The 144,179-nt window shown below is 38.5% G+C and overlaps 2 protein-coding genes across 2 annotated transcripts; both read left to right on the top strand.

Annotated features, from left to right (window-relative positions):
- The first annotated feature begins 41,011 nt into the window (after positions 1-41,011).
- On the top strand, positions 41,012-114,694 carry LOC139732163 (endosome/lysosome-associated apoptosis and autophagy regulator family member 2-like). The gene is made up of 24 exons (XM_071643033.1): positions 41,012-41,308; positions 51,396-51,519; positions 53,400-53,577; positions 56,104-56,251; positions 61,090-61,182; positions 62,680-62,858; positions 65,259-65,341; positions 81,146-81,231; positions 82,873-83,053; positions 83,708-83,812; positions 86,790-87,075; positions 87,688-87,792; positions 89,992-90,081; positions 91,269-91,336; positions 92,908-93,055; positions 95,009-95,144; positions 98,037-98,134; positions 98,553-98,672; positions 103,010-103,116; positions 103,884-103,928; positions 108,846-108,987; positions 110,180-110,347; positions 110,928-111,099; positions 114,531-114,694. Exons 1-24 carry the CDS (start codon positions 41,012-41,014, stop codon positions 114,615-114,617), a joined length of 3,246 nt encoding a protein of 1,081 aa, XP_071499134.1. The 3' UTR covers positions 114,618-114,694.
- A 25,327-nt stretch (positions 114,695-140,021) lies between these two features.
- On the top strand, positions 140,022-141,074 carry LOC139732162 (uncharacterized). Its single transcript, XM_071643032.1, has one exon. The coding sequence runs from the start codon at positions 140,022-140,024 to the stop codon at positions 141,072-141,074; it is 1,053 nt and encodes a 350-aa protein (XP_071499133.1).
- Positions 141,075-144,179: the final 3,105 nt, after the last annotated feature.

Below are 144,179 nucleotides of genomic sequence, written 5' to 3'. Positions count from 1 at the left end.
TACGCCTAGGCGCCTACTGTTTGGATAAACGGTAAACATAGTCTACGTTCGATACGAAGAAATCATTACGTCTTTCACTTGAGGAAAAACATACAAAACAAACAAACAAACAAAAAACACGTACGAACGAATGTTGATAGCCAAAACCAGGGAGGTGGAAGAAAGACCTCCCTGGCCAAAACTTTGATAAGTAATAAGCAGTTATGATGAGCGTGAACTGAAATTAATTGTCACGATTTTGCTGTCTAACCAGGTGATGACTGCATCTCATTGAACCTACTCGTAGTGAATTTCTCTGGGCATACGAGACCTTTTTATTTCTGTGATTGCATTTTTAATTGACTGATTAATCGATCTTTTTTTTTTTTAGTGTTCAGGGAACATAAGATATTCGATCAAGTACACTATATTCGACTGTTTGATGTTTCCTACTATGCGCCAAAAGAAAGGCTATAGAATCACGATATTTTTGCAATGATTCCTTTAATTCAACTAATGAGCTGGTTCTTCGATCGATATTTCCAGGATATTTACACGCTGTTTATTCCAGCGCGCGCATTCTTTCGTCTGGCACGCACCTGGGTGTGGCACCTGCTTTTGTGGAAATTTCCACAAGGGGAGAGAGGTGGGGTGTCAAGTTTCTTATCGAGCCGAAGAGACTGCATGTAACACAATCTCTTCGCTCTGATTTATTGTCATTCGTGCTTTCCCCTTATTCTTTGCTGATGTTGGTAAAATCAGACAACTTGTCTAAAATTTGTCACAAATTTTCTTTAGGTATGGAAGAAGAGAAAGGGGAAAGGAAAAGAGAAAAAAAGAGGAAAGAAGAAGAAGGCCAAGGGGAAGGAAGAACCTGGGGTGTTAAGTTGGATTGACATTTTCGGGGGAATTGGCGACTGTGACCTCTAAAGTCTCTAACAACATGTTAGAGGTCATTTTTAGTGTTTGGGTTAACTGGGGGGGGGGGGGGGGAACATTTCTGATGGGGGAAATGCCTCATAACCCCCCCCCCCCCCCCCCCACCCTCTCACTCTCTCTCTCTCTTTAACTTATGTGAATTTTAACACTTCAATCTATCTTTTAGGCCCGTGAAGATTAAACCTAGCAGAATTAGATTATTATCCATAATCATATAGATCTAGGCCTTACAAAGAAATACAGTGTCACTCACGTCGTTACAAGTCGCGACGACGTGGAATCGGGGAAATCTCCACCGACTCCCGTCCTCAGATTTAGAAGACGACCCGAGGGTAAGAATTTGAGACGTCACCTCGTACTAAGCTTGACGTTCGGTCTGGCGTTAGAAAGCTGCCTCAATGCAATGAAAAACCCCCACCCCATTCCTAAATAATCCAAACTGCCTTTAGAGCCACGTTCTATTACAACCACAACACACAAAAAAATGTAAATAAAAACAAACACAAAACAATAAATAAATATATATTTTTTTAAATTGTTCCAAATTCGAATAGACTAATAGTAATATAAATCTTAGGGCTTACCTTTATATCAGATGCCATGTACATGGCTTCCTGTGTTATCTTGTTCCGGTAACATGTGGGTTATGAAATTATAATCATCATGATTTAAAAAAAAAAAATTGATCAAATGGAATTATAAACACTTTAAAATTAAAGAAATCGCGTAAATCAGAAATAATTTGTTTTATGTGTTTATCATTAATAATGATCAAGTCACTTGGTCTAATATCTAAATGAGACTCCATGAGTTTCTTCAGCAGTGGGCTCGCTTTTGACGACATATTTTTGTATCTTGACTCGACTCGACTATACAGTATTCGACTTGAGAAAAAGAATGAAGATGGCGTATCGATATCTCTTGTGAATATCGATACAGACCTCATTTTAACTTTCAACCAATGAAACAGCCGCAAATTTGCAAAGAATCGTTTTTCAAGTAGTTCAAGTTTTGACACGTCCGGCGCACCATGAATCGAAATGACGTCATCTCTTAGTTTGTTTGGGTTTTATCCTTCGATCTCTAACCACTGGATATAGCATAGTACCAAAGACGCTTAATTGAAAAGACTGGGAACTGCGCGATTTTCATGTACAAAACAAATGGACAGCGCGCGGTCATCAAGCGTGCTAATTAATTCATACGCGGGTATACTCAGTCGCACTTGGTGGGTAGTTTCTCAGTTATAGTGGTACGCAATTATACTAATGATGCACAGGATAGAGTGTGTTAGTGAAGGTGTGGCGCGCTCGAGAGTATTGACAATGGTGCGACATGCACGAGGCGCAGCCGAGTGCATGTTTGCAACCGTTGTCAATACTCGAGAGTGAGCCGCACCTTCACTAACGCCACGAAATAATCCTGTGCATCATTAGATTTATAAAATGGGTCGAAAACTAACAGCATTATTCACGTACCTTTGTGGGTCAATACCAGTCAGCTACATGTAGCACTCGCTCAAAAGTCAAGGTGTCCGAAGATGTTCGTCCCAAACATTTACGCACGTCGCACTCGGAAATCCCGCACACTATAAGTACTGTACGTACGTATAAGAGTATACGTACGCCACGTACTGTTATGCACAAGAAAGGCCGCCGGCTGTTGTGGCAGCCCGCGGCCCGAACTAGAAGTTGTTTACAGGATTGACAGCGCGTATAGTAGCGCGTGACGCACTTGTAACAACTGATTGAGTGCGCACTGCTAGTGTAAAACATTGTGACGTACATCAGGCCAGGGAGGTGGAAGAGAGACTCTTCTTAGTGCTTACCTGAAGAAAATAATGCACGCACACGTGACTCATTTCAGCGCTTCCACTTGGCTACATTCTTGAACCCATTTTATAATATACTAATGATGCACAGGATAGAGTGTGTTAGTGAAGGTGCGGCGCGCTCGAGAGTGTTGACAATGGTGCGACATGCACGAGGCGCAGCCGAGTGCATGTTTGCAACCGTTGTCAATACTCGAGAGTGAGCCGCACCTTCACTAACGCCACGAAATAATCCTGTGCATCATTAGTTTTATAAAATGGGTCGAAAACTAACAGCATTATTCACGTACCTTTGTGGGTCAATACCAGTCAGCTACATGTAGCACTCGCTCAAACGGTGTCCGAAGATGTTCGTCCCAAACATTTACGCACGTCGCACTCGGAAATCCCGCACACTATAAGTACTGTACGTTCGTATAAGAGTATACGTACGCCACGTACTGTTATGCACAAGAAAGGCCGCCGGCTGTTGTGGCAGCCCGCGGCCGGCCCGAACTAGAAGTTGTTTACAGGATTGACAGCGCGTATAGTAGCGCGTGACGCACTTGTAACAACTGATTGAGTGCGCACTGCTAGTGTAAAACATTGTGACGTACGTCAGGCCAGGGAGGTGGAAGAGAGACTCTTCTTAGTGCTTACCTGAAGAAAATAATGCACGCACACGTGACTCATTTCAGCGCTTCCACTTGGCTACATTCTTGAACCCATTTTATAATATACTAATGATGCACAGGATAGAGTGTGTTAGTGAAGGTGCGGCGCGCTCGAGAGTATTGACAATGGTGCGACATGCACGAGGCGCAGCCGAGTGCATGTTTGCAACCGTTGTCAATACTCGAGAGTGAGCCGCACCTTCACTAACGCCACGAAATAATCCTGTGCATCATTAGTTTTATAAAATGGGTCGAAAACTAACAGCATTATTCACGTACCTTTGTGGGTCAATACCAGTCAGCTACATGTAGCACTCGCTCAAAAGTCAAGATGTCCGAAGATGTTCGTCCCAAACATTTACGCACGTCGCACTCGGAAATCCCGCACACTGTAAGTACTGTACGTACGTATAAGAGTATACGTACGCCACGTACTGTTATGCACAAGAAAGGCCGCCGGTGTAGCGGCAGATAGCGTTCCGCGGCGTTTTTTGTTCTAGAACAGTATCCGCCGGCAGTTATCGTTTCAATCGGCAGTTATCGTTCCGACATGGGCTGAAATCTGCCGCGATTAGTGACGGCAGATACTGTACAGCGGCGGATTTTGTACGTACAGGCTACTACGTTGTAATAGCGTTGCTTAACCTGCCGCGTGCACGTGATCTTCGTCAGGGACTGTGTCGAAAGAGTTCCGCGCTGCGCGGATTAGGTTCCAAGTGGCTACTGCAGCCATTTTAGTAAGCAAAATGCTGCATGAATCGTCACGAGATGGAGTGAATTCTGCCTCCCTATGAATACACAACAGGGCGGACTTATTCCTCTCTTTGAATACGTTACAGGGACTCACGGTTGACATTTTTATAATCTGTTGATATTTTTATAATCTGCGGACATTTTAGTAGGCAAAGTGCTGCATTCACCTAGGCATGATACCTGCACCATGTGCACTGGAGTGAATTCTGCCTCCCTTTCATTTTCTCGTTTGAGGGGGAGCCGAGGGGAGGGGGTGGGGGAGGGAGGGGGAGGGATCATAATGCTATTCAAAAGCATATATCTATAAGATAATTTCTCGCATGGCTACGAAAAAAAAAGATACGTGCGGACCAGAGCTAGCTGTTGTAACCTCGGAATACCGGTCTGGAGTGTAAGTGGAGGCAGCGAAACAGCAGCAGCGAGGGGCGGAAGCAGCAAATATAGAGTTATTGTACGTGAAACTCGAAATGGAAGCAGCGAACAAGCAGGGGCGCATTGGCAGAATCAGCGAAAAGAAGAAACCACAGTGAGAAGCAACGATAGTAACGATACCTGCGCTTCAGAACAGTATCCGCCAGTGTTAGGACACGATCTGCCGGCGGATACTGTTTTAGAACAAAAAAAAAAAACGCCGCGGAACGCTATCTGCCGCTACACCGGCTGTTGTGGCAGTCCGCGGCCCGAACTAGAAGTTGTTTACAGGATTGACAGCGCGTATAGTAGCGCGTGACGCACTTGTAACAACTGAGTGCGCACTGCTAGTGTAAAACAATAGCCGGGTTCACACGTACAAATTAGCGGGATGACGATCGCGATGCTCATCCCGAGTTTTTTTGGCGAGCGTCCACACGTACCAAATTAGCGGGATGGCGATCGCGATCGGTAGGCCTATCCCGCTAATTTGGCGAGCGTCCACACGTACCGAATTATCCCGCTAATTGCCGATAGAGACAACAACAAAGCCTGCAAACTGGGTCACACAGCGCCCTTCTCTAGCCGGGTTCACACGTACAAATTAGCGGGATGACGATCGCGATGCTCATCCCGAGTTTTTTGGCGAGCGTCCACACGTACCAAATTAGCGGGATGGCGATCGCGATCGGTATCCCGCTAATTTGGCGAGCGTCCACACGTACCGAATTATCCCGCTAAGTGCCGATAGAGACAACAACAAAGCCTGCAAACTGGGTCACGCAGCGCCCTTCTCTATCACTGCTTGCGCGCACTTACCTTTGTCCATTGTCTTTTACGCGTCAGTGGTGTGGTTCGCGCGCTGTTGTTATTGTTCTCCAAAGAGGTGAAGGACCTCTTCGCAGAGGCCTCGCTGTTGTGATGTGCGCATTGCATGATGGGATGTAAAAACTCGAGATTGTAATCCCGACCGTTCACACGTACCAGCGCGCGGCCAATTATCCCGCTAATTGACGAACCAGCGCAAGATTTCTTGGGATTAGCATCGCGATGCTTATCCCGCTAATTTTCGGGTTTTTTCTGTCCACACGTGCAAAAAACTAGGGATGACGATCGCGATGCAAATCTCGAGATTTGTATCCCGCTAATTGGTGTACGTGTGAACCCGGCTTCTGTCACTGCTTGCGCGCACTTACCTTTGTCCATTGTCTTTTACGCGTCAGTGGTGTGGTTCGCGCGCTGTTGTTGTTGTGCTCCAAAGAGGTGAAGGACCTCTTCGCAGAGGCCTCGCTGTTGTGATGTGCGCATTGCATGATGGGATATAAAAACTCGAGATTGTAATCCCGACCGTTCACACGTACCAGCGCGCGGCCAATTATCCCGCTAATTGACGAACCAGCGCAAGATTTCTTGGGATTAGCATCGCGATGCTTATCCCGCTAATTTTCGGGTTTTTTCTGTCCACACGTGCAAAAAACTCGGGATGACGATCGCGATGCAAATCTCGAGATTTGTATCCCGCTAATTGGTGTACGTGTGAACCCGGCTATTGTGACGTACGTCAGGCCAGGGAGGTGGAAGAGAGACTCTTCTTAGTGCTTACCTGAAGAAAATAATGCACGCACACGTGACTCATTTCAGCGCTTCCAATTGGCTACATTCTTGAACCCATTTTATAAATCCAATTAATGTACAATACAAATGGACGCGTGCGCAATCACCCATATATTGCGCAGTGAAACTTAATCATGGCAAGGCGCGTGATCAATAAATTCGACGCAACTGATTGGTGATTGATGCGCTTATTTCTTTTGTCACTGATTGTGTTTTTGGCGTATTGTGGCATTGCCTATTTTTCATGTACACGAATTAATCCTTATTTTTCTAAAATATTTTGTTACGATTCAAGCACTTTATATCACAAAAATCGTGTATAATTTTAAAATCTTTTAAAGATAATATTAACACCATTTATCTTATAAATAATCAATGCTTGCGGGCGGACTGAGTTGTGTTCTTAGCTCTGTGATTATAGTTCTGCCCGATCAGTCAGGCGCAAGATCGATTTACCGATCTTATGGAAAAGAATGGTTTTTGGCTGTTTTCAATCACCCGCCGCGTGATGGCGTAGAGATCGTGCTACATAGACTCTACGCAGTCGTTTATTCAAAACAACCAAAAACATCAAAATTATTAATCGATCTGCACGCAAGAATGATAGGAGTTGCGTATACGTGAACGGGTGACATGGTAACTTCATTCTCACACACACACACACACACACACAAACACACACACATGCACAGAATATTTCTCAGTACTTATAGTTTCTTTTTGAAGGTATTGCAGTTTTGTTACGTTATTAGTAGTATACACACACGCACACACACATACATACATACATACATACACACAAACACATATTTTTAGTGTCTCAATATGTAACGCTTTTATTCTAAGACAATGCAGTTCCATTTCGCGATTACTATGGTCCAAAAACTACCTGGCCTGATGTGCATGCTTGGTGGGGGGGGGGGGGGGGGGGGGGGGGTCAAGCAGGAGAAGCAAACCCCATAATTTGAAAACCAAACAGGGTGTTGACCCATACGCAGAGCGGGAGATGTTTTTAGTACCGTTTTAGAATGTTTTCCCCTGCTCGTTTGTCATAATTCAATTGCATATCTTGGTATATAAGAAATCAAAACAAGAACAATTACATAATCTTACCCCCCGGTTCAATAGAGGGGTTTCGTAATGTCAAATTTTATGCACACACCTTTGTTAAATTTCGATAAGCAAACATTTGTTCACCTGATAACAAACAATAACATTGTAATGGATGGAATGATCGTCACCCGCTGTGAATGTTGCTATAGGTTTGACAAGCTACAATGTTTGTCCGACTTGGCAATACTAATGTATGCAGTTCGCCTTCTGACTATTGTGATGTGGTTGTATTTGACAGGTGAATACATAGTTTGTCTACATTACCAAATCATCTATTCTGCTCCACCCCCCCCCCTTCTACTCTATGTCTCTGAGCTTCACGATAAGATGTTACATTGATAAACATTAGCGAGTTGCAACCCAACTGATAACAAACAATACCCTTACCAGATTGCGTTATTTGACAAAGCGCCTGTTCGAACACGTCTATAAGGAACGCTGCAAAAAATGCGGTGTTAAAAGTGTAACACCAACCGGGTGTCAAACTGTGGGTGTTAAATTTGGTGTTAAATTGACACAATTTAACACCCTTCGGTGTTAATTTAACACCAACATTCTCTCATTCATTGGGTGTTAGATTCTCGGTGTTAAAATGACACCCAAGTGGTGTTATAGTTTTGTCATGAAAAGGGGGTTTTCACTAATAACACCGTATCGGTGTTAGTTGTCCACCAGAGAAAGTCACGTGTTCGCAGTCCGATGATCTCATTGGTTACACGTGCCAATGCCTGAAATTTGTTGCTGTGGCGCGGAGTCGTCAACGTCTGTCATCGCGATAGTCAGGATTTCGATGTCGTCTGGGGCTAAAAATGACGTTGAATCTATGATGGTGACTTTGCTAAGTCTGTCAGCGGGGATAAGTATCTTTTAAGGTAATTATTTCCTTTACCAGTTATTTTCTATCATAAACGATGTGCATGATTTTCACGGATTTCATCGCACATTATTGACAACTTTGTCTTTGCACGCACGTAATACTATAGTATACTATGTAGCGCAGCATACTAAGTACATGTAGCCTATAGTGTTTGTAATAGGCCATAACACCAACGCGCTGCAGTGGTGCATTGAGTCCGAATTTCGCTGAGGGTTCCTTTGTCCAATAATTGCATTTTAAAAATATCATCAAATTTTAAATATAAAAGGTTCCGTGGCATTTTGTATTGTTATTGATGTAGTTTTCTTACCTCTGAGGCTCTGGTGCGGATCTTTGTTAGCGCGCAAATCATTACCCGCTACTGACGTGCACGAAGACGAAGTTCGAACAATGTTTGTGTGTACATGTTCGTAGGTTTGTACATGTTCGTAGGTATACTGGTAGGACCCTAGGCCTACTATATTTTTTTGTAGGGCCTACTGTAACTGTTCTAGATCCAAACTGTTAGGTTTAAATTAGTACTAGGTACTAGTAGCAAATATCGCTCTAAAAAGAGCGTGAATACCCAATTAAAGGGGCTGGGTGGGGGGCTCTCCCGACCCGATTTTTGTTTATCACAACAGGTTTACGTGATGTTTTCAGTAGCTACAGTGTACACGTACAATAGGAACGTAGGGGCCTATATAGGACGCTAGTGTTTTGCGCGTGGATCTTGCGTTAGAATCTACTAACTAGTTTCTAATATGAGTACTACTATTTATGAGTTTGCTAACCGCTTACATTATACAAATTTACATTATATAAGAATATGCTCTTATAAAGTTGATGACGTCACATGCATGTAAAACCGGTATTTCCACCGAGTCCATGTTAAGACTCTAGACTCTAGATCTAATTGTAAGGTGCGACTCACTGTGAGTTCAAGGGTTGCGAGAAACAGAATCACAGCCCATATTAATAACTGGCAGTTGTTCTCTGTCTGAGAACTGATCCTAAATTTCACAAATGAGTCAAAATGGAATACATGTATCATCGCTTTTTTCATGATTCAGGTGAGGGAATATACGTCTACTTTGATGGTAGTATTTGTTGAAATAATCTCTTGAAAAAAAAAATCCCTTCTGGAATATGCCTCTTCCCCATACTTATGTTATTGCCACACTTAATGATATTGGCAATAGTGCCCTTGAGAATCTTGAAAATGACAGAATTGCAAAAAGACCTTTTATTATCTATCTAAAAAACCTTGAAAATGAGAGTAGATCAATTGCAAAATGGCATTTGATTTTTCCATTTCTCCTCAAATAATATTTGCATAAATGTACACTGCATAAAGATGATGAATACTTGGAAGCAGGATATTATTGCCCCCCCCCCCCCCCCCCCCCCCGGTGGCTAATTAAAACGAACTTGAAATTATGAGCATATCTCAAGTAGGTATATATAATAGAATCACCGACTGAATTAATCTGAAGCCACCTGAACAAAACCCTTTGTTTTCTGCAGTTCTGATCAAATCTTTCATGCACACAAGATAAATCTGTTTCATGCACTTGTATCATCCACAGTAAATACACTAGTGCAGTTATGTGGATGTTCAGTACTTTGAATCCTAAGCCAGTGCATCACACCTTGCGCACCAGTTTGACAGTTTGTGGACTTGTAGCCACTTGATGATTATGTATGTTCATGGTCCTTACACTTGCAGGTTGAACAGTACTTCTCACTCCTTCTCCCAGGCAACGATGCCAAGCTTTTTTGAGCAGTGGCCAGTTTTTGGTGGAAGGTCTTGTCAAGCTAGCAAGAGGAAAGCCTTCACAGTCAAGCTGTTGAGATTGCTGGGAGAACACATGCGGAAAACTGATGTGGATTCATGAGACTTGGAGCAATCATCAAATAGTGTACCACCAGACCTGGTAGCAGTCAGGGTATGCACAATACTATAGGTTTTGAAAGCCCCTTTTTTATGTTCTAGATGTCTATCCATCCAATATCGTTTCTTGTGTATCATACCGCAAGTTGAAAACAATCATCTGTGAATGAAACTTGGTAAGGCTATGTAAATCCAGGGGGCGTTCCACAAAACTTGTCATTGGTGACAACTGTTATAAGTAGCTGAAATCTTTGCATCTGACAATACATTTTATCAAACGTTTCCCTGGAGTCGATAAGGGTCATGAGGTCAATAATCAAGGGTCAGGAGCCCTTCATTATGAAAAAAAATGCAGGAAATATCTTGTGACTTTGATTTTTCAAAGGCAGATGAATGGATTTCACCAAACTCAATTGTAATACATGTATAAAAGTTCACAGTCACAAATCAATATGTAATGTAATTTTGTTATTTTGGAGATGCTGATGAAATAAAGAAGAGTTTTTTTTTCTTGTTTTTTTTTAAGAAGTCACACAACAACCCATGGGTTCATCCTACATGAAGGATCATATGTTTTACTTAATGCTCCCTGATTATGCAGTGCAATTCACTGATAATTTCTGTTGATACCTGGATACTTTGTTAATGAGTCGTAGAATATATTGTATATAACATGCATTTCTTACAACACAGCATAGAATGTAAGTAACCTGCAAATCCTTCTTGTACTCTATCTGCTTCCACCTGTGAACCAGGGCGCAAGGATTGTGCAAGATTGCTGTGGCTTTGGCTATAGACTACCTTATCCGATTTCAAAAGGTAAGTCTACATGACTATAAGGTTTGTTCAAATATGATGCGACAAACCCCCTGACATTTTTAGTGTTCAGATATGGTGCGCCGAACCACGCCACTTTCATTATGTTAATGAATGCACATGACTAAAAAAAAAAAAATAAGATAAAGATAAACTCATGACATTGTATCTTCACTTACTTTTGAGCTTGATTGCACCATAACTTCATGCCACTGTGTGGCAAAATATTTTCCTCTTGCCTCAGTGTTTTTGTTTTGTTTTGTTGCATTTTGATCTGTTTATTTGTTTGTTTTTTACCATCTCATATCGCATTGATTTGTGCACTAAAATGTTGCCGGAGTTTGACTCATATCTGAACAAGCTTTTATGAGTCATTTTGGACAGGCAATTAGAACTCACAGTACTTTGGTATTCTGAAAATGAAATTGATTTTTACGAGTTTAATTGATTTTGCATTTTCTACTTTCTATGATCTGTTTTTGTATTAGAAAAGAAATTAGAGGTCAAGGGAAATTTTCTGGGTTTTTTTTGTGTTGTTGGACTATGTAATTTATTAAGATCACTTGCTTTTCAATGTTTCACAGGTTAACTTTTTTTTTTGGATGTTGTGAATATTTTTGCGCACTTGCCTTTGTCAGGGTTATGTCCTGATGTCGACGAGAACTTTACTCGTGAATGCTTCAAAGTCGATCCTTGAACTTTAAAGATTGTCTTCCCCATATGTAGGCTGAAATTTTAAAGTTGCTTTTTGATCAGTCACGAATAAGAGAAAAGTGATAAATTTCAAAGCTTCTTTAAGAAAAAATAGGTATAAGTGAGTTTTAATTGTGAAATTATAGTGATCTTTAAGTAAAATGGAATAAGATCCATTTATTATCCTCTGCCAAGAAGTGGTGCCTGAATTGTTATGGTTTTGAGTAGTCCATCCCTCCGTGTGTGTGATAGCTTGAAATCTGTTAAAATAATCATAAATGTGAACAAAATGTGTTAAGCCTATGTATGACTGAGTCTATCAAATTGCATTATGGAATCGAAATAAAGGTCACAGTCAAATTTGTCTAGTTTTTTTTTTGTAATAGATTCATACAATGTCTGTTTGTTTTTCATTGTTTCCTTACATTTTCAGCCTGATGCTAGTTTTGATCACCACTTGAAGAGGGAAAGCAGAAGAAGATGCAGCTCTTGATGCAGCTTGCTTGCTTGAAGATCAGAAGATGCAGCTTGCTTGACAGAGGACGTCAGAAGGATAACATACATGTGTACCAATTACTTCATTGTTGACCACTTGGTACTACCCTGCCCTGGTGATATCATTCAGAGTGCCTTCGACACATTGTTCAAAGCACATTAAATATGTGTTTTGTCTACGGTATGCAAAACCTCTCATCAACCTTTGGACATTTGGAATTACCCCGAGTTCGTGAACCGAGATCTAAACTTTCAAATAGATAATGAAGTGATGCATTCTTTAGGAGTTCCCACTGAAACTGCTTTTTTTTCACTGTTTGCCATACGAACATGGACTGAGTGATGGACAAACAATAAATTGCGCCCAGGGGGCCTGTGTACGGACATAATTTGATTCGTTCAATGGTTTTAGAAGACACTTGAAGAATCATCATTGTGACAATGAAACTGTGAAGATACTCCAAGTCCAGTTCTATGGAGGAACCGAGATAGAGACTGATGATACAAGTTGTATACAGTTGATGAAGCAGTACTCTCCATTAGTCGATGAGAGTTTTTGATGAGGAGGTGATTACCTTTAGTCCAGGGGACATTGAACAACGACCTTGTAATTTTTACATGTCCTAGTTTACATGTGTCAGTATGGAGTAATGCATTACCATGGTAACATCAAATTTTCATAAAGATTACAAATACAGAATGTGGATGAAGCTACTCAGTTTTAAATCAATTCTGTTGAAATTCGATTGTCCAGAAATCTGTTGCCATGGCAATTGCAGTTTTTAAACAAATCATACAAAACTGTGTGGATCACGCTGCTCTCTTAGTTTCTTTTTTTTAGCATTTAAATTTGAATTTGATACATATGGTCACTATGATAATATGTTATCGTGCAAGACACTGTTTGCGGGGGTCATAAATCCGTTTCCATGGCAACAGCATCTTCATACAAATCATCCACAAGTACGATGTGGATTCAGCTAACTTCCTCAGATTTTGAGCATTTGACTTTAAATTTGGCACATGTGACCACTGTATTATGTACCTGTGCAAATTTTATTTTTCGTCATTGTCAAATATTGTAGTATGTTGTCAAGTTAATGGTATTTTGTAATGAGAATCATATAAACTACAAGTGGATTGAGCTTACTCTCTCAATTTTTAGCAATAACCTTGAGATATGACACCTATATATTGTGACAAGATAAATTCTAGATGTGCAAAACACTTTTCTCGTCAATGTTAAACAATGCGTTGCCATGCTAACTTATTTTTTTTAATACAAAGCAATCAAAGATATTGTGATAGACTCATAACTCCCTCATGTTTTAGGCATTTGACTTGAAATTTGGCACGTGACCACTGTAGTGCGCTAATGTGCAAATGTCATCTTTTGTATCGGTCAAAGAAAGTGTTATCATGGCAGTGACATTTTCAAATTAAAAACTTACACAACAGTTGATTATGCAATCTCCCTCAGTTTCTGAGCATCTGGCCTGAAATATTGAACAGAGTGCTAATGTAATGGCAACCATCTTTTAAAATGAAAATCAAACAAAAAAATACTGTGAATTGGGTGAGCTCCCTCAGTTTTCTAGCATTTGACTTGAGGTTTCGCGCATGTAACCAGTGTAATCTTAAAATGAGTCGCACACTGATCTCACTGTTGAGTAATCTTGCTATGGTAACAACTTTTGTTACATTGTACTTTTTTTTTCAACAAAAGGCATACAAGAATATCATGAATTGAGCTAACTCTGTAAGTTTTAGGTGGGGGTATCAATTACATCCAGTTCGAGTTGAAAATATTGGCCCAAGAAGGCCTTATGTGTGTCATTTGAATATTTAAATGATCCGAATTTCACATGCTTGTATCATCACTTGCAATAGCATTGATCAAAAGAAAGAGTATAATTTTTTTTTTTATGTTAACATTTTACAACCAGACTGGATGATCTATGTTGAATATTTGAATTATACAGCTGAGTAGGCAATTCAATTTGAACATTTGAATGATAGAGCCAAGAAGATATAATACTAGTATCAATTTCATTTGAAAATTCAACTTGATAGTGCCAAGAAGGCCAAAGGTATTCAGAGTGAGTATTTAAATTTGATATTTTAGCCTACAATAGCCATAATGTATCTCATTTGCATAGATAATCAAAGAACCAACTGACAGGGTCAAAGGTATTCCATTTTGATACTTATATTGTAGAGATGAGGCTTTCATTACATGTAATAGAATTATTGTGTTTTGTTGTGACAGACAGAATTTATTAAATATTTTGATCAACCTAGTAGCACGTGACTGTCTTTCACCTACCTACATTACTGTGTTATTTTGTGCGATTGAATGTGGAGAGTGTGAAATGATGTCGAGGTATCGACACTTCAAATTGTTAATAAGTTGGCATCACTTGGAATTTATTTCTCACTCTGAAGCGTTGAATCAACACTTCTGTGGTGTCAAATAAACACCAAATAATGCAAACTTATAACACTTTGAAGTGTTAGAATAACACCATGACAGGTGTTGGGGTATAGATTCTAACAACAAATAGTGTTGAAGTTACACCGTCATTGGTGTTAAAGGGTGTCAAAAGAACACCAAAGTGGTGTCAACTTATCAATAATCTAAGCAACACCAAAGCTGGTGTTGGTATATTTTAACACCACGGGTGTTGAACTTACACCATAACTGGTGTTGGGATGTCAAATGAACACCAGTATGGTGTCAACTTCTTAACACTCTCTTAAGTGTTGAAAAAACACCGAGGCTGGTGTTGGTATATTTTTACACCCTTTAACACCCATGGGTGTTGGATATTTTAACACCAGAGACGGTGTTACTTCAACACCAGATGGTGTGGTCCTTTATTGAAGTTCGGCCGGTGTTAGATTCAACACCAGTGGTGTTAAATCTAACACCACTGTTTTTGCAGTGACGGTTCGTTCAAATCTTCAAAAATATCGAGCCTAATTACGTATTCCAGTGGAAATTCTCAAAAATGTCATGGCTCATTTTCTTTTATATTAACAGAGAAGTATCATTATGTATTCTTCATGATTCATGCGCTTTGTAAAAAATATTGAGCCATGACATTTTCCGTAAATATTTCTTGAAAAACGGTACTGCAAACCAAACATTTGTTGGCCATAGGTATAACACGCAACGCATCGCAAAGCATGACGGGATTAGGTTTATGTATTATTCATCAGGCCCCAAAACAACCATAAACCGTTCTTTTGGGGAAGAACGGTATTTCGATCTTGTGCCTGACTGCCGATTGCGGTCCAAATGTGCTTGCTCCATGCATACTGCACGCTTTCCTATCTTGTTAACTCTTTGATAGTACCAAAGATATTAGAGTTAACAAGATAGGAAAACGCACAGAATGTACGGAGCAAGCACATTTGGACCTCATTTGGGGAAGGGAGAAGAATTAAAGTGGAATTTTGTGAGAAGTTAACCCGTTGAAGACGAGTCCCGGGTATAATCGGGCTGGGGTCATAAGAATTGCGTGTAATAGCAAAATCAGCTCGTCTTCAACGGGTTAATGGAACTTAGTAGGGTGGAACATCCTATTACCGGACGCTTTTCTTTGTGGCTTTGAATTCCGTACTCATAGAGTGAAATTTCGGCTAAAAACAACACCACTTATTCACAGACTCATGGAAATTACGAATTCAGCCAACTTACGTCATTTCTTCGTTCCAGTTTTTAGAAAATATGCTTCAAACATACCCCTCTAAAAATAGTGGTTTTTTGCGCGGTGCAAAATCGCATTGTATTACCGGACGCTATTTTCGTAATCGAATAATCGAGGTCTTTCGCACCTAATCCTTGCACCAGAATCACAATTCATCCCACAAATCACCATACACATTCTCACCGAGCGGATGACACACAAAAAAATCTGCAAATGAAGCTCAAATTTCGTATTTTACAGTAAAATGTCTGTCTTGACCATTTCGAACAGTTCACGCAATAAAACCTTGTGAGAAATCGACAACTGGTTAGAGTATACGTGCTTTGTCTATGGGAGCTGCACGCGCGGGTGATGAGTTGCGTGCCCCTTAGCGCACAACTATTCCGCATCGTTCGCGTTTGAGGACGACAGCTACAATTTTTCCGATATTGATCAGTGAACTTTTGGTTCTAATAGAATCTTCAGCATTTTTCCTGTATGTGAGTGGGATTTCATAGAATTTCAGTCGCGAAATGTGATTCAAACATGCATAAATATTAACTATAAACAAGGTACGGGTCACTCAACTATAAATTTGAGGTAAAATGTGAATTTTTTCGTTTTTTTTTACATTTTTATGTGGCGTTTTTTGCGATTTCGGTCCACACAAAGTTCTGTGAGGCTAATCTACGAAGTCTCGCGCGTACAGAATGTCATTAGTACGCAAAAATGTGCGTGTCCGGTAATACCATGGTGTCCGGTGACACCATGCTTGCCCCTACAATTTTATGTGACTTTGTGAACCTTTGCGCAATTTTGCATAACTTTGTGAAAAGTTAATGTAACTTTGTACAACTTTGCGCAATTTTTTGCAACTTTGTGAGAAGGTCATGCAACTTTGTACAACTTTGCACATTTTTGTGCAACTTCGTGAGAAGTTTATGCAATTTAGTGCAACTTTGTACAATTTTGCGCAATTTAGTGCAACTTTGTACAATTTTGCGCAATTTTTAGTGCAACTTTGTACAATTTTGCGCAATTTAGTGCAACTTTGTACAATTTTGCGCAATTTAGTGCAACTTTGTACAATTTTGCGCAATTTAGTGCAACTTTGTACAATTTTGCGCAATTTAGTGCAACTTTGAGAAAAGTTTGTGCAACTTTGTACAATTTTGCGCAATTTAGTGCAACTTTGAGAAAAGTTTGTGCAACTTAGTACAATTTTGCGCAATTTAGTGCAACTTTGAGAAAAGTTTGTGCAACTTTGTACAATTTTGCGCAATTTTGTGCAACTTTGTGAAAAGTTTATGCAACTTTGTACAACTTTGCGCAATTTTGAGCAACTTTGTGAAAAGTTTATGCAATTTTGTACAATTTTGTGCAACTTTGGTCAATTTTGTCAATTTTTGGCAACTTTTGTCAATTTCCACTGTGACATGGGGCCTTGCATGTACAGTGTTCCAAGTCTGTATGGCTACCGAAGAGCGTACAACCCGCTCTGTAGAGGCTATCTCGATTTGTCGCAACAAGTGAGGAGTTTCAGTCGAGTTTGAAGAATAAAAGAGACTCCAAATTCCGAACAGAATATGAAAGATATGAATTTGCGAAAACAATATTGATTATTCAATTCAAAATATCTTTTTAAAAGAAGACAATAAATTGGAGGCTTTGAACTGTTGAAACTGGTTTTTGATCTAAAAACACTAATTTCGAAGATGTACGAGGGCGTTTCATGTCAGATACTTTCTCGATGGCGGTAAAATATTACACTGAGTCTGAACGCCAGGCTTGTTGGCTTTCTTGTAAGGCTCAACTCCCACTTTCTATACCTTCTGACGCTGAAGTTGAATTCAATAACAGCAATTATAGGGACTACACAATTGAAAGGGGTCTATCATCTACAGTGTGTGTGTTTGGCGGGTCAAGTTTACGAGTAGCCTATACAAAGTGGCCAACAGCTACATAATGGCCTGAAAGACAAAGCAATCAGGGCTCTATAGGAGCAGTACCCGGATACCGTCGAAAAGCAAATTGCAAGTATACACAAGTCTATGTATACCTTCATGATGTACTACTATGTCAGTATACATCCTCATGTCCAAAATCGTCATCAACGAGTTATGATCACGTACATTTTACATGATAGGCTTATACAGTGTATATCAAAATTTTTCTGAGCATTTAGCAGTCAAAAAAAAAAATCTGCAGTGCAATACTGCAAGTATTAAAAACTTATCAATATCTTCACTGCATTCATACTGCTGCAATGACAGAAGTTAAAGGGATGGTGCAGTATATATTGGTGGAGATACCAAGAAAACACTTGTACAGAGAATACCATTTTAAGAGGAATTCAAAATTTGTTGGATGAAAATCCGGTTTGGAATGTGGGTCCCACACTTATCAGAATTGCTCTCTTTTGGATATCTCAGCCATTTCAAAACCAATTTTCATCAAATAAACGTTGTTTTCCTCATGGAATTAGATGCTCTTTCATATTTTATAAGAGGTTTCTCATTATCTTACAAAAAAAGTTAGAAACCTGAAATTAGGTCTCAATCAAAACAATACAATACCTTTAATGACATTTAGATTTGATAACGTTCCCTCGTATTGTTTCCCCGCTATACCCCTTTCGGGGTTTACACGATAAGACCGACTCTGGTTTTGGCAGATGTGAAGAAGCAGGCAGAATAATTCGAAGTATAAAGGTTATAGCGAGAAAGGGGTGGGTGGAGGGCAAAATATGACACTCGTATTGCTGATGAGATGAATATAATGAACGCGGCAAACACTAAGTGTCTGAACTAACAACAGCAGCAGAAGTCACATAGAAAGAGGAAGAGGAGAAGAAAAATTCCCCATTCGGCATAGATGGTGACTAACCAGAACAATGAGGATTATTCAGAAAGCAACCTGTTTTACAGTTTATGATTGAAAATGATGTCAGTTCAAAGGCGGAACGTGATGCATACACAAAACCAAGTAAAATAAAACGGAGAGAATCATTACTGCGTCGACCAATTTTTTTTTTTTGTATTCGAAGAAAAAAAATATCTTCAGAACACTTTGTTTCTTTTTTGTATCTTTATATTTTTTCTCAGTTTTTAGCCGATTGTAATAATGGCTGAAGATTGAACACTGTAGGAATCAGCTGATAGCAAAGCCTGCATGCTCCTGTGTCGTGAGACAGATTGAGAAGACATGATATGTATTGATCGAATACAATAGTGTACAATGACAAGCGGAAACCCCCAAGGTGACTCCAAGGCTTCAACACAAAGGCACTGGAGGGTCGAAAAGTCGTCAGAAGGATGAGGTGCATGCATTTTGACTTTTCTATACAAGACAGCTCTCCCGGCAAAATTAAGTTGTAGACTATACTCGTCTTGCATGCCCCTTTTTATGACTGGCAAATTTCACACGAGAATGCCCAAGATATCAGTAAGGCCAAGTAAAAAAAGAAAGTAGTTTCTCGTCCGGGTTTTTTGAGCAAGGCGATGAGGGAGGTCCTTACTATTTGATATCTTACTATTTTTTCAAGGATCGTCAAAATGAAAGTAATATGTGTTTCTCGTCCGGTAATTCTGAGAAAGGTAACGAGAGGGGGCTTTACAATTTTCTATATTCAATTTATGAAATGAAATATCACTCTGGTAGCTGTGTTATGAGACCAGGGGGGCGTTTCATAAAGCTGTTCGTAAAGTTACGAACGTCTTACGAGCGACTGGTGATCAGTTGTGATGTGCTATACATATCAGAATTGCCATAATTCAGCACAAGAACTGATCACCAGTCGCTCGTAAGATGTTCGTAACTTTACGAACAGCTTTATGCAGGTCCCAAGTGTACGTCTTGCCTGCACTCTGTGCATTTTCAAACAAATAGATATATGTGCCATGCTTGAAATGAAACTTCATGCATGCAAAAATACATTTGCTTTTTCTTTCCATAACAGATGTCAAGGGAAAATGACCATCTTAATACTGGTATTTAGTGTTGTAATGGCTTTTCTGATACCAGTGTACTTGCAATTCTGATGTATTGTGCTATTAATTGAAACAGGTATAAAACATGTCTTTCAACAAATGTACGACTGAAATAAATTCCATGATATTCAAAACACTGCTTTATTTATTGGTGTTTGTGACTTTTTGTGTCCACACAGCTGGTATGTATGCTGCAGTTCTTCACAGTACAATTGTAGCACATTCAACTGGAAACTGGCTTGTACAATTGCAGATGGATGTCAAAATGATACTGATATGGCATTCTAGCATTAAACGTTTAAAGATGTTTCTTCATGTTCTAAAAAGACATTTGATAATCACTCATTATTTGGATGATGAATGATTGTATAACAGTACACACTACAGATGATACCACTCACGGCTGTGTCCGTGAATTTACATCGTGAAGAAAAGTATCCCGCTGAAATACGAGACAAACCAGAATCCGTGGAAAAGTTATTTATTTTGTAGATACACCCATTTAATAATTCTACATTTGCTGGAAAAGCTCATTCATTTTCTCTTCAAAATAGAATGAATCGCCGTGACAGACCAGGGGATGGGGACCCTGGACAGCTACAAAACACGCACACTTCTTTGCCGATATACGGTGCGGCACGGCCACTGCACTGGCACCAGGGAGGTGTGGACCTCCCTGCTGGCACCGTACCTTCCGACACTGCACACACATGTACATAGTCACAATGACATGAAAATGTATACAAACTCGATACCGTACAATCCTCACAAGCATTTGTACAGTACAATTCATCCGCTTAAAATATCAGAAACGGGGAAAAATACGAACAACGCGCGAAATATGCGTGGAATATCAGCGATTGTTCGCAAAAATGTTGTGCCGCTATAGCGTTCACGACGTACCGAGTGCGCTGTACATCACAGCCCAGTAGGCCGGCCCGCCGCGCCGCCCATCCAACTACAGTGCAGTTCGACTGCTTTGTGGGTCATTCCTTCTTGCCGATCGGCCGAGCTCGCAGTGTGAAATGCATGCGTTATTACATACGCACTACACACAGAAGCTACAGCTGTACTACAGTCTACAGCTAAGTAGAGGACGCAAGGCGTAAAAAATTAGAAATGAGACGTCACGATTGGTAGGTGAATTGTCGATCTCTTTTTTTTTCGGCGGCCGAAAAAATAGTAAATATCAAAAAAAGTCGATGCGGCAACTGAAAATCGATGCGGGCGGGGAGCGGGCTGGGACGAAAATTATGAATTTCTTGGTATTTTCAGCGCCATTTTGAAAATAGTAAATAGTAAAAAAATCGATGCGGCGGCCAAAATCGATGCGCGCGAGGACGAGAAACTGGTTTCTTTTTTTACTTGGCCTAATATTCAAACATGGCTGGGACTGAAGTCGCTACAAACGGAACCCAAGATTTATTCAAGTATCCTTTGCCTTTCCATAAGGGAAAGTCAAAAGATTGTATAATGGAAAATAAAAAAATAATTAACGTTGCTACATTCATAAATTCATTGTCCCTACTGCTCATTAACCCCCCTTTTTTACCACACAGGGACTTTGGACACTGAATACACAGTATATACGCTTTGAGATTTTCTGAGCCGTAATAAACACTCAAAGCACACAGAACGTTAAGCTGTTTCAGTTGTGCTCTTTCATATTTTTATAATACGCATGATGGACATTGGTTTCTATTGCAAAGAATGAAATGAAAAGTATATAGACATGTCTGAGATAAAGAACAAATAGGAAGTAATTCACTAAAGGACAAATGACTAACTTCAGTTATCATCATCAATCCCCAAAGGCTTCTCTCTCTGTCTCTTCTGTACCTTTGGAATCTCATTTTTTTTTCCCATCAAATTCCTTGGCCCATAGAAGATGCAATATAATCTTACATTGCAGATCAAAGGTAAAAGGAATACACTAAAGTAATGATCATTGTTTCATTAATATATTTAAATAGCGGAAAGCATGGATTTCAGTAAGATTTCAGTCAGCGATTTGAAGTACATTTTGATCAGTTAAACAACGTCCTGCAGTAGTCCTATTATTATAATAGCTCTCCGATGTTACAAGGAAAAGACGTACTGGAATGCGAGGAATTTTGCTTCCGTCTTTTTTTTTTTTCTAAGGTATGCTCAGAATGCGGTACGTACCGCCTACGTCATAAATGGGGTCTAGACGGCCACTCAATCCTGTGTAAGCGAGAAAGCAGCGGGAGACACAGGAACGGTGCGAGTCACCAACATTTTTTTTTTCTTTCATCGTTTATTTAGCAAGACCAAACAGAACGATTACAGGAATCGCAACATATCTATTTTACATTGATGACGATCAGAACATTCACAGACATTGTATAGGCCTGTAGTTACACGATTACACGTGCGGATTCTATCAGGGCAGCCAAATCTTCTCACAAGCTAATGTTTCTTCTATTGCACACGTGTCATAGAGAGAAAAAATATGATACAAAAGCTGTATTCTTTACAGTTATTTTCATTTCATAGCCTATACTTTGCATCAAAATGTTCACTTTATGAAATACGGAACATTTTCAGGCTGTTTCTTGTAGGCCTATAGGCCTACATAATGATTGTTCATGAAAAACTATAATGCCCCCTGTAAACACACATTTCACGATGACGTGTGTTCAATTGCCATTTAACTCACGAAATAGGACCTAGCCACTTTAATCTTCTGATTTAGTGAAAGATCCGATAATTCCTACTCTCAGTAGGTGAGGTAGCATATTCGGCCCCTCCCAGCCTTTAATGCATTACATTCATTATAATTCATTTTACTTGGTATCATCCTCGCCATTACTCCTTTTTAAAATCTTTTATTTCCCTTGCAGTGTTGCAACAATAATTTACTGCAAAGGTGATCTGTGTCAAGCTTTGCCTTTTCTACAGAATACCTCGTTTCCGCATTATTTCGCATCGTCTCTTAAATCTTTGATGTTGGTGTTCATCCTTATATCTGTATTTGCTCTTGTGGAAAATAAGGCAAACTTGGAACATTGAACTTTTTTTTTCATAATTTACTCGTGTCTTTTATATGCATTTATTTTGTTGATAGTAATATGAATGAAATATGAATAAAGTTTATGACGTAATATAAATGTAATATGAATAAAGTTTATGATGAAATAGAAAAGTCATTATTACAAAAGTACATCTCATTGCCTTTCTTCCACTCTCCACTCCGTAAACCAACTGATTGAGTTAACTCTACGCCTAGCCTTTATCACTTTGCTGTCGAAAAGCAGATGGCTAAACAACCCGAAACACTTACCTAATGATAACTGCATCGGTGTTCGGATTCGGCAGTGTCCATTTCTAAAGACAGGTATAGTCGCTCTTCTCAGAAAGATAGAGGGATATTATAACCCGTTAAAAAAAGACAAAAACATTCCTCGTTAATAGAGTAAAAAGAGGAATTACCAGAAATGACGAAAGTTAATCATCTAACAATAATAGGCTCATTCCTAAAAAGCCATATGCTCTCAGTTTGTCAGATTTATGTTTTATTCAAAATAAATATGATTTCATACAGAGCAAATTGCACACCAATATTGTGCCTAAACTTGCCATACGAAGAGAGAACAAAAATCAAATGAATAATCGTTACCACGACGACAGTACACCTGCCTCTTTTCTCCAGGTCGTAGACCTATCGGACGTGACAGCTCCTGCCCAAAAGATCCGCCCCTGACACGCAGCGGGTCACCAGGGGTCATATAAAGCGGCTGCCGTTGCTATAGCGTCCTGCCATAATTTTCCTGCAATAGCAAGAGCCAACCACACACCATATTCGAGTTCATACCTGCTGCACAGGGGCCGTTTTGTGAACAGCGGGCTACGAAAAGGGTCAGTACAGGCAAAACTGTATAATATGAATAGACCAAGGAGGGAAAAACATTGTCTGGGAGAGCAAGGGACAAGGGACAAAGAACAAAAAACAACAACAACAACAATAACAACAACAACAAACTAAACAAGAACAAAACAAAAGCAAAGAAAGACAAAACAACTACAACAGGAATAGGTAGGCCTATAGGCATGCAGGGAGCAGGTAAAGTGGGGAGGGGTGATTAAAGTAAAAGGGAAAGGTAAGACCAGTAACGATTCCGAGGATTATTGAAGGTAACCTGCAAAGGATATCAAAGATGAATAGGATTAGGAAACAACATCAAACAAATTCAGGAACAACAAAAAGGAGGATGGGAAAGGGGTGAAATGGCAATATTAATGAGTAAAGTGTGTGTGTGTGCGTGTGTGTGTGTGGGGGGGGGGTGGTTTCAGAAAGTCTTAAAACTGGTGAACAAAAGTGCCGCATCCTCGCCCCCCCCCCCCCACCGCTAGGAAAGAAAAAGGAATAAAGAGCTTCTAAAAGATGCAAAGTGCAAAATATTATTATTATTACATTATCATTATGATGATGATGATGATGATGATGATGATTATTATTATTATTAGCATTATTATTATTATCGATATCATTTACTCGGCATTTGCAAACAATACAAGTGATAACAGAGAAACAAATAAAACAAGCATATCAATAAAACAAATAAATATATCAACGTATAGGCCTAATATACAGTGCATATAAATGATTTACTTCGGGAAAGATAATACGCCGATTGTTTCGCGATTTTTCAAAGGCAGTGACAGTGAATATGTATTTAACAAGATGTTCCGTATTTATGATAAAAACAAAATCATTCCTAGGACATTCAGCTTGGCCATCTTGAAGATGAGTAGAAACAGAAAAACACCTTCATCTCGCGCTATTTCCACCCACGCACAGAATGTGGGCTAGAGTCCAAGGAGATATCACCATACAAATACAACAAGGGGAATTCTGCGAAGTGGAAGTGACCTGAAATTTGAAAGGGACGTCTATTCAGGGAGGTGAGACATCTCACCTCCCTAGTCTATTCGAGGAGCATGATGACTGACTATGCGGGTGAGTCATGTTACTCCATTCAGGTATTGCCCACGGTACTTGCCCTCAAGTTGGCGGCGAGCCGCTCACAGCCGTCTCTTACAATCACAGACTACAATGTTTGATGTGATATGCCAAGTCAACAACAACGATCACGGACACACGCAATAGTATAGGGCCTACACATCTTATCTTGACAACTCGGAAGGTTCAGGGAGGTGACCTCCCTGGAAGGTTACACACTTGTCAACTAGTGATGGTACCAATACAATGCCCTTGAAATTACATGGCTGGTAATTCACCTCCTTTTTTTATAGAATTGTAAGTTTGATTTGCATTTCATTTGATTTTGTGCCTTGTTAACCGGCGTCAAAATCATTCTGTACAGATACCCTTCCTCCACGAACATTACTCATCCGAGTTTATAGAAAAAGAACAGATGGAAAACATAAATACAGTGTATCCACAAGTAAAGAGGCATGTAACTCATACCCCAATAATATTGCGCGAAGCATGGCTTGAAGAGATGGAACTTTCGAGATCTCACTTCCTTGCCTTCATTTTGAGTCTTCAACATAACTTCCCAATGTTTATGCAGCGATGTGTGTGTGTGTGTGTGTGTGTGTGTGTGTGTGCGTGTGTGTGTGTGTGTGTAAAAGTATGTATTTTGAAATAAAATGCTGTCTTGTGTGTTGTTGGTTTTTGATGTTGCTCTATCTTTGCTTTTTATTCCAGCTGTGAAATCACTTGAGATGAGAAAAGAATGATATAAGTAAATCTTTTTTTTTTTTTCACGACGCTCTATTTCCTGACGATCCGTGCTATCCGCTCTTGATACCACCAGTCATGAATTAATGTGTGGAAATCGGACTTGAAAATTCCATCTAGGAGCATGGGTCCGTAAAACCAGGGAGGTGAGGGGAGACCTCCCTGGACACCTCCCTGGTAAAACCAGCCCAATATGTGGTAGGAGTCATCCAGTGAACTCCGAATATGAATATTCATCACCATGATTCGCTATACAACAGTTAAATAGGCCCCTATTATACGTAGAAGTTGCAGAGTGTTATGATCATTGAACCACCTGACAATGTGATATGAAGGAAGAATAATTCACTTCCACTTTTTGTCACATTCTCCGTGAGCTGTTTGGCTTTAATATTCACGTCTTAAAAAAATCAAATCCACATCAGTAGCAAGTACGATAGTTCTCCGCTGTCTTCAATCTATACACGTTCATAACATTTCTAAATCATTTTGAAAGTTATCGATTTATCAAAAGAACAAACAGGAAATATAGGCCTTACATCAAGTGATTTAAAAGTGTACGTATATGTCAACCTATACCTTATACTATGGAAAATATAAATTACATTGTGTATGTATTGAATTCCGACTTTATTAGAGTAACGAAAGACATAGAAAAAGAAGGTCGCCTTGTGTAACTTTGAGATGCCCCACGTTTCGTTCTTCTGTTCACAACATTGTTGTTGTGACCTATAAAGGAGCATTGAATACGTACGAGTCATAATCTGTCTTGGTTCAGCCAAAGGTCATTGGGAAAATCGTACGCGTCAGAAATACTAAAAGGATTTTCGCTTTAGTGATTCTGAAAGAAAAGAAATGAGCTGGTAATTGACCTGGCTCCATGAATAGTAAGAGTACAATCGACAGCAGGGTCAACGAAATGCCGTCAAATTCATAAACAAGATCTAACAATGGTTCTGCAACCAACCAATAAAAAAGGAATGGATCTTGTTTTGTCTCTGTGACTTTGAATGGGTAAATTGTGCACCAAATTGCATTAATGGTGTCTTACATTCCACTCGAGACGAACAAGCTTTGTCGATGGCTCTGGTAGTAAAGTGCGTCCGCTGAAAATTATTGAATGCTTGTGCGTAATGATTGATATCATAAGTGACATGTTTTCTGGAGGCCGAAGAGGGGGAGAGGGAGAGAGAACAATAACATTCATGCCCCATACAGGGACACGTGAATCAATAGTTACGTGCTGAGAGAACATTTATGCCAAATAGTATACAAATATAATACACATTCAAATATATATACATATATATATATATATATATATATATATATATATATATAATGAAGTATATAATGTACGTACATGTATATAGTATATGTATGTATTTCGCTTAAATGTTCTTTTCCTTATACATGTACATTCACATTTCTACTCCTTGCATTCATTCCACGGGTACACTGTATACACTCGTTCACATCCACGGAGCGAGCCCAGGTTGACTGTTGTATACTTCGTCATGATCTGCGGGAATGATTATGCCCCCATCTGGTAAAGCTACTCATCATCTTGAGGCAGATGTCACCAGTGTAATTTGGCGCCACGCTCCCAGACCTGGATGACGAATGGCCTTCGCATCGAAATGACGAGAGTTCAATTAGCGATGGGCGTGTCACACATAAGCAAGAGACCAAAGAGGTATCAAAATTATCTCCTCCTTGCCAGAGAAACGAAACCAGGCGATAGACAGTGTACTATGAGATTTTCAGACAAACCATGACACACCCAGTCATGATGGTTGTATAATGCGTCCCGAAGCTCACGACATAAAATCAACCCCTGTTGGTTATGGTGCAATATAGGCCCTTCTATACCAGTGATTTCTGAAAGCGATACTAATCATTTCATTATTTACCGAGAAAAAAATTGTGAATTCAAGATACATTTAGGCAATTGACTGATGAATCTCATATTTACTGAATCAAAACTGTGGATGTAAAATATAAAATACTCCTTGCATTTTCATTTCTTTCCTCAAACGAGTGTGGAATAATACAATAATTCTTCGCTAAATGTAAATCAGAGCAAGTGAGAGACAGTATTCCCGAATGATAATGTGCAGATAGGTGTTTGGTTGATATTTAACACTTTATACGTTGTATAGCAGCGCTCTGCCATTGGACAGGGACGGATCCAGGAATTCCAAAAGAAGAGGGGAGGGGTGAGGGCGCCTTTACAGAATTAAAGGGGGCACACACCCCTCCATTTTTTCTTTATTTCTTTTGTTCTAACCAAAACCATAAAGGGGCGCCCTTCTGGATCTGCCACTGATTTAGAACACATCATGTTACATTAAGTTTTGAAATGAAGAATGAAAACAAATTCTGTAATTGGTGAAAAAAAAAAAGTTCTACACATGAAGGCAATTATCTTGAACACATTGCTTTATCTTAAGTAATCAATTGGCTTATTCTGTAGTCCCACACGCACAATTTTAGTGTTTTTGTATAATTTGTTTTAAGCCAACTGATATAACTGGCTCTTGCACAAAAAGAAAAGAAAATAGATACAGGCTGTATATAAAAAACACATGCAGCAAAACCCATGACTTGAACTTGACACGACCCACATGAGGTAAATAAGTGGGAAAAAAGAAGAAAAGAACGAAGGGAAAAAAAAGACAAACTATACAAATGTGTATGTACAATGGTGTACAAGTATGTATGTAATTCTGTTGTCTGTTTTTATTTGGTTGTCAAATGGGCATCCCACAAACAATAGCACATCCAGGAATAGCATTTGTATGTGTATTGCTTTCTAAGTTTTTTATGAGCCTTAATGCAAACTGTTAATAAGCAACAAAGGCTAAAGCTTCAACACGTGCAAACATTCAGATTCAACCATAAGATAAGGTTTACTGTTCATGGTATGGTTGTACATACAGTGTACCTTGTACCTAATAATGTATCTATTTCAATTTTGTTTTAGATTTATAAAATGGCTGCACCACAATTAGCATTATACCAGTGATCACAAAAGTCACCACACATAATGTCCATACACAAGCAGACAAAGAAGGTGTAAAATAAGTTTCGAAATGAAGAAGAGATTGTTGTTGTTGTTGTTTATTCTTAAACTCGGTGATATGACTTTAATTCAAAAATACCATTACTATTAATACTGCCCAACACTGTATAGTTACATACTTGTATACATCATGATGGTCTTGACAAGTAGTTAAAAACGTAATCATGAGCATTATGTTATCTTACTTTACAGGAAACTTCTCTGCCTATGTAAATCATGTTTTAAATGATGCTAAAACACCGTTATGTTCAACCTGCAAAAAAAAAAGGGGGGGGGGTCTGCCCTCCTTCCCACTTTTTTTGTTTTTTGCATATTACATGTAGGAATACATACAGTAGGGTGTCATCACTTGGCACCAGAAAATTGCGGTGAAGGCCTTACTTTTTTTTTTTCTTTTTTTGCTTGTCAGCTGATTAAACCTGGAAGTGGCACCAGAAATATAACCTGCCCCCACTTTTAAAAAGCAGGCCTTGCAATAACAATATTTTAAAGAGCAGGCCCAGCAATAACAATAATAATAATCATCATCATAATCAACATAGCTTAATTGTATGCGCATAACAGTGTAGTATGTCCCTACATTGTGTATGTGCTACAAAATGGAAATATAGTATTTTAGCATACAATTTTGATTTCAATGATGGTATCAACCTGATGTTTGTTTACACTGTTAAAAAATGGGTTTTCAAAGCAGACTTGAATCTATCCATATCAGTAATTTGTCTTAAAATCTGGGGTAAATCATTCCACAGGGTATAGGAGTCACTATAGGCAAATGTTCATGAGACCTAAGTCACAAGTTATTTTACCCACATTCATCCATTCATTTGAATACATAAAATCAATCATTTTGATGTCACAAACACTCTACTGTACGCCTTGAATACACTCATTTCATACAGTTGTTTCTACTGCCTAGCAATATTTACACAAAAACAATCATTAAAAAAGATGAAAAAATATATTTACAAAACACTCTTGAGAACTACAATGTATGTACATCTTTCCCAATAAAAACAAGAAGAAATGCTCAAAGAATGGAAATAATGAGATCAAGGTAAGTTATAAGCTCCAGAGAAGAGAAGTTAATATGATTATTGTACCACTGTTAAAATGAGCTGTAAAAAAAAACAATGTACATTTGTATTTCAATTTCCAGTAATTGCTCTGTATTGAAGACACTGGGGAAAAAAATGCTTACACATCACAATCATGCAGATGAAAATGATTGTTGATCAAGAACTACAATATAGTGAATCACAGTATGCATATTTCACTGACTATTCCTTCATGAATTATGTATTCACACCGTGACAGAGACAACAAAGACATGAATAGTTCTGAACATTGTTGTAACACTCTACATTGTAATTTTGGTAGCAGATACAAGTTGGCATTATAGGCATTATTTACCATTTGCTGATGAAAAAAACAAACCCAGCTTTAGTGCTTCAAAATACAAATGTACTTTTGAAATGTGAGTTAGGGATAGGTTCAACCTATGTAAAAATGCTAATCAGTACATTGAATAATCAATGTTAACTACAATTGTAAATTGTAAAATATACAAAATGTGAACAATAGTTTTAATAAATTGTTTCTATGATGAACTGTCAACAGTTACAATTTATTGAGAAAATAGTAATATCTCCTTATATTTTGTAGGCCTTGTTGAAAAAATTTCATATAGTGGCATGATTTGTGATACTCTCAATGACCTCCCAATGGTAAATAATACCTTTTGTATAATGCTACAGTACATACTATGTACATTGTACATGCAGCTTAAACTGTTATGATCAGGCATATGGGCAAGGTTAAGAACTTACAAAATTAATGTTGACATTGTTGAGAGAGTACAGAAAAATGACAATGATGGTCACATACACTTGGCATATTATACCAGGTGGTGGTTAAATCAACCTAATCATTTGGAAGTTTAGATGAATTACAGTGTAGCAGTGTAGTACATGTATCATTGTTTTAATCACCTTTCTTGTTTGCTCCTATATACATTGTGTGTGTGTGTGTGTGTGTGTGTGTGTGTGTGTGTGTGGCTATGAAGCAAGTGCTCTCATATTCATTTTTTAACTGTTAGGCCCTACTTGTCCTACACTTTACATGTACATTGTACATGTATGGCATGCACAGCATGATAAACTGTAAAAGTTTACAAATACATACATACATGTACAGGTAGCACCCTAGCAAAACCTTGTATTCTAAAATACCAGCAATGCACTCTCTTTGTTTTAGCTTTTGCCCATCACAAGAATAATGATTAGCTTTCTGTAGTAAATGACAAATCAACAAAAACCATATAAATCAAGTACAGTAACAATAGGCCTGCACAGATTGAATAAAATACTGTGGATAGCATTACTCTTTACTCCATTTGTAACCAGAACCTTCCGACACTTCGGATGTACAGTACATGTACTATGTACATCGACCACAATGTACAAGGAATATAAAATGTATTTGTAACACCATCCCAGCCATAATGAAACAATGCCAAAAGTACTCTTGCATCTAGATAGTAGATAGACAAATACATTGTACTGTAGGACCAAGGAGCTTCGGTAGGACCCAATGTTGCCAGCAGAGTTTACTACATAAACCCTTATGTACACGTCTAACTCTTAACCCATTGAAGACAAGTCCAAAGAATGCACAGGCAGGTGTCTATGCCCTAGGGAAATGCGTGTTCATAGTAAAATCAGCCCGTCCTCAATGGGTTAATGGAATGACCAGCAAATCTGATAAGACACAATGCGAACAATACATAGCTCCAGACAGTCTCCCATCTATTCACCTTCCTCTGTACATTATGTATTTACCACTATGTTTGTACCAAGGATGCATAAATTTGCTCTTAAAAATCTCTGGGGTTTGTTGATCAATATCAAGAGTACCAATTGTCCTTAAACATCATGTATTCATTGTGACAATCTTGACTTAGGCTACATTTAAACATCCTATCTCTTACAGTACATGTAAGTACTCTGTAAAAAAAACGAAAAAGAATAAGTAACAGCTAAAGTGCATTTCCATGACAAACCAATAATGACAATAAATGTACACACTGTATAGGCTGCCTACACAGTAATATGCTGCTGCTTTAATCATTCAAGACTCCTGTACATTAGGATGTATTCTTTGTCCTCTCTGTAACTAATAAAGAAAGAGAAAAAAAAGAACTAAAAAGAAATATTCACTTTGCCCTTTTACTACCTTCCATTTGAGAAAATAAATGGGTGCAAAGTGCAGCTCATCTATCAGAAAGGTAAATATGCCACGCTTTACAAGTTACATTCAGAACTGTTCTTGTGTAGAGGCAATCTGAAGAAAGCTGTCATTGTGTGCATTGCCTATTCATTGAAGCTTAGTGTACGAGCTGTACCTGTGCACGAACAAGGGCTGAGACTTGCCAAAAACATACGAGCCCCAGTGAGCAACACAGACACACACAGACACACACACTTCCTCATTTTGCATGCATCATGCCCAGCGACAGACACTCCTACGCTTGGTCACCCTCTATGCATGCTGTTGAGTGGTGTTGGAACTACCCACATTTTCCTCTATAGCACTATCAACACAAAGTTGGATGATTCAGAACACTTAATTGCAGAAATCACAATTATATTGATGGAAATCAAGGACAAGAATTTCTGGAATGAAAAGATTCAAATTAAAGATGCTTTCCAGATAGATTACAACACCCCAAGTTGCAGCATGAGTCATCTGCTTCTACTGTTTTTTCCCCCTGTTGCAAGATGTAATGAATCATCCCTAGAATCATTATGAGCCATGGATGGCATGGAATGAGGCGAAATTGACAGATATACATGTATTTGGTCCTTCTCTCACAAGACACAAGACACATCTCCTAAAGCTACGTGCAGTGATTGCTAACACTCACAGTTGTACATGTACTACGCGATGCTGACCCGTTGAGGATGGGCTGAGTTTGCTACAACACGCATTTCCCATAGATACCTGCACGAGTATATACAATGTAAATGCACTTGGGATTTGTTTTCAACGGGTTAAATCTTCGACATTCCCCCACCCCCCTCCAAAAAAAAAAAAGAATTTTACAGGGACACAACGTGTAGACAGAAGTACACACATATGTTACTACGATTGCAGTTATGCACAAAACTAAACGAGATGGATCCAATTCATACGTGTATACATGTACCCCCAAAAAAGCACAGATCTGCAAATTGAGAAAAATACTTGCACTTGCGACGAATTATTGTGTGCGTCTCTATAATTCTTCCAGTAATACCAGAACTATTCTACCACACATACTGTAGCTGTTATGTGCTGCCAAGAGTTAGTTCATGTGATGCCTACATGTACAATGTACACTATTTCTTTACAGCAAATCAATGGACCATACATAGTACAAACACATGAAAATGTATTTACAATTGTAAATGTTAACTGAATTCATTACTCATGTTGTCTTCCTGTCAACATCTTTGTGAAAAATGTCTAAATACATGTATTTCCTAACCTTTACAAAGAGAGGGAGAAGTAACAAAGTGATGAAACTGTATTTATAACAACTGAAGGTTTTAGCACCTTTACACCTCGTAACAATGTTCAAAGCACTGTTACAAAAAAAAGAAAAAGAAAAAGGAGTGATGACTACAGTGGACTCCCCTTCTAAGCAAAGTCTCCAGGCTTCGCAGTTTTCTTCAGTTATATCAAAATTTTGTTATAATGAACAAATAAACAATAAAAAACAAAGAGCCAATAATTTTGCGACCTGGATTTTTACTTCATTATTTTATATATATATTAAAAAAAAACGGAATTTGGTACAACAATGTTCATTACAATGGGAGTGCACTGTAGCAGTTTAGTAAACAATTTTTAAGACAAAACAACTGCTAAGAATGTAGGCAGACAGCTTATACTGTAAGTGAATGATCAAGGCTGATAATGCAACTCATCAGTGGAATGAATCACCTGCCTGTGAATGAAAGATCAGAGTAGTCACTAAACACATTGATCATACTCAATCTGGCAGTTTAACTGGGGAACAATTGGTCCAATTATGTAAAACACATTGTGGGATGGCACCCATTATACAGGGCTGCACACTAACCCACAGTATTTTTCTACTGGTCTGACCTTTCTTATGGACCATTAGGTTATCCAGTTTTACTGGTCCATTCCTGAAAAGAGTTACTGATCCGACAGTGATTTTTACTGGTCAGGGACCGTCGGATCAGTGCCAGTGTGCAGCGTTGCATTACACAAGACACACATTGTACATTGTACATTTAGTGATTGCTTCATTATGCACATACTGTAGATGTGTCCATTGAATTACAACTTAGAGTAATTCATAGAGCCCTTTCATCTCTTGTGATGAGCATAGTACTTCCGAACTTCATGTTTGTATCGGTACATCAATTCATTTTGTTTGGTCCTGTGGATGCATGTAACTCAGTGGTATAATAGGAACAGGACGCACATTGAATTTGGGTAAATCTGCAGAAACATGTTCTGGTAAAACATTTCATAAAGCCAAACAAAATAAAAACTTTCATAAATGCAAACTCAGAATGGCACTTAACAATTCTTATGACATGAATGAGGGTGGAAATTACGAGTGCTTGTTTACAAAAACAAAGGTATTCCCATTTTATGCTAATCTTTTGTAATTGTAAATTGGAGCATAAACTGAAGTTGGTGAGATTTGTGGCATGCGCTTTTAAAATAATCAAAGTTAAACAAAAGTAATTAAAGAATTAAAACTGCACTAATTTCGAATAAAGAACAGCTATTTGCACAAATCATTCTTCATTCAATGCCACTATCCAAACACACACTGGTATGCTGCTTGACAAGGTGATGACATATTATTGTGGCAGTAAGTCAAAGACTGCAATGGCTCCGGTGGAATACAATCAATCTGGTATATCACTTACAAGTTAGAAAAAAAAGAGTGAACATCTGCTATCAACATTTGGCCACTCAATCAGAGGTGAGATGGACATTTAGGAAATGAGGTAAATAGGAAGAAATTGAGAGAAAAAAAAAAAACAGAGGGGGGGGGGGGGAAGAATGGTAGGGAAAAGGAAAACTGGTATCAAGATGAATACAGGAAAGGTTTTTGTTTTCCCCATTACCGGTACAATACTGTATCTTAATTTTTATACAGCATGGTAAACCTACAAATGGGTAAACCTACAAATGGCTGAACCTACACCATCTGAAATGTGTCGAACATGTGATTGATGAATACAGTCTTTTATACTACTTTCAAGATTCACAGAAGTGCAGTTGAAACTTTCTACACATTCTAAGAATACCATTCACAAGCAATGTAATATGCTTCTAAAAATATTAGCTTAATACCTACAGTACAAAAATGATAGCTAATTAGAACACTTTTCACATACATTCCATGCAGGTAAATACAACAATAAAAAATCAACAAATTCAAGAGACATTTCAAGTTGAGGTAAAATAATTACCTAATTCAAATATCATTTTATCATTTTGAAAGTATGAATATCATTTTGGGAAAGTTTGTTGGCGGATATAATGTACTGTAGTTTTAACACCTTGACAGTGTTTGCAGGATTTTATTATCAGACATGTATCGGTACACAAAGTTAGTAAAATTGTATGATTTGATGTTCAACTTCGATCCAAAGTGTTTTTTGTACAATTTTCCCCATTTCGATTTAAAAAAAAATTGTCTCCCTACAGATGCTGCCGTTAATTCCATAAAATCCACAATCTTTACAACATTAGGGCTTACACTTGTAAACTGGCATGAACAGGATAAAAATGTGATCAGCAATTTACATCAGTTTAAATCAACAGCTAAACATAACTTGGGTTACCACTTGTAGCCATTTCACTATCAGGATCAAAGTAGGGTTCCCCTTGGGAATCATGTATGGACAGCAAACGAGGATCTTCATAAGGAGCATTGGAGTCTTGGGCAGGATAGGTTTGGGCATAGTCAGCATCACCATAATTTGAATTGTAATTACCATACCCATCATTGTAAGGTTCACCTTCGGGAGGATAGCTGTAGTTGTAGTCATCCTGCTCAGATGCACCACCGTCGGGCACTCTGTTGGCATAATATGGGTCACTAACGGGCTGGTTATACTGGTCATCGTAGGGAGCATCTGGGTAGTACTGGTTGTCACTGCCATAACTCTCTGGTACTGATGGGTAGTTGGTCGGCTGGTAGTCATAGTCTAGGGGCCTTTCTTCATACTCTGCTGGTTGTCCATCAAACACATAGCCATCTGTCTGCTCATCATAGTTCATGGGAGCATCGTAATCCACTGGCCTACCATAGTCTGCAGACCCACCATAGACATCACGTGATGGGGCAGGGTATTCATCAGGAGCTGGGTTGTAGCCTTCTGATCCATCTGGCATACGGTCAGGATAGTCGTCATATTGACCACCATACTGGCCAAGCGGTTGTCGAAAATCATCATCATACACAGTCCCATAATTTCCAGCATCGCCAAAATCTTGTTGGTACGGGTCAGGATGGCCATCCCCATACTCACGATCTCCGTAGTTGTGGTCATCATATCCTCCATCACTACCAAATTGCTTGCCGTATTTTTCATCTGGGTAATACCCATTATCACCATCACGATATCCAATTCCTGAATCACTGTAATCTTTGTCAAATGGCTCTTTGAAATCTAGATCTGCTGGGTCAACCTTATCATCATATTCTGGATTGTAAGAGTACTGATTGTGAAGATTTGATTTGTTACTAAAGGGCATGTTCACTGTCTTTATGATAGGGCTTGCAGCTGGGGGTGCTGCAGACTCCCGCCAATACTGCTGTGTACTTCCATCCACGGACCTTTCATTCAAGCCTTTGGGAATTACATCTGGATTATGTGAGTCATTATTGGGATAAGCAAAGGTCTTCTCAGAAGTAAGGGGAGAAGTTGACACAGGACTCAAGTTGTTCTTTTCAACAGTTGGTGGGTACATTTCCAACTTCTTTCCTGCCATCTTATTTCTATTGCAACAGAACCAAACAGTCCCCAATATGATACACAGCAGAATAATCATAATTACAACAATAACAACAATGACAACAACTGGTAGGCCCCCTGCTGGGGTAGGTTCTGTGGTCATATCTGTTGGTTCTGTGGAGATAGCTGGGGGTAACGTTGGGAATGTTGGTAGGTCAGAAGGCACCACTTCCCCCATCACTAAAATTGGATACGCACCACTTCCAACCATGTCTGCTGCATCAATCACTTCACATTTGACACTCTTCTGGTGATCAGCATCTGTAATATCTGATATAATGATGGACTGCCCATTTGCTGCTACTTCAATGCGCGATGCGTCTACATCAACATCCCAGGTGTAAGACTGGATGAGTGTGTTTGTGGGACTCTCTGCAGTACACGTGAATGTTGCACTAGCACCTGATGCAGTAGATGTTGGTCCTCTAACAGTCACTCTAGGGGTGGACACAAGGGTAAGAGGAGATGCAGTGCACTGAAGTTGACTACCTGTGTCTGTTGTCATGAGACAGATGGGTCCAAGTCCAGAATCAGACAGAGTTGGTGTGAAGGTGAAATTATTGTACAAGATGCCACCACTTTGAATAGGTTGAAGTTGACCAGGAATGACCTGCATATTGCTGGAATACAGCCATTCCAGCTGCACCTCTGGGACACCTGGATCAGATGAACATGACAGTGGAATTGATTCCCCAAGGATCACTCGAGAAGATGTGGATGACGGTGGAAGACAAGTAGGTTCTTCTGATGGTTGATATTGTGCTCTCACCTCAGCTACGGTGGATTCCTCTAAGATGGTACCACATCCATCATTGGTACAAAGTTGACATTTATAGTCACCAACAATATCTGTATCTGCACCGTAGAAATCCAACCCAAGGTAAACATTCGAGCCAACTAATTCATAAGGAGCAGACAACTTTGGAAGAGCAGACGCTCCAAGAGCAGCAGTAACAGCATCACTGTCAATGTTTCCTCTGTTTGATATTCTTGTTGTTCCAACAACCCATCCAATTACATCATTGTTTTGCACATTAGCACGGCAAAAGAGTCGATTCACAATATTCGTGGACGGTTCAAAATTAATGAACGGTACGGGTTGTTCTGTAAATAATTGTCCATAACTATCTGATAAGGTCAGCAGAGCCAACAAAACAGTCAGTAGAATCGCCATGTTTTATGTGATCCGAGATCGTAAGTTTACCTGAATTCATAGACCGGTGTTTAAATAGGTTTGGATTCAATACATCCCTCGAAGTTCACTTCCTCCTGTCATGGGTGGTTGCCATGTGCACTGATAAAGGAAGGAAAATTGCGTGTTAGAGGATATGTCCTCTTCTATACCTCTAGAATTTGAGGAGGAGGGGTGGTAAGACAGCGTCCTTCTCGCTCGTAAACAGGTTCCGTATGCGTATAAAATACCATCAGGCACAGGTGGACGACAGCTCCAGATGCCAGTGCGGTTTATAGGGCCTGCGCAGTGGGCCGTTCCAGTGCGTGGGTTTCAATGAAGAGCTGATGGTGGCAACAATCATACGGCGACGTTTAAATATCTCGACTACTAAGAGTATGTAAATGAGAGCAAACAATAAGTCTTTTTTTCTCGGCTATTCATGCAGTTATCACTAGAGACTGCATTCATCACTGTTCAGTGTTTACGATCGCCTCGCGGCGGCGGCAGGAACGAGATGTAGCAACTTCGCCGCAAGAGGACGCGCATCCAAAAACTTAATTAGAAAGATTGTTCATTACCCGATAATGATTACACACTACCAGTTGGCTTCGATTGGTCCTATGTAGGACCCTATAGGCCCTACTCGTATCCCCCCAATACTGGCAAGCCCTTCAGGTTTAGTTTTTATTATTTAGTTAATGTTCATTTTCACTAATTTGGGAGAGAGCTTAGGGATCACTTGAAAATCTTCGAGTGATCCTTGCTGAGGTCACTCCATAATTTGTGAATTAATGAACATTTTCACTCAAACTTCACTCCAGTTTCACTCGAAACTCACTTTCTTCTGTTATTCACTCCTGCAAGAGTGGTCATTTTCATTATTCTTTTGTTTAGAGAGTAGAACAGTAACACACCAGTGAAAGTTTCAGGAAAATCGGACAATTGATGCTCGTAGATCAGATCATATTTTTATATTTTTTAATCCCCCTCTTTTAAGGGACTTTCCCGCTACAATATTATAAAAATAATTATGTATATTATTTATTTAAGTGCATATCTAAGTGCATATATAGAATTAAAATAATGTATGTACTGAATAATTTCCTCATAGATACACCTATGTATAATCTCACATGATTGTTGCATAATGAAAAAAAAAAAACTATTTCATGGATTAGATATAACGAGTCAAACATTATAGTAGAATTTAAAGGGAATTATCACAAAACTTCATTTTTCATGAAAATTACACATTCGGTCTACTTGAAATTGATATGCGGGTAGCAATGAATTTTATTATTCCCCCTGTTTTCTGAAGTTTCTTTGCATTTCCTTAACATATCTGTCTACACATAAGTCATTAACTCTAGTAATCTCCTCATCCAAAAAAAGTTCCAACATCAACATTTTAAAAATTCATGATAACTTTTGTATCTATTGTCCGATTTCCCTCAAACATTCACTGATGTTTTCTACTAAGATCCTAATGTTGCTGCTTTCAGTCAATCCACATTGCTCTTGGGGTTTGGGTTCTCTTTAAAACCCAATTGTAAACGCCCTTCACTTTCAGCTCTACATAGTAATTTTGATATTAGGAAGATGCTACTGTTTGAAAATTGGCACTATAGTCATGGATATAGAATGTGTTTATTGTTGTTGCTATAATATTATGAACCGATGGGGGTGCTGTTCGTTATTCCGAAGGTTCGCTATTCCGAAGGTTCGTTATTCCGAAGGTTCGTTAATCCGAAACACGCAAATACCTTATATACCTACAGGTTCCTTATAGTCCGAAAATGAAAAAGGGTTCGTTAATCCGAAAATTTATGGCGTTATTTCGAAGGTTCGTTATTCCGAAGATTGTATGGTCAATCCGAAAATGAAATTCATAACAATGAACCTTCGGAATAACGAATGTTAGGAATAAAGAGCCTTCGAAATAACGAACCTTCGGAACATAACGAGCTGTAACCAACTGATGGAGTTATAGTCCTGTCTTTTGTCCATTTCTTTGCACAGATGAAGAGCACGCTTGGTAAGAACTTCTTATTATGGTAGACTCTTTACTTCAGAGCCTCTTTTCTCATTCATCATCATTTCAAAGCTCAGAGTCTGCTCTTTCAGAACCTTCAATTAACTAAAAAATATGTCTGATGGCGACTTTGCAGGGTCTTATGCCGTCAATAAGTCGTCCCGGTTGTCCATAGCAAAGGCACTTTTGTTTTCAAGAATGCAATGTAATTGATAGAGTATAACACTCTGTTGTCAAAACGGTTAACGGCAACCCCTTGGGAAGTGTCCAAAGTTACACTGGTCTACATTATGCTCACGTGCGCCCTATACAAAATACGGCCGTTACCATCAACGCAAAATATACAGTTGTATAGCATATCTATAGCATGCATATGTTTGGTTTTAATTATCATTCTGACAGCACAGCAAATACACTTTTATATCAATGAAATGTCATGGAAACGATGGAATAAGCATTACCTTACAATGAAGAGGTACCCTGTGGGATGTGCTCTCAAATACCCCATCATCACCCTCATTATGGACAACATTTTGTTATCATATAACACGAATATGTTCCAAGCGTATATATATCAAATGTTTTCAAAATTGATTGTGTCGCACATAATTATCAAGAAAAACAATGTAAATGATAGAGGAGACATTACTTTATAAAGAGTGGACATTCAAAGGCAACTCCTTGGGAAATTAGGGCATGAGAGAGTCCAAAGTTTACCCGACGCTGAAGGCCCCCTATATCAAAAAACACTATAATTATCAATGGAAATAGGGGCCTACAGTAAGTTGTTCCTGCGCTCATGATTTTAAACAGTTCAGGCAATATAGGCCTACTCTGGTGCTTCAATAACACTTTTTATAATAATCATTGAATGCCGTGGAAATGATAGCTTTGCTTTTAGTATCATGCTAAGTGTTATAGGGGCTTTATCATTACCGACCGCTCTAGTACGTAGTACTAGTAACTGATTGAAATCGGATCGCGTAGATCGCACCGAATTGTACCCGGGTCAACTAAATATCGGCACCGATCGGCTCGATGTTACGGAGCGGACGATTCTTCGTTGCATGTGCAGTCATTACCAGACAGTCTTTTACCTCGACTGTGTACGACTGCTCCCGATGCTGACTGTACTGGAGATGACGTGTAAAACGCAGGTTCCTCCGCTCCATCTAGCTACCTCAGTATATGCGGGCGGAACAGCATACGGATGGGATGTACGGTACGGCTGGATCTGGAGGCACAACAAAGCCGTACACATTCGCCAGTTAGTCCACGATTGCTGACTCTGTATCATTTGTATTTCTCGTTATTTCCCATTAATGATGGAGACAAAAAATCTCGTTTGCACTGTTTTACGTGGCGATGCGCGTTGATTGTCTGTTACAGCTTCGTTCTCTTTCTGAACACGGCTGGTAGAAAAGAACAGTCATCGCCAGCTGCTGCCAGCCCGGAGCCATCCCCGGCACCGTCCCCCACGCAACCCCTTCTTCCTACATGCCAACCGGTAAGCGGGGTTATATCCGTACCTGTATTAACGCTTAACGTTAGTATTAATAGTAACTGCGTACCTGCCTGGCAGGGACTGCACGACTGTAACACTCCTATATTTGAGATAATGATGTCACAGCACAATTTCATGAGTACATAATTAATTTGAATATGAGATGGACATGACATTTCTTTTATTTTGTTGTGGACAAGGCCAAGGTTATCCTGATTTAATAACTGCGACCGGCAGCCCCATCGATTCGCACAGAGCTCTATGCGTATATGGGGCTGCTGGTCGTAGTTGCCTGATTTGCAGACTGAACTGAAAACGGGGAGGTTCACGTCACCTCTCTGCTGAAAAATACATGTAGGTGAAGGTGGATTGATCAATGATACTATACATTACAGCATGGATGATTGTGAACGCAGGCTGAGGCTGAGCCTCTATACTATAAAACGAGGAATGCTCGCGTGTATTTTAATTTCGCGAATTTCGCGAGTGCCAACAAGATTCGCAAAATTAAAATGCATGCGAAAGTTCTTGTCTACACTATATGCATTGAATGCCAGTGGCAGTTCGCGAAAATTTCATGTCACAAAAAAGGCCGTCGGCTCCAATTTGCGAAAAATTCATGCCGCGAATAAATCATGTTTTACAGTACATGTATTCAGATCCAGGTTTGGTCTTTGAGATGAGCTGAGTTGGGTCATGGCCAGGCAGGTGGAGTGGCATCAAACTTAAAATTTGATGGGTTCATTGTCCCAGAATTTATCTAAACCAACCTCACAAAGCTGAGGACACTGGGTGCGTAAAGTTTTGTGGTCTATTCCAAGACTTCCTGATACTAATTTTTTAAATGAGTTTGGTGTGCACTGCACTTCTTCTTTTCCAAGTTAGTGCATCCCTCTTGCAGAGTATTGTTGCACTTGAGTACAAAAAGGGTACCGGTAGTGCCATCACAGAAACATGCATACAGCGTACATGTGGAAGTGCAGAAATTTATGAAACTTAATTAACGTGCAAGTAAAAATCAACATTTTGGTGGACTATCGTAAACTGATGGAAGTGAGGCAGCTCTTGAAGGCTTCAACAGAGGGAGCCTTTACTGCCACTAAACTGCTGCAGCTGGTAGGCTGTTCCATAGGGGGACCACACTTTGGAAGAAGCTATGCTGGTAAGTTTGGATTTGGCAGTGGTGCTGTCTGAGTTGGAGTTCATGACCTCTGGTACCCGATGCAAGATGTACATGTAAGGAGGTGCAGCTGGAATGGCTACAAAACCGTTCATGATCTTGTAGAGCATCAGAATTTTGTTTTGAGCTCACTGCTCGAGGAGGGATCTCCACTGCAGTTGTTGAAGCATGATCATGGGGCAACACTGCTTTGTTGTGAGTAGTTTGCGGTATTACAAAACGGGCTGCGTGTCATTGTACCATCTCGATTTGGTTGATGAGTTCCTTGGTGTGAGGGTCCCAGACTGTGGAGGAGTATTCAAGAGTAGGTCTTACAGAGGTCTTATAAGCCAACGTCTTTATGTGTGGAGGGCATTTCCTTAGGTTGGGTCTGAGCATGGACCTATGGTCTGAGGAAACCAAGAGTGCTGTTGCTTCTCTTGCACACGTTATTGATGTGGGGTTTCCAGGTCAGATTGTGATGAATAGTGACACCAAAATACTTAGCCTCATCCACAATGTGAAGTGCTTTTCCATGAATTGAATGTGGAGTTGTAGCATTGATGTTGTTTTCGCTTATTGGTGATTCTCAGCACCTCACATTTGTCAGCGTTGAGAGGCATGAGCCACTTTTGTTCCCAATTCTGGATGTTACAAAGGTCTTGGTGAAGGGTTTCTGTGTCAGTGATAGTGTTAATGGATTGGTAAAGGATGGCATCATCAGCATAGAGTCAAATGGATGATGAAACGCACTTGGGAAGGTTGTTAATGAAGACCAAAAATAATAACGGCCCCAGGACAGTGCCTTGTGGTACTCCCGAGGTAATGCTGACAGTGTCACTCTTTGATCCTTCCAGTTGAGTGTAAGTTGTTGGGTGCATCCTTGAAGGAAATCCCTTAATCCATTCCAGGGGCTTGCCTCTGATACCATAGTAGTGGAGTTTGAGAAGAAGGCGTTCATGTGGTACACGATCAAATGCCTGAGACAAGTCAAGAAGGATTGCATCAATCTGTTGCTTATCTCGTAGACCTGTGGCAAGATCTTGGACAGTGACCAGCAGTTGTGATTCACAGGAGTGTCTACGTCTGAAACCAAATTGGCAGTCTGTGAGAAGATTGAGGGTGTCAAGGTGATGCATTATCTGGCTGTGAATGATGTGCTCAACAGACTTACAGATGATTGAAGTGAGGGAAATTGGCCTGTAGTTTTCTGGTCTATGCTTATCCCCACTCTTAAAGATGGGGGCGATATTTGCAGACTTCCACTCATGAGGGATTTTGCCTTGATGGAGGGTGGCATTGACTAGAAGGCAGAAAATAGGCGCGAGTTCATCTGCAGCTCCTCTTTTAACAAGCGTGCTGGTAAGTTGTCTGGACCGCATGCTGTATGTGGTTTGATGTTAGAGAGAAGCCTTCACTCTTTTAGGGCTGATTGAAAAGTCAATGATAGAAGGATGAGGACTGTAGCCAAGATCTGGGAGCTCCGATGTATTTTCGTGGGTGAAAACGTAAGCAAACTGTTCGTTCAACAGGTTAGCCTTAGTTGACAATTCACACTGTAGAATGCCATCCTTCAGTAATGGCACTGTGTGCATGTGTGTGTTTGTGTGATGTATGTGTGATATTTAGACCCAATTTGATATAAAAAAGATGTAGTTAAAAAAACTAGAAATTGAACCATCTAGTTGTACACTAATCTATCAACTGTTCACAGCCCAGTCACTGTACCTCCGTACAGCGTCTGGGCGGGCTATCACAAGCTGGACCCCATGCATGGAAAACCAGATAGTGCAGCTGAATGGGGTGTCCAGCTATCTTGTAAATTTGTAAACATGAATTTATAAATGTTTTAAAATCAAATATATGCCATCAAATAGGTACTGTCCTTTTCGAGCTTGCGTCTTTGTTGCATACTAACTTTGCGTACAAACCACTCTTGTGCGCATTCTTATCATACTCTGTTGTAACTGAGTTTGATGTTGAAACGGGAGATTATCTGGGCATAAGAGACTTGAATTCTTCAAGGCAAGTATTGTTTCAATCTTGATATTTCTGTAAGTAACTCAGTTATCAAACGAATATGACTTCTACCGGGCAGGGTAAAAACAGGGGACCGCAGGAATATGATTTCACTCCACTTTGCCGTGCAGGTCTGGTCGACACTGGCAGTGGCACTGTGCTGCAGTCCAACCCTGGCTGCAGCCCCACTGTAAATGAAACACAGCTAGCCACTTTCCTTACCTCTCTTGCTATGCTTCCTTCTCTTCGAAGTCGATGCTCAAGGTGTTTCTGTTTTATAACTCATATGAGCAAATATTGTCGGGATTGCATCTGGCCCCAGGAGTTTTCTCGGTTTACATTGTATAACTGAGGACCACAGCCTGCCTGTCTATGTCAAAACATGCTTCTCAAATGGTCATCGCATCATAGGCGTACAACACGATTATCGAGAATGCTCTAAGTTTTTATGTTTGGCTTACTAGTTGTACTAAGATTTCTCAGCCATACAGCGCACCTTTCATGATCCTTTTGTGGGTCTGGGATGGAATTTTTTTTTTTTTCCTGGGCAGTTTTCGCTACAATTTGAGCAAAATACTGCTTGACACATCGGCATTATAAAAGATAGCCCGACCAGACACCGCTGTATGTGGTCGCCCCTCTCATGTAAATACAGGGTAAATGTGTAGAACTGTTCTACGTACACGTACGTACTAGAAGATAAACAGCTAGCTAACTGCATGCGTGACGTCAGGGCTGCAGCTGTGCTGTGAAAGACTTGAAACGCGCAAAGGGCAAACCAGGGTATCTACCGTAGATCTAGTTGTAGTACCGTCCACATTTGTACTGTGCGAACATACAATACACAACACATACACACACACACACACACACACACACACACGCACAGTACGTAAAAACAATGTCAAATACTAGTAGCCATCACCTTCTTTATGCATCCGGGTAACTAGGGAGCGTGTACGCATAACGAGCAGAACACGGCTGGGAGGAGTTGTGCCTCATTGATGTCTGACACTCTGCCAAGACTTGCTCATTAGCATATACACCGTGCAGATTCACACTTTTTCAACCAAAAGTTACAAGCTTATTTGGTGATTTGAAAGTTTTTTTTTTTGGTGAAAGTAGTTCATTGTAGGTACTGTACCAACAACAACATCTATACTTTTTTTTTCATTTTCGTGAGGACTGCCTCACTTAAACTTCTCGATATTTTGCCAGTCTGACCGCAGTTTGCTTTAACTCCTTGCAGTGAAGGACAAGTCTTATTTTAAAGGTGTCTATACTTTGAGCCTCAACTACCTCTCAGGGAGAGAGTTCCAGTCATTGCTCACTAGTCTGTGTGACTAAGTGAAAGGGTATAGTGAGTGTACGATGTATCTGGAACAAGTTTTATTGCAAATGGAATAACTACAGTCAACCTCACACAAGATGAATACTTGGCCAAGTGGGAGCTCCAGAAAAGTCCCAATTTGTTCTGTATTTATTTCCTTAAAGGACAAATTCACCTTCATAAACATAAGGATTGAGAGAATGCAACAATATTAGTAGAACACATCAGTGAAAGTTTGAGGAAAATTGGACAATCGATGCAAAAGTTATGAATTTTTAAAATTTTTGTGTTGGAACCGCTGGATGAGGAGACTACTACAGCTTGTGAGTCATATGCGTACAACAGTATAAAGAAAATGTAAAGAAAATTCAACTTTCACTTTTTTCGCATAATAAAAGAGCACTTGACTTGCCTCTTTCTAAAGGCAGGGGGAATGATATTACCCATAACATTTGTCGGCAACGAGTCGGGGGAATGCATACTTTTTTCAAAAGATGAAATTTTGTGAAATTCTCTTTATATTTTCCTTATATTGTTGTACGCATGTGACATATAAGTTATTCACACACTGCAGTAGTCTTCTCATCCAGCGGTTACTGCACAAAAACTTCAAAAATTCATAACTTTTGAACGGATTGTCCGATTTCCCTCAAACTTTCAATGATGTGTCCTACTAATATTGCTACATTCTCTCAATCCTTATGTTTATGAAGGTGAACTTGTCCTTTAAAATGATATCTTACAACTCAAAATATTACCAGTTGTATTTCGGCTGTGTCAAGATAAATTTCAAGTCCATATATATACCATACAAATATACAATATACATATCATTTCCATACCAAAAGTCAGAGTTTTTTCCCTGTACTGTAAAAGCGGAAATTTTCGCGCATTTCATGCAATCAGAAACTAGCGCGAAAATAAAAGCATGCGAATATTTTTGCTTGCCATATGCTCCTGTGCGCGATATCTCGATTCCGCGGAATTAAAAACACGCGAAACTCTTCTTACCCGGTCAAGCGTGAAAAATTTCAATTTCATAAATAGACAAAGAAAAAATATATTTTTGTAATAAAATATTCCCATGGGTCGAATTCATGTTAACCTTTAATTACCCCTCTATCCTTAATGTCCACTTTTGCAGAACATAACTTTACATACCATAGAGGCGAGCTGCTTGTGCGGGCTGCACAGCATGGTTCGGGGGTGGGGTGGGGGGGGGGGGAATGAAGAAACAGAACCCTCCCAATCAGGTATGGCACCGATGCATATGGCAAAATCCAACAATCAGAAAAGTTTTTTTTTTTTCCTTGAATGTATTGCGACAATGAAGCCAAAAAACATTCTCGCACAGTTTGTTCGAAGTTCTAGGTGATGTACATACGTATGTACAGTTGTATGTGTCAATGTCTTGTGTACCAATGCTAAACAAATGCGAGACATTTTCCCAAGTTTTGGGGTCTGTTTTGGGTTTCACTGAAATTTTGCTAACATTGCTCATGTCTCATGAAACTTTTGCACATGTGACTAGTCTTTAAAGACATTGTTAAGAACAGATCATGAGAAAATCATGACCTAATGTGCAGAAAAGTTCACAAAAAATTCAAAATTTGTTGAAATTCTTGCCAAAGTAAACATGACATCCGCGAACAATTGACGACACTGCTTCTGAACCCCTTCGCTAGTTTGGCAATCTGTTGCAGACTTAAAATACAAATGTTGAGTTTTGCCATTCACTTCTTGACCATGTAAAAACGCTCATTACATGCAAGGCTTTTCAATTATCCCAGTCCGATAATTGAGCTTCTCGATTCTTTTTGTCCCCGCCGAATGAGTTCGAGCAGGGGACTATGAAACGGGCTCCGTACGTGTGTGTGTCCGTGTGTCCGTCCGTCCGTGTGTCCGTCCGTCCGTGTGTGCGTCCGTGTGTGATCAAAATCTTCAATTTGCTACTTCTCTGTCATTTATGAGCCAATTTTGATTCTGTTTGCTTTATATGATAGCACTACATGGGAGCTTTGAAACTTCTACACAGAATTTCAGTCGTGACCTTTGACCTTGACCTTTGACCTATATTGTACATTTTGCTACAAAATGCTACTCCTTCGCCATTTCTAACCCGATTTCGATTCCGTTTGCTTTATGTGATGGCACTAGGTGAGGGCTTCAAAACTTCTACACAGAATTTTGACCTTTGCCTTCTTTGACCTTTGACCTTGATTTTTGACCTATATTGTACATTTTGCTACAAAATGCTACTCCTTTGCCATTTCTAACCCGATTTCGATTCCGTTTGCTTTATGTGATGGCACTAGGTGAGGGCTTCAAAACTTCTACACAGAATTTTGATGTTTGCCTTCTTTGACCTTTGACCTTGATTTTTGACCTATATTGTACATTTTGCTACAAAATGCTACTCCTTTGCCATTTCTAACCTGATTTCGATTCCGTTTGCTTTATGTGATGGCACTAGGTGAGGGCTTCAAAACTTCTAAACAGAATTTTGACCTTTGCCTTCTTTGACCTTTGACCTTGATTTTTGACCTGTATTGTACATTGGCTACAAAATGCTACTCCTTCGCCATTTCTAACCCGATTTCGATTCCGTTTGCTTTATGTGATGGCACTAGGTGAGGGCTTCAAAACTTTACACAGAATTTTGACCTTTGCCCTCTTTGACCTTTGACCTTGATTTTTGACCTGTATTGTACATTGGCTATAAAATGCTACTCCTTCGCCATTTCTAACCCGATTTCGATTCCGTTTGCTTTATGTGATGGCACTAGGTGAGGGCTTCAAAACTTTTACACAGAATTTTGACCTTTGACTTCTTTGAACTTTGACCTTGATTTTTTACCTATATTGCACATTTTGCTACAAAATGCTACTTCCGGCGGGGACATATATTACGCACCGCGTAATTTCTACTTTTCCTTGTTTAAAACTCAAACAAAACAGAAGCACTAAATACAACATATCGCCACTGTCTGCTGTAATTTAACAGTCAATAAAAACATAAAAAGACAGTGAATTCTGAAAATTCATCAGGAAATGCAAGTTGAAAAAAAATTGAATTCTGCGAAAGTTGAATTTTCGTGTGAGTTGAAGTGTTTGTACTAGTCCCAATAGATTTTAGACAGTGTGAGCTGCGGCCGAGCCTGCCTTCATTTCAGTGTACACTGTAAATGCGCAAAAGGCCAAATGCGGGCCAAAATTGGTCGCGCAATTGGCCATGCTCTGGAGCCAGGGCTTTTCTCAGTGTAAACGCAAACTAGGCCAAATGAGCGGCCAATTTTAGTCTGGCTTCCAAACCCTCTGCCCGTACTATTTCGCTATTCAGGATATTAACCCCCTCAACGTCAAAAACTAGTATAGTTTAAGGTGGTTTTGTCCTGCAAAGGATTTTTCCTTCGGCAAAGGTCTTTGCCCAAATGACGACTTGTCGCCATGGAATCCAGTTGGCAAAGGGTCTGAAAACCAGACTGTACCAAATTGTGTTTGTTTACTTGTAAGCAGAGTGCCACTGCTACAAAATATTGAATGGTTTGAATTAAAAGCGCGGCCGAGCCCGGCAGTGTAAACAGACAAAATTGCGGGGCTTGGCCCCGCAATTGAGGCTGGGCTCGGCCGCGGCTCGGCCCAGCCCCGTACTGTAAAGGGGGTCTTAGGTAAGGTTGAAAGATTAAATTTTTTGTGCCTCCTGATGTCAAATTTATTTCAGCTTTGTATGAACATAACTTGAAATCTGGTACGGAATGTATTACACTTCTCACTTAATTCAGGCAAGTTGGAAAGTAAAAGAGATTGCCAACTAGCAGTGAATAATGCACTTGTCAATGTAATGACGCACCCCACTACCCCCGGACATGCGTGCGTCATGGTCATTTTTTGACTGACCACACGGGGTTTTTGACGGACACCACAGTCACTTTTTTGACTGACAAAACGCAGCAAGTGACGAACACCACAGTCACTTTTTTGACGGACAACACGTTGAAAGTGACGCACACCTCGGTCACTTTTTTGACGGACATCCTCGGTACATTTGACGCACCCCCGAAAATACTGAAACGATTTTTGCATACGTTTTATTCAAGCAATTTCATTTTCTTTTGGTTCGTAAACATAATTTGTAAAAGTTTCGGCAAGTTTCCCTTAGGTAATACCCTGGCCCTGTAAGCACCGTACCGTCATTCACCGTACATCACGCTGCTGCAGCTACGATATTCCGTAAGGGAGTATGTATTCTGTGCATGCAATCCATACATGACAATCACATGTGTGCAGATGCGCTGTGTGTGCGCGGCCATTGCTAGTCCGGTGGATGCATACGTGTACTGCAGAGCAGATACACACCACGCCACGGCATTCCCGCGAGTAACAACTACTACGTATACACGGCCCAGTCGCTGTACGTAGAGATTCGCACAGCGTACTCTCACAGCGTCGCGCGTCTGGTCGGCATCCCGTGAGCAGAAAATGGCATGCGGCAGGCAGTTTCTTCTGCTGCCGCTTCTTTTACTGTCAAAAATTCGCCTTTGTCACCACAGAACATTATTTAGACGCACATTGTATTGGAATATAAACGAACTTTCTTCGATAGCAATGTGTGTTGGTGTTGCATCGCAATATGCAATAGGCAATACCTATACTAAGTGTTCGACAGTAACTTAGTAAGGTTGAAATTGTTCACACAGTTAACTGGTTACATCGCTGAACAGTCCCTGGTTTGAGATCCGAGTATTCATGATTGCATGGGTTTGTTGGAGGGAAAATGTGAGGAGAAAGGGTGGCTTTTAAATTATTTGCTTGCCAGATTCTGGCAAGCATTTTTCCCTCTTAATTATTCCAAAAGCTTCCCGACTTTGAATTTCACTTGCCGCGGGAAAGCGCTCACTGTAATTTCACTCGCGATACGTGTATCCGGTAGTAGCGTGCAAAAATGTGTGCAATTTTCCATAGCCAAGTGACGTACCATGACGCACCCCTCGGTTCAGAATAATGCGTGTTATTTTCCATAGCCAAGTGACGTACCATGACGCACCCCTCGGTCAAAAATGTGACCGACAATGATGGGATTTTGACGCACCCCTCGGTCAAAAATTTGACGGACAAAGCTGGTAAAATGACGAACACCTGGGTCACAAATTTGACGGACCAAACGAGGAAATGACGCACCCATGTCCGGGGGTAGTGGGGTGAGTCATTACATTGACAAGTGCGTAATGATAATGCAATCATGTTGTAGAATTGAAAATGACCAATTATGCTCGAAGGAGTGACAAATTATGCACAAGCAGCATGAAATGTGCTAATCAGCGAGTCCTCTTTATGGTAAGCGCAGTTAAGAAGTTGTTGAATGTCATGGTTCCATGTCAAGGCTTTAGCACCAGAGCTAACAATGTTAGACTGCATGTGACAATGTGAGAATTTGCTACTCAAAGCAACACAAACTTTTTGGAATTTACAATGTAGGCTGATGCATACTTTATGTCTAGTCTCGCAATGCACTGGGTTGAATTAGAAGATTATTAGTGTTTTTTTTTTTTAATTTTCTTTTCCTTTCTTTCAATATCATGCAGGCAGACTTCCATTATGCTCTTACTGAATGTGATGAAAGTGGCATCCGATGGCGTGTACAGGTTCCCAAGCCAAATGCTTGCACTGGAGGTGCCCCTGCGCCCCCAGTGCGTGCTGTGGATTGTGGTAAGTAGGTGTCTCTTTCCCACATTTGACTGGCACTGATAAATTTGCAATGATTAATTAATCTACAGGTACCTCTTGTATCAAAGATTGAAGTTACATTAAGGCTCTGGAATTTTGTACTCTTCTGTCTTTCCAAGTTAACTGAATGCCAATGATAGTACATAGTAGTGCATGGTATGGTAAACTTATGGCTGCCACTAGGTGGAAGTCTTCATTTAATTCAAAATGTGCTTAATTTACTGGTAGGAAAAAAAGAAGTTACTGAAAGCTGCTTATCTAATAGTGGCCAGCTATTGGAGTAAAATGGAGTCAAAAGGGGCCTGAGCTTTCGATCCTAGCAGAATCTTCGTCAGAGGCAAAATGACAAAGAGGCAAAATGACAAACAGGCAGGGAAAGCAATCATATACAAGGACTTCCAACAACAAGAACAGTCAGGGACAGGCTAGGGACACAGAACAAAGAAAACAAAAGTAGAGGGTGGGAGGTCACGTGCAAGGAGTCCAGCAGGTTATGGGAGGGGGATTAGAGCTGGAGGGTGGACAGACAAAAGGCAGAGGAGGGTTAGTAATGGATCCAGAGGACTATGGGGGCAACCTTTGAAGGATAAGGATGAATAGGGAGGCAACCTCAAACCAGAGGTTGGGCAGGGAGCTTTTTTTTTTGTGGGGGGGGGGGGGGGGGGGCAATGCAAAAATCATGTTCTGCAACAATAATTTGAATAAAAATGAAGCCAGAATAGTCAGAATTGCTGAAATCTTAGAATTCTGTCGAGTTATTGGGTTTTGACCCCAATTTGAGTTGTTATTCAAAGATACAACGATTGCTCTGTGTAAAATGTAGATGTACATTGTACTTTAATATTCTATGTTTTCGGATGAAAAAACCCCCCCAAACCCCAAAATCTGTACCTCTAATTGTGTGGAAGTTACAAATGATATTTTTAAATCAGAACTTATCCAAGCCAGCAGACGATGAGGAGTACAGATGATCAGCTACCAGAGATTTTTGAAGTTCTGCCTGTACTATCTGATTTCATACAATGTATCTTGTTAAATCATGTGAAATCTCAGGAAATGCACACCAGACCAGGTGTATTTATGCTGGTATACATGTGCACAATCAGAACTCGTACTAGAGATACCATGCTGATTACGTATGGTACTCAACTGTGCTAAACAGCGTAGTGTCTCATATTCATGCTGACCACTGTATACAGGATGCAAACTTTTTAATGGTAGCGAGAGAAATTTTGTGACCCCATGCAATCAGTTAAAACCAAGTCATAAGATCTTGCATGTGATTTCACTTTGATTTCCCTCATTACCAGGTATACATGGTGTGTACAGTGTTGTGTATAGGATGTGTGTGTGTGTGTACAACTTATTAGCACCTATACACTGATAGCTACAACAGTATATTTTGTCAATCCAAAATTGGTACTGTGTGGAAATATCTTGTCAAAGACAAGGCAAAACAAGAATTATGTATGGACTAGTCCTCAATGGCTATGACTGTGAACACTGAAAAATCAGCACTTGTTATTTCAGTTATGGTAATTTGTCAATCTGTTGCAATGAAAATACAACAGTCTTATGATGCATGTGAAACACACACACACACACATGCACACAAAAATGATTCTTGAATGTTATAGACCAATACCATAATTACAAAGAGAAGAAGTCCTTATTGCTTGTTTAGTATGTACATTTGTAGTGTCTTCCACAATAAGATGGCACAGTGCACAAGATGTTAACCATTTGTAGTGGCTGGAGATATGTGTACTCTGTATCAATGGCGCATTAAATAAGTAGTGTGATTGTAGCAGTTTTTATAACACTAATTCTGTATTTCCTATCTTTTCTTTTGTGTAAATCAGGATTTTCATGTGAGCCAGGCAAATATCTTGACATTGATAACCTTGACTGCAGACTGTGTCCAGAAGGGAAATATTCTCTTGGAGGAGGAGCAAAGTATACAGACTGGTCAGAGCTGCCTTCAGGTTTCTCTGTATCTTCCTCATCCTTGTTCGACGACGATTTAGACAATTGCAATCAGTATGTATCTTGCACATTGAGGAGAATCCAACACTTACTAGGGTGCCTTTTTGAAGTTTATCCATGATTTTTATATACATTGTAATTGTCAATAAGTTCAACTGCCCTCTCTTTTATCCAGGGGTCTTTTTTTTACCATGTAGGATAACCTTCAGTTGAATTAGAAAGGTCATTAGTTAAGTTATGTGGGTAATGATTGATGAGATCTTGACAACAGTGCTTTCTTTGTAATATATTTTTCTTATCTTTTTTCCTTCCCAGAATTGTTGTCAAGCTTCAAATTACTGTGCCTTCTATAGATTTTCATTGGTTTCATATTTGAAAACAAAAATACTTGTTTTGTTCAAGCAGCAATATTTGGTGCTTTTTGAAGAGGTAGACTTTTGATAGGCAGTTTCCAGAGACTACAGTATATCCACACATTTGTGCCAGCTGTCCCACTTTAATTCCCCCAAGTATTCAAACCATCACACACTGGAGTCATAACTATCAGTCAACCCTCTTAATACACCATGTTTGATGCTGCTTCTGATACTCAGCAGGACATCTTAAGCAATTTGAATTTCCTTTACTTCTTAGTTTTTGATTTGTGCATGGCCAGTCTTTGATTTGAATGTCCTTTGGTATCTCGCTGATCCTGCACAATTCCGCTTTTATACAAAAAGCAGCAACTGTAACGGTTGTGTTGCCTTGGAAGCATCAAAATCCGTATAGTAAGTGCAGTTGTTTGTATCTAGGAGGTATCATGCAATGCATACAGCTCCATGTTAGTATGTTAAAAGTACTAGCACAGCTAGAGGACAGCACTCGACTGGTTTGATACTGCAATCAGCTGAATGATGAGTATGGTAACTAAATATGAATGTTTTGATAATCCCTGACAGCCTCTGCCATTGACATCAACTTCTGGTACTCCAGTCGTGACAAAAACAGCTTATACAGTAATCATATTTATCACTGGTTCACACAGTATCTGTATGGGCAAATACTTGACGTAAATGGCACCTTGACTTGTTTTAGTATTGCAGAGGGGCAGTACACAAACAGCATCAAATGGGACCAAAGCATAGTGCTGAGCAAACGTGTCCACCCGAATGCTGCATGCCCTCCTGTTCACCTGTATTTTTGGGGATGGGGGACCCTGGGCACACACAGGATAAGACTGTTCTTGTAGTTGGTAAAATGCTCTTTCCAGTGGTGTACATGTACCTAGTCGATCAGAATTTCTGGGAATATTTGGTTATGAAATTGTAAAAATAATTTAAAAAACAACCCCTAATTTGTATCACTCGTCATTTACCAATTTTTCTGGGCCTGTTATATTGATTTTGGTATAACTGTCTTCATTTTTCTTTTTTTTGGTGGAGAAAACATTGGATGGAAAAGCGCACAAGGATGATGATGTGCAGGCAACTGTACAAGTGTACAAGTGTGATGTTTGTTTGAACCTAAGAAAAATGTTTACTCCACTGTGCCACAGTACCCCATATAATATCTAAAATGTAGGAGCAAGGTAGCTGCAGTCCTGGGCAAGATCGCACAGATAAGATCACTCTGATGTGCGATCCTGCAGAGACCATTGAGGAATTATTTGGTATTACTTGCACTTATTAATATTCCCATAGAATATAACTTGTGACTCCAGTCTGTGATACATCTGTGGTTCCTGTACCAACATGTTGGTGACATTTTTGGGAAATACTTGCTTGAGATGAAGGGGGATTTGTTGCACTGGATTGATTCAGCCCCAATGAATTCCTGCTAGTGGTATAGGAGTCCAAAACTCAACTGGCACACTCTGTATTTAAGTTGGACAAGAAAGAGGATGAATGCTTAGCAGACTGCTATCTTCTGAATCACTCTCCTAAAAATGTTTATTTGGCACCCCAGGTTACCAAAAGTGCATCATATGTTCCATACTCCTCATGTTTTTTATATTAAGTGATCTTCTGTGGTTCTGAATCAAACAAAGGGTGATTTTTAAGTTTTGAGTTCTTACTCAACACACGGCATAATTCCTGTGTATATACCGGTATTTGCAAACTTGTTGTATTTATGTACCACTACCTGGTTTGTGTGTACTTTGATCCCAATTCACAGTGAAGTTGTCTCAGCAGTGGTTCAAAAGGTCATAGGGTGACTCGTTTTATGGACACTGTTTACTATACAGGGCACCTATATGGAGCGTTCAAACAAGCGCCGCCTCAGTATCCAACTCTTAGTAACTTGAAATACTAACTTCTGATCTGATTAAGACTGCGTAATTGAAGATTTCTTTGATTTCCTGAAACATGTAGCTCTATGTGTGTTTCATTATTGTACTAGAGCGGCCATGCACAGCTTGTCAGTTATGATTATGCGATTTACTTTAACTTTTATATAAAATTGTAACAATGTGTGCATAATTTGTATCATTGTGTGCTGATAAAAAAATTCATGTCTAACATACCCTCTCTTGATTTTATGGTGGCATTTTTTTCACTTTATTTATTCTGTGACACACTGTATTTTTCTCTTTATTTCCAGATCTAACTGGGAAGCAATTGGTTACTATATGAGGTCTCCAGACAGTATGTGTTATGCCAAGCTGACATATACTGCCAAACTGGCTAAGCAAGGGTCTGTCACCTTTTCCTACTCCCTGGCTTCAGACATGAACTATTTCTCTGTGGAGGTAATTTCATGGGCATTCAGATTTATCTGATTACCAAGAGATTTGTGTAGTTCCTAGGCAAATATATCTCGTGAAGGTCTCCAGAGTTTGTAAAATAGGTTTTTGATCATGTTTGCAGTTCAAGCACATACATTCAGATCTGTCCTGGCTGTAATTTCAGCAAAGTTGTAGGACCCTAGCAGATGTTGATACAGGTACAAATTTCATGTTAACCCGTTGAAGACGGGTCTCGAGAATACTTGGGCATGTGTCTATGGGAAATGCATTTTATAGCAAAATCAGTCTGTCCTCAAAGGGTTGAAATGTAGAATCTGTGGTCTTTCATGCCTCATAGATCATATTTACTGGACGAGCTGAAATTTTAGCGCACAGATATTTTCGCAAATTGCTACTTGGAGGACATTTTTGCGTGTTGTTAATGTCGCGGTTGCGAGGGTCTAACTGAACTTACTTGAACTCTCAAGAAAAAAACTATAGTTGTCTAAACTAAAAGTACCTTAGACGTGAAAGTACTCGTACTTTTTCAATAAGAAAGTAAAACAAATATCAAAAAGAAATACTTAACAAGGACTTTCGAAATTTGTGCCGACCATTGACAGCTAACACCAAGAATGCAGCTGCAAGAGTAGACTGAATGCACTTTAAACAATTATAGCTAGCTGTACTGTGCGACGTGCGTGCACAGTCGACAAGTTTAAGGCCAGCTAGGCGCAGTGCAGGGCGGGGTACACACTGTACTTACTAATGCTAGCTACGTCATGGCCATATGGCTTAGCTCATGATAGCTGTGTGCTAGGCCTATGTACCCATAGCTAGCTACGAGTACTAGTAGTGTACTGTACGGCACTTTAATTTTGGTGTGATCCTGTAGCACATGGCATGGCTTGATTTTTATTTCCCTGTGTTGTTTTCGCATGAGTTTGTTTTCGTACGTTGGTATTCTAGCATGTTGTTATTTTCGCGGTTCAAAGGCGATTCATGAAATTTGCGAAAATAAAACCACCGCGAAAATTTCGGCTCGTACAGTAGTTGATATTATAGCAAAACCTAAGGTTTACCTATCCTGTGCAGTGTGGTCAGTATACAGAGTATGTACGTGTACTTTTGCAGTGTATGCACAGAATACTGTATGTGTTACCTCGCATGCCAAAACTCACATGGCAGTTTCATTCCCCATCAAAGATCGGAAACAAGGACTTGAGTATAGGGTGATATTTTTTATTTTATTTAAGTTTTTCTGTAGGGCATTTTAATTTCTGTCATAAATTGATTTTGTTCATTTTCCACCCAAGAGGTGTGTAAATGTGTGTATAAAACTCCTACAGAAACTTGAAAAATGAAAATCACTGGAGATGGGAGTCAGATTAATCATTGCAGACATCATGAAAGACAAATACGAACAGTTGGCAGTAGCAACAACACTTCAAAGTTACCATGTAAATGCTGTGAAATTTCATTTTAGATAAACCTAGTTTCAAGTTAATGCTTTTCTTGTGGTTGCCGTAGTGTTTTGATATCTCGTCATGGCTTCACACTCAATAATGGGTGACACAGTCCACTCCATGAATATGTCCTACCAAAGCCTTGTTTCATCAAAAGTAGTGTTTGTAAGTGCTCATTTTTCTGTCAGTTATTTGCCAGTTTAGGAATATTGTATCATAATTACTCACTCATACACGTGTAGCTAACTACATCCTTACAAAAATCCTTAAGAGAAATCCTGAAAGCACGAGGCCAATTGTCATTGAACCAATTGACCAATTGGCCAATTGAGGCCAATTGTTGTTGAACTTTGCCTGAACATGATGTATTGTAGACTCACCGTCAGCTAGGAATTTTGTATGGTAATATTATTTTATGTGCAGAATAAAAAGGATTTGCTCATGACTTGCATGAAATCATGGGGATGAAATGTTGGATGTCAAGGTTGTAGGTGACTGAGATGCAGAGGAAATGAAAATTTCACCTTTTCGAAATGCATGTGGAGATGTTCACCAGATTTTGCAGCAGTTAATCATAATGTAGCGGCAGGTCTATATCAAGTTGATTAGATTGCAGAAGTAGGTTACTCCAGAAAACCTTTACCTTTGTATTGTATGGATTCACATGTGGTGCAGCAAAGTTGTGCTAATTGTACAAGTAGAAACATTACCACTCAGTTTTTTAGTTTTATATTGCGCTTTTAAGTGTGTCCCACAGGTTAGTCCACAGGCAGAGTTATAGAGTAAGCTGACAGATTCAAAGCACTGATGTAAATTACTGCTAATGACAGACATGTTGCAATTTCTACGAAAGCATTGTGATTTAGATTTAGCTCGAATCATCAGAATTTAAGTCACCAGGTGCATGTTTCCTCTATGTAGGGGAAGGAGCTTTTTTGGCTACGGTATGCTGCTAGTGGTTCAAACACTAAATTTCAGTCATTATTTCCATATCTTGGTTTGTTTCATATAGATAATTTCTTTGTGAAGCCCCTCAATATGTAGTGCCAATTTACCAGTAGGGCAAGTCCAAGATAACACGCACGTTACGTATGGGACATTCAGAGACTTTTATGACCTGAAAAATAGTGTTAATGGTCTTTGATCATATTGAACTTTATCATGGTGATTGATATCTAGGAGAAGTATAATCATGTAAAAAATTGAGAAAAATGACTTCGACAATTATATTCTAGAAGAGAAAATATGTGCCGTTACGTATGGGACCAGAAAAATTTTGTTTTTTTGAACATTTTTTTCAACCTCAAAACTCTCTGAAAGTATTTCATTCTACAACTTGTAACTCACTGTGATGAAAGTCACAACACTCAAGATTATCACAGGTAAGTTTCATGTCATTAGGCAAAAAGCTCTAATTACAGGTTCTAATTAAAGACAGACATGACGTGTTACGTATGGGACAGTTACGTATGGGACACTTTGTCCCCCATTCATTTAGTGTGTGAAGAACCTTGTTTATGGGTATTTTGCATAATTATTGAAGTAAAATCAGTTGAAATTACTCAAATACTGATCCAGATTGTCAAGGAAACAATATTCCCCAAATATTCACCATCATAGTCATATTCAATCATATTTTTATATTTTTATGACCAACCTGAGTATGCATGCCCTTTGTCCCCCATTCGTTTAGTGTGTGGAGAACCATGTTTATGGGTATTTTGCAAAATAATTTTGCAAAATACCCATAAACAAATTTTTCCATAATTATTGAGGTGGAATCAGTTGAAATTACTCAAATACTGATCCAGATTGTCAAGGGAACAATATCCCCCAAATATTTACCAGCCACAGTCATAATCATATTCAATCATATTCTATATTTTTTATGACCAACCTGAGTATGTATGCCCTATTTTTATCAGGATAGTTACTACTAAAAAAAAATGAAAATTGATGAAGGGCAGTTTGCCATTTAGTTTCAACAAAAAACAACTTGACACAAGAAATATCAATTTTAATAAAGAAGCAATACCTGCTGCGTGGAATTCCAGTAATCGAGTAGATGTATGATGTCTGTCTAGCAGTCAGGTCATTGACTTGAGTCACACCTCAGTACGTTTTGTATACCCATGAAATTTGGTGTGGCTACTTTTGAAAACTGAATAAGGAAAATTTGTGTATCACTTGCAATAAAAAAAAAAAAATCATTTTACTTTTTTTGATATCACAACCGTTTCAAATTGGATCTCCATCAAATTAACTTTGAATCCTCTAGTCTTAGAATTGTATGCTCTTTAGTAATTCATATTATTGGTTTCCAGTCATCTCATAAAATGTTGAAAACTGAATCCCCATTTCTACAAAAACTATACCATCCCTTTAATGCTGATTTTCATTGTGTATTTTGCCATCTTCCCCTCCCCCTTTCTGAAAATTGTTCAGTCAAGCACATGTATTGTTTCAAGTGTCTATAACTCAAAAAGTAGCTACAAAGTTGGGATGCTTTCTCCAGGATGATTGACCATTTGTGTACTGAGAGAACTTCCCATCTAGCTACATGCTTCACATGCAATATATATGAGGATGTCCCATACGTAACGCATTTGTCCCATACGTAACATTATTTCAATGCCTAATAAAAAATATTTCTTTTACTGTTTTTTCTTTTTTCTATGGTATTTAATTTCTCCAAACAATAAATTAGAACTTTCCAAAAGGGCATTCAAATAACCTTAGCAATTTCAGAAAAAACCTAAAAAAATGACCTCATTTTGTTACGTATGGGACATCTCATGATAGGACACGAGCTAATTTGCATAATCATTTGCATAATCCCTAAATTTTCATACCAAGTTAAACTATTTGATGAACTTTTTATGTCCACATATTAATCAAATATCATTTGCTTTCCTTTGAATAAATATGAATTTTTATAAATGTCCCATACGTAACGCTGTGTTTTACATTTATGGAAATGAAGCCCTTTAAATTTGCATAAATTTACATAATATCATTTTTTCCTCCATGGAAATCAAAACTTTAACTCATAAGCTTCAAAATGATACCAACTATGTCAATATTGAGCAAAGATGAAATTTTGCCTTCTGAGGGGACCTTATCTTGGACTTGCCCAGTAGTAAATGACATACCATAAAAATCCATACAACAAAATGTACATATTGTGTTACATAGATTTTAATGACAAAACACTTCATTCTTAGGACATCTTTTTTTTTGCGCAAATATAATTGCATCTTTCATGTCATTAGGAAAGAAACTGAAAGGTTTTGATATCTTTAGGCAACTTCCCTTTTGTTTGAAAGTGGTGTCTACCTTGTTCCTATCTGTATGTAAATATTCTTTACACGTATCTGCATTGTTATGTTTTCACAGGTTCATAATGAACTGTGTCAAAGTAAGCATGGAAACCAAGCAGACTCAAGGTTCATTCCACCTACTGGTGAAGGAGAGTGGCGGTCAATCAAGGTACATGTAATCCGACTGTCTGTGTCAGTTTTTACACTTCCTTATGAATACTGTTGTGCTTCTAGGTGTACCATCACATTTGTCACATAACCAGTTTCTGGCTCTGCATGTACTACTGTCAAACAAAACAAAACAAACAAAAAAAAACAAAACAAAACATGCAAACAAACAACAGCAGCAACAACAACAACAACATCAACTTGTGTGTGAGCCCTGGCCATTTTTTCAGTTTCTTGAAAAGCCTACAACCTGATTATATTTAGAAAATCCTTGTATGTACATGTAGAACCAGAAGAAATAGTTGTGCATTATATATAGTGCTGTTAGTAGGTAATTTCAAGTTTGTGTAAAACAAAAGAGTTTTGAGCTCATCAGCACACGCTCCTCTTATACCTAGCACCAGTTTTATATTTTCGTTGTTTGATGGCACATGTAGTTGACCTTGGAAAGGGGATACATGTTGTTCAGCTTGACTGCTTTCGCACAGATGGATTACCAACCTGTCCATTCTCTGTCGACATGCAAGAAGAATCTGGTTTTACGGCATTGAAGGCTTGTGGAAAGTTTTGGGAGGAATGGGTTAACTTCAATAATTTGTAAGACATTGTTTGTGAGTATACATTATGTTATGGATTTGAATATTGATGGAAACTTATGTTGTTTTGCTGGGAGATATCAGTTATTCTGAACGTATCCGGGAAATTACCCCCAGACAGCAATTACCCCCTGCTAAATACTGGTTAGTGGTAAGGTTAGAGTAAAGATTAGGGTTAGGGTTAGGTTTAGTGTTAGGAGTTTGGTTTAGGGTTAGGATTAGGTTCAGGATTAGGATTAGGATTAGGGCCAGAGGAAGGAACCGGGATAATTGCCAGGGGGTAATTGCCCTAGACCCATTCTGAATGTTCGTTTATCAGAAAATAATATGAGGTTCACTGTTCTGAAACACACAAATTCACCATAGTAGATGCCTGTAGAATTGTTAATCCAAAAATGAAAAAGGATTTGTTAACCTGAATATTTCTGTCCTTTATTCCGAAGGTTATCGCTGAGGCATCATTGGGTTTCTTGACATTTTTATGCTTCCAGGGACACTTCATGGTGGAGGCATAAAAAAGTATATCATGCTTCCATTGTGATATTGCTAAGCTCAAGCTCACCATTTTGTCACACAAGTGTGTGTTGTAGTGCAGAAGACATCACAGTACAGTTTCCACCATCTCTGCTTTGCAAAAAGACAGTAAAGGGTATCTCTCAGTTGATGCACAAACTTTCACAAGTAATTCTGATTGTGAGAAAAAATACACATAACTTTAGGTCAGTCAACCGCCGGTTCTGATTGAAACTATGTGCATGAGGTGACTTCAATAGCACTACTTTCTTCGGGGTTTCGCCCCTCAGAAAATATGAAGTCACTTCATGCACACAGCTTCAACCAGAACCTCTCAGGCCTGGTTAATTTGTAAAGAAAAATAACGAGGAAGTTCATGACTGTTTCAGGTTGACCTTGATGCTGGGCTTAATGTCATCACTTGGAGCACAGACAGCCTGTACTTTGGTACTGCCTACCAGATTCCACGGGCCTATATCAGAAGTGTAGAGGTCATGGGTCTAGAATACACCTCAGACTGTACTAAGTGTCCTCCTGGTACCTTCTCAGACCAGCCCGGGGCTTCCAGGTAGGATCAAAGGAGTTCATGCTCTATTTCTTCTGTGGGAGTCTATGGTTTGGAAATGTTGTGGACAATACCGTTAACTCTTTATGTGCCATGTTTGCATGCCCCGACTCAAGTTGACGGTATGCCAAGTTCGCATACTATGCTCAAGCAAACTGCCCAAACCAGTCAATGAATTGCCAAATGGCACAGTACAATGAAAGCATTTCTTGTGATTCAGTTTCTGTCACATGTAGCTTGCATATATGTGGTAACTGACTATTAAGTGGTGTTCCATACTAGATTAGCAAGTAAATTCTAAGTTGCTCTCAATGTTTTGTGTGCAAAAACCATGTCTCTACAATGATATGGCTACTGGTCACTTGAAAGAAAAACAGTCATTGATTTGTCATACCATTTACATTAAATCAGATCTTTGCATTTTTATTACAACTATTCTCAATACATTTCATTTCATTTCATTTCATTTATTTCTACATCCTGATAAAAAGCATTTACAAAAAATACAGGAATGATACATACACAGTAGGACATTGCAACAATACAAGAAAAATAAGTCCAACTTACAAGGATTTTACAACAGACAAACACAACATAAAAGCAGCTATTTCAGTTTGTGGGGGGATCAACATACATGCCTTGGGTAACAAAAATTTGAAAAAAAAGTTACATGGATTTGAAAAACAAAAACAGAATCTTTTTCCAAAGCAGGACTACGTTGCTGTCTCAAAATAATATGGCAAACAGGGGTTTACACCATGCATTACACATAAAGAGTTGATTTTGTCAGTGTTTGAAATGTCACTGTGTTATCTGTCTTAAAGGACAAGTTCACCTTCATAGACATGTGGGTTGAGTGAATGCAGCAATATTAGCAGAACACATCAGTGAGAGTTTGAGCAAAATCGGACAATCCGTTAAAAAAGTTATGAATTTTTGAAGTTTCTGCTCAGTCACGGCTGGATGAAAAGACTACTATAGCTTGTGATGTCACGTGAGTACAATGATATAAAGAAAGAATAAAGAAAATTCAATATATTTCCATTTTTCTCGCATAACAAAAGAACACTCGACTTCTCTCTTTCAGAAGGCAGGAGGAATAATATTACCCTTAACATACGTCAGTAGCAAGTCGAAGAAATGTGCACTTTATTCCAAAAAGTAAAGTTTCGTGAAATTCTCTTTTTATTTTCCTTATATAATTGTACGCATGTGACATCATACACTGTAGTAGTCTTCTTTTCCAGCAGTGACTGCACATATACTTAAAATATTCGTAACTTTTGAATGGATTGTCTGATTTTCCTCAAACTTACACTGATTTGTTCTACTAATATTGCTGCATTCTCTCAATCCTTATGTATATGAAGGTGGACTTGTCCTTTCATGTTTGTATTTTAATGAACTGAGAATAGGTTCATACACTTGTTCATGCTTGATGCTTTTTTCTTGCAAGCATCAACTCTATTAAATACTGTGTACGCCATATATTTCGTGAGTCTAAATTTTTGCAAATCGGGACTTCCCAACAATTTCGCGAGAGGTTAAAGTCGCGATCGTGAAGTCTGGTACTGAACGGAGAAATATATACGCGTAGGTCACATTCATATCGGCATCAGAGTCAATATTTTCGCGTGTTTTTAATTTCGCCAATCGCAGCTGACTCACAAAATTCGCAAAAATAAAAACCTTGCAAAATACTCGGCATATACAGTATGTGTAATATATGCATGTATATCGCCTGCATAGACTATCAAATACCATGACAATTGCTATTGGAAGAGCAGGTTGTTGCTTTTTGTTTGATGTTTTTCACTAAAGCATGAAAGGACCTTATGTAATTGTGTTTCATGTCCGCTACACCAGAATGTTAGAGACTATGGGATGACATATTGTGCCAAGTTAATCGTAAATTACAATGACAAATTAAACTAAAACGTGCAGCCTGTTGCCCGAAGCAAGCATGGACCTTGCAATTATATGTGTTGTTCTTATTGTGAAATGCTATATCCAAGGCTTGAAACAAACTTTTTTCTTCTCTGATTGCCTGTTCGGCAACTAAAATGTATGAATCTGAAGTTTTAATGGCCTGAAAAATAACTGTAGTGGCCGAAGACGAAGGGAAACGGAACAGCCCATTTTTAGTTTTCAGTGCCTGATTGGGCCTCTAAAAGATGACTGTTTTGGAAATTTGGTGGCCAAGCATCAATTTTTAGTGGCTGGGCCACAGGGTCACCTCTAATGTCAAGCCCTGCCACAATGTATATGAAAGGGAACCCGAACTTATGTTTTGTGTACAATGTGTACCTGTACAATGTGATATAATTACATTGTAGCTGTGGCTTTCATTACTCAGTGCAAATTACATTCATGTGACCTTTTCCAATCTTTACCTATTCCCAGCTGTGCTGAATGCCCTGAAAATACATATTCATTATCTGGAGCAATGAACTGTACAGGATGTAACACAGAAACATACTTTTCAGGTAAGATGTGTGATAAAGCTGAATGTGTGCCAAGCTTATTCTTTCCATGTTCATTATTTTTGTAATTTTACCTGGTCCTTTTCCCCCTACACTGTACATTATTCATTGGAGCTACCTTCATTGTGCTACGTACTACACTTTGCTGTAAAGACCAGTTGAGATAACATGCATTTTTAAATCCTCAGTAGCACACACACACACACACACACACACACACACACAAAATCATGAAACTTGTCATCACACAAATTTAAAAACACATGAGAAATGTGTATGATAATGCTGTGATAGATAATTTCAGCTGGGTAATGCAGAAAATGCAAAATTTCTGCCTAAAAAGGTACGTGGGAAGTACTTAATCTCAGAGCATTTCTGAGCATGGTTGCTTTGTAATTGAATATATTTATTACAATGAGAAGCCTTGACATTTTTTAAAACAAATATCTCCTGATGAAATTTTTGATACTGTGAAGAATTTTAAAAATGATACCAGCCCTGGTTCAGATAGAATTGCAGTTTGTGTTTTAAAAGGAGTTGTTAATCATATATGTGAACTTCTAAGTGCAATATTTGATAAGTGTTTAGATGCTTGTGTGTTTCCTGATAAACTGAAAATCGCATGTGTAATACCTGTTTCTCAAAGAGGTTCACAAGAGATTTTAAGTAATTACCGTGTGATATCTGTTTTTTTTCCTTTTTTTCAAAGATTTTTGAAAATGTATTTATGTTCGTCTATTATCTTTTATCAAAAGGAGTGCAATATATTCACTTCGACCCGATATGGTTTTAGGGAGAGGCACTCCACTTCTCATGCCTAAATAAATTTTATTCAAAATGTCTAACAATACTCAACGTCTATTATATGGATTCAAATTTTTACAGTGGTTGTTTCTATCCCTAACTCACATTTTAGAACTATTTTAAAGCACTAATGCTGGGTTTCTGTTTCATCTGCAAATGGTAAATTATGCCTTTAAAAGACAAGTTCACCTTCATGAATATGTGGATTGAGTGAATGCATCAATATTAGTAGGACATATCAGTGAAAGTTTGAGGAAAATCCGACATTCTGTTCAAAAGTTATGAATTTTTTAAAGTATCTGCGCAATTACTGCTGGATGAGAAGACTACTACAGTGTGTGATGTCACATGCGTACAACGATATAATGAAAATAAAAAGAGAATTTCACAAAATTGTACTTTTTGAATAAAGTGCACATTTCTTGGACTTGTTACTGATGTATGTTAAGGATAATATTATTCCCCTTGCCTTCTGAAAGAGAGAAGTCGAGTGTTCTTTTGCTATACGAGAAAAGTGAAAATAAGGTGAATTTTCTTTATACTTTCTTTATACCGTTGTACTCATGTGACATCACAAGCTATAGTAGCCTTCTCATCCAGTCATGACTGAGCAGAAACTTTAAAAAAATTCATAACTTTTGAACGGATTGTGGATTTCCTCAAACTCTCAGTAATATTGCTTCATTCACTCAACCCACGTCTATGAAGGTGAACATGTCCTTTAAGTTTTTATGGCACATTTCTATTATGGGTCATAACTTTTTATCCATAACTCCATTTGTGACCAAACTTGGATGGTAGATGTCCCTTGGGGAGTGGATGATCACCACAAGGTCAAAGGTCACAAGCAGGGGTCAACGAACTTTTAGAGGCCAATGTTAAGTTTTTATGGCGCGTTTCTATTATGGGTCATAACTTTTGATCCATAACTCCATTTGTGACTAAACTTGGATGGTAGATGTCCCTTGGGGAGTGGATGGTCACCACAAGGTCAAAGGTCACAGGCAGGGGTCAACTAACTTTTAGAGGCCTATGTTAAGTTTTTATGGCGCGTTTCTATTATGGGTCATAACCACAGAACTCTTACACATAGAAGAATCATACCCATTCACAACCCGCTGAGCTCGGTGTCGCCACCGCGCACCCCGGATGTGACGCCTCAGTGCACACGCCGCCATGTTGCTTAGCGGTACCTCCGCAGCTCCTCGCGAGTACGGTACGGTCAACTCACTGATCGGACAGTATGACAGCCGCTATAGCCCTTGATATTTACTTGAACTTGTAAACTGTCAAACTGGTACTTCTCAATCCAGCGTTGACCACAGATTCATGTACTCATTTATGTTATTTATTTCACACTCTTCTCTGAAAGTTGTCTGTATTGAAACAGGTGTTTTTTTCCCCTTTCGGATAGATCTATTTGACTTCGGAGACGTGATCTGCTTTGGTATAAAATAATCTAAGACGCGCGCCTGTCCTTGTCTGTGTCCTGCCATTTTTCTGATACCCCTCTCACCCCTATGTCTTGCATTTTCCCCCTCCAATGATATTGTAAGAAGATGTGTGTTCGTGCTTTTGATTTTTCTCCCATTAAACAGATCAAATTAAATTTCCAGTCAGTCCAGTTGTAAAAATCAATGATTTGTGGATATGATCATGTAATACATCTTCCCCATCTGACACTCGTTCAACATATTAGAAATTTGGAAGACAACATCACCTTAATTATCTATATTCCTGCTGTTATCATTATCATTAGTAGTGTGTAGTACAATGTAGTTACCACTATTGCACATATTGGTATAGGAAGCAATATGCCTATAGGCATGTATACACTGTATATCTGTATACATGAAATAAAACAGAAATCGAGTTCATGCTAATCACTGACAATTTATTTCACCACACCAATTTTTGAGCGATTTGCAACAACACTTGAGAAAGAGCGAATCGCTCAAATATTTGTGTGCTGTAAATAAATTGTTGGTGATCAACATGAAATTGGTTTCTGTTTTACTTTCGATATCATGATATTGCTGCACCAACATGTAGACTACCTGGTACTCAATCAATATATATATATCTATGTATATATATATACATATACATATATATGTATTCACACACTCACACACACACACATTACAAGCATGAACTCCTTTCAAGATTGTCTTCCACAAAAAACATAAAGTTAAGTTAGACAGAGTTAATTTTCCTGATTTTTTACAATTTATTTGACATTCATCAAGGTCAAAGTTGATTGCTGAGAATCAACCACAGTACAGTGATATACAATTTGCTTGAAGTACACGTACCATTATCATACCTAATACGGCGGCTATAATCACAGGCAGTACATGCGTCAGGAACATATTATGCAAATGATAGGCAAGACCACCAGTGTCGCAAATTTGTGACAACTATTGTAATCACAAAATCAAATGCATACTGTAAACGTCAATATTTTCGCGCGATTAATTTTTCGCGCTGAGCGGCTCGAAAACATATTCGCGGGTTCTTAAATTCGCGCTCCACAGCGGGTTAATACACAATCTCTGTTTTCATCCAGCGATGCCAGCGTACGATAAGCGATGTAGCGAGCGGCGCGAGTGCGAGTACAAGCGCTCAATTACGTAGTACATGTGTGTGTTACTCGATACATGTACTGTTAGTAGTACTAGTACTAGTACTGTAGTCGCGGGGATGTAGCACACCAATCGGCCAAGGGCTCGGTGCGTGCGGTGCGTGCGATGATACTGCTATATGCGTAAACATGTCTGTACTACGTAGCTGTATCATCGACGAAGCGCACACAATTCAGGCCGTTCAAAATGTGCATAGAAAATTGCGAAGATATATTCGCGCGTTTTTGAATTCGCGCTAGCCGAACGTAGCGCGAAATCCGCGAAAATTAATGTACCGCGAAAATTTCCACGTTTACAGTATTGTAGTAGTAGCGCCCCCTAGCGGTTTCACCCTAACCCCCCTGTCTACACAGGGGAGGTATAAAAGGGATTGCCTGTACGCGCATCCCTCAGTTGTGACATGGAACCTGATTGAAAGACATACTGACTGAGCTACAAGACAAGTTACAGTTGCAACTCACCAGTAGTGCCGGTAACGGTAGTACTTACCGGCACTACTGGTGAGTTGCAACTGTAACTTGTCTTGTAGCTCAGTCAGTATGTCTTTCAATCAGGTTCCAGGTCACAACTGAGGGATGCGCGTACAGGCAATCCCTTTTATACCTCCCCTGTGTAGACAGGGGGGTTAGGGTGAAACCGCTAGGGGGCGCTACTACTACATTCCCCCCCGTTTTATAAAACAAGGGGCATAATAGGAAAAAAAAAACAGCCCCGGCCAAAATAAAAACCTAACTATAACCCCCAAATCCCGCACAACCGGGGATCTCGCAGAGCCCCACCCATGGGAATGCACAATCTGACCAGCCCTCGGGGGTCTGCCGAGGGCAGTTCAGCGGGCCACCGCCTAGGTCACTCATGTACTGAGTGGAGGTGCAAGGGACCGTTGATGTTGGGAGGGAGTAAAAACCCTATAGCCCCAACTAGCATTAAAAACAACACCTTAAAATAGGGGAAGCTCCCCTCTCATGGGATGACCCAAGTCCCAAAATATACGACTGTTCCTATTACAAGAAACACCAATATACAAATAAAAACCGCCAAAGAAAGCATTCTTAAAACAAATACGTGCATGAAATGCAACAGAAGCTTAATTAACGAACCATAACAAATATGTTGTTTTGGCCACCGAAACTCTCATAAAACCTTAATACATGACCAAAATAAATTAAACAATTCCCTAACCTGCATTTGTTTTAAAAAATAAAACTGATAAACCGAAAATCCTACAAAATCCTATACAAACTATACTTTATCCTTGCGTGGGGGTCTGATCCTCCCATTAGGTTATAAAACTAATATCTAGTGGTGGCAGCCACCACTCTCTTTACAGGTATTGGGCTGTATCAGCTCCAAACAGGCATGGGCGTATTTCTTACACCCCAGAAAGGTGATGGGATCTTCCTCATCGCCTTTTAAACATACTCCTCCCTAGTGTCCTAACCACAAGGGAAGCTACTCGCCCAGCATACTGGGGAGCTACGCAGGGTAAACCCCTACCTGGAAGGTGTGATAAATCCACCTTCCACAATCACAGGAGAAAGCATAGAGGTGGTCTGTTACACCTCTGTTAACACCTTACAGGGGGGTGGCCCTGATATCTATGCCTATCCCATCCCTTTCACCTTACTGCATAAGTAACGTGGGATACCGCCAAGCATATCCTGGGTAAGCTTAATCCCAAGATCTTTCTCTGGCTGGTGTATCACACCAGTAATCCTCTTCAAGGTGTTTGGAGGGATGATTGCGCGTTTCAACAAGCACACGCAAGAAGCTCGTCCATATGGTGACTGTTCACCATGCATCATTGGGATGCGAACATTCCCAATTTCTAGCCGTGAATGTTGTATGTGCAGTATAATTCTATACTTACGGAGGAGATCTAACCCCAACAGCATTTCACCTTCGATAGGGGCCACACAAACCTCCGTCAAGAACTCACAACCCCCTAGCTTGATCCGAATGGGGTCTACAATCATACCTGGCATCCTCAAATCACGGCCATCTGCGGAAATAAACACATCCCTGATCTTTTGTGGACAAGGTTGTAACTTTTCATACACCTTTTGGGATATGATTGATATTTCCGCCGCAGTGTCCACCACTGCCTTAAGAGAATGGTTACCTACCTTTACAGGTACTGCAAACAAGGGAGTTGATCTCACCTTGCATACAGCCACCTCATCTAGGGGTGTTTGAGGGTCCAACTCCCTCAAGGGACTCGCCCCAAAGGATTTATCTCCATCTCTTGACTGACCTGTATTTCCTTTCTGACTAGAGGGTGCATCGCCTACCTGGTTTACTCCCTCTCTGTCTGGTGACAATATAGGAAATACTGGGATAAATTCAGGCTGGCTACTGCCATCCTCATCTCCAGCACTGTACTGGATATCAGTGGAAGGTTGGCCCTCAGTTGTGCAGGTCGGAGCAGGGCCTAATCCTCCGACCCAGAGGAGTTTGACTCCTCGGTTTTCCTGAGTGGCACCTTCTTGTTGTTAGGTCTGGACATATTTGGGCAGTTCCTTTCAACATGCCCTTCCTTTCCCCAGTGGACGCAAAGGGGTTGCTGTCCTGGAGAGTTTGGAGCTCCCCCAGAATTACGGGGGTTCTGTCTCTCCATTTGTTGATTCAACTGTTTTCTTAAGGAGGACAAGTTGTCTAGCTTCCTTCCCATGGATCCCAATACGTTTTCCATGGATGCTAGGCGATCCAACCTCTTACTCAGTCGCTCAACAGAGCCTTCTAAATTTGATAATCGGCGCTCCATTGTGGGCAAAGGTTGGCCATTTCGTGTACCTCCTTGACCTAAATGGAAGGGGGCATTTTCCACCCTACAGTCCTGGGCTTCTCCCTCATCTTCTGGGTTGAGGGCCATGGTCTTGACTTGGCGTGGCCTGCCATACACTGCTATACGGGAGTGTTGATACCACCGTAAGGCTTCCACTGCGTCGTCTACATTCAGGGGGTGTCGGTCAAGGGCATACCACCCTGCCTCCTTGTCAGTACACCCCTGGCATAGACGGAGTACCAGCTGTTGCTGCACCGCTCTCTCTGGGACTTCTGGAAATGCGCGACTAGCAAGTTCGTTCAAACGATCCGCCCATTCGCAAAGAGATTCCTCCGCGCTTTGACTGGCAGTGCTGAACTCTAATTGCGCGGCCTCCGCTGGCTCCTGACGATCGAACCGTTTTGCAAAGCGGTACACGACTTCACAATATTTGAGCTCCGGCTCGCGACTAATCAGGAACTCAAAGAAATTGCTAGCCTTGCCCACTAGGCACCAGCATAATTGATCCAAACGCTGGGCCGGGCTCCAGTTTCTCGCATTTGCGAAAGCCTCAAATTTGCGGCAAAACGCCCTCCAATTACCTGTTCCATCGAAGGTAACAGTCTTTGGGAGGTATTCGTAACCCCAGTGGTGTGGTGGGTCCATCCCAGGCCTATCATTGGAGAAGTCATGGGAATCACTTCTCCTGGCAGAGCTAGGAGGGTACCCCTCCTGCCTACCCCACTGGGTTTCATTGTAATCCCATTGCGATGCCCTGCCACCCATACGTGTGTATGAATGCTCTTTGGGTAGGGAGTGAATATTCTCCCTATCTTGGGAGTACTCCCTATCATTCCAACTCCTCCCTCTGGGAGCTCCACGTCGCTGAAACCTTTTCTGTCCGATTGCTACACCCTCAAATTCTTGGGAGTCGGAGGCAGAGGTGTCATGATCGAAAGCACCTCCATATGACTTCCCACATAGGGTGTCTTGTCGGGATCTATCTTGCTGCACTGAGCAGTGACGCAACTGCCCTGCATGGGAAGATAGGGTCTTCCCTGTTTGATCCTCCCTGGGGGGAGGATATGCATCATGGGGGTACGGGGAAGTCCCCCGAGATTGGACTCCTCCCCTTGATGTCTCAATGGGATCAGCAGTCGCAGTGTCTGAAGGTAAAGACTCTTCAGGCTCTAACTGCGGACAGAACACAAATTTCGGGATGAGATCCTCGATCCCTGGAATGTCAGAGGACTCCAACACGTCCTGAGTGACATTCCCATGCTCATTCCGGAGCTTCAAAATGTCATTGACTTGGATTGACGACAATCCAAGACGTACAAACTCACTACGGGATAAATAATTAATGGGCATCGCCATGACTAGCACCCATGCAAACAACCTATTCGCTCAGCGAATATGTTTAAAACAGGTACCAATAACTAAACTAAATCAACATGTACTAATGAAGAAAGGATCTTAAACATATACTCACTAATACTGACCAATGATATGCCAATTACCCCAATCTGTAATTATCATAATCAGCAACACATCATTTGACACACAAACTATTACTCACTTTAGTTTTTACTACTCAATCACTCACAAAATACTATTCAAAACAAACACCAGATACAATTGTAAACATATATGGCTACTAATTACGAACCTAAAATGGGAAATTACAATTCGTTTCTTTTGCCTGATGTCACTTGAAAAATAATCACAGCTGTTCCGATCTCACTCCTCCCTTATCACAAAAATAGGGAGGTCACAGTAACAACTCAACTTGGGTAAGACTCGGGAGTCTAGGACCTACAAATATAAAACCAGAATAGAATATGGCAATGCTAGAGAAATAAATCTGTGCTTGCAGGAAAACAGATATTTATGAAAACACAATCTCTTTACGCTTTAAGTTACCGTACAAACACAAAAGCAGAAACAAAACAATCAGTCACAATTAACTTTACCACCAGCACAAGTGAAAAGGACAACACGCAATCAATGTATGCGACACACCCGACACACAGCAGCAATACAGCACACGTCATAAGCAGTCGAAACTAGGCCCAAGTCAAATGTGGTTACGGATACAGAACTATTTTCGTATCTGCAAAACAATCCAAAATGACAGTAACAGCATGAAGCTATATACACTACAGATACTCAAAACAAATAGTAATAATCTATAATCCAAACAAACAAATCAAGAGTTAACGGAGTAATGTATCAGATACAGTGTACTCACCGGAAATCGGAATGATGTCCTTCAGCACCGCAAAATGATGCAGAATGAATGAGCCAAGTTGTAGCACCAGTCAGGCAAAGGACAGTCACACAAACAATCAAAAATTATTGTATAAACGGTTGCAATTCCGCACAGCAAAAGGAGAAATGTAATCCAATCCTCCTAAGTAAGGGAGAAAATAATGACAGGCCCTCCTCACCAAGAGGAGTGAATGGTGCCCACCAACTTCCTCCCTCCTTCCCAATCGAAAAGAAGGACGTAGCACTCCCTCACGTAGAGGGGGATACATCCCACAAAAAGTGGGGAAATGCACCGACTTCCGCTGCCACTATACTAATCGCGGGGCAAAGTACTCCCGCGAAAATAGAAAAACACGAACGTTCCACGAGTAAAGCAGCTTACAGAGAGGAGAGCACTGGAAAGGGCAAAATAGAGGTAGCAAGGAAAGTCAGAATGACAGTAGAAAATGAAAATGTCGACGCAACAAACAAAGAGAGAATGAGCGCAACAATAGAAAACGCAATCTAGAAAGAAAGGAGATCGCGCTACAAATCTCGCAGGTTGCGAAAAGTAGGAGAGAGCGCGACAGAGAAAACACGAAGAAGAACACGAATAGCCGCGCTATACGAATACACACTGAAAGGGGAACGCGATGCCAGAGAGGTCCAGCACAACAGGCGCGCAGCTCACCGCAGGGAAATACCCTCCCTCCTTACACACGATGGACGTGGAGAACTGTGCACGCCAGAGCCTGAACACAATGGAAGCTTTGACAGAACGGCTAGCGAGTGCAGTGAATACACACCGTACACACGAGCTATCCGGCAACGCTATCGCGCGAAATATCAGGCAAGTTAAAACTCGCCTGAACTGGGACACACAGGTATACACAGGGATACAACACGCAACGAATACAGTGATATCACGCAACGAATGGGGCAAGGGAGGTCCACCTACCCAAGCCACCGAGACACACGTGTGGAACGAAACACGTGAAACAAATATGACAAATGTAGATCTAGCACGCAGACGACCACCACGCAATACACGTAACGCGTATACAGGGCTAGACCGAGATCTAGACCTGGACCACGTTTAAAAAGAAAAACGCACCACGCAAACAATGACACTCGCACTCACAAGCTGAAATCACGCCGAAGAATAATTTCAGCAAACACCATCGACAGTCAAACTAACAAACGAAATACGCTTGCAACTAGAACAATCAGAAAAGATGATATTTCAATGAATTTGGAGCTCCCTGAATACAGGTGGGCCTGGTCTAGTGCAAGATGTTACAAATCACGCACTGTCACTCCAACAATCAACACACTCCTCCTCCCCAACAAGCAAAATTACCAATGAAAACGATTACACCAAGACAATTAGACAATACAAGCACAAAACGAGTTACACTACAGGAACAATCGACAAACGTGGACACCGCCAAGCTCCCTCGCGCTGCCAAGAGCTCTCGCCTCGGCTCCGTCGCATGTGCTCCACCCTTCGCGTATCGGTGCGGTATAGGAGTGCAACGCCTGTTGGCGAAAATAATAGCGGCAGCGGAGTCAGCTTAAATTGCGGCTCTATGTCCACGAAAACAATGGCACAGGAAGTAGGACAATTGTCCGTGACGCCACTGTTGTAGTAACGGTAGTACTTACCGGCACTACTGGTGAGTTGCAACTGTAACTTGTCTTGTAGCTCAGTCAGTATGTCTTTCAATCAGGTTCCAGGTCACAACTGAGGGATGCGCGTACAGGCAATCCCTTTTATACCTCCCCTGTGTAGACAGGGGGGTTAGGGTGAAACCGCTAGGGGGCGCTACTACTACAGTATGCATCTATAATGGACATGCAATAGGGCAACAACATAAAATTCATGAATAATGAACACTGTCTGGCAAGATTATCTAAGGCAATACATCAATATAGTGCACAATTTCACTTGCCCTTGATAGCTTCAAGCGTGATTCAAAAAGAAAATCCTAATGAGTGTAAAAACGCACTATGGTATAGTATGAAAACATATTGTGTTGATCCGCATACACTATGGCAATATAAATCTACGAATTATGAACACTGAAAAAAACACCAAAGACATTCCTGGCAACAGTACAAAGGCAATACATTTGTAAATGTAAGATTTCACTTGTACTTAGCTGAGCATGATTCAAAATTAAATCCTTAGTAATGAGTTTAACAAACACTATCCCATACACTGTGTAGTATGAAAACATAATTTGGTAACAACATGTAAGCAAAACAACTATCACAGATATACAACAAATGTTGTATATCACGAAAGCAAATGCCTGTATAATCAACTATCATGCAATATAGCAACAACATAAAATCCATAAAGATTCATAAGAATGAACACTGTCGGGCAAGAATATCAAATGCATTCTTGGCATAACAATATCAACTAAAGGCAATCCATGAACATCTGTATAATGCAAGATTTCACACACACCCATTTGCTTCAAACGAAATTCAAAGTGAAATCTAAAGAGTGTGAAAACATACTACAGTGCATCTCAAAGTATGTACATGTAGGCAAAACAAGCATCACAAATAAGACAACTACATGTATTGTATATATCATGAAAGCAAATGCATGTACAATCACTTAGCATATAATATGGCAGCAAAATAAAACCATGAATAATGGACACTGGCAAGAATATTAAAAAAAAATATCAAAGGCAATACTGTATAATCCAAGATTTCACTTGCACTTGTTCGCTTCAAGCACAATTCAAAATGAAATCCTTATGAGTGTGAAAACATACTATATGGTATAGTACGAAATGTTAACGTGGCAACAATATATAGGCAAGACAAGTCTCGCAAATACATGTATGACAAATATTGCATATTGCGAAAGCAATGTCCCGGGGTTACTTTAATACTAGAGTACACAGTCAGTCTAGACAATCTAGTATCTAAACGACTGTAGTGTTGTCACTGACACTGACACTGGCCCACCAGGCACCATTGGGCACTGGTACTGTATGACTCTAACTAGCTAGACAAGAATAAATTTACGTGTAAAGTTTACACCTACGCTCAAATTTACATAAATTTACACTTTTTTCATGTACAAAGCTGTTTGCCCCAACACACAACGTACAGAGTGTAATATAGCCCCAGGGCCTAAATTAGGCCTGCTTGATCTTTTTTATTTTGCATAGTACTTGGTGGTAAACAGATATGTCGACGGCAAACACAAAATCCAGTGTCTGGGACTACCTTTGCTACTGCGCTCACAAGAAAGCCAACATACGACCGATCCGCCTAATTGTAACGTTACTTGGGGAATTAATTTACTTCTTATTCTCATCATGGCTTGGTGTCAAACTTACCTGTTTCCAAATCCTTTTGTCAAGTGATTTGTGCAGATTACAGCCGCACAATATGGCATTTTAATGCCTCGCTCAGGGTCTCGGAACGTCAGAAAAACACGGTACAACATGCAGTAACTGTATGTGGATAGCGTCTGCTGGGATTTGCACGCAAAAAAGTTCCGCTAAGCAAAATGGCGGACGTCACGTGACAATGAGTCGAGCGACGGCGACAAAACGGGTGGCGAGTGATTCTTCTATGTGTAAGAGTTCTGTGGTCATAACTTTTGATCCATTACTCCATTTGTGACTAAAGTTGGATGGTAGATGTCCCTTGGGGAGTGGATGGTCACCACAAGGTCAAAGGTCACAGACAGGGGTCAACAAACTTTTAGAGGCCAATGTTAAGTTTTTATGGCGCATTTCTATTATGGGTCATAACTTTGATCCATTACTCCATTTGTGACTAAACTTGGATGGTAGATGTCTCTTGGGGAGTGGATGGTCACCACAAGGTCAAAGGTCACAGGCAGGGGTCAACTAACTTTTAGAGCCCAATGTTAAGTTTTTATGGCGCATTTCTGTTACAGGTCATAACTTTTGATCCATAGGTCCATTTGTGACAAAACTTGGATAGTAGATGTCCCTTGGGGAGTGGATGGTCACCACAAGGCCAAAGGTCACAGGCAGGGGTCAACAAACTTTAAGGGCCCTATGTTAAGTTTTTATGGCATGTTTTTTTTTGCCATAAATTTTTACCCTTTTATATCTCTTTTTATCTCTCTTTTTTTTAAATCTGTTATATCCCATTCGCCTACATTTTCTTGTACACGAATGGACGAGACACATTATGGCACTTGCCTGTTAGATTTGTGTTTGCCAATGACATCAGGATTTTTATGTCTCATAATGATCCCCAAACATTACAAATGATATTCTATAATGAACTTACTGTAATTTCAGAATGGTTATATATGAGTAAACTATCAGTAAATACAAGTAAAACACATTTTATGATATTCACCAACAGAAATTTTGATGTGAAGGATATATATAACAATATATTTAGCAGGAACTGAAAGTAAACAGGAGGTGTCTTTGAAATTTTTAGGAATCACAATTGATAATAGATTGATTTGGAAAGATCACTATATGCAATGAGATTTCAAAAAATATCTGGATAATTTTTGGGCTTAAATCTCTATCCACTGTTATTCTTAAAATGATATACAATGCAATTATTGCACCATTTTTGGAATATGTGACCGTGCATCACAAAACAAACAAAGTCGCACCCTTTGATTTCACTTGAGGACTCGAAAAAGGTGGAACAGGTCAACCAAGTCAATATTAAGTTTTTCATATTTTATTATAGAGCTACCCTTCTACATCATTCTTAAGTTTGGGATCATAAAATGAATGGGAAAGTGCATTTCCAGTAGTTTTTCTACAACCTTTTTTGTAGAGTAGTGAGATCAGGTATGTCTTAGTGGACCTTTTCATTTCTTGATAACCCTTTGCACACTCTTCACTTTCAAGTGTGATAACTTTGGAAGGGATAATGCTACTGCTTTGAAAGTTGGAATTGATCTTAAAAAGAATGTGCTGATAGAGTATGCTCAATTTCAATTTTAATCTGATAATCCCTTCATTGTTGTTGCTCCCGTGGCTTACATATTTTTTTTTTTTTTTTTAACCCCATTCATTGCACAGCTAGCACGGTTTGATAAAGATTAAGCACTTGAATAGACGGATAGACCCTGTACTTCAGAGCCTATTTTTTCGGTTCACACTTTTCCAAACTGTGCGCTTTCTTTCCAGTATTTAGATAGGTTAGGAGATTTCAAATTAACAGAGTTATACATCATTTAAAACCTTAGGGTCTGTTCTTTCTGAAACTGTCCTTAACTAAAAATCCATGTCTGGCGACGTTTTGTTTGTTTTGTGGTGCAAGGTCACATATATGGTCTTTCTGTTTGGGGTTGTGCTGCAAATATTTATTTAGACAGACTTTTTAAACTACAAAAACATGTAATAAGGGTATCAACAATTCAACTTGTTTAGCTCACACTTTACCCATTTTTTATACCCCAATGATTTTAATGTTGTATGATAGATATAAGTATATATTAGGCAATCTTATGTTTTTATGGCAAAGAAAACTTTTACCCAATTCTCTGCTGCATTATTTCACTTTAAATAGCTATATTCATTCCTACCATACCAGAAACCCTGAGAATTTTCACATGCCAAAAGTAAGAACATAATTATTTCATAAATCTGTGTTTTATCAAGGTCCACGCAAAAATATGGAATTCAATACCAGGCGATGTTCGTAAAGTTACCTCTTTTGTATACATTCAAACGTAAACTTAAGGAGAAGTTTGTAAAAAGTTATCTCTCCTAACTTCTTGACATGCTTGGCTGGCATTATTATATTTTATTTCATCTTATGATTATAACTCACTTTGTGTTTGTACTGTCTTTGTAATGTAAATGTATTGTTTCACGTATCATTGCTATTTATTTTGTTCTGTTCTTACATTTGTATATTTTCTCATCTCTTTGTTTAAAAGATATGGAAATGATTACCATTAAAGCATACTTTTATTGCTCACCTGAGTTGGCCAGATTTTAATGAAACTTTTAATTCCTTGTTGGCTGCTTCCCTTTAGCTTATCATACGTTATGTATTCCATGTATAGATCCATCTTTTGAATACCCTGTGCTTGTCCTGATTGTTTATCATTGTTATTCTTTGATGCTTTGATTTGCTTGTTTTTTTTTTAGTGCTGAACAAATAAATTCAGTTCAATTCAATATAACAGTATCCACCACATGGAAGTGAATAGCATGCACCCCTTGTTAGCTGCATGGGATTTGTTCCTACAATGTAGGGCACATTCAGATCGCCACACTCGTAAGGTCCTACCCACCTATTATTGAAGGGGTCATCCCATTAGACCGACACCAATGAGTCATACAGCCCACGAGTTCGACATTGAAAACAGGTCCATGAGTCATACAGCCCGTGAGTTCGACACTAGGCAAATAAAGCCCATGAGTTTGACACTTGGTAAAAACAGCCCACGAGTTCGACAGATACAACACGGCGCGTAATGTGCCGGTCTCGTGGGCCTTGTTGGCTTAGTGTCGAACTCATGGACTGTATGACTTGTGAGCTGTATGACTTGTGGGCTGTATGACTTGTGGGTGTCGGTCTCGTGACGTGCACCCTTATTGAATGGGGAGGGCGTATCAGGAGTAAAGTCATGTACACCAACTTTTATAATTTCACACTCTTGATCTCAAAATACTCCATAACAAGAATCAGTCAGACGGTTCTTGGTTGAGCCTTTTGATATATTGCAAGAGAATTCCAAATGGTGAAAACTGAAGTTTGATCCCTTCTGGAAATTACAATGTAGTATGTTTTAGCTGTGTGTGCTACCTGTGAAATGAAGGAAAATTGTCATGATGATTGGCAACAATATTCAAATTAAATTTAATTCTTGTATTGACAGATATAATGGTTGATAGGAACCTGTGATGGTAACCTACATTGTATGTCAAGTGCTCATTCTTTCCCGTGCTGGTTGAATGATAGTAATTTCTATGTATGTACAGGTATGATGTCCTTTAAATGTGGATGATTCAATTCAGAAACCTCCCTCTTATAGCAGTGTCATAACTTTAGTGTGTAGATCATAAGAATGTCCTCTGTAAGTAGTGCAAGTCAGTCTCTGTTATACTTGTTCATGATGTCCCTCCTCTAAGTCATGTTTAGATGTATCAGCCGAAATTCTTTTACAACAGTAGACTATAAATATAGAACATGAACATTTTCCAACGAGGTTTCCTGTCATAGATTGTCCTTTGACTACATTATGGCTGACATATTGATTTGTTTTCCTTCTGTGCCATGCTTATGAAAGTTTTAGGAACATTGAGTGCATGAATATGAATGAGAAATCTTTTTTGTTTCTCTTATATGTAGTTCCAGGATCCAGCAATTGTACTGAGAAAAAGCCATGTACAGAGCATGATTATTACAGGATTCACACGCCTTGTCAACAAAACAAGGTAAGTTGATATTTTTCTTACATTTCATTCTTTTAGATGGATTTTATTCTCATGGTTCATGTGACTTAGATGTTTGCTTACTGCCAAGGGTCTGTATGAAAACTGTGTAACATACAGTGGATACTGTATACGCCAATATTTTTGTGTACAGATATTTTCGCAAATCACAATATCAGTGGCATTTACGCGTGTTGTTAAATTTGCGATTGATACTAGTAATGCCAAGCCCGAGAAACAAGTTCAAACACTTGCCAATGTACTTGTAATGCTTTTCCATTTGCATTGTGACTTCCCAAACATGACAATAGAAAAGACGCAGTAGAAGATTTATAAAATGAAACAATAATTACGTGAACTTGCAGTCAGACAATCACACACGGCATTCACAAGTACTAGTATGATAGCCCTACTATATCGACCACCCTCTTTTAAAGTGACCATGTATTAATTGGCACACTGAATGCTTAGTACGCACTTCACTGCGCGCAAAGCACATAAAAATGGATTGGCTTTGACTGTTGATGAGGATGGTGTGGGAAAACGCAAAAATTCACTGTTCATTAATGGTTTTAATCAAGGACAAAATTTCGAATGAATATTTTCACCGAATCGTAATGTAATGTCTATGGAAGTTTCTAAAAAGCTTCGTACAACACGGTGTTCAATACAACTCGGTTTGCGTGCATTTACAATGCAAAAACAGTGGTCGTTCTCAATAAGGAGCGTTACTGCGGGGAGCTGAAGTGAGGCCACGCAAGTTCGACGGCGATATTTTTGCACTGAAACTTCGAATCGAAAAGGGAACAACGGCATTTGATAGAGCTGGATTTTCTCAATCACATAGGTCAAGTTTTTTACGTGAATTTCAGTGTTAAATGTTCATATCAAGCAAATAAAACATTAGGAGGTCGATGAGTAGTAGGTCCAACCATACCTACCAAATGTTGCAACAAATAGATGTAGGCCTAGACTACAAAGTTTCAGAGCTGCGCTAGTGCTAGCGAAAGTTTTACATGCATCCCTAGGCCTCACACACCCAACCACGTCGAGCCAGTGTTCCATCGCGTAGCGTAGGGTAACGTAGCACGGAGATTACACATCGCGTACTGCACTTTCAGAATCGGTCGCACCGTAGTGTACTAGTAATAGTATGTGCCAGTATGTGTACGTACTGGCCGGTGTTACAGCTGCGCACGCTGGTGGTCCGGCCAGCCCTTGTCATCAATTTGTCCATAAGGTATGACGGGGTAATATTTTCGCATGTCTTTAATTTCGCGATCAGCCCAAAGCTCGCGAAATTCGCGAAAATAAAACCCTCGCGAAAATAACGGCGTATACAGTACTTAATGTCTTCATCAGGAAAGGGGAGATATGATTATATCCTTCCATGTGATTACATATCAATGTATGGTAGAGGGGGAAAGGCTACTTGTGTTCAGTTGTGATATTGTTGATATTGATGCAAGTTGCTATTAAAATTTAACCTGAAAGTTAAATGAAGTCTTTGCAATTATGTTCTTTGAATTCTGGATTGATCATGTGGAAGTTCAGATAGAGGATAACACATTTGTTGCTGCAGTGGTATTTGTCTTCATAAGTTGTGATTTCTTTTATTGTTGTGTTTCATCTTCCTTCCTACAGACCAAGGTAAAATATAAGTGGATCAAGCCACAGCTTTGTAACCCCAGCCATAAGGACTCAGTAACTCTACCAGTCTCTGGCAAGTTTCAGCCATGTCCACCCTGCAACCCTGGCATGTCTTTTAGCAACAAGACACGATGCGAATTCTGTCCCAGGAATACATTCTCTGATGGCACAACTTGTGAGTTTTTCTTGCTGGTGTTACGCTCCTTCATCTGATATTGACTTCTCTCTTTGATGTCCTGGATATGTGACAGTTATTCCAGAAAATAGCATACCGTACTGTGTAAGCTGTTATTGTCATGAAGGTTTAATTTTCTTGAATTTTGCGAATCACAGTTGGATCCCTAATTTAACAACACGCAAAAAAATGTCTATATTATGTGCTTGGGTGATATTGCATTCACACTAGCGTCAGTGTCAATTCGCGAAAACAACATCTCCTAAAAATGTCTATGACCTCCTCATCCGCAAAAATATCTGCACTAAAAAATAGCAGCAAAGACAGTACATGCTGCTTGCTCTGGAATTCAAAAGAAAAAAAAAATTATGTATGAGATGTATTTTGCTTGATGTATACAAAATTTGCTATGCAAATGGGATGTTTTTCATCTGCACCTTTGCCACTAATGTTTTGTCATGTGAGACTTTCATAGTGTCTTTTATTAAAATGTTTTCCAATAACTGCTTACCACCATGATTAATCAGTTGTGATTCAGGACCCAGTGTAAAATGCAGTTGGGATCTTCATACATTAATAGGTGGTATATGTATGTGGTGATATTTTTCATATTTCTCTGTGATATTATGTTTTCATAAATGTTTTTGTTCACAGCATGCCAAGATTGTCCACCTAATACCACTCCTGATTATGGTATGACCTTTTCATATTGGAATGAACTTCCCCCGAATATGGTGGCATCTTGCTTCAGTACTACAAGTGAGTCAGGCATATTGTGTCTACCTTCCTTTCTCGACATTTTTCATGATAAATCCGTAACATAAAAATCTTGCGCTGCGATGTTTCATGACTTTCTTCTTTGAAATCTTGCGGGACTTTTGAAACCAAATTCGCGACCCCCTGGTACATGGTTCTGAATTTGCAATATTTTTTAAGTGCATGTCAGACCCGAAATTGCTCAAAAACGTGATTTCATGTAGAAATCCAATGCAAATTCTGTTTTTAGCCAAAATTTATAAATGTTTCATTATTTTTACTTTTACTGATTAAAATCAATTAATTTCATGTTATTTGTGATCGGAATAATGTTGCTGATGATTAAAATGAATAAAAAACAAAAAGGCGAAAACAACGAAATACATTAGAATAAAAGTTCAATACCACTATATTTTTGATGTACACTCAATAAGAATTCTAAAAAGATTGCCAAGACTAAAAATTAGCAGATTTTGACCTTTATTTACAGATTTACAGCCAATTTTTCTGTTAAATTTTATCCATAAATTAGCATGATAAATTTATTAAGAATAAAATTGAACGATTGCAGAATAGTTACTTGTAGATTACCTTGTGGGTGATGTGTGCCAATTTTCCTCACGATCACGCGGTCAACGGCTAAGATCTTGGGGGGGGGGGGGGGGCGCTGAATGAGCCAACTCCCAGTCTTGCTAGGCATCAAAATAGCCCAGTCTTTTTAGGGTTAAACAAAGATTTAATTATTGTCATACATGACGATATCAGAGATGTAGTTTCTATCTTGGAAGTTTGTGGTCCAATACAAATCAGTAGTCGTGTGCCCTCAGATACAAGTATGGCTTTTTCCCCTCCTTGAGAACTCAAGCAGTGACAGAAACTCCATCATATGTTGGCTTTGATAGAAAGAATGCATTCAAGAAAACAGAGCTTTGAAAGTTTCATAGAAATCAGGACTAGTAGAATATCAAAATTTAACATCTTTACATGTATATGAAAAAGGCAAGCGGGACCCTATATCAACAGAACAATTCAAAACAAACAATAGAAAAAACACAGAAAATTGCACAAGTTGATATTCCAGGAAGCCAGAAAAAATAGCAACCTTGGTCAGCCCTGCTGATATTGTAGTTTTCAGTGCTTTTATGTATAGAATTACCCTTTGTTTATCTGCATTCTAATTAAAGGACAAGTTCACCTTCATAGACATGTTAGTTGTGTGAATGCAGCAATATTAGTGGAACACATCAGTGAGAGTTTGAGGAAAATCGGACAATCCGTTCAAAAGTTATGAATTTTTGAAGTTTCTGCTCGGTCATGGCTGGATGTAAAGACTAAGTAAGCTTGTGATGTCACTTGAGTACAACTATACAAAGAAAGAATGACGAAAATTCAACATATTTCCATTTTTCTTGCATAACAAAAGAACACTCGACTTCACTCTTTCAGAAGTCGAAGAAAGTGTGCGCTTCATTCAAAAAGTAAAGTTTTGTGAAAGTCTCTTTTTATTTTCCTTATATAGTTGTACGCATGTGACATCATACACTGTAGTAGTCTTCTCTTCCAGCATGCAGTGACTGCGCAGATACTTAAAATATTCGTAACTTTTGAACGGATTGTCCAATTTTCCTCAAACTTTCACTTATGTGTTCTACTAATATTGCTGCGTTCTCTCAATCCTTATGTATATGAAGGTGGACTTGTCCTTTACCTAGACCCTGTATGACTTGAGATGTTTAAATTGAGGGCTACATAACCTTTATTCAATGTGTGTGTATGGGGAAGGGTGGGAGTCAAGAGTAAATGATGTGTCTTTTGTTGTTTTTCCTACACATTTTCTGCAAAGGCTAATCCTGACTTCACAAGGTTATTCTCACTACACTGATCATTTTTATTGTCTCGCCCACCGGAGGTGAAGGCGAGACTAAGAGATCCAAATGGCGTCCGTCCGTCGTCCGTCGTCCGTCGTCCGTCGTCCGTCGTCCGTCACAAATGTTAAAGTTTACCTGCAAGACTCTCTTATGATGCATAACTTGGCAACTGTTACAGCAATGGCAGCCACACTTGGGTGATAGAAGCACTAGGGGTATCTTTATGTTATGGTGTTGTCGGAGGTCATGTGATGATGTCAAAGGTCATTTGAGGTCATATATTAAAGAGTATGTGCAAGACTCTCTTTTCTATGTTAAAGTTTACCTGCAAGACTCTCTTTTGACAAATAACTTCACATAAGTTGCTTGGATTACAACCTAACTTGGGTCATAGATGCACTGGGGGTACCTTCATGTTATGGTGCCGTTGGAGGTCACAGGATAAGGTCAAAGGTCATTTGAGGTCATATGTTAAAGTTGACTTGCAAGACTCTTTTATCACACGTAACTCAACACATGTTGCTACCATGGCAATCAAACTTGGGTGATTGATGCACTTGGGGTACCTTCATGTTATGGTGCCATAAGAGGTCACATAATAAGGTCAAAGGTCATTTGAGGTCATACGTTAAAGTTTACTTGCAAGACTCTCTTATCACACGTAACTCAGCACATGTTGCTACAATGGCAATCAAACTTTGGTGATGGTAGATGTCTCTTGGGAAGTGAAGGTAACCACAAGGTCAAAGGTTACAGACGGGGGTCAACAAACTTTTAGTGCCCAATGTTAAGTTTTTATGGCGCATTTCGATTACGGCTCATTACTTTTGATCCCTTTGTCCGTTTGTGACCAAACTTGGATGGTAAATGTCCCTTAGGGTGTTGAAGGTCACCACAAGGTCAAAGGTCATAAGCAGGTCAATTAACTTCTGGGAGTTATAAAAAATATTAATTCCTTGTACGCGAATGGGCGAGACACAATTTGGCGATTGCCTTGTTCTGTGTGTCTGCTCCACAAGAAGTCATTGTATGTGCAATGTTTTCAAATCTTTTTTTTTGATATCACATTTTGCTAACACATTAATCAACTCCTTTGTCATTCCTACCCATAGATAAATATGGTTGTGCTAGCGATGATGGCTGGGTGTTGGCAGATAACTACATCCACACTGGTCATGGCCATGCAGACAGTGCATATCTAGTCCTTGACCTGACTGTAGAAGGCTTTCGTAGTCAAGAGAGCTATTATAATGGGAAGGCAGTAGAGTTGGGAGCCATCTCATTTGTCTTCAGTATGGAGTGTGAATCTAAGGACTGTACCATGTTCTTCATTGAGGAGCTGTCTAATCCCAATGTCATTGAATTCTGGGAAGGCAGCACAGAGAGATTAGAATATAGGTAAGCTCTCAATATTGTAATGTTTAACCATGCATCACAAAACTCTAAAGGTACATGGGTTTGTTTTATGGAAGGCACCAGAAATGATATTATGCAAACTTGTACATGTAATGGGCCAATGAGGTTGGATATTTATTTTTTATTTTTTTGGTTTGCTTTAGATATATGTATGTCGCTCTCGGAACCAAAAGGCATTGTTACCGACTGCTGCAAAAATCATCTCTCTACTATCCAGTGCAACAGATAAGATATATTGTGTACATGTTTATAGATAATGTTAGAGATTAAGAATGATACATTTCAGATGTTTGCAGACCCCTTCCAGAAGTAGGTACAGTACTCACCACATACGTTGTAATTGGGATAGACTGGGAGTACCAAAAACGGCCATTTTAAGCAGGGTGCCAAACTTTGCTATGAGTACACACCATACTGTCAAGGTATCGGTAATGCATACTACACAATGTTTGCACCGTCCCACTTGGGCATATAACCCAAGTCTCCCTACAATCTGGCTTTACCAAAGAGGAATCACAACTAGATTTTTAAAAAAAAAGAAGAAGAATTTTTTAATTGATACTTCAGCCATACTTCAATTTCTCCTTATTCTAGGTATGCTGTCAAAAGTGCTGGAAGCAGGACGTTAACCTGGGCCTTCCAAAAGACAAGTGCTGATGAGCACAGTGGATACGATGATAAACAGTTTGCTAATGATGTGTAAGTCATTTTCAGATTGGAGAATGAACCAATATTTATGCTGGAGAAGATACCATAAACTCTTTTCATGTTGTGAAGGTAGGTAAGTAGACCCTCCTTGTCTCTTTGATCAGGATACATTGGTTTGTCTGTACAACCAACACAATAATGCTTTGAAGAAGATAGGAGAGATGTTAAAAAAAAAAGAAGTTCATGTATTTTGCAGCTATGGAGATGGAGGATGACTCCACACTTTCAAGAGATGGCGTAATATTGGGGGAGATGGGAATTGAGCTTTTGACTTTTTGTGAGATACTATTAAGTCCCTTGTGGAATGTTACAGAGCATCCCATTCTAAGAAGAATTAAATGTTTATTTGATGAAAATCAGTTTTGAAATGGCTGAGATATTCAAAAGCAAAGTAAAACAAAGCGAACCTAATAAAAGATGGGTTCCTCCTTTTGTTTGGATTGCTTTGGTTTTGATATCTCAACCATTTCAAAAAACAATTTTTGTCAAATCAATGTTAGATTCCTTTTCGAATTACATTCCTTATCATATTTCTAAGAGGTTTCTCATAATTTCATGATCGAAAAAAAATTCAAAACCTGAAGCCTGGTCTCAAACAAAACTATGCCATCCCTTAAAGGCAAGGATAGATACAATATATATATTTTTTGGATTTCTCATCTCAGTGTTGAATTCTCTCATATTTCCAGTTTATCTAGTTATTGTCCCCGCCGAACGAGTTCGAGCAGGGGACTATGAAACGGGCTCCGTACGTGTGTGTGTCCGTGTGTCCGTCCGTCCGTCCGTCCGTCCGTCCGTCCGTCCGTCCGTGTGTCCGTGTGTGCGTCCGTGTGTGATCAAAATCTTCAATTTGCTACTTCTCTGTCATTTATGAGCCAATTTTGATTCTGTTTGCTTTACATGATAGCACTACATGGGAGCTTTGAAACTTCTACACAGAATTTCAGTCGTGACCTTTGACCTTGACCTTTGACCTATATTGTACATTTTGCTACAAAATGCTACTCCTTCGCCATTTCTAACCCGATTTTGATTCCGTTTGCTTTATATGATGGCACTAGGTGAGGGCTTCAAAACTTCTACACAGAATTTTGACCTTTGACTTCTTTGACCTTTGACCTTGATTTTTGACCTGTATTGTACATTTTGCTACAAAATGCTACTCCTTTGCCATTTCTAACCCGATTTCAATTCTGTTTGCTTTATGTGATGGCACTAGGTGAGGGCTTCAAAACTTCTACACAGAATTTTGACCTTTGACTTCTTTGACCTTTGACCTTGATTTTTGACCTGTATTGTACATTTTGCTACAAAATGCTACTCCTTTGCCATTTCTAACCCGATTTCGATTCCGTTTGCTTTATGTGATGGCACTAGGTGAGGGCTTCAAAACTTCTATATAGAATTTTGACCTTTGACTTCTTTGACCTTTGACCTTGATTTTTGACCTGTATTGTACATTTTGCTACAAAATGCTACTCCTTCGCCATTTCTAACCCGATTTCGATTCCGTTTGCTTTATGTGATGGCACTAGGTGAGGGCTTCAAAACTTCTATATAGAATTTTGACCTTTGACTTCTTTGACCTTTGACCTTGATTTTTGACCTGTATTGTACATTTTGCTACAAAATGCTACTCCTTCGCCATTTCTAACCCGATTTCGATTCCGTTTGCTTTATGTGATGGCATTAGGTGAGGGCTTCAAAACTTCTACACAGAATTTTGACCTTTGACTTATTTGACCTTTGACCTTGATTTTTTACCTGTATTGTACATTTTGCTACAAAATGCTACTCCTTCGCCATTTCTAACCCGATTTCAATTCCGTTTGATGTATGTGGTGGCACCAGGTGAGGGCTTCAGAACTTCTACGCAGAATTTTGACCTTTGACTTATTTGACCTTTGACCTTGATTTTCGACCTGTATTGTACATATGCTACAAAATGCTACTTCCGGCGGGGACATATATTACGCACCGCGTAATTTCTACTTTTCCTTGTTATTTGTGTTTCTGTGAAAATGCAACCAAACTTCATATGAGAATGTTGGAAAGACAAGGGAAGTTTGCTCATTACATCATTAGTATACCTATACCTTTCCCTAAGAACTTTTACCATGAGGCAATCATGTGCAGAGTGAATACACAATTCAGTTCTCTTTAAATTGTTGTTATTTTTCCTCTTATTAGAGTTAAGATATACGACATCACAATCACCAATACATTGAATGGAGGTGCAGCATCTTGTAAAGAGTGCCCACTTGGCAGTGATCTAAAGGGGTAAGTTGCTGGGAATGTTTGCATAGCATCTCTGCACTGGAGCCTTGAAGAAAGAAAACTCATGCATTAATCTCAGTATGGCAGGTTTCCGCAGATAGACTTTATAAGCTTTGAAAACTGTTGCTGTGTCACATCTAACACGCATGACATGCCTGAATGATCATTATTGTCATCATGATTTCCCACCCAGTTCTTACATTGTTTTTTATTTTATTTTTATTGTATTTTTTTGAGGGAGTGGGATGGGAGGGCCAAAAATGGAGAATGTAGTAAGGAACAATATTTGAAGGAATTATTACACTTTTATTTTCACTTGTTTTATCATTCCTTGATCATCAGATTTCTGTATATTAATCCATGAAATACATTTTATGTACACCGTGTATAGCAGTTGTTGTTGATCTTACATGAAAGCTTACTACTTTGCAAACTGACCGCATGAAAAAGAGAATTATGTCCGTATGATGTGTGAACTACTTGCAGTCATAATGTAAGAGAACGAGGGTACACCAAAACTTGCTTTTGACTGAAATGAGGTAAAAGAATGTAGCCTGAAATATCTTGTTTTCAGGAAAACAAGTGGGAAACTTCATTCTTTTTCTATTTTTCCATCCTTTTTGAGTGTACATACAAGATATACCTTCTTAATCTATAATTGCGACCATTCTTAATTTGTGACATTCACCCTTAGAAAGAACACAGTTGATTTCACCGGATTATGTTCTTTGGAAAAATACTCAAAATTTAATTTCAGGTTACATTCTTTTGTCTTAAATATATCAGCTGCATTAGCCTAACACTACCATTTCTATTCCATAAACATTTGAAATGCAGATCCAAGTAGTGTCATACTTAATTAAGTGAGAAGACAAAGCATTATATACGTATGTAAGCAGGGAATCCATATTGGCTTTTGAAACTGTATGTGTAAGTGCAAAGTATATCTTTTGAATGTAAGTATGTCTCTTAAAAGTGGAAGCTTGTTTGAAATTGAGTGATAAATAGGTACAATGCAGTTTCATTTTTTTTTAATCAATCCCCATTAATACCACCCTGCAATGGATGACTGCAATAATACCCACATTTATTTTTGACGGCAGGTACATTGTATTTGACGTGTGTGCTTACTCCACTTTAATTTTGCTATGTTTTTAATATGTAGTCTGACATTCATGCTCTGCTCTTAGTTGTGTTCCATGCAAACCTGGACAGTATATTGATGAAATATCAAAGGGCTGCAAGAAATGCCCTGCAGGTGAGATTCAGAATAAAATTTACAAATGTATGTTCTTTTGAATGGTAGTAGTCCTTTTTTTACAAGCATCTATGATTCAATGATATCATCAAATGGCAGATTGATAACAAATCTTCTCTCTCTTTCTTCATTTTTCAACACAAGGAAGCAGTTCCAGAATGTGTATTTATTTTCTTTAAAAATTTAAAGAAAACAATTATTTATGTCATCGTGTGCAAGACTATGACATTGCCTTGATGCTTGGAAAATAAGGACTGCTGTAAAGTTTAAAAATAGTGGCATACATACAGTGCCATGAGCAGTGACCATAAAGAATAATTTTTATCAATAGACCCACTGTCAGTGAGAAATATTGCAACATTTTTTTATTTTGATGTATAAGTTTTCCATTCACACTGCAACAGGAAATTGTAAGCTCATGGCACTAGAGAAAAATCACAGGATTCTGCATGCATGTGGTGTGCTCAGCACTCTGCTAATATGTATACTGTACTAGTAACTAACAACAGCCTGGCCAGCTGGCTACATATTTTGCATGTGAGTGCAAGGAGTTTGAGTGTAGATCCTATGACTCTTTTATATTCTGAGGTGAGCATTTCATTGCAAAAGTTTATAATAAACATTATGCAAACCTAGGAAAATTGCAGTCAGGTCTTTGACATACATTGTATCTGGTGATGTTTCAATAAGATTTTGTCTATGTTGCCCTGCAACTTTCACCAAAATGTCCAACTTTTCTATTGTTGTGATTATTTAGTTGTAGGGTGAATGGCCTTAAATTCTCAATTTCTACCACACATTCACACACACACACAAAAACTCTTCTGTACAAGTAAATTTAAATGCTTGGATTTGGGATCCCACATGTGGCACTCTGACACAGGTTAGATTTTGATTAAAAAAGAAAAAAAAATATGTGGAGAAATTATTGCTGCATACCATATCATTTTACTTCAGTAGCAAAGTTAATTAATGATGAACATGTAAAGATCATCTTCGAAAGCATGACATGTTTTTCAATATAATGAAATCATACTATTTACACCATCTTACGTGTTACTACCCTATTGATAGAAGGACAACGAGTCTAGCTATCAATTTAATCACCAGAATGTACTCATGTCCACATCCAAAATGCCATGTCAGAAAATCAACTTTTTATTTCAAAGCTTTCCTTTGAATACTTGATTGATATAACTCGGTACAAGCAGTGTCATGCATCTTCTTTCTCCAAATTCAGAACAAAATTATTCCTAGTGATATGATTCTGGTCCCTTGCCATTCATGAATGCGAATATGAGAATGTTTTATTTTCTATTTGTGTCATGTTTTGAATGTCAGATATTCCTTTTGAATAAGATGTGAATATACATTTATGTCTTATATTTGCTGAAATCAGAGACATAGATGTGTGAATTTGCCTTTGCAGAGATAAGTTAAATATAGAATTATGAAATATTTCATGAAAGTAAGCTACAAAGGAAAAGTACCATGCTGTGCCATAGAGCCACAGAATGATTTTGTCAGTTGTTCAAGAAATGAGCTAATATTGTACTCCTTGAATCGTAAAGATACCTATGTGAGAGGGAGTGACCCTGTTGGCAAGGATGCTTGCCTGCCTTGTGGCTCTGGCCTGAAGAGTGACGGTGGGAAGGACTGCTACAGTGACTGCCATGTACACCTCAATGGAAGGCATTATGATTTACGACGGCTTCAGGGGTGAGAAAAAAACAGATAGGATGTGCTGGCAAACATTTGTATGAATGGTAGAAGAAAAGAAAGAAAAAATGACAACTCTGTATGCCTCTGCTCTAGAGGGTGCTGGAGACAATGTGTTCTTTATCTGGATTCAATGAACATAGCTACATTGTATGATAAAACACATCAGTGAAATTCAGGAAATATTGGACATTCCATTCAAAAGTAATAGTTTTTCAATTTTTTGTTTTGCCCTTGCTGCTTTAGAAGACTACAGCAGCTTGTAATGTTTTACAGTAGTAGTGGAAAGATATGAAGTAATAAAAAGGAAAGTACACATTTTGTCTCTTTTTTTTTTGAAGCATAACAAAAGATCATTTGTGACCGTGCACACTGATATTGTGTGAGGACTGAAAATAGGTGAAATGGGTCAACCTAACCGATCTTGACTTTTCCATATTTTCTGAAAGAGCAAGTCTTCTTCTACATTATGCTAAAAGTTGGGATCATAAAACGGGCATGAAAGGGTGTTTTTTAGCAGTTTGTCTTGAACATTTTGTGGTAAAATAGTGTGATGAGGTGTGTTTTTAGAGTCCCCTTTTCATTTCTTAAAAACCTTGTACACACTCTTCACTTCCAACTCTAATAACTTCTGAAAGGATGATGCTACTGCTTTGAAAGTTTGCTTCAATTATGAACAGAATGTGTTTAATCTGATAATCCTTTCATTGTTGTTACTCTGCTGGTTTACATCCAGAATTACAGCTTGTAATGTTTTACAGTAGTAGTGGAAAGATATGAAGAAATAAAAAGGAAAGTACACAGTTTGTCTCTTTTTTTTTTTTGAAGCATAACAAAAGATCATTTGTGACCGTGCACACTGATTTTGTGTGAGGACTGAAAATAGGTGAAATGGGTCAACCTAACCGATCTTGACTTTTCCATATTTTCTGAAAGAGCAAGTCTTCTTCTACATTATGCTAAAAGTTGGGATCATAAAACGGGCATGAAAGGGTTTTTTTAGCAGTTTGTCTTGAACATTTTGTGGTAAAATAGTGTGATGAGGTGTGTTTTTAGAGTCCCCTTTTCATTTCTTAAAAACCTTGTACACACTCTTCACTTCCAACTCTAATAACTTCTGAAAGGATGATGCTACTGCTTTGAAAGTTTGCATCAATTATGAACAGAATGTGTTTAATCTGATAATCCTTTCATTGTTGTTACTCTGGTGGTTTACATCCTGTTTTTTGTCCTGTTCGTTGCACAGCCAGCGCGGCTTGGTAAAGATTTAGCGCTTAAATAGGCACCGCAATTCACAGCCTCTTTTCTCAGTTCACATTTTTCCTGAGTGTGTGTTTTCTTTCCAATATTTAGATAGGTTAGGAGAGTCCATTTGATTTGAGTTATATATCATTTTAAAGCCTAAAGTCTGCTCTTTTAGATTTCAAATTTTAAATATCAGATTTTAGATTTCATATCTGGCGACTTTCTGTGCATTTTGTGATGCAGGGTCACATTTGACTTACCTTCTTCAGAAATCAGGGGAATGATCTTACTCTTGAATGCCTGTAATATATTAAGAGAATATGTACAGTAAATTTTATTTAAAGAAATAACATTTGTGGAATTTGTGCTTTACTTTCTTGACATTGATGCACTACCGTGACAAGAATTGTAAGTGGTAGTCTTCTTCCATGAATTAACATGAATGAAAAGTGTGTAGTCAAACATGTTTAAAGCCCTGTTATTACTTTTATTGTGTATGTGGCTTAGTAGTGTGTTATTTGATTAAAGCGTGTAATCTAATTTTTGTTTATTGTGATAAGTGAGGAAGGCATCATGCATATGATGTTTGTTCTATCACATTTAGTATGTTGTACTTTTTATGTGTATGTTAATATTTGTGTCAAATAAGAGGAAAATTCTTCTAAAAGTAAGTTGTTTCATTACTTCTCTTCATTGCAATCATTGCAGACCTAAGTCGGTAATGTCTAGTGCAAGCTTCTTGATGGAAGGAAGTGCATTCTACTATCACCTCAACTTAAGTCTGTGTGGCAAGGAGCAAGACAGCTTGGCAAAGTGCACTGACAACTCTTCTGCCATTGGTCAGGTCAGTGTCTCCAGACTATTTCCTCAACAGATACTTGTACTCAGCACATAAAGGTATGTGTTGAAGATATACTGGAAGAAGAAATGGCTGATGGGGAATTTGTGTCTTTCCAAATTTCAATGCTTACACCGTGTGAATGATGTCATTGAGGGCCTTGATTGCCTTGACGTTTCTTGACTTTTTTCTTTTAAGTCTCCCGCATCTTTTGACGCCAAATTTACGATACCGGGGCGCGTGGTTCAAGTTGCGTATAAATATGCATGTGCATGTCAGACCAAAAATTGCTCAAAAACATGAATTTGTGTACAATTTCAATGCAAACTATAGAAGCCCATTCGTGCCACACAGGATTAAACTTTCAGTGGAGCTAACTGGCAGCCGCCACATAATCAACGATATCGATATTTCTCATAATTATCGATATCGCGAAACGATGATTATCTGGTGGCCACCATTCAATTATCTGGCGGCCGCCACTTAATTATCTGCCGGCTGCCACTTAATAATCTGGCGGTCGCCACTTAATTACCTGGCGGCCGCCACTTTATTATCTGGCAGCCGCCACTTAATTATCTGGCGGCCGCCACTTTATTATCTACCGGCTGCCACTTAATAATCTGGCGGTCGCCACTTAATTATCTGGCGGCCGCCACTTTATTATCTGGCAGCTGCCACTTAATTATCTGGCGGCCGCCACTTAATTATCGTTGAGCGATATCGATAAGTATGAGAAATATCGATCAGAAGTAACGTCTACAGTCTACAGTTAACCGCCTTCATCACGGCTCAAGGCTCAGATAACAAGACGTTTTTTATATGATGAAGTGCTGTCCTGTTGCTGCTAACGACAAATAATTATTTGGTACGTAAAATGTCGTTTCCAATGTTTTATACTCCAGGAAATAGACTGAATTGAGATCCGTAACAATACTTGTGGTCAATATTTCTCATAATTATTGATATCGCTAAATGACAATTAGGTGGTGGCCGCCAGACAATTAAATGGCGACCGGCAGAAAATTAAGTGGCGGCCGCCGGATAATTATCGTTTAGAGATATCGATAATTATGAGAAATATCGATATTGATAATTATGTGGTGGCCGCCAGATAATTAAGTGGCGGCCGCCAGACAATTAAGTGGCGGCCACCAGATAATTATCGTTTAGCGATATCGATGATTATGAGAAATATCGATATCGGTAATTATGTGGCGGCTGCTAGATAATTAAGTGGTGGCCGCCAGATAATTATGTGACGGCCGCCAGATATTTTAAGGTGGCCGCCAGTTAGCTTCACTGAAAGTTTCATCCTACATGGCACGAATGGGCTTCCGTAGCAAACTGTGCTCACAGGCAAATTTCATAAAAGCATGATTATTTTGGGGTTTTAGTGATTAAAATCAATTAATGATATATTTTCTTGTTCGGAACAATGTCCCGGACAAGTTTAATCGAAAAAACAGAGAAATACGTAAGAAATTAAAAAGCAATAAAATACTTCAGAATTTTTTTCGGATGGCACAATTTTTTAATTCTATATTTGCTCCAGGAAACTGAAAAGGATATTTAAACAAAAAATGTGCTCATTTTGAGCTTTATTTATACCAAATTATCTGATTTCATACATCATTATGCATAAATTAGCATAATTTAGCATAGATGATGATTTTTAAAAAAATTTAACTTTGTGGTACTTTAGATTATGTCATAGGCAATGTGTGTGCCAATTTTCGTTGTGATCGCACAGGCCCCCCCAGGCTCTATGATCTAACTGAATAGCCGGCCTACTTAGGGTTAACAGAAATCCCATTTAAGTGTAATAAATGTGATGTAACAATTTTTTCATATGATATTTCCACTGCTTAATAGAACCATAAACCACTGTATCGGGACAAATTCTGGCGTTAAGACGTCTGTTGTCTGTCATTAATATCTGAAAATAAGAAGAACATTCTTGAAAATAATCACCAGGATTTGATTTCCTTACAAGAACGGTTCATTTCTGACAATTCCAAATAGGTAATGCTGATTGCACCGTCTAAACATTGGCCATTATTCACTAGGCTAAAATGCAGTCAGTCATGTCTTACATGGTCAGCTTCTGCCTATGCACTTATATGTACAACCCCCTTCCAGGTAAATTTGGGGAATTGGGTTTTCCATATCCATTAAAAAGTCTGCACCATATGCTTAGTTTCAGCTCTAAAAGTTCTAAAGCTCCCCCTGTTGCACACCCTCTTTCTTTACAGTAAAGACACATATGTAGAACAATAGCAGTGACAACTAGCAGAACAGTGGCAGATACCAGGGTTTAGTAAATAGCCATTGAAAGTTTTGTTGACTGAATTTTTGGTGTTTTTGATATACAGTTTCCCAAATATTTCAACAAAAGTGTCCCCCAGATCATTGAATTTCAATTCTATAAATGCAATAGCTCCCTCATGTGCAGAGAGGTATCCCCTCCCACACCCTCACTATCCCCTGCTCAGTTGTCTCACTCCCTTATACATATTTGCCCAATTTTTTTTTCTCACCAAAAAAGGCAGAAACCTGAAGCCAAATCTCAACCAAAACTATACCATCCCTGTAAGAGTTGACATCAAATTCAGGTTCATGCAACCCTAGTGACTGACTTGAAAGGCTAAGTGTCCTAAACTTACTACCTAGTACTAAGTTGAACAAATTCATGTATTAAGTATATGTGTGCCTATTGCAACTTCAGTAATATGTGAGAAGTTTATACACTAAGTATGTATATCCAATGAAGATACATTGAAGGTAATCATGATATTCTACTTGATCTCATATTTACTATGTATCTCATTCCGACTTGCGCTTATGATTGTAGCCTTAATAATCTTGTTTGCTATCTGAATTGACATTGTGTTAAAGGAGAGAGATGGAGAGGAAACCAGTGTGATGTCTTGGGTGTGCCGTTCTGTCATGATGCCGGGAAGTGATCGTTTTATGACATCCATCAAGCCAATAAGGTTAGAGCAAAGTTCCACATTCTCTTGTTTTCAGTCTTTTCTGTTAAATGTGATCGTGCATCACAAAACCAACAAAAAGTCACATCCCTTGATTTTAAGTGAGGACTAAAAAAAAAAGGTGAATGGTGCATGTGTATGAATATGCATGCATGAATAACGTGAAATGGAATTTAGCCCAAATATACGTGTGGATTGAGTGAATGCTGCAATATTAGCAGAACACATCTGTGACAGTTGAGGAAAAATTGGATAATCTATTCAAAAGTTATGCATTTTCTAAATATTGGTGGCGAGACCACTGGATCAGAAGGCCACAAATGAACTAACCCTTACCCATAAACACTTTGATTTCATAACCTAATTGTTTCTTTTGTTGTTCATATTTTCCTGTCCTGGTCTTTCTCACCTGTGATGTTAGCCTCGGAGACACTCTGCTTGGTGTGAATGATGACAATAAACTAGGTGTGGTGAATGACACCATAATACCACAGCCTACGGAAGGTCTTCGTGATCTCAAGTTCTACTATCACTCTAAAATGTAAGTATTCATGTTTGACATGTGCCTGTGTTGCAGAAATTTCTAGTCAAATACTAAGGCTCAAGGAATAGTCCAGTTTGCTGTTAAATGGCAGTCAAATACTAAGGCTCAAGGAATAGTCCAGTTTGCTGTTAAATGGCATTAGTCAACTACTAAGGCTCAAGGAATAGTCCAGTTTGCTGTTAAATGGCATTAGTCAAATACTAAGGCTCAAGGAATAGTCCAGTTTGCTGTTAAATGACATTAGTCAAATACTAAGGCTCAAGGAATAGTCCAGTTTGCTGTTAAATGGCATTAGTCAACTACTAAGGCTCAAGGAATAGTCCAGTTTGCTGTTAAATGGCATTAGTCAAATACTAAGGCTGAAGGAATGGTCCGGTTTGCTGTTAAATGGCATTAGTCAAATACTAAGGTTCAAGGAATAGTCCAGTTTGCTGTTAAATGGCATTAGTCAACTACTAAGGCTGAAGGAATAGTCCAGTTTGCTGTTAAATGGCATTAGTCAAATACTAAGGCTGAAGGAATAGTCCAGTTTGCTGTTAATGGCATTAGTCAACTACTAAGGCTGAAGGAATGGTCCAGTTTGCTGTTAAATGGCATTAGTCAAATACTAAGGCTGAAGGAATAGTCCAGTTTGCTCTTAATGGCATTAGTCAACTACTAAGGCTGAAGGAATGGCCCGGTTTGCTGTTAAATGGCAGCAGTCAAATACTGTGGCATCACCACTTGACTTGTCACAAGCAACATTGAATCAGCTATGTTTAGACTTAACCAACCAGTTTGCACGGAAAGGTCATCATTTCGTTTATAGTTTAATCTGATATTTAGCTTAGTGATATGTCATATGCATTGTACCCAAGAAATATGGGTGTGCAATTGTAGCTGTCTTTTTTTTTTTTTTTTTTGTAGAAACACTGTTACTTAAAGCTATGCATACAATGTATGTGCTGTGTATGTTACTTGAGAATGTTTGTGATTTACAAGCTTTTGTCATGACTAAAGCTTGCAATATGAACTAGAGTAGCAACATGATATGGCCAAAAATGCCAAAGATCAAGGTTACATTCATGTTCATATACTCTAAGAAGAAAACTCATGCATGCAGTGTGGTACTATTGCCCATTTTTCTGAATTTTAGTATTACTAGGTTTTTCAATATTATGTGTATCCACAACCAAGAACATTAAAACAAAACAAAACACATTGTCTCAGTTGACAATAAAATTATGTATTCTGATGGTGCATTGTCTTGGCCCCACCATTGGTACCGGACTTTCCTTAGCCCACTTTCTGTTTACACTTGTTTTTGCCAAAGTGGGCTGGCCCCACTGATAGTCCCGTACTATCTTGCCCTGCAAAAAAACAGGGTTAGCACCGCAATTGCGGTGCTAACCCCGCAATTGCGGTGCCAAGCAAGCGAGTGTAAACAAACCGAAAAAATAATCTGGGGCTAAGCGATGGAGACGAAGTCCGACCCCCCACTGACCAATCAGAAACAAGGAAATCAAGTGCTGCCAGTGCGTACGTGTACAGTGCACAGCGTAATCATGAATATTCATGTGGTTTGGAAAGTATGGGACTAAGAAATACAAGTGTAAAAAGGTCAATTTTCTCCTTAGCCCCGGACAAGAGCTTAGTACAGGACTTATTGGCGAGTATAAAAAGCTGAAAAAATTGGTACAGGACTAATGATAGTCCTGGGTCAGAGAAAGTACGGGGTTAGGAAACGCAAGTGTAAAAAGGGCTTTTGTTTTGTTTAGCTTTTTTTTTTAATGCCTCCGCCACGAAGTGGTGCCGGAGACACTATGTTTTTGGGTTGTCCGTCCGTCTGTATGTCCGTTCGTCTGTCCGCATTAGTTTACGCGATAACTTGAATAATAGTGACTGGACTTTTACCAAACTTGGTCCAAGTATAAAGTATGATGAGGCAATTACTTGACTAGATTTTGGGTGACATCGGCTTAAGGCCAAAGGTCAGAGGTCAAGGTCAAATCATAAAATAGTATCCGTTTATGGGATAACTCAAGACTGGATCAAGCAAATTTCACCAAACCTTGTGCGAGGATGATGTATGATAGGGCAATTACTTGAGTAGTTTTTGAGTGAAATCGGACAGAGGTCAAGGTCAAAGATAGGTCAAATCCTAAAATTTATCTGTTTATGTGAGAACTCAAAACTGGATGAAGCAACTTTCACCAAACTTGGTCCAAGGATGACAATTGATGGGGCAATTATTTAAGTATTCTTTTAGTGAAATTAGAGAGAGGTCAAAGGTCAGAAGGTCAAGATCAAATGCTAAAAATGTTGCTATTTCCCCCATATCTATGCTATGCCAGAAGGTATTTTCTTGAAACTTGTTGTAAACATGTAATACTGCATGAAGATTCTCCAGAGAGAGAGAGTTTCATGTCATAAGGTCAAAGGTTGGGTGAAAAATCTTACAATTTCACTTTCCACGCAAATAGTTCAATGTACCTTCATGGAACTTGGTACAACGCATGTACTGACTGGCAGGGATTATCTAGGGAATTTAGGGGTCACGGGTCAATAGTCAGGGGGTCAAATTTCACGGTCAACTCCTCAAAATTTCACTATTTCCCTCATATACTATTTGCGATGCTAGCAGGATTATTTGTAAAACTTAATATGTATAATGTATTACCTAGTGGATATTCTCTGGGAAATTTCCTGCCAGAAGGTCAAAGGTCAAAGGTCAAGGGTCAAAGGCCAGGCTAAATTGCAAAAAAAAAAAAAATTATACTGTAATTACACTTTGTCTTCATACCTTTAAAATTACTCAATGCATAAACTTATAAAAGGGCCGGTCAAAAGTCAAGTAAAAATCCTCAATTCCCCAAATACATGTACCTGCACTCTATAATAGACAATTATAGCAAGGAAAGTGAACATTCAAGACATCTCTGACAAACCTGTCATTTCAATACTTTGCCAGTTAATTGAAACTGTCATTACACCTTGTGAAAACCATATACACCTATTGGGAGGATCATGCATTATGACAGAGGCATACCAGTCGCCATAGTGACATTTCTAGTTTTTTTTTATGCCTCCGCCACAAAGTGATGCTGATGTTGTGAGGTTTTCTAGTGATGTTTTCGGGTTGTCCATCCGTCCTTCCGTCCGTCCGTAATGAATTTTTATGGACAGCGTAACTAAAAAACCTTTTGAGATATCCTAATGAAACTTGGCATGTATGTGTATTAGGGGGTGAAGTTGTGCCTATCAACTTTTGGGTGCACATGCTCAAGGTCAAAGGTCAAAGGTCAAAAGGTCAAGGTCAAATACGTAAAATGTCACTATTTCCACCATATCAATGCAATGCCTGAAGATATTTTCTTGAAACTTAAGTGTATACATGTATTACCCAATTCAGATTCCCTGGTGAAAGTTTGGGGTCATGAGGTCAAAGGTCAAAAGGTCAAGTGAAATTATTAAAACTTCACGTTTTTCTCCATTTCTTGGAAATTGTTCAAGGTATCTCCATGTAGCATAGCATATATACATGTACTGACTGGCAGTGATTATCTAGAGAATTTAGGGTTCATGGGGTCAAAGGTTAGGGCTCAAAGGTCACGGGTAACACTTCAAAATTTTACTATTTCCCTTACATTTATGCAACGCCAGCAGGATTTTTTTTTTTAACACTTGGTGAATGCATGTATTAACCTAATAGAGATTCTCTGGAAACTTTCTTTTTCTTTTTTCTTTTTTTTGTGTGCCTCAAAGGTCAAAAGGTCAAAGATCAAGGGAAAGTGCTGAGCTAACTTTTTCCTCCATATAGCTCGGAAGTGGCTCAAGTTATCTTGAGACTTACTACATATTTATGCATGTTCTGCCGGACTGCCTGACAGTGATTATCCTATGAATTTTAGGGTCAAAGGCCAGATGAAAATGGTAACAATGTACTTTTCAATACAGAAATTGCACTTATTCTCCATACCTTGAAAATTACTCAATGCATAAATTTATGAATGGTCGAAGTCAAGTTAAAGTCCTTAAATCCCCGAATAAATGCTCTCCTATTCATTCAATTAAACCTAGGTCAAGGAATGTGAACATTCAACACTTTTGTGACAAACTTGTCATTTTAATATTTTGCCAATTTTGTGAAAATGTAATCACACATTGTCCACATGTACTATAGACCTCTAATAGGAGAATCATGCATTATGGCGGAGGCATACCATTCGCCATAGTGACATTTCTAGTTTTTTTTTCTAAACTGTGTGGACTGGCATGAATTGTGCAGATTACAATTTTGTTATCAATCTTAATCTGTAAATTATGTTTCGCAAACATGATTCTACATCTTGCAGGACAACTAAAGCTTGTCCGCAGGGAAGATCCACCATTGTGACACTTCGTTGTGATCCAAGTGAGGATAAGACTGACAGGATTGAACTACCTACAGCTTGCCCATCTGGTAAACTATTCTGAATGTTTGTACATAGATTTTGCTCAGGTCTCCTTTCAATCATCTTATGGCTACTAAGTCAGCTTTTGCAATGTGTTTTGGTTGTTTCCTGCCTCTCATCTTCCTTGCCTAAAGTATCTATACTTGTCCCTGGTTATTGAATTATGTTAGAAGATGGAGCAGTTGATTATTTTCAAAGGTATATTTTTAATCTTACCCCCGTTATATAGGATAACTTATGAGGATCCTGTGTAGAATTGAGGGGAATTTACCTCACAAGGAATGGATCAAACTGGAGCTCAATTTATTGTCTTATGGGGAAATGGTTAAACTGAAGCTGTAGGTTGTGATTTTTTACTCTACCTTGATTACCAAAAGAGACATAAATTTTGTTAATTTTACAGAATACATTGGGGTATTGATGTATGAAAACAATGTCTTTTCTCAAGTGTGTAGACGAAAGCAAATATTAACATGATTAGGGCAACAATTTGCAAAGAATGTCAAGAGAATGAAAGCTTCGATATCAGTGCCCTTGTTGATGGGATTATCTGTCTAGTATGTAAAGCCAGTTCTAGTTTTGATGGGATTATCTGTCTAGCAAGCCAGTTCTTATCCTTTGATGTCTTCTCACCTTTGGCTGTGTTGCATCAAACTTGGCCAACTGTGTAGCACATAATGACACACTATTTATGAAATAATCAACTTGCACTGTGCTTAATCTTGCAACGCATTGTTGCCATTTCTTCTTATCATATGAAATGTTATTCATCCAGTCATGCCTTCACAGGACTTCAAAACAACCACAGTAGCTCAAGCAGGTAAAGGTTTTGATGCTTGCTACATACATAATTGAGGGGGAAGTACTGGCAATGCGCGTCTTTGAAGATTTCCTCGTTGACATGGCAGCCTACGGTCATAGGGGAAATATTGTGCATGATTGTGTTTCTGTTTATTTTTTTTGCACTGTATTGAGTGAGGTATGCTTCATTTTTTTTAAGTTATGCTAACTGTTGACATTAGGAGTGTTAACCCTAAAAAGACGGGGGGGGGGGGGGAGCCTAAAAGGCCCCCCCCCCTTGACATTTCGCGCGATTACTCTGCAACACGCAATCCTCTCGCCGCGATGCTTTATGAATTTTTTCTTTCGAGTTTCCCGCACATTTTGACACCAAATTTGTGATGCCCGGGGGTACAGTTCTGAAGTTACATAACTTTTTCTACATGCATGTGAGGCCGAAAATTGCTAAAAAATGTGATTTTGTGTGCAAAGTCAATGCAAATTGAGTTTTTTCACATGGTTCATGTAAATATGCTTATTTTTACTCTCAGTGGCTGAAATTAATTTGTTTTAGGAGTATCATGCTTCAAAAAGTGTCTGCCACAAATTTTGTTTAAAAAAACCAACAAAAACAAAAGGTTGAAAAAACAAAGAAATACATAAGAAATTCATGAAACAATAAAATAAATAAGAAATTAATTTTGATACTGAATTTTTTTCAAGTACATTTGCTAAGAATGCCACAAAGAATAATTACACCGCAAATGAGCACTTTTGGAGCTTTATTTACTGATTTAGATCAAAGAGTGATTTCTCGCATAAATTAGCATAATGAATCAAAATAAAATTAAAAAAGGCTATTTTGGAAAATTTGAATTACACTAACTTGTAGATTACATCGCACACTACCATTGTGCAAATTTCTGCGGCGATCGCGCTATCCACGGCCGAGATCTTAAGGGGGGGCCCTTTAGGCCCCCCCAGTCTTTCGAGCTACCAAAATAGCCCAGTCTTTTTAGGGTTAAGTTCATGACTGATGTCAAATGCACTAATCTCTGTGTAAAGGGGCAATGCTTTATTGTGTACTCTGCTTAATCAAAAGAGACTAACAATTGCGGTGCATGCTATGCCGTGTAGGTACAGGATAGTTGGTAGACACTTCGGTTAAATGGGTTAATCTTTTCCAGACAAACCTAGTCTACTTCTCGGTGTTTCATAACCTTTGAAATGGGTATTAATACGAATTTAGAAGAAACTTGGAGGTGCTGAAAAGGGATAGAGTGCGTTAGTTTCACCATTTAACATGTTAAATGTACAGTGCTTATCATGTTATTCATGGGTAAAACTGAATGCAGACAAACACACAAACACACAAAACCAATTAGCATGATTGACTTGAAAGCACAACATCAACATAATCATAAGTTTATGGTAAAGAACTGTATACGCCTTAGTGAGTCTAACTTTTTGTGAATCGGGACTTCCTGACAAATTCATGAGTGGTTAACTTCATTATTGTCGTGTACAGTTATGAACAGAGAATTGCATATGTGCACATCACATTCATGTTGTGATCAGAGTTCATACTGGTATTTTCCTGTGTTTTTCAGTTCACGAATAGCACCCAACTTGTAAAGTTCCTGAAAATAATAACCTTGAAAAATATTTGTTGTATACAGTGCATGATGTTTATATGCAGAACATGCACATTCCACTCAGTGTGCTCTGCTAAAGATGATGGAAAGAAATTTAAGGAACGCCTGAACTTTTAAATTCTTGGTTTACAAATTGTATGTTAACTGTATGTGATAACCTAGCATGAGTTATCAAAATTGCATGGTCCATTTTCCTGAATAGAGACATTGCAATAGCATGTTTAATGCAGCATTGTGTTGAAATGTTTGTCTTTTTCGTTCCAGAAATAATTAGAAGATACACCTCATCTGTGCTCTGTTCGACAAGAGCAATGTACATAATGTGACCCTGCACCTCAAAACAAACAAAAAGTCGCCAGACATGAATTTTTAGTTAAGACCATATTCTGAAAGAGCAGACTTTAAGCTTTAAAATGATGTATAACTCAATCAAATTGACTCTCCTAACCTATCTAAATATTGGAAAGAAAGCACAAACTCAGGAAAAGTGTGAACTGGGAAAAGAGGCTCTGAAATACAGTGTCTATTCAAGCGCTTAATCTTTACCAAACCGTGCTGGCTGTGCAATGAATGGGACAAAAGACAGGACGTAAACCACCAGAGTAACAACAATGAAGGGATTATCAGATTAAACTGAAATTAAAAATGCCTCATCAACACATTCTGTCCATACTTCATGCCAACTTTCAAAGCAGTAGCACTATCCTTTCAGAAGTTATTAGAGTTGAAAGTGAAGAGTGTGGACAAGGTTTTTCAGAAATGAAAAAGGGACTCTAAAGAAACACCTAATCACACTATTCTACCAAAAATGTTCGAGATAAACTGCTAAAAAAAACACACTTTCCTGCCCGTTTTTTGATACCAAATTTTGGCATAATGTAAAAGAAGACCCGCTCTTTCAGAAAATATGAAAAAGTCAAGTTCGGCTAGGTTGACCCATTTCACTTATTTTCAGTCCTCATGCAAAATCAGTGTGTGCGACTTTATGTTTGTTTTGAGGTGCACAGTTACATATTATGTTTCATAATCAGTAATATGTACAATATGTATTGTAATTATCAATGCAAATGCAATTTTTGCTGTTATCTTAATCATTATGTTCATGAGGCAAATTTGTTAGCATGTTATGACAACAAAAAGAAATTTTGTCCTGTATAAGTAATACAAAACTTATATGAAATAAGTTTAGAACCACACCTGATGACTGAGAACAGGATACATACATACACAATCCATTAAGCCGATATTTTTCCACTATGAAAACATTTGATAGCTCTTAACATAGTTCTGAAAAACCAAATGATGATAGTTTGCTTTTTCTTATTCAAGTACTCCATCCATAGTTTTCTGTCCACATCCCACACTCTCTCACACACATGTACCAGTACACTCAGTGGTTTTCAAATATCTGTTGTTATTCTAAATATGTTTAGGTGATTTTTAAAAATCAGACATCAGATCACTACAGCTGTCAACAGCAGTGAAGGTGTCACTGAAAGACCTAAATGTCAATGCCTGTAAGATTTAACAGAGGTGAAGGTGAAAGTGGACAGTATGTACTAGGAACATAGAATAGCAATCCTGTCACACAAGGTTGTTCAACTATCAGCCAAAAGTTCTTACCCATCTGAAAAATACCCACTTTTCCTTCATTGTCACAGGGATGCTGCCACAATGCTTCTGATATGAAATTTTGTGGTTTTCAGTCCAACCACATTATTTGACACTTATGTTGGCTTTCATCTTTGCAAGTAAAGGTAGTGATACACTGCAAGTGAGGTAGCAGCTTGTGCTGGTTTTTCACAGCTGTGATACATTGGACATAAGCTTCTTACTGTCTCTCTCTGTTTGATGTATACTCATGGAAGGAATATTTGCTGGTAATTGTAATCTCTTAGTACTCCTTTCTGTGTGACTTGATTAATAGCTATAAGATCACAATGTATGTTAGTGTGATATTTCTGTGTAGCATTTCTGAATCTGTGATGTTCATTTGTACATTTTGTACTCCAGTGTCGTATTATAATGGTCCAATTTGAAGTACTTCATTGTGTCAGAGTGGCTTGTTTTATGGTTAACCAAAACAGATACTTGGCTTCCTGGAATATGCTAGAGGAGATTCATTCAAGTCAGTTTATTGTTCAACTTACGTGGTTACTATATTTGAGCTGTATTTCTCATATTTCCGGTGACTTTGGATTTTGGATTTCATACAACCTTTTTCTCTTGCTATCAGTCTTCTGATTGAATTATTACCAATGTCAACAATCATTTGCAGGGTGGCAGGCCAGTACAATATCCTAATACATGTCCTTCGATGTACCCCTCAGACATTGAAATCAGATCCTAATCAATATATCTTGGCAATTCCATGAAAAGTGAAACTTTTCCTAAAAGTCATAAATCTGTTATAATTTGGGAAAAAAATATATGAGCTACAGGGACATAGTAAGTATCATTGCTAGAATTTGCCAAGTTATTTCATTTGAGTGGTTGTTTGATTCAATTGAAGAATATTAGGTATTCTTTTCTTCAAAGAAACAAAACTTTTTTTTGTGTGCAATGTTTTTTAGTATTTTTGTTAACTGGCTGAGGACCAGTCCCTGGTATACCCAGGCAAGTGTCTGTGGGAAATGCATGTTGTAGCAAAATCAGCTTGTCCTTAACGGGTTAAAACACACAATCTTTGCCTCCCATTATTCCATATTCATCAATACTTCATAATTCATTTCAAAGTAATTTATGGACAAGAATGGACCAAAAACACTGATATTAGCTTTTTCTAGGTAAGAATACAGGGTACTTATAATGCCCCAATTCCACATAACTAACGTGATCAAGAACTGTGTTGAAGTATGAAAATCAAGACTTTAAAAAGTAGGTGAAAGTTGTAATGTCCATAATGCTAAAAATGTAGTGTCCGTAATGCTACATTCGTGAACCTGTAGAGTAAATGTTGAATCTGTTTAGCAATATCTACAACTTCAGCGGGTCCTGAGCACTTATTTTAACACATCCACATGGAGGTAAATAGTCGTTTTAAAAAAATGTAATATCTGCAACAGTGAACATTTTGTGCAATATTTACCAAATGATTTATAGTAGCAACTAATCAAAACTCATCTGTTAAACAATGAAGACTTAAGAATAAACCATGAATGGGTTCAGAATGGTCATGCTGTCTTGTTTAAAGAAGCCTACAAAGTCACAAAGAATTCTCCGAATGTAATGTCCATAATGCTGGAATCACCCATCTCATTTGTGTTCCTAGGCTTTGACAAGAACTTATTTTGTATTTTCAGGTACCTGTGATGGCTGTACATTTCACATGTTGTGGTCCAGCAAGCATGCCTGTCCTCTATGCACTAAGGAAGACATTGTAGCCATCAAGCAGGAATGCCAAAAAGGCCAACAAATTACCAAGTTTGTTTGGAATGACACTGTGTGAGTATTGTTAGCAAGGCATCTTTATTGATTTATATATATATATATATATATATATATATATATATATATATATATATATATATAAAAGGAACGTATGCTAAAGAGTTGAAGGGTTGGTCCGTTAGGTATTCGAGCTTGGGTCTGCCTGAATCGCTATGACGTCTCCGTGGCCGAGCGGTTAAGGCGTTGGCGTTCCATGCCAAAGACCCGGGTAATTCCCGGCGGAGACCAATTTTTCAACTCTTGCGCTTTTCCAAAAAGGAGGAACAGTAAGAGGAATATTCAACGATGTCAAAGCTATGCCCCGATTTCTCCTCCCTTTCTCATATCTCACATATGCAAAAGTATTCAGGAGAAGCCAAAAAGCTGTTGTAACGGTGATCTCTTTCGCAAAAACATTATCCTAATTCACCGCTACATGAATCTCATTGTAGATCCAGCTGAGGCACGCGGCTGGTCGTTATTCATAACTCTCTGCCCCAAAAAGGAATGTATGCTAAAGAGTTGAAGGGTTGGTCCGTCTGTTATTCGAGTTTGGGTCTGCCTGAATCGCTATGACGTCTCCGTGGCCGAGCGGTTAAGGCGTTGGCGTTCCATGCCAAAGACCCGGGTTCAATTCCCGGTGGAGACCAATTTTTCAACTCTTGCGCTTTTCCAAAAAGGAGGAACAGTTAGAGGAATAACGATGTCAAAGCTACGCACCGATTTCTCCTCCCTTTCTCATATCTCATATAAATATATATATATATATATATATATATATATATATTTAAATACTTCTTTTTACTTGTTTCCTAGCAAAGATCATACATCAGTGATGTTTCTACTATTCATATTCATCTTCCTCCAAGTTATGTAGAGGTAAATGGTCAATGAGAGACAATCTAACTTTGCTGAGATAATGATTTTTGGACCCTAACCAAAGTCTGTTTTAATGAAAGGAATTAAGGCTGCCAGCTCTTGTTGGTGCATTGTGTACAATTTTCTGTACACATATTAATGCTGTGCTCATAGGAATGATGGGAATGCTGTTGTAATAGCAGAGAGAAATATATTTTGTGTGACACTTTTTTCGTTTTTTTCATTCAGTTACATCTTGTTAATGTGCCTGAGTGTATATGATATCCATGCACTGTGTCATTCTAATGAATGAAAGATGATTAGATGTGTTTTGTTTTCATTGAATCAGACAATGTGTTGGAGGAGTACCATTGCCTGCAGACAAGACAGAGGAGTGTGTAGTACCCCAGTGGTACACTCAGGTGCCAATGTATGCCCAGATTGCTATTGCTGCCTTTGTTGGAGCTGCTATCTTGCTCTGTGCCATGGTTGTCTGCATTTGGAAAAAGAACAAAAAGTAAGAAAAAACAAACAAATAAACAAACATATGTATTAGAGAGAGAGAGAGAGAGAGAGAGAGAGGAATTTCTATGGTAACTATTTTTTCTTCCCGACAGGAAATGATTCACATTAGATGATTGGCTCTTGAGTTCTAGTTATAATAGAAAAAATTAAATCGCTTCCACGCTCCTCATTCTTGCCTAAATGTGAAATGAAATTACCGTCAAGAAATTATTGTTAGCTCTAAACATGCAAATGACACTTTGATGTTTTTGCTGTAAAAGTCATGTTTATTTTGTTCAATTTCATTAGATGGATTTTTAAATTATTAATGATATGTTTGGGTGTATTTACTGAAGTGCCCCTCCCATTTTCTACGGGGAAGATACATAATACTCTTCTAGAACAACTTAAGGTGTGTTGAAATGTTTCAAAATACGATATTGTATTTATTACATGTCTCCCGAGCCAGGAAATTAATTTCTCTCAAAAAGATAAAATTCCATGCAAAAGGTGATACATCCAAAATTACTGTATTCATGTTCTGTACTGCAATTTGTATGAAGGTAAATTTGCATACGGCCATCATTTTTCAGGCTGGAGTACAAATACCAGAAACTGGTGAGCTCTGCGTCAGGAGAACTGCCAGCAGCAGACTCGTGTGCTATTCAAGAGGGAGAGGATGAAGATGAAGTCCACTTTGAGGATGGCAAGAAAAAGGCCAGGTCCTTCCTCAGCAAGTTTAAACCAAAGTCTTCTTCAGACAAGGTGATTAGATTGAGTCTTGGTCATTTATGCTGTAGGCACTCACTCCTGCTTCTCTATCATCTCATATCTATGAAATCCAATTGTGTTCAAGACAAAAAAATCTACTGGGAAGGGAAATCCCTTTTTATGTACTTTTTGTATTAAAAGACACTGGGTCACAAAAACAACAAAAAACTCATCAGGTATTAGGTTTTTTAAAAGGTCAGATTTCGAAAAGGAGATTCTCAGCTTATAGATGATGTATACCTCATCAAATTTTGCTGCTTCCAATCCACCGAATAGACAATTCAAAATTAAGATTTTGTAATTCTGTTGAAGCACTGAAGTCAAGACTTCAAATGGAATGGCTCACCCTCGTGTGTGTGTGTGTGTGTGTGTGTGTGTGAAACAAAAAGGGCATTTTAAACTGCATGACAATCACTGCAAAAGGATTATCAGATTAATTTAAAGATAAATAGTTTAATAGTCACTAAACCTCTCATGATTTGCCTCTTCTGTTCAACCCCTCTTTGTGTGTAATTACTTGCATTTCATCTTTTACAACAATTTTCTCAGAATTTTGTTTTTCTGGTTGCTGTTTTCTTTTTATTACAACATTTTTTTCATTTTTTATTATTTTAAATGAATCCTGGCGAATTCAAACAATCATAGAATTCAGGCATGAGATGCTGATCAATTTTGTCCTGCTAACTATTAATAATAAAGCAAAAAACAAAAGACAAAGAACAAATAAATTGACAAATGAACCTCAACTCACCATCCAACATCTACGTCCACTTTGTATCAGATTCTTGCTTCATGAAAGGCTGGCAATCTGCATTATTCACATGATTAAGAATTGTGTTCAGCTAGTATTGTCTACATACATTGCAATGGCATCTATCGTTATCTCATTGCTACAGCAATTGCAAATGTTTTCTATTGCATCTTGTGTTTCATTGGACATGAGAATAGTTGTCAAACTTTCACATATCATGGCTTTTCCTTTTAACATGTCTGTTTGATGTGTGATTATCATTGACGCTGATCGTAATGAATTATTTCCATTTAGATTTATTTGATGATAGTATACAAAGTGATTTTATGGTATTTTTTTTTTAAGTTACAAAGTAGATTGTGCCTGTGATTTGGTAAAAAATAAAAACCAATCTGAGCATGCTGTGTTTTTATTTTCAGATGTAGTCTGTTTGTCCTTTTGCCCATGGTGTCGGTGATGTCATATTTGACATGTTGTCTTTCCTTCTATCTCTCTGTCTATACAGGAATATGCTTACATGGAGGATTCCCTTCTCGCAATGCACTGATCTCTCTCTGTAAATTTTCCCAGAGTTTATTTTCAAATATTTTGCATGCTGATATGTCACAACAGCTGCCAGGCACCTCTTAGATTGCTCATATTTTGTTACAAACACATATTTTGAGATGTATTGACAGAGTTAAACAATCTTTACTCCAAGATTGAAAAAAAGTTACAGTGTACTTGCTGCTCTGTTTTAAATGCATGCCTCACTCATTTGCCTCTTATTTTGATTTCTTTTTGTTTTTGCTTCATTGAAAGTGATTAGCCTTATTGAAGAATGTTAAGGTTATAAGTTTTTGGAACACGCTGTTTGATAGCTCTGTAGGTTTCAGTGATTTTCCATATCTGTGTTTCTTTCCTGCTTGCTCTTCAAACTACACATTGCTTCTTCCTTGGTCCACTTATTGATATATGTTATCATGACTTTGACTTTAATTCATGGTTGCATGTTTCTCTGCCTGCATTGTAACACCTCTCAACATACATGTATGTCACGTAGTTAACATTAATAGAATACAATTTGTATGCTGAGAATTTTGCACATATTTTCTTACATGCTGGTTGCCAAAGAAAATGATATGTCATGCAATGTGACACCATTTACAGCAGAAAAAGTGGAGATCAGAAGAAAATTTTCAAACTTGATGTGAAGTTTGCTTTGACATGTTGCAGACGAGAACAGTGGCACATGAGTTACAAGCATGTATGTCTTGAGACTGCCACAGGATGTCCAACCCAGAGCCATGCATGAATTGAGCACCTAGTCAGTCAGACTTTTCTCCATTTCATAAGCCATAGTAGAAAGACAGAAGACTGCAGACATTCTTGTGCATTCATGTTATGGTAGCAAGACCCCCACACTTTTCTCAAGTGTGATAGCCTCACAATTTTAATTTCAGTGTGAAAATAATGAATTAAGTGTTGAATATTCCACACTTGATTAGGCCTCATATTGGCTGCTGATAACACTGAATGTGATTTTCCAACAAAATTTTCAAACAGCTGGATATGAGACTACTTTTCCTGCTACACACATGTGAGATGTGTGTATGTAGAGAACAATCTGTCAGCCAATCATGTGCTGCATGCATAATGACTATATGTGACCCTGCACCTCAAAACAAACAAAAAGTCGCCAGACATGAATTTTTAGTTAAGACCATATTCTGAAAGAGCAGACTTTAAGCTTTAAAATGATGTATAACTCATATCAAATGGACTCTCCTAACCTATCTAAATATTGGAAAGAAAGCACAAACTCAGGAAAAGTGTGAACTGAGAAAAGAGGCTCTGAAGTACAGTGTCTATTCAAGCGCTTAATCTTTACCAAACCGTGCTGGCTGTGCGATGAATGGGACACAAAACAGGAAGTAAACCACCAGAGTAACAACAATGAAGGCATTATCAAATTAAACTGAAATTAAGCATGCCTTATTAACACATTCTGTCCATAATTAACGCCAACTTTCAAAGCAGTAGCACTATCCTTTCGAAAGTTATTAGAGTTGAAAATGAAGAGTGTGGACAAGGTTTTTCAGAAATGAAAAAGGGATTCTAAAGACACACCTAATCACACTATTCTACCAAAAATGTTCGAGATAAACTGCTAAAAAAACACACTTTCCTGCCCATTTTATGATACCAAATTTTAGCATAATGTAAAAGAAGACCCGCTCTTTCAGAAAATATGAAAAAGTCAAGTTCGGCTAGGTTGACCCATTTCACTTATTTTCAGTCCTCACACAAAATCAGTGTGTGCGACTTTATGTTCGTTTTGAGGTGCACGGTCACATATGTAGAGTACTATAGAAGAGATTGGTAAAAGGTTGCATTGATAGTACAAATCAGAATCTGATAAAGTGCATGAATCTGAGACACTTGGTAATTATTCTCCTCTGCCAAAAAAAGAAGAAGAAAAGATATATAACCTGAAAAGAAATGAGGACAATTAAATTATACTTTCTAAATTTCACAGTAGTTGATAAAAAGAACAGGTCCTATGAAACTCTTTGACCTGAAGACCTTCAGAAGATGATTAGCTTGTTTTTTTCTGTTATGGAATGCCAACAAATAAACATCCGTGTAGCTGTGCGTCTTACCATGTACTTTGTCTCTTACTTTCTCTTCATAGCAAGGACTGCTGGATGGGCCAGACATGGAAGCTTTCCACATGACGAACCAGCCCTCAATTATGACTCCACTAGCAGATTCAACATGATGAGTTGTCATGGTGACCATTGTCAGTGAGTAGGTTGAAGAAAGAAAAGAAGATCCATGAACAGAAAATATAAAAACAAAAACATGAACAATCTCTTTTTTTTTGTTTTTATTCGGTGTTTCTAAGAATAGGCCAAAGAAGGTGAGGTGTAAGAATATCAATTTGTATTTGGGTTTCATATAATGGAAGTAGTTGTCATTTACAGTTGACCAAATGATTTATTTGTTCATTTGTTTGTTTTCTTGAGCTGTCATCTACAACATTTCCAAACCTGTTTTATACAGTCATCTTATTTTTCATTGTTCACACAATAATGTATCATGATATTATATGCACAAATTGAATGTGAGAAAATAACTCGTTCAAATGAAAATAATATGTTATCAGAGTCTACATGTGCTATCAATCTGAACTGGATTTTATCATTTGTTTAAAAATTAATTGTTGACTTGTTAGTAAAGTAAAATCCCAAGTATGTATGCCTATGATTGATTAATGAGTGTTTATTTATGAACACGGAGGACAATTTATCAGTCATTTGCAATAAAAAAAAAAAAAACTCAACAACTCGGCACAAGAATCATAAAGTGAATGAATTGCACTGTACGTGCTGCTATGAGGGATCAAAACTATCACCAGAGACTCCAACTCTCCCATTTTCGACGGGATATCTCCCACCGAAAGCCAATTTTTGCAAAATCTCCCGTTCTCGCTTGAGATGTAATTTCTCCCGCCCTGGCTCTGTGTCTCCCGCTTGAAATGATTTCTTACTTAAATCTCATTGTATGTTGAAAAATAAGCCTTAGATAGCACGAAAGAGCATCTAGAACCGAGCTCCAGGGCCGTTCAGTGGGCCCTGGACCCCCGGCCGGCTGCAAGGAACTTCGCGCTGTGCGCTCGTGATGTGCACTTTGCGCACATCAAATTGGAGTCTCCCGTTTGAATCTCCCGTTTAGAAGGTGCTTGGGGTTGGAGTCTCTGTATCACTGGCTATTTGGTGGAAGCTTGGTAGTCTAGTGTATGTGATGGCTGTGTAGCAATCAGGAAGTCATGGGTTGGAGTCCTACAGTACCTGAGTTAGTACGCCCATGATTTTTTGTTTTTTTCATAGCTATTACTCAAACACTAATTAATTTGCGTTGCTTTATTTGCTTCGATGAAGGGCAATTTGTCAATCATTTGCAATAAAAAAAACCACAACTCGACACAAGGTTTCAGGGTGCTGTGGAAACTATCATGTAAACATATTAGGCAATTTACAGTTAACTCTCTTTGAAATTACTCACCTTGTGATGCTTATACTTTTGTCAGCAGGATCCAAACATTATCTCTTTGATTTCTCATTTGGAGCCAAGCAGCATGCAGAAAAATATTTAAACTGTCTTGTCAACTTTAAGCTCAACGCTAAATTTCTGGTGCTGTATAAATCACCACAGCAGAACAATAGCACCTAGGGAATGTAAACTGTAAAAGTGGATATTTTCATGTGACTAATTATTCGCGTTTGGCATGGTAAGAAGAGTTTCGTACGTTTTTAATTCCGCGGAATTAAGACGTCAACTACTGGAACATATAGCAAGCAAAAATATTCACATGCTTTTATTTTCGCATTAAATTCTGGATGCGCGAAATGGGTGAAAATTTCATCACCACAAAAATTTCCACTTTTACAGTAGGACAAGATTTAGCTAGGTATGCAACAAAGGGACTTTTATAGATAGAAAGTAATTTTCTGGTGGAAAAAAATTAAGTTGGTTATAGCACTGAAATTGAATATTGGTACCCAATAAACTATATAAAGGAAGAATATCTTAGGCTGTGAACTACTTTTCATATTTGTGATACCTAATGTTACCATGAGAATTCTTACGATAAAAGGACTACCCTTGTAATTTTGATATTATAGATTAGTACTGGTATATAAACGTAGTTCATGCTGCTTAAGTTGTGTAAGCTCATGAGCAGGGATAATATCATGATGTAATCTGTTTCTTCAATGACATGCTACATGGTACGTGTGCATTTTGTACTGCTTGTTCATGCAAAGGCATCAAACCCACTATCTCAGCACAATTCTTTAACTTTGGTGTCGCTAACTTGCTGAATCTTCTGCCTGCGTTTCAAACCAATCAAAGACTGCAGAATGTGGTTCTTGCATGTCATCTATTTAATATGTAACATGTGCTATTAAAGTTATCAGAGTCAATATTGTTGCATGCTTTTCATTTTGCGAATAGCACCTGACGTGAAATTAGCAAAAATAAAAACCTTGCGAAATATTTGACGTATGCAGTGTACCTACAAAGATGTAAAGGTAAAATATGATGTTATGATATTGATCCAATATAAACTGTGTGTCCAAGACATAAAGTGAATATTTAGTGTATGAATACTATTACTGACAGTATGATGTCATATGTACAAACATCTCCTAACAAATAGAGTACTTAGTGTCATTTAGGTTATGTTGGAATCAAACAGACCAAAGCTCAAATGCTCTTAACTACCCATTGGACATTGTGAAGTGGCATAAAAGGTTGTTTGATGTGACAAACATTTGTCATGAATATTGTGTACTTACCTAAAAGAAGATAACTCTGGATGTCCCTTTACAATGTATTTCCACTTGCCATTAAAGACACTCCAGAATGATGTTCATGTATGTAAGTGAGGGATTGTTGAAATGTAGGAATTCTGATATGTGTACAGCTGATGAAACAGTGGTGTGTAAGACTCTGGATTAAATGTCTTGTGCACATAGATCCCTGCCAGGACTGTGAGCAATATATCCTGTACACACAGGTCCCTGCCGGGAATGTGGGCATGATATCTTGTACATTCCAGTCCCTGCTGGGAATGTGGGCATGATATCTTCTACACACAAGTCCCTGTGAGGACTATGGGCAAGATATCTTGTACACATAGATCCCTGCCAGGAATGTGAGGAGAATTCATGTTAGATGTGATGTTACCATGTTGAAGCCAAGATCATGCAGCCTTCCATTCTGTGCCTTGCTCCATGGTGTAGCATTTGCAACCATAAGATGGCAGGACTAGGCCTAATGATTATCAGTGACAAATGTTACGGTCTGCATTATTCATTTGGGTTAATATTTTACTTTCTTGTTTGATTGTTTCTTTCTTTTCTTTTGTAGGATTAGGGATATAGTTTTATCTGTATCAATCTGTAGAGCACCTTGGTCAAGTAGATAAGGCTCATCCTGTTTAGCAGAATTTCTTGGTTTCTAGTCATCCAATTATTCATCCTTGAATAGTGTGCTTTGCCCGTAATGGCTCTCTTCACCCAGGTGTATGAATTGGGTGATCTTTGGTATTCCAAAGGTTTGTAAATTTGAAAGTGAAATCAAGTTCATTGTTTTGAAGGTTCATTGATGGAGAAATGAAATAAGGTTCACTATTCCAAAGGTGTATTATTCCAAAACACACAAATTCCCTGTACCTTGAGGTTGGTTAATCTGAAAATGAAAAATGTTTGTTTACTCGAACATTGTGGCTTTATTCTGAAGATCTGTTAATCCAAAAATAAACTGGGGTTCGCCATTCCAAAGGTTTGTTAATCCAGAAATGAAATGAGGTTTGTTATTATGTTTTAGTGAACCTTTTCCAGAGTAATAAACCTATGGAATCACCAACTTTAACCTTGAATGAATATCCAGTAATGATAGGATGATAACAATGGCAGGTCCCTCTTGGATGGCCAAGTTATTACACACCGAAGAGAGTACCCTGGGTAACATATTATCATTAGGAGTAGTAGTAGTAGTGGTAACAGTAGTACAAATAGCAGTAATGAAGTGCATAACTGTATTGGAAAGCATGTCTTTGTTAATATGTTCTGCCATAAGTAGTGCCATTTACAGTGAGCACTCTAACATGATTTCACAAAAGAGTTGCATAAATATAGATTTTCAACAAACATGGCACAAGAACATGCATGACAATTTTTTTATAATTCAGATGTCACATAAATGTTAACTTTATCAGCTGCAGCAGTTGTGTGAGGTAGCATGGAGGAAGCATGACCAAACTCTTGAGTTGACATGCGTTTTTCTGGCATATGACGAGACATTGAAGAAAATAAAGTCAAAACATCGCCAAATTTGAAGGCTATACAGTGCGTACCAAAATAATAAGAAAAAAATGTAATCCAACTTTGGAAGGATACCATTTCATAATTATCAGCTATGGAGATCACAATGTTGACTGTGAGGAAAGAAGAACTCTTCCTCTTTCCATCGATACATAATTATGGTGACAAATGTCATGCATGACTGAGCACAATATGAACTTTGTTGGCAACAATGACAAATTGAACATTTTCAAAATTTGAGTGTCACATGAAGGAACAATGAATGTCTCACTGAATGGATGAGATCTGTCAATGAAAGTTAATGGCCACCTGTCTGATAACTTGGTCACTCCCACAAAGGCCAACCCCCACGATTCATTTTTCTCTGTTCATATTCAACATAATATACAGCTGTAGCTCACAACGACAGAGCATGTCTTGAATATGAAGAGAGAAAAATGGAAAATAGGGTAGCTTCTGTGGGAGTGACCAAGTTATCGACAATGAGGCTATGTTGAAGGGTGTGTACCATTAGAGGTTAGCGGAAACCCCAAACACAAACCTGCATTGTACAAGTTGGCTTGTTAATTTGACCACTTTCATTGACAGATCTCATCCATTCAGTGAGATATTCATTGTTCCTTCATGTGATACTCAAATTTTGAAAACATGCAATTTGTCATTGCCTTTAAAGTTCATGTCCTCAGTCGATCATGCATGACATTTGTCACCACAATTAGGTATCAATGGAAAGAGGAAGAGTTCCCCTTTCCTCACAATCAACATTGCGCTCTCTCCATAGTTGACAATAATGTGAAATACACTGTAGTAGCACTCCAAAGTTGGATTACTTCTTTTTTTCATATGCACTGTAGTTGGTTCAATTTCTATGGGCTAATGAATTAGACCTAATGTGCTTGTGCATATTAGATATTAAGGGGCATTCAGTCTCATCCCTTGTTGCCTGTATGTCAGTGCCATACCACATGGGCACGTGCCTATTTTGGTATACAAACTTAATGACTATTAAGTATTCCTCCAATAGACAGGATAGATATAATGGTAGAGTTGTATAGGTATTATCCACAAATAAACATTTCGTTTACATTGATTATAATGTGTTTTTTTTTCTTAAAATCCTGTTTGTTTCTGTATTGATTACAGTGTAGTCTGTGTGGCTGTTATGTAGATTTTTGTCAATTTGTCGATGCTTTATTTGAAGAGGTAATTATACGTCTTCAGTAGAGCAACGTCTTTTCCTAATATTCTTCTGTATGAATAATGTTGAAGACAAGTGCAATCTTCATTATTTTGTATTTTAATGTGATGATGTTGTATATGGGTCAAATTAATTTGTTGTCATTCATGGGTAAGTACATTATCCTGACTCCTGTGGATGTTATTAAAGGTGGTTATTGGTTCCGGATGACTTGCTTTTTGTATTTGACTGATTGATTTTTGTGTGTACTTCCATAAGAAAAAAATGACAGAAACAGACAGCATTACAAACAATAAGACATATACAGTGTATAAAAGCATTGGAATTATAGCGACATTCATGAGAAATAGAAAACTGAATAATTGGATAGTGTTAGGAGACTAACAGGAAGACATAGCCTTTCTATAGAGAAGGAATCCACCCCAAAAGTAAACTTCAAAAGAAAGAGAAAAATATTCCCAACAGAATGTTATGAAAATGACAAAAATGGGATGAGGAAGAAGGAAGATATGATATTTAGAATTTTCACATTTTCTCAGAAAACAGTTCTTGACCAGTCCTTATGAATATTCACATGAGCCAAATGATGAGAATATCAGACCCTCACGATTGTTCATGTGTGTTACCGTTTGTGTGCATATGACATTCAGAAAAAAAAAAATGTTGTTTTAGCTAATGGGTACAAGTAAAAGCATGCCCCCACAGCAATATATAGTAGAGTCAACATTTGCTCCTCTTTTTTTTTTTTTGAATTTGAGTGTTTTGAGATAAGTTTTATATTCATACAGCTGAAATATGAGATTTTTGTCATTTCTGTATTGCAAAATGAATAAGAAATTGTGAGAGCATGAAATCATCAACTTGCTGATTTGAATATTCATAAGGACTGGTGAAGAACTGTGCTCCGAAAAATGTGAAATTTCAATATGTCATACCTCATTTCTAACCCGATTTTTGTCATTTTTGTATTGTTCCGTAGGGAGCATTTTTTTTCTGTCTCTTGTGAAGTTTATTATTTATTCATTTATTTATTTATCTATTTATTCATTTATTTTTATTTATTTATTTATTATTATTATCATATATATATATACATATATATATATATTCTTTTTTTTTTTGGGGGGGGGGGGGGGGGTGGATTTCCTCTTTAAGCCCGTCGCCAAAAGAAGAAAAATACTTGACATACACTGTACATGTACACGCTGTATTATGAGTCTTGTTATTGAAATACATGTATTGTGTAATTAATACAGGTGTACAAAATCATTGCAAATTCAGCAAAATAATACCAAATTATACACACCTATGTTCACTTGCGCACATATACATACACATACACACCCTTACAGTACACGGCCTAATATGTAATCAGAAAATTCATTCTACATGTATTAAGTAGGGATAGCTTTTATCTCATTTGAAATGATCGTAATAACTTGCTGCTTCGAATATCTGTAGAAAATTTCGTTCCATGTTGGGTGATTTAACAAAATTTGATTTTTGGAACTGCAAGGTTCTGACAAAAGTAGCAGCGTATATGTGATCATTTCTCATATATTATTTACAATAAATATATTTATTACAGATTTCAGATACTCGACGAGGTTTGGCCGTTTGTTGCTTGAAACATCTGACTTTTTGCTGCCCATGTTGATAGTCAAGTTGAAAAGTGGTCAGATATGCTTATTTATTCGAAACACATTATTATACATTTTGTATATATGTATTCCCCTTTTGTATATACATTATATATATACATATATATATATCCAAATATATATATATATATATATATATATATATATATACACTTGGTGATTCTATCCTTCTATGAAGAGTGCTCGATATCCTCAAAGGAAGAGCTTTAGACAGAAGTATTGCAACAAGTTCACTCGGTTGACAGCAGGTTCATCCGTATTTTATTGCTACTCGGAGTTTCATGCCACCTTCATTTAGGGGCGATCATCAGGCAATCATCTGCCTGATGATTGCCCCTAAATGAAGGTGGCATGAAACTCCGAGTAGCAATAAAATACGGATGAACCTGCTGTCAACCGAGTGAACTTGTTGCAATACTTCTGTATATATATATATATATATATATATATATATGTTGATAAGGTAGTCCACGTGTTGGCAAGATAAAAAGATAAGTAACAAAGCTGCAACAAAGTTCATGCTGTATTCACCAACGGTTTATTTCTTCACACAAATTTTCGAGCGTCTCGCCGCCCTTTCTCAAGTGTTGATACTGAGAGAACAATAACAAAATTAAGCCATAACAATATATTGCAACCGTGTTACCAAGGATGCGCGCTTTAACGCATCAATGCTAGGCATCCTAACACCCAGCGCGCAGCATTTGTTGCAGCTTTGTTACTTATATATATATATATATATATATATATATATATATATATATGTATATATATTACAGTATATATTGTTTAATGTACACTGTGTAATGTGTGTGTGTGAAATAAGTATTATGTACAGTCTACATTTATATATAGGCCTAAGAACAATTATTTTCGTCATATTTGTAAAACTTGTATAGTCCTGTCAACTGATATTTTGATGAGAACAGACAAGCTGTATATCTGCTTAATGTACATCCATGATCTGTCAAAAACACTCGGAGGCAAAGCACGATTCACATTTAAGGTACATAATAGTTATTACGTACAATGAAAATCAGAATCCCGCAAGGCAGACGTTAATACACCGTGCGTACCATTTTAGTACTTGTACTTAGTATTATAATTTGCACTATGTCTTTGTCTCCTGCCGTGGCTTCGCTGTCTCACAGCACAAATTCAGTTATTATCTTCACATATAAGGTTAGTTAGACGTCAGTGACAATGTAATATAAGCTAGAGTTGCGATTAAATGTAATGCAGCGTTACTTGCATCAAAGCACATCAATTTATATAAACTGCGAAACCAGTACGCCCCTTTAGTCTTCTGACTACGCGTCACAAAACGAGATTGAAGCTTGCATGCATTGAACACGTGAGGCAATACGACCATTAGTAACCATGGTTATTCAATGGAAAAGCACTCAATGTCGTTCAGTTACACAGATGTCATTATTCATGCCGATTATTTTCAAGCCGCGGATACAAACAGCTGCACTTAAACCTTCGGTGAAGCAGAGAGATCGAATAAACTCAAGTGAATTACTTGGTAAAAATTGGTCTATTGGCGTGCCAAAAGACATCCCAATAAGCATTCTATTGAATCTAGGGCAATTCTAATAGGGTGTAATAGCTTGAATTGATATCAAAGGACAGCACAAAGAAATGTAAGAGGCATAGCCTGCCACCAAGTGTCCTGAAAGAGTCCCTTTGACAGTCTTAGTCACTCAATGAATTCAAAAAGTCTAGTCTATGTTATCTAGGGATTGTACGAAAACTAATAACTGTAATGGACAACTTTTCCTTCCTAATTCTTGACTGGGTCTAGAACTACCATACCGTATCACCCACCTATGAAATACACGTACCATACAATCTCCCTTTTCTGGCCTTGATGTTCTACTTCTCGATGCGTTTGGTTAACTAAAACTCTATATCGTACACGCCGATTATATATTTTTAACTGAAATGCGTTTACGACTGTATGCTTCACATCTACAGCCACCCAAGGAAATATGAACAATATCCGATAGACGTAATATGACGAGGATCCAACAGTAAAAAAAAATTAACTTTTTTTTTTTTTTTTTTTTTTGGGGGGGGGGACAAATGGATTGCTGTATATATGGTGAGATTAATGATTCCTTTCGATGAGAATAACATTACAATGTCTAGACGTCGATGTTAGTGATTTATAAAACTGGCCGCTATCCTAAAGCTACAACAGTGCCCATTCGGGAAAGAATTTTCTTGAGTTATTGGCAGATTCACATGATATCAAGATTCCCCGCTCTTAATAGAGAAAACTAAACAGAAATCAGTTACCTTTTCTCTGCCTTATCCTTCATGGCGTTTTTTTTTCTGCTTCATCTTCGACGCATAGACGTAATTCCGATATCATTTTTGAAGCAAACAAATAAACAAATGGTTGTCAGTTTCTTTGCTTAAATTGGAAACAGCTTAATAAAAATTTTTGGCTATTAAAAACACGTATTGATCAGTTTGTATTTTACTTTGATGATTACTAACCTACAAACTGACCTGGCATTGTTCCCCTTGACCCATGTGTAATTGACGAAACAATAAAAGCAGGCTGTAATTACTGTTTTTATTTACATCCGGATGAATATCAATAACCTTCGAACATTTGAGTTGTGTGGCAATTGTGATTTTTTCCCCAGAATATGTAAGTGTGTCTATACGATTATTATGTCCTATCTTCTATTGATTGTAGACATAAAGATGCTGATCTTTTTTTTTTTGTATTTACTGTGTATAATTCAAATGCATGTCCAATTTCACTCGCTACTTTCATATGATATGAAAAAAACAAAGCATTACTTGAATTAAACTGAAATCATACTGCAAGCTTCGATATTGTAAATAATAATAATAAATAATGATGATAATAATAATGATAATAATAACAACAACAAAAATTATTACCATAATAGTGGCCTTTCATAATGCGCTGAACTCCATCAAGAATGATGCTTTTGGCGCTGTTACAAAACCAGCATGAACAGTACATAATACAACCATACAATCATCAAATACGATAACTTAACAGAACAAATGAAATACAAAAACAAACAAAATGCTTATACATAACTAAATTGATCTCAGAACATACTGTAACAAAAACCAAACATGTACTAAAGATACGGTAATGTGATCAAAACAACTCAAATTACAACAATCATACTTCGTTCACAGTTAGGAATTAAACAGGTATTAAGGAGTTGCTTAAAGGAATCGGTTGAGAAAGCCTGACAAAGAAAATGGGGAAGATTGCTGTATTGCTTGTGAAAAGTTGCAAGTATAAGGAGTAGTAGGCATGCAGGCTTTCACCCAATATTCCTCACTTGACTAACTTTTTGCATGGCAATATCCCGATTAACTGATTAAAGACCGAATCGACGTTTGAGGCCGAGCTTATTCACAGCGCAGTAATACAGTATAAAGTGCTGTCGTTTTATGATGATGGCATCAAGCTGCCTTCATAATCAATATGGCAATTAATTTGTAAATCGTTTTGTTCTAACGTTGCTACTATTAAAGATCTCTCAAAAGAAAGAGAGATCAGTTATCTCGATCAACATCGCAATCCGATGATAAATTATGGAATACACCATGAATTACGGATTAGTGATTTCCAGTAAAACACAATGTCCTTTTATAGGATGGATCTCCATAACAACACGGTTAAAAAAAGGAGAGAACTAGACTTTGAAATTTGTCAATACCGACAAATTAGGTAACCCGATTTATCCGGGAAAAAAAAATTTTTGAGCCCGACCCCGATTCACATGACCCTATCCATGACATCTGAGATTGGGGCGCATGACAAGGTGATTTGAGATTCTCTCAAAGAAAGGGAAATCGAAAATGCCATCTTGCGTACCGAATTTAAGTGTTGAAAGGGCATTTGCACAGCCAAAAAGACCAAAGAGTCGTTATTTTGCAAAATGATCCATGTTTCGAGGTCCATGATCTTTTTATGTGGGCAAAATAGGGGGAGGGGTAATACTGTACATACTAACGAAGAAGCAGAAAGAAGTATATTTGACCTGCGACCCCATCTTGCACAGCAAAAAGGGCATCTAAGCAAAAAAAAAAAAAAGTTATTATTTTGTGACATTCTTGCAACATGGACTTTACGTGTGCTAAATGTGGGAAAGATAGTACATGCCTTCAACATGATACAGGATGAAACATTCATGACTTTTGACCGTACTTTACACAGTCAAGACGGTGTGTTGCGACACAGATTGTCGCCCCGTCACAAATTGTCGTCTGGCGTCAATTTGTGATGCTTGTGCAGTTCCCATTTTTTGATCTCGATTGCGACAATTTGTGCTGGCAAAATGAAACGTAGCTGCACAAAAATGTCGTCGGCCATGCACTTGGAACAACTTGTGTAGTTGGGGTGGTTGCTCCGGTGTTATGCTTTGGTGGGGTGGGTATGACTGGTAAGTTATGCGTACGTGTGTAAATGAGTGGGGGAGGGGGGGGGAGGGCTGCATGGTATGTGCTGTGTATGATTTGTAGGTGTGTATTATGTGACTTGTGTAGGCCCTATGCGTTTGACTATAGCTGTGTGTGTGTGTGTGTGTGTGTGTGTGTGAGTTTGGTATGATGTGCGTGAGCGAATAATTTCGACACGCCGTAAATAATTTCTCAATCGTTAGTTGATTTTAGCACAAACGAACTGGCACATGCACACCGCAAATACATACATATTTATAAACAAACACCAACAAACACTCAAACAAATCCTCGTAATGCATATAAACCACCTCAACACACATTCTCCCATAATATACAATAACACACACACACACACACACACACACACACGCACGAACGGACACTCAATTATCATGTGCGCGCACACTGATACACACTTCCTTGAAACCTTACCGTGAATTTTTACATGGCTTGTTTGCATGGATGTAGACATGTAAGTGATGTGTTGGTATTTCAATGACTATGTCAAGAATGATATTACCCCCAAACAATGTGCTTCGAGGGCGGGCGACAATTTGTGCCGTCAGCCCTCATCACAAATTGTCGCCCAACGACAATTTGTGACGGGGCGACAATTTGTGACGCCAACTCCGTCACAAATTGTCTCCCCAAGCCGGGGGCTACAAAGTGTGTCGCAACTCGTTGTCTGATGAAGTAGTTACTGTATTAGGCCTATCTTATGAAATGATGTATGTGACATGGACTAATGTACAAAATACGCACTGAAAGAGCCTGTTTTTCTCGAGCTATAACAAAGTTGCAAAACGGAAGAAATGTCTCCCTACATCGAAGCTTCAAATTCAGCCGAATTTCGCGACGTGATCCCGACACCTAATTTAAAAAAAAAAAAAAAAATGGAGGGCACATTTCCAATAACCAAGAGTTCCAGCTACCGCTTTGGAAATCTGGGGAAAATTCATCGAAGGCTAAGTGAGCAAATGCTCGATGAAGACAGTCATGTTAATTGGAATTTCCAGAAAAATGTACTGCTATACAGAACACTATTAACTCTATTGCGTACGAGCTGCGCTTGCGTATATGCGCGAGCGCGAACACGGCCGTCGATTTTTCATCAATTGCACTAAATGACCTGAAACGTGTGCAAAATAATCTTAAAGGTCGATTGGAGCATGTTAGAATTTCAACGCGCGCCTACGTCCACGTATGTCGTCTAGAGATGAATTTTACAAACATGATTTGATGGAACTTAACTTGAACTATCAATGACAGGTTAATTGCATTGGAAATTTCCATTCCATTTAATAGCAAAGTGTGCTTTCTTCCTTTCTTCCGCTATAATACCTTTCATGAATACATTATTTTGTATTGTATTGAATGATCTGTCCTTCCAAATTCGATGAGTGTCGAATAATTGGCACGACACATGTACCGCTTTGTTTTATGTATTCATCTCTTGCTTGAAATAAATTATTCCAGTTAAGAATCGAAAGTTGCAGGTGACATCAAGTAACTTTGTTATCTTTTCCTTCGATGTCAGAGTGTTAGTTTTGGTGTTCATTATCCTTTTCAATGTAGCCTTAACCTATTTATAGTAGACTTATCAAACGGAGAATGAAGAGGGGTCATTTTGTAGGAGCATATAACGGTTCTGAAAAAGAACATAGACAATTGTCTGATTTGATGCTCATTTTCATATCAACAACAAACAGGTCTTCGGGCATTCACTGGCTCATTGTGATAATTATTAGGACGACTGAAATCGTTTCCTTGGTCGTCGAGGGTCGCAACTTTTTGGTCCTTTCTTTGTCATTTTGGAAGTTTACAAAATGAAATACGCACATCTAAATTTAATTCATCCATGCATTGAAATTGTACACGAGCCACTTTGTCTGATGTAATGGTTTTAACACACGTTGTCACCTCCTCTATGAATCCTTGCATGAGTGACCAAGCGGAGCTGAACGACTTGCAGCCAGAGCAATTTATTTGTACGTAGCCCACTTTGTCTGATGAATGGTTTAAATAATATATGTCCGCTTTATATGACTCTCTGCATGATAAAAAAGTATCAATATTTTGACGGCTGGCCTTTTTGAATTTTGAACTTTCTTGAAGATTGATTTTATTATTTACGATATAGACTTTGAGCTGTCTGATTTAAGTACATTCAGATTCAGGTTAAGATTTATTATAATTTGATCTGCGGTCGTTCTTTGAAATTTCCTTACATTGACACTTCCACAATAATCAATAATTTAAACACATTTCACAAAACACTTGTTTCAATGACAGTTCAATAAACGTTATGACATAAATAAATCAACTAAAATGTCAGTATGGCTATTAAACAGGCCTCCGCTTTGTCACATTATTCTCTTAACAAATTCACTGGACATCCTATCTACCACAACAGACAAACCAAATATTGAAGTATTTTGTCTATACAAACGTGAATGATATTACCTTTTTTTTATAGCAGGAACTCAAGATGTCCACCATCTCCTTATGGAAGTGTGGAATTCGGAGAATATAAAGAAATTTGGAGATGTGTGTTGTTGTGGTTTTCTTAGCATTTTTACCATTGTGTTCTATATATAATGTTTGCCATGCATATATGTGCTTTGAATCACTTCTTACGAGAGTGTGTTCATGGTGCACTTTGCTAACTGAAAGTTTCAGTGGTCAGTTTGAAGAGTTAAGACAACTTAATGATGTTTTTAAGAAGATTTCTAAATATAATCATCTACTTACTCCCTTTTATTCCTTTATACTTCGAATATTAAAATGCGCAATTGGCAGATCATTATTGGGGCGACAAGACCTCGTATTCACAAAATGTCAAATGTTCAGGAGAGCAAAAAAAAAACCAACAAAAAAACACACAACAACAACAGCAACAACATGGCGGCCAAAGCACGGTGCACCGTGCTTTGGCCGCATGGTAGATGGGATAGCCTTTCCTTTGATATGTCATGGTAGCTTCATTTTCGGAGTAAGACAGTTGGGATTTGGACAGGACATTATTTAACCTATTATTTGACCATTAATCCAAAAAAAAAGTCATTTTCACCAAAATTGCAGATACAAGGTCTTGTCACCCGAGCGACGCTATACTATTGAATATCATTTTCAGGCTCTGTAACTTTGTCTAAGGTTGGGATATCCGTTTCGGGACATTTCATATCTTCGAAAAATGGCAACTCATCAAAAATACACAGAGAACATGTCCAGTTTTCAAAAATTTTTTTTTTTTTTTGAGTTTGAGTTGGACCGCTCGGTTTTTCCATTTCGTCGCCACCGTGCTGTGTCGTCATTCAGTCTTCTGTCCCCCTGTACAGTTTATCGTGCGCCTCGCTCGCAAGTTCATGACCTCCTCCGACATCATGCAATCCGTCACGAGGCCCGCGCTTTCACCCACCTCCATATATGCATCAATGTGATCTACTCGCGTTGTGTCGGCATCACATACGTCATCTAGTCCTTAGTTCTGAGTACTTGGGGATAAGCCTATTTTCATCCACCATGGCTGACAGCTACTGCCCCGCGATACAGTGTAAAACATGATATATTCGCGGCATGAAATTTTCGCGAATTGGAGCCGACAGCCTTTTTCGTGGCATGAAATTTTCGCGAATTGCTACTGGCATTCAATTCATGTAGTGTAGACAAAAGCTTTCGCGTGCATTTTAATTTCGCGAATTTTGGCGCTCGCGAAATTCGCGAAATTAAAATGCACGCGAAAATTTCTCGTTTTACAGATTACATGCCAGTGAGTGTATACTATAGCAATGTATAGTTCATCGCCATTTTAGACTTCAGTTGCATGCTCAGTCAGCCATACGCTTGGAACCCTGATGTGAGACCACAGAACTCTTACATTCTGTGTGTGAGACTCCGTACAACCCAGCATAGGCTTCATGTAACGCGTCTCATTGGCTAAGCTGGATGAAGCATTTTTCTCCTTACACTTACCACCTTAACAATTCAAACTAAACTGTTTGATTGCATGGCTTCAGTTAAAGATCGACCTAATATTGTGCAATTAAGTTTTTCATATACGTCTTAACTTTATAAATGGCGACTGAGAAAGTTTACCACAGACTTAAAATCTGCCTTATTACACGGTGATTCTATTGAACTGTGTGATCTTTTTAACTTTTACCTATAGATTGTTTATGTTAATAGATTTTGAGATATTATGCTCTTGTATGTATTGTGTTAAATGTTTGATTTTTTGTTGTTATGCCTAACATTAATGTTAAGTATAAATATCCGTGTGTTTGTTGTACTAAACCCGTTAAGAAAAGTCAGAAAGGCCTCCGTTGTACAAGCTGCAAACGCTGGCTTCACATTAATTGTGCTGGAATAACAGCTAGGGAATATGATAATATGTCCATATCTTTTGAAAATTGGAAATGACCGAAATGTCTTTTTCATGAGCTTCCGTTTGCTGATTTACCTTGGTCACCTATTAACAGTAATATTCAGTTTGTTAATGAATCAAATGACATCAGTCTCATCTGAAATATGACCAATTAAAGTGTGAAGGGATTAAATTATGTCAGTTGAATATAAATAGTCTAATAAGACATTTAGATGAGTTGAGATCATTGATATTATAGAATGATATTCATATATTCGCATTAAATGAAACAAAACTTGATAATTCTATCGGTGATCACGAAATAGCAATTGAGAATTACTGTTTGTTCCGGAAAGACAGAAATCGTCACGGAGGGGGTGTGGCTATTTATGTACATAATTCCCTAAATGTTGAATCTATGCAACATCAATTGTTTGAGGGTCTAGAAATTGTGATCGTCAAAGTCCACTTAAAAAGATGTAATCCGATTTTATTTTCGACATGGTATAGACCTCGAAATTCTGTAATGGATGTATTGAAGATGTATGACAGATGTTTACAATATTTTGATGGTTTGAAGATGGATGTAATACGGATGGGTGACATAAACTGTGACATATCAACTGAGGTACCTTCTTCCCAAACTAGAGCATATGCTGAAATAAATAATATTTATGCATTTGAACAGATGAACATAAATGAGCCAACGAGAATTACTAGTCAATCTGCTACTCTTGTCGACCATATGCTGAGCAACTGTAAACACCGGGTCATCTCACGTGGATTTATCCACAGTGGACTCAGTGATCATTCGATTACTTTTGTAGTTTTACGATCCAAACTAATTGCTCCTCCATGTGTGATTAAGTTTAGGAAATATAAGGACTTTGACATCAATCAATTTAAAAATGATCTTTTAAATCAACCATGGGGAAAAATAAGAGATTATGAAAATATTGATGATGCAGTGGAAAAATGGCATGACTTTTGTATGGTAATTATTAATAAACATATGCCCGTCAAAACAAGAAGAGTAAAATCCCGGCATAAACCATGGTTGAATTCAGATATATATGCACTCATGAAAGAAAGTGATAGATTGAAGCGTAAAGCTTATGTGAAAAAGGATGATGAACTTATGTTACAGTATAGAAAGCTCCGAAATAAGGTCACTTTTGAAATACGAAAGGCAAGGCGAAATTATTATCATGATAAATTTTCAAATGTAAAAGTTGATCCTGCACAAACGTGGAAAATTTTGAAGTCTGTTATTTCTGATGGTAAAAATCATTCTGTAATATATGAAATGAATAAGAGTATGGAAACAGCTAATGAATTTAATTCCTTTTATGCAAATGTGGGAACAGTTTTGGCTGATCAAATTCCACATGTCAACCATCCTTCCGATGGCATGGATGGAGAAACATCTCTCAATAGCGGGTTGAACTTCTCATCAGTATCTATAGAAGAAACAATTAAATTAGTCAGAAATTTGAAAAATACCAAATCAACTGGTCTGGATGACATTTCAACTTTTGTTTTGAAATCAAGTGATATTGGAATTGCCCCTTCTCTTACATATTTCATAAACAAATCATTGACTGATGGCAAATTTCCAAATCAGTGGAAATTAGCCAAAATTGTTCCTATCCATAAAAGTGGTGACAAATCTTCTCCAGGAAATTTTAGGCCAATCTCAATATTGCCTTGTGTATCGAAGATTTTAGAACGAGTTGTTCAAAAACAATTGCTCGGCTATCTACGTGAGCATAGCATCTTATGTCGAGAACAATCTGGCTTTCGGCCGAAGCACTCAACAACTTCTACCCTTATTAAAGTCACAGACGACTGGTTTCAGGCCATGGATAATCACCAGTATACTGGTGCGGTGTTTGTCGACCTTAAGAAGGCCGTTGATACTGTGAACCATTTGATTCTTTTGAAAAAAAAAACAAAAAAAAACTTCGAAGTGTCGGCATAAAAAACTCTTCTAATGACTGGTTTCGAAGTTACCTTACTGGCAGGAAATGCAAAACCTTTGTAAATTCAGTGTTGTCAAATAAGGCAGTAGTAAGCTATGGTCTACCGCAAGGTTCACTGTTGGGACCACTTTTATTCATCATATATATATATATATGTAAATGACCTGAAAAATAATATTGAATTATGTAATTTGAAGTTATATGCAGATGATACTGTTCTTTATTTTTCTGATTCATCTGTATACAATATTGAAAATGTTTTGAATAATGATTTACTGCATCTGTCTCACTGGATGAATGCAAATAAACTCAGCGTAAATTGTGATAAAACTGTTTGCATGTTAATAGGAAGCCGATATATGCTCTCTAAAGTAGGTGATTTGAATGTTATTTCATTTAACACTAGGATTCAGCAGGTCACCATGTTAAATATCTGGGTGTTATTTGTGGTGAACAGATAAAATGGGACATTCACATTGATAATATGGTGAAAAAATTGGGAAAATGATAAGCTATTTGGGTAGATTGAGAGGTGTCCTAAGTGAATCTATATTAAAGGACAAGTCCACCTTCATGTCCGTACAATGTGGATTAAGTGAATGCAACAATATTAGTAGAACAAATCAGTGAAAGTTTGGGGAAAATCGGACAATCCGTTCAAAAGTTATGAATTTTTAAATTATCTGTGTAGTCACTGCTGGATGAGAAGACTACTACAGTGTATGATGTCACATGCGTACAACGATATAAAGAAAATAAAAAGAGAATTTCACAAAACTTTACTTTTTGAAAAAAGAGCACATTTCTTCGACTTGTTACTGACATATGTTAAGGGTAATATTATTCCCCCTGTCTTCTGAAAGAGAGAAGTCAAGTGTTCTTTTGTTATGCGAGAAAAGTGAAAATATGTTGAATTTTCTTTATTCTTTCTTTATAACGTTGTACTCATGTGACATCACAAGCTATAGTAGTCTTCTCATCCAGTCTTGAGTGAGCAGAAACTTCAAAAATTCATAACTTTTGAACGGATTGTCCGATTTTCCTCAAACTCTCTGTGATGTGTTCTACTAATATTGCTGCATTCAATCCACCCATATGTCTATGAAGGTGAACTTGTCCTTTAAAGTTGATTTATAATGCTGTTATTTTACCACATTTTGATTATGGCGATGTTGTTTATGGCTCTGCTTGTAAACTGCATATTGATAGATTACAGAAATTACAAAATAGGGCTGGCCAGTTAATACTCAAGATAAAACGGGAATCTCATGTCTCGAACCTAGAGATTCACAATGATATGAAATGGGACACTTTAGTAGAAAGAAGAAATAAACACCTGATGATATGTTTGTTTAGAACACTCCATGGTATGACCCCAGAATATCTGTCTGAATCTTTTGATTTTCTCTCTCATCCTTATTCTTTGCGTTTCGGAAACAAACTTAAATTACCCAAACCTTATACTGAATATCTTAAAAGATCATTTACATATCGAGCGGCATTTATGTATAATAACCTACCACCGGCTGCTCGATCAGCCTTAAATCTAAATGTTTTTTTTTTTAAGGATATATACAAATTCATGAATCCCAGTTGCAATGTATTGTTTGCTGTGACAGGAGAGCCGGGTTTAGTTTGTTCTGTTCTGTTGTGTAATGTTCGATTATGCAATGGCATCTGTGTTGTAACCTCAAGCCCTGTATATATATATATATTTTCTCTATCTCTTTCCAATTTTATCTCTTTGCATCATTCTGCCTCTTTGCATATTGTAAAGCCTTGTTTATCTATTATGTAACTGGACTCCATGAAAGACCAGTGGTGCCATGGCGGCACCGCTGAATATGGGCTTTCCAACCGTTTTAAACTGTATATATATCTTTTTTTGGTATATATTTTTAACGGAAATAAATACCTACCTACCTACCTACCAGGCACATAAGATATGATTCCACTTGTTACATACTGTGCAGAGCAATGCTTTCTGATTACATTTTACATGGAAACCTAACTGGCATAAATTGATGTATTAAAATAGATCATCAAACACCTCATTAATTAAAATGATTAACACAAAAATATAAGCAAATAAATCACGAATATGTGTTATTCGAAGGTATTACACAAAATAGATACTCATGAAAAAAGAAATTACCATTCAAACGTTTCTACTCAGTCTGAGTTCAGTGTTCACGTGTTTAGATTCAATGTCACCAGGTCTCTTTCTCTGACGATTGTGATCTTCTCGCCGTTTGGTTTCTTGACTATAGGCCTATAATCCCCCCGTCCAGTGTCCAATTAAAGTTTGAAATATCTGCTTTCTAGTCCTCTCTTCACTTTCCAGTAGAGCTTCGAGCGACCTTTGTGTCAAACTTTCATTGATGTAAACGGTTTTTTACTTTCTGGCTGCTTGCCGTAGGTTAAATCGTACTTTGTTAACATCGTCTCTCGTGCGGTAGGTCGCGAATTTCACGATGACATCACGGTGCTGCTTTTTCACCTTGTTTGTCGCCTGACCTTTTTTCGCACCTCCGGCCATGGGTCCCAGTCGCGGTGGCAACGATCGATGTCTCGCTTCTCGACATTGATCCCAAAGTCGTCTTTACAGATACTGACGACGGTTTGTGGAGCCGAGAAATGTGCAAACGCCGGGAAATGTGCAAACGTCTCGACGGGAAATGTGCAAACGCCGGGAAATGTGCAAACATCTTGCCGGGAAATGTGCAAATTTCTAAATTTCATCGACGGGAAATGTGCAAACGTGACGCCGGGAAATGTGCAAAGCCGCCGGGAAATGTGCAAACCGTTCATTTTACCTATACATGTATTATGTATAGATGAAAGAGAAACTCTCAATCAAACCTGTGGATGAATCATCACTACCTTTACCACATGTCTTAGCCACCACCTGTCTATAGCAAATACCTGTATTTTTTTTTTTTTAGTATTTCAACATTTTCTTGTATACCACTCCACAACGGATTTTCACCAGATTTGGCAGATAGCATCTTAAAATGATAATATGGTCATTATTGGTTGAAATTGGGGGATGCTCAGAGTCCCTGAACTCCGGATTTTCTGGGGTTTTGTTTCTTCTGCCGAACCAAAAAAAAAAAAAGATAGAGCTAATTTAGTGCTTTGAAGACATTAACGTCTGAAATTTCATTTTTTATTTTGATGGAACAAGGGGTGCCCTGATCGGGGGCGGGGGTGGGGGGGGGGGTGACATAGAGGAGGAGGTTGTCCACATTTTCATCATCAAACTTGCTAGATAGCATATTTAAGGTGTTATGATCTTTATTTGTTAAAATAAGCCCTACCCCCCCCCCCGACATAAAAAAAAAGGGGGGGGGGGTTAAAACTTCAGATCCCTAATCGCTGGAACACAATTTTTATCTTCTTCTGTCAAACAAGAAAAGATAGTAGTAAGTTAGTGATATGAAGACAATTAATGACTGAAATTTCCAGGGGTGCCCAGATAGGGGGGCGGGGGGTATAATTGGGAGGAGGGGGATTTTCCACATTTTCAGCATCTTCTTTAAAAATTTACGACATATTTTTACCAACTTTGCAGATAGCATGTTTATGGTAATATGATCTTAACTGATGAAATGAGCCCCCAACCTCATAGCCAAAGGAGGGGCGGGGGGGGGGGGGGGGGAGGGGGAGGGGAGTTAAACCTCAGGGTCCCTAATCTCTGGAATTTTTTTATCTTCTTCTGTTGAACCGAAAAAGATATCGCTAAGTTAGTGCTTTGAAGACAATGATGACTGAAATTTCACGTTTGATTATGGCAGATCAAAAGGTGCCCAGATGGAGGGGGTTAAGGGGTAAGGAGGAGGAGGGGGATTTTACACATTTTCAGCATATTCTTGAAAAATCAAGGAACGATTTTCATCAAACTTGGCAGATAGCATGGTAATATGATCCTGATTGATAAAATGAGCCCCCCCCCCCCACGCCGTCAAATGAGGGGGAGGGGGAAGCATCAGGGTCCCTAAACTCTGGAATTTTTTTAATCTTCTTCTCTCAAACCAGAAAGAAAGAGGTAAATTAGTGCTCTGAAGATATTGACTGAAATTTCATGTTTGATTATAGTGAATCCAGGGGTGCCCAGATCGGGGGGGGGGGCAGGATGGGGGATTTTCCACATTTTCAGCATCTACTTGAAAAATCTACAACGGATTTTTCACAAAACTTGGCAGATGGTGATATGATCTTCATTTCATAAAATGAGCTCCACCCCCACCCCCACACACACACCGCTTAAGGGGAGGGGGTCATTTTTACAAATCAAGATCAAGTAAGGTGAAAATACGTCATGCACATGTAGATTTTTCAAGAACATACAGAAAATGTGGAAAAGCCCCCTCCCCCATACCACCTATCATGGTTCCCCTGGATCCGTAAACATTAAACTTGAAATTTCAGCATATAACTGGTGTTTGCATAGCATTAACGTAGTTAGGGATCTTAAGCTTCAACACCCCCCCCCCCCCCCCGGCGGTGGCGGGGGATGGAGCTCATTTCAACAAATAAAGATCATAATTATCACCGTAAAGATGCTATCTTCCAAGTTTGGTAAAAATCCGTCGTGAAATTTGTCAAGAAGATGCAGCAATTGTGGACAATCCACCTTCTCTCCGTCACCCCCCCCCCCCCCCCCCCTGATCAGGGCACCCTTGAATCCTAGCACCATAATCAAATATGCAATTTCAGTCATGAAACTCTTCATAACACTACTTTAAGGAATCTGAGGCTTCAACTACCCACTCCCCGAAAGGGGCTAGGGAGGGGAGATGAAGCCTCCCCCTCCCCCCACATGGCCCCGTACCCAGCATTCCTGGATCTGTAATTAAACTTAAACTACTGTCATCGATGTCTTGATAGCACCAAGCAAGCTCTATCTATATTTTGGTTGTAGAATATAAGAAGAATTTTGATAAAACCGTAGTTCTGGGACTTTTAGCCCCCTCCCCCTTTTTCGGGGGGGGGGGGTAAGACTAATATTTAAACAAATTGAGATCCCATGGCCTTAAAGGACAAGTTCACCTTCATGAACACAAGGATTGAGAGAATGTAGCAATATTAGTAGAACACATCATTGAAAGTTTGAGGAAAATCGGACAATCCGTTCAAAAGTTATGAATTTTTGAAGTTTTTGTGCAGTAACCGCTGGATGAGAAGACTACTGCAGTGTGTAATGTCACATGCGTACAACAATATAAGGACAATGTAAAGAGAATTTCACAAAATATCATCTTTTGAAAAAAGTACACATTCCCTTGACTCGTTACCGACATATGTTATGGGTAATATTATTCCCCCTGCCTTTAGAAAGCGGCAAGTCAAGTGCTCTTTTATTATGCGAAAAAAGGGAAAATATGTTGAATTTTCTTTACATTTTCTTTATACGGTTGTACGCATATGACATTACAAGCTGTAGTAGTCTCCTCACCCAGCGGCTCCAACACAAAAATTTTAAAATTTCATTACTTTTGCATCGATTGTCCAATTTTCCTCAAACTTTCACTGAGGTGTTCTACTAATATTGCTGCATTCTCTCAATCCTTATGTTTATGAAGGTGAACTTGTCCTTTAATGGTGCTACGTGCCAATTTTGCTGAAAATCTGTCAAGTATCTTTTTAAGACAATACTAATGTGAAGAGGTTCATGCGCAGTTTTGGCATGGAGTGTATCTACCGTATTAATTATACACAGTGTGGCTAAAGTAAATGATTAGCACATTTCCCGGCAAAACTTGAATTGTTGCACATTTCCCGGCGTCATGTTTGCACATTTCCCGTTGATGAAATTTGCACATTTCCCGACGAGACATTTGCACATTTCCCGGCGTTTGCACATTTCCCGGCAAGACGTTTGCACATTTCCCGGTGTTTGCACACTTCCCGGCGTTTGCACATTTCCCGGCTCCACACGGTTGCCTCCACCCCCTCGCCACTGCTTTCATCGATGCCAGCGAAAACCAAGCAGTTAAACCGTGAATATTGTTCCGCCTCCTCTAAGTCCTCCTCGATGCTTTGGAGACGATTCTCCATCGATCGTCGACATCAACGTTGAATTATAGTAAGTCCTTTATATCGGAGCGAATAATATTGTCTCACATAACTCGTTCAAAAGCTTTGCTTTCATTGCAGAAATCCGTTTGGAGGTGAATGTACCATCAGTGAGAAGTTGTTCGATGACAGATTGTATATGGCGTTGGGTAATTCCGAGTTGTGGTCAGAGTCGAGTGTAGCAGCCCTATACCACCAGCTGGGGCTGGCTTCGTCGGGGAGCTGTCGGCCTGGGATGCAGTAAGCATCCGTACGGGGCATAGTGGTTGACTGACAGGTGAACATGTAAACATACACTAAAAAAAAAAAAATATTGGTGTTAGATCTAACACCATGGGTGTTAAATCTAATACTGATCGAGTATTAGAGGACCACATTGACAGGTGTAGAAATTATGTTGTCATGGTGTTGAAAAATAATTCAATAATGACACCACATGTATCATAACGCCTAGTGTCAATAGGAGACCACACTTGCTGGTGTTTTGTGGTGTTAGTGCGTTTACAACTTTAATCTTTTAAGTAAAGTAGACCTCCTGTGTCGGAAAGTTTTTGTTCATCTTGGTGAAGTTCCAAACCAACAAGAAGAATGATAACTAATTAACTTAAATGAGAGAGAGAGAAAAAAATTGTTATATTTTGAAGTGACACCCAGAGGCGTTAATTTAACACCAAAAATGAGCCCCGGAAATTTATCACCGGCTCGATATTTCATACTTAACACCCGACTTTTTTGCAATGTAATCATAAACACAATACGCCTTTGTGAGTGGTTTATGTCGGTGTGCTGATGGCAGTGATTTTCGCCCCTTTCTCCCCCATCCTCACCCCACTACCCCTTCTTCAAAAATCTATTCCATTTCCTAGTTCATTAAATTGACTGCACGAAGTAGGAAATTGATCAACTTAGAATAAAATTGAACGCCCCAAACAAGCACCAGTTCTCATTTGGAAATTGAACGCTCATACGTGCATATGACTTGGCGAAAACGAAAACGAGCTTCAATAAATATAATTTAATTTCTCGGATTCTGAATTTGAATGCCCGAATATTTTCGCGTGTGCGCTGTGTGAATTTTTGATGCACGTTCATTATTGGAATAACAAAAGTATGAGATTGACTGGGAAAACCTATGTTTGCATAATGAAGTATGCACTGCCGAATGAACATGTCATAGTGCACCATGGCCTACTGTCTGTATGTAAGCTAAGCTAAGGTGTAAAATGCAGAAATGTCATTGGCGGATAGATTGAACGGACTGTATCGTTACCAGCCAATCAAAGAACGAAAAGGGGAACTACAAAAAGGGGGAAAAAACCCTCACATCTGCGTTACTGCCACAGCGCCAGTCAAGTGAAGGTTGCCGACAAGCACTATAGCTGCGAGATTTTGCAACTATTGATTTTGAGAAGTTCAAGATAACGGAAATACCTATCGTCTAGACCTTCAACTATATTATGTCACCCACGACTCATGGCTCGACAGTTGCATTTATAGACTCCACTTACTGAGGACAATAGCGAAACAGTCTGACCTGAATCATGACGGTATTAATGCTATCTTCTAACAATGTCACATCTTTCCATGATGCTTCTGATGATGATCATGAGCACGATGAAGATGCATCTGGTTTTCTTGCCTATGATCTGATAGCAATCACTCTCATCATCCTGTCCGATGTTCTGATCATTCTTTGTAATATATTCTTGCTCCTCGTTCTAAGGCGTCGATACAATTATGACATTGGTGATGTGGAAGTGTTTTTGTATCGCATCATGGCCTCCACAGACATTATTGCAGGCATAGCGAGTACGTCCTTTCAGCTTTACTCAGAGCCCAATTTTTTTAACGAAGATAACACACCTTCTGCAGAATTGTGCCTCACACTTCTGTTCTTCTGTTTCTACTTTGCCAACCTTTCGGCATGGCTGCAGTGTCTCATAACCATGAATAGGGTGATACTCATTTCCCGGCCACTGCATTACATTCAAATAGTCAGCGTAAAGAGGGCTGCAATATTGTTGTTGGTCAGCACGATTATCTCGCTCAACTGTGCCACATATCTACCACTCCCGTCGTTCCCTTACACAAATAGGGGTCTCTCATTTTGCCGTGACGGTATTTTTGAACAGCCATCTTTGAGTCTTGATCTCGGGATCCTCATCGCTTGCATCGCGTGTCCAGCCGTGATCACATCAGCTCTTAACGTCCACCTTCTAATCATCGCTCGCAGACACATTCGTACTGTGTCTGCCATGGATTCGACGTCAACGAGTGCGACAGGAGAGACTGGACAACAAGCTGCGCCAGTCCTACGTGGAAGGCCACATACTAGTAAACGGGGCATTACCACCGTGATATTACTTTTCATCACTTCTTATTTTTATGTTATATTCAGCGCTTTGTATATTGCAACGCACCCATTTCTTTCGACCTATTTGTCACACGTCATCGTTTCGAATTTACTGTATTTACTATCGCTCAGTAGCTTTTGGTGGAAGCTTTTCGTACTGACTCTAACCGATTCTCTGTTTAGAAAAACAGCAAAAAATGCCTGGGTGGATTTGAAAAGATCGCTGTGCTCTTTCAACTGAATTCTTTGTTTTCCTAGGAGACATACATACATACACCCGTCTTGAAAATAAACTAATCTATAAGATAATATTTTAAAGGATACATGAAACGAGATATTCATTTTGCAAAATTTACTAGATGCCAGGCATACCGATCAAAGATGACTTTACATTGTGTATATTTCTCAGAATAATTTTTCTCTTGACATTCTACACAAATTTCCTAATGTTTCAAAAGGCTTGCGTGAGACATAACAACATTTGATTTGATATGAGCTTTTGCCACAACATAATGGCACAGCATGTAACGTACGTTACCACTTGTATGCACGATATGATGGCATCGTATACCGATCCAAATATCTAAAGGTTGATTTTTTAAACTATGAAGAATAACAGTACAAACAGAAGTGAGATGTAAACTTTAGTCTTCAAAAGAAATCAGACTGAAAATAAGAACGTCGCGATGATATTCTAATTCATATGTTATTCAAAACGTTCATTTTTTGTTTCGATTTTTAAAGGTGAATTTCCATTACTCTCAAGTAGTCAAAGAACAATTATTTAGTTTCGTTCATGCATGGTTTGAGAATCTTTGAGTTGTCTTTGCGTGGAAACGATACATATATCCGTTCATGGTACGAATTGACAATCCTGACGAAACTAAGGGATGGTGTGTTTTAAATCAAAAGGCATATTCCTTATTACTTTAAACAATCATTAAAATGTTTAACTAACAAAGGCAAAACTATCATGACTGCAGGTAAAACGAATTTTGAAAAGGAAGAGTAATGGCGGACTACCTGAAGTTTTGTCTTCTTATTGTAAAACACAAAAAAATAATACAATTAATTAAAAAAACAACCTACTATCACAAACGAAACCCGGTGTACGTCAAAACCATTCAACTTCAACATCTTTAATCAAAATCACCGACTTCTTGTTGGATAATCTCGATAGTAATCTTATTACAAGAGCAAACTTTTGGACCTAATGAAGACGTCATTTGACTTTATATCGTGTGAAATTATCCAAAAAGGACTTGATATAGTGTAAAATGAGTTGATGAGTATAGTGGGTATCATCTCTATAATATCTAAAGTGATTTCCTACATGTCAAATCTGACGGAGTGCCCACAGGATCTGTTCTTGGGCTCCCATTATATTGTTTGTTATTTAATGCTGTGTGTTATTTGAAATTCAACTAACAACTTTATCATCTTTGAGTAAAATATGAAGTACTCAGCAAAAGTGAATTGGCAAAAAAGAAAATAATTATGATGCATGTTTAGTTATAATGTATAGCTAACAAAATGGAAAATAAATGCTATAGAAAGCAACGTTTAGTACTAAGCGGAAAACTAATCACAAGACACTAGAAGTTATTTGATTATAATGCCTATCTTGATAATGCGACTGCAATGAAATATCTTGGAGTTGTATGAGATCACATAACAGTCTTAACTGATCATTGCACGTTTCAATCATAATTAACATTAGTCTAGCGATAGCATGTGTCAGATGATACGTCGTGAAATACGTCATCTGTTCTGCCACGTATTGATTATTGCACCGTGTGGGGAAAGTTTAACAAGACAGAGTTGGATTGCAGAGACCCCAGAATCATATTGTGCGAGGATAGTTCTCAAAATGAAAACCATACTACCCTAAAAGAAATTCCTTACAACAGAGTTGAATGCCAAGGTATGGATGATAGAATTAGTTATTCGTACTGTATTAGGCCATTGATATTGAATGATTTAACTCCATGCTATTTACACAATCTTGTCAATAAACATTGCATGTAGGCCTGCATTGTTCACTGGCTATAATTTCCGCACGAAAACCTACTATTCATCCCCTAAACTTGATCTGACTTTAATCTTCTTTTTTTTACGCAGCTTTAATTCATACTGCAGCATACACAATTTGAGAGACAATATTCGATTTATAAACTCATCATTATATCTGTCAATGCTATTTGTGCATTTTATTGATGTGTGCTGCATAGTGAGAATAATATTCCAACGTGTTTTGTCTGATTCACAACAAGATGGTTTTGATAGTCTATTCGTGTGTTTTTGTTTTAGTTTTCAACATTTGCAAATTTTCCTTTGGATATAGATGGGCAACTGATAACGCCTTAAATAGATATACGGATATGTTATTACAAAACATACTTTATTTTGCTATTTTACTCGAAGTCCAGTATAACATCATGATCTGATGTTGTTGTTTTTTTTTCTGATACGGGTCTATTCATTTACTTTGTTTTGAGTATTTTTTTCTCCAATTCATGTATATTATGTACTAGTTCGCTTGATACGTTGTGGCTTTTGCGAGTTTTTGCCACGGTTTTGTATTATTTGAGTTGCGAATTTGTATCTTCGTTTTCCCCAGGGAAAGGGTTATTTTTTTCTTAAAGCGGGCCCTTTCCTCAGAAAAGACTACCCTTTTTTAAATTCTTTTGATTTGATTCGACTTATTGGTTCCTGCAAAATCGCTGTATAACATGCACATACGTGTACATGTAGGCCTATGCTCATATTGTTGACATATACCATGCATAAAGTTTTTTACAAAGTGATTTTGTCTCCACTCGGTTTACAATGCGTGCTTAACAAAAGGCGTCAGCTATACAATGAATAGTACAGAGGAGGTTCTTACGGTTTACAAAAGGTTACATTACTTGGCATGGATATCTGAGCAGCAAGCCAAGGCAAAATATTTTCTCACTCGGGTGCAGATGAACAATTTTAGACACCAGGTCATGGTTGATCACATTGTTACGTAAGAGATTAAGTGGTGTGATATTTACATCAGGGAATCTAATGTACAGCACACTTATAACCATGCTCCCATTGACATTATAGGTGACTGATATCCAGAGACCAACATTTTTTTTGCAATTTTCCGAAAAGAAAAGAAAAAAGAAAGATAAAAAAGGAAAAGAAAAAAAAAAGAATAATGAATAAAACAGAATAAGCAGATAATTGTAAATAACACAGAATGATATAGTTTAATATAGTTTGGGAACAAAATAATGTTCTGTCATGATTACTGATTCCATGGAAAGTCTATTTATCTTCGTGCACTAGTCAAATGAGTTTTGTCAAAATAAGTCAT

The sequence above is a fragment of the Diadema antillarum genome, unplaced genomic scaffold, assembly GCF_040938485.1.
Source record: "Diadema antillarum isolate AM-2024a unplaced genomic scaffold, OU_Dant_1.0 seq00000401_RagTag, whole genome shotgun sequence".
In the NCBI taxonomy this organism is placed as follows: domain Eukaryota; kingdom Metazoa; phylum Echinodermata; class Echinoidea; order Diadematoida; family Diadematidae; genus Diadema; species Diadema antillarum.
This window is presented reverse-complemented; position numbering and strand designations above follow the sequence as displayed.

Bases quoted from the DNA above. Each gene is read 5' to 3' on its own strand.
- LOC139732162 (XM_071643032.1), top strand. From the start codon at position 140,022: ATGACGGTATTAATGCTATCTTCTAACAATGTCACATCTTTCCATGAT.
- LOC139732163 (XM_071643033.1), top strand. From the start codon at position 41,012: ATGGGATGTACGGTACGGCTGGATCTGGAGGCACAACAAAGCCGTACA. The intron at 95,145-98,036 runs GTCAGTGTCTCC...ATTGTGTTAAAG, and splicing joins ACTCTTCTGCCATTGGTCAG to GAGAGAGATGGAGAGGAAAC. The intron at 98,135-98,552 runs GTTAGAGCAAAG...CTGTGATGTTAG, and splicing joins ACATCCATCAAGCCAATAAG to CCTCGGAGACACTCTGCTTG.